Source organism: Camelina sativa, chromosome 4, assembly GCF_030686135.1.
Source record: "Camelina sativa cultivar CO46 ecotype springtype chromosome 4, ASM3068613v1".
Taxonomy (NCBI): Eukaryota; Viridiplantae; Streptophyta; class Magnoliopsida; order Brassicales; family Brassicaceae; genus Camelina; species Camelina sativa.
The window spans coordinates 13,330,940-13,471,701 of NC_141883.1; the positions used below are offsets into that span (position 1 = coordinate 13,330,940).

At 37.1% G+C, this 140,762-nt stretch overlaps 15 protein-coding genes, 1 long non-coding RNA gene, 1 other non-coding gene and 1 pseudogene across 31 annotated transcripts; 7 read left to right on the top strand and 11 right to left on the bottom strand.

The window, feature by feature from the left end:
* Nucleotides 1–22,776: 22,776 nt before the first annotated feature.
* Nucleotides 22,777–24,761, bottom strand: LOC147945704 (uncharacterized). Its single transcript, XM_087509330.1, has 3 exons — nt 23,879–24,761; nt 23,665–23,798; nt 22,777–23,370 (listed from the first exon to the last, which is right to left on the bottom strand). Exons 1-3 carry the CDS (start codon nt 24,759–24,761, stop codon nt 22,777–22,779), a joined length of 1,611 nt encoding a protein of 536 aa, XP_087365456.1.
* A 2,594-nt stretch (nt 24,762–27,355) lies between these two features.
* LOC104780155 (vesicle transport v-SNARE 13) lies at nt 27,356–29,135 on the top strand. Of its 4 annotated transcripts, none has more exons than XM_010504633.3 (5): nt 27,356–27,514; nt 27,763–27,906; nt 28,128–28,186; nt 28,273–28,461; nt 28,551–29,135. In XM_010504633.3, the coding sequence occupies exons 2-5, from the start codon at nt 27,810–27,812 to the stop codon at nt 28,872–28,874; spliced, it is 669 nt and encodes a 222-aa protein (XP_010502935.2). In that variant the 5' UTR covers nt 27,356–27,514; nt 27,763–27,809; the 3' UTR covers nt 28,875–29,135. The 4 variants fall into 4 exon arrangements, with proteins under 4 accessions (XP_010502935.2, XP_087366269.1, XP_087366271.1 ...); XM_087510143.1 differs by having other exon boundaries at nt 27,365–27,514; nt 27,678–27,906; XM_087510145.1 differs by having other exon boundaries at nt 27,377–27,514; nt 27,678–27,906; nt 28,273–28,441.
* Nucleotides 29,136–29,269: 134 nt separating this feature from the next.
* TRNAP-AGG (transfer RNA proline (anticodon AGG)) lies at nt 29,270–29,341 on the bottom strand. Its single transcript has one exon. It is a non-coding gene; the product is annotated as a tRNA-Pro (tRNA).
* Nucleotides 29,342–31,343, bottom strand: LOC104780154 (pectinesterase 31). The gene is made up of 6 exons (XM_087510146.1): nt 30,928–31,343; nt 30,743–30,847; nt 30,459–30,536; nt 30,109–30,296; nt 29,845–30,018; nt 29,342–29,757 (listed from the first exon to the last, which is right to left on the bottom strand). Exons 1-6 carry the CDS (start codon nt 31,171–31,173, stop codon nt 29,595–29,597), a joined length of 954 nt encoding a protein of 317 aa, XP_087366272.1. The 5' UTR covers nt 31,174–31,343; the 3' UTR covers nt 29,342–29,594.
* A 1,550-nt stretch (nt 31,344–32,893) lies between these two features.
* On the top strand, nt 32,894–36,358 carry LOC104783702 (uncharacterized; annotated as a pseudogene).
* A 5,788-nt stretch (nt 36,359–42,146) lies between these two features.
* Nucleotides 42,147–42,815, top strand: LOC147945705 (uncharacterized). The gene has a single exon (XM_087509331.1). The coding sequence runs from the start codon at nt 42,147–42,149 to the stop codon at nt 42,813–42,815; it is 669 nt and encodes a 222-aa protein (XP_087365457.1).
* Nucleotides 42,816–45,036: 2,221 nt separating this feature from the next.
* Nucleotides 45,037–46,403, bottom strand: LOC104783699 (uncharacterized). The gene is made up of 4 exons (XM_019244080.2): nt 46,300–46,403; nt 46,096–46,208; nt 45,783–46,009; nt 45,037–45,696 (listed from the first exon to the last, which is right to left on the bottom strand). Exons 2-4 carry the CDS (start codon nt 46,137–46,139, stop codon nt 45,185–45,187), a joined length of 783 nt encoding a protein of 260 aa, XP_019099625.2. The 5' UTR covers nt 46,140–46,208; nt 46,300–46,403; the 3' UTR covers nt 45,037–45,184.
* A 105-nt stretch (nt 46,404–46,508) lies between these two features.
* Nucleotides 46,509–54,004, bottom strand: LOC147945706 (uncharacterized). Its single transcript, XM_087510147.1, has 3 exons — nt 53,882–54,004; nt 49,019–49,241; nt 46,509–48,817 (listed from the first exon to the last, which is right to left on the bottom strand). The coding sequence occupies exons 1-3, from the start codon at nt 53,957–53,959 to the stop codon at nt 48,156–48,158; spliced, it is 963 nt and encodes a 320-aa protein (XP_087366273.1). The 5' UTR covers nt 53,960–54,004; the 3' UTR covers nt 46,509–48,155.
* A 431-nt stretch (nt 54,005–54,435) lies between these two features.
* Nucleotides 54,436–59,504, top strand: LOC147945707 (glycine-rich protein). The gene is made up of 5 exons (XM_087509332.1): nt 54,436–54,447; nt 55,498–55,650; nt 56,222–56,289; nt 56,392–56,487; nt 59,103–59,504. Exons 1-5 carry the CDS (start codon nt 54,436–54,438, stop codon nt 59,362–59,364), a joined length of 591 nt encoding a protein of 196 aa, XP_087365458.1. The 3' UTR covers nt 59,365–59,504.
* A 635-nt stretch (nt 59,505–60,139) lies between these two features.
* On the top strand, nt 60,140–64,587 carry LOC104780152 (uncharacterized). 3 transcript variants are annotated; one of them, XM_087510148.1, is made up of 3 exons: nt 60,140–60,162; nt 63,263–63,850; nt 63,969–64,587. In XM_087510148.1, exons 1-3 carry the CDS (start codon nt 60,160–60,162, stop codon nt 64,392–64,394), a joined length of 1,017 nt encoding a protein of 338 aa, XP_087366274.1. In that variant the 5' UTR covers nt 60,140–60,159; the 3' UTR covers nt 64,395–64,587. The 3 variants fall into 3 exon arrangements, with proteins under 3 accessions (XP_087366274.1, XP_087366275.1, XP_010502932.1); XM_087510149.1 differs by having other exon boundaries at nt 60,140–60,155; XM_010504630.3 differs by lacking the exon at nt 60,140–60,162 and having other exon boundaries at nt 63,268–63,850.
* Nucleotides 64,588–65,251: 664 nt separating this feature from the next.
* On the bottom strand, nt 65,252–66,635 carry LOC104780150 (transmembrane emp24 domain-containing protein p24delta11-like). Its single transcript, XM_087509063.1, has 4 exons — nt 66,256–66,635; nt 65,950–66,159; nt 65,781–65,857; nt 65,252–65,551 (listed from the first exon to the last, which is right to left on the bottom strand). Exons 1-4 carry the CDS (start codon nt 66,499–66,501, stop codon nt 65,407–65,409), a joined length of 678 nt encoding a protein of 225 aa, XP_087365189.1. The 5' UTR covers nt 66,502–66,635; the 3' UTR covers nt 65,252–65,406.
* A 6,006-nt stretch (nt 66,636–72,641) lies between these two features.
* LOC104780149 (phosphate transporter PHO1 homolog 9) lies at nt 72,642–76,688 on the top strand. The gene is made up of 13 exons (XM_010504625.2): nt 72,642–73,594; nt 73,669–73,927; nt 73,999–74,047; nt 74,141–74,212; nt 74,290–74,419; nt 74,502–74,622; nt 74,691–74,949; nt 75,033–75,137; nt 75,214–75,258; nt 75,348–75,500; nt 75,769–76,047; nt 76,146–76,285; nt 76,380–76,688. The coding sequence occupies exons 1-13, from the start codon at nt 72,937–72,939 to the stop codon at nt 76,474–76,476; spliced, it is 2,367 nt and encodes a 788-aa protein (XP_010502927.1). The 5' UTR covers nt 72,642–72,936; the 3' UTR covers nt 76,477–76,688.
* Nucleotides 76,689–87,232: 10,544 nt separating this feature from the next.
* On the bottom strand, nt 87,233–89,306 carry LOC147945708 (cytochrome P450 708A2-like). The gene is made up of 7 exons (XM_087510150.1): nt 89,108–89,306; nt 88,840–88,992; nt 88,499–88,747; nt 88,253–88,345; nt 88,086–88,164; nt 87,885–87,991; nt 87,233–87,625 (listed from the first exon to the last, which is right to left on the bottom strand). Exons 1-7 carry the CDS (start codon nt 89,231–89,233, stop codon nt 87,404–87,406), a joined length of 1,029 nt encoding a protein of 342 aa, XP_087366276.1. The 5' UTR covers nt 89,234–89,306; the 3' UTR covers nt 87,233–87,403.
* A 1,047-nt stretch (nt 89,307–90,353) lies between these two features.
* Nucleotides 90,354–104,372, bottom strand: LOC104780148 (cytochrome P450 708A2-like). The gene is made up of 9 exons (XM_087510151.1): nt 103,821–104,372; nt 103,619–103,740; nt 92,229–92,433; nt 91,961–92,113; nt 91,620–91,868; nt 91,374–91,466; nt 91,207–91,285; nt 91,006–91,112; nt 90,354–90,746 (listed from the first exon to the last, which is right to left on the bottom strand). Exons 3-9 carry the CDS (start codon nt 92,352–92,354, stop codon nt 90,525–90,527), a joined length of 1,029 nt encoding a protein of 342 aa, XP_087366277.1. The 5' UTR covers nt 92,355–92,433; nt 103,619–103,740; nt 103,821–104,372; the 3' UTR covers nt 90,354–90,524.
* LOC147945709 (uncharacterized) lies at nt 93,058–95,867 on the bottom strand. The gene is made up of 5 exons (XM_087509333.1): nt 95,215–95,867; nt 94,693–94,822; nt 94,296–94,583; nt 93,985–94,215; nt 93,058–93,748 (listed from the first exon to the last, which is right to left on the bottom strand). Exons 1-5 carry the CDS (start codon nt 95,865–95,867, stop codon nt 93,236–93,238), a joined length of 1,815 nt encoding a protein of 604 aa, XP_087365459.1. The 3' UTR covers nt 93,058–93,235.
* Nucleotides 98,861–99,894, bottom strand: LOC147945710 (uncharacterized). The gene is made up of 3 exons (XM_087509334.1): nt 99,745–99,894; nt 99,279–99,663; nt 98,861–99,204 (listed from the first exon to the last, which is right to left on the bottom strand). Exons 1-3 carry the CDS (start codon nt 99,892–99,894, stop codon nt 98,861–98,863), a joined length of 879 nt encoding a protein of 292 aa, XP_087365460.1.
* LOC147945711 (uncharacterized) lies at nt 99,919–102,309 on the bottom strand. Its single transcript, XM_087509335.1, has 3 exons — nt 100,624–102,309; nt 100,187–100,541; nt 99,919–100,105 (listed from the first exon to the last, which is right to left on the bottom strand). Exons 1-3 carry the CDS (start codon nt 102,245–102,247, stop codon nt 99,919–99,921), a joined length of 2,166 nt encoding a protein of 721 aa, XP_087365461.1. The 5' UTR covers nt 102,248–102,309.
* A 12,110-nt stretch (nt 104,373–116,482) lies between the features above and the next one.
* On the top strand, nt 116,483–119,658 carry LOC147945712 (uncharacterized). 10 transcript variants are annotated; one of them, XR_015596702.1, is made up of 5 exons: nt 116,503–116,878; nt 117,110–117,250; nt 118,518–118,643; nt 119,028–119,184; nt 119,341–119,658. It is a non-coding gene; the product is annotated as an uncharacterized LOC147945712 (long non-coding RNA). The 10 variants fall into 10 exon arrangements; XR_015596700.1 differs by lacking the exon at nt 118,518–118,643 and having other exon boundaries at nt 116,483–116,878; nt 117,110–117,163; XR_015596708.1 differs by lacking the exon at nt 118,518–118,643 and having other exon boundaries at nt 116,487–116,857.
* Nucleotides 119,659–140,762: the final 21,104 nt, after the last annotated feature.

The window sequence follows — 140,762 nt, forward strand, 5'->3', positions numbered from 1 at the left end:
ACTTCCTGAAAAAGCTATTCAAAACCCAAGGGAGTTTACAGCTAAAACTATTAATCTCTATGAAGAAGCTGTCACAGTGTACAGTGAGGTTCAAGGTTGGGAGGATTCACTTATTGAAGCCCAGAGTAAAGGTTCTTCAAAGCAGACTGAAGCCGTCAAAGCACTCGACCAGGTGCTCGAGCCTGTGCTCGACCGAGTGCATACTCGAGTGACTGATCGAGTTGAAGACACTGAAGCTGTTACGCCTGCTAGATACATTCCTCCTGCTTACAAACCACCTCTACCATTCCCAGGACGTTCAAGGCACAGAAGCTGAAAGAACTCAGGGAGATAATTGAAAAAAAGGAAGAGATGGCTTTGCAACAAGAGCAAGTGATGGCTTTGAAGGAAGAGGTGGTGATTGAAAATAAGGAAGTGATGGCCATTCAACAGAAGGTTTTCATTGAAAAGAAGGAAGATGAGAGAGGACCAGCTTTGGAACAATATGCCCCATATCCTCTCTACAAAGGCATGCTACTTGACATATCCAAGCAGAAGGCTCAGAATCAAGATAGGAGAGATCAAGAGGAGATTGGGACAGCTATTGTTCCAACAAAACTTGAAGATCCAGGTCCATTCAATCTACCTTGCTCCATCAGCTACCTTCACTTCAACAAATGCTTATGTGACTTGGGAGCATCTATCAGTGTAATGCCTTACTCTATAGCACAAAAGCTTGGGCAAACTGAATACAAGTCCACCAATCTTCACATATGTCTAGCTGATGGATCAAACAAGGATGTGGTTGGTAAGTTGGAAAACCTTCCAGTCAAGATAGGAAAGGCAAGAATTCCTACAGATTTTGTGGTTATAGAGATGGATAAGGAACTTGAAGACCCTATCATCCTAGGGAGGCCATTCTTAGCCACTGCCGGAGCTGTTATAGATGTCAAGGAAGGTCTTGTAACCTTGAACATAGTTGAGGGTTTAACCATGAAATTTGACATCTATAACCCAACCAACCTGCCTACTATTGGTGATCAACCTTTTACTATCAAGGACAAAGGTGGTCATGAGGTCTCAAGTGAAGAGGAAACTCCAAAGGCTAAGTTCTCATCTCCAGAGGAATCTGTTGAAAGGCTCAAGGGTTCAGTTCAAGAGTTGACTGTTCTAGTGAAGGATCTTCAAGTGCAACTCAACAAGAGTTCTTTGAAGAAGGCAAGACCAAGACTCAAGTTTAAGAAGAAACATGGTTCAAGTGTCAAGGAAGTAGTGATCAAGAAGGAACACCAAGGTTATCAAGTAGAACCAGGGGGATTTCATCACCTCCTTGGTCCCTATACCAAGCCTGAAAAGGCATCAAAAGTCAAGCTTAGTGACTTTAAACAAGCTCACTAGGGAGGAAGTCTCTAAGGTATCCCTGTACATAATGATTAGGATTTTGTTATTTTGATATTTGTTTTGTTGTTTTCATAATCAGGGAAGCAAGGGAGTCAAAACAGACGAAGAAAAGGAGACTCGACCGCCAACTCGACCCCCCCCCCCGCCCCCACTCGAGCACGTACTCGACCGAGTCCCAGTCGATTCCCATCGTCGAGTTGCCTCCATCTCCCCCTCAAAGTCACCAACCAGACCTCAACTACACTTATGAGAGCATGAATGAGGATGTCGACAGCTTCTTCCAGAATCCATGAGGTACCACTATCACCTTCCTTGTAAATATCATTGCATTTGATGTTGTGTTTTGTTTTCAGTCTTGAATCGTCTAGCAAAATTCTTTCACACAGAGGACTGTGTGATTTAAGTTTGGGGGAGGGTTTGAGATAGCATTTGATGTTGTGTTTTGTTTTCTTATTTCAAATTTTTATCATCATCATGTTAGTATTTGCATAGCATCTAAGGCATAGAAAACCCCTAAAAATTTGAAAAGTTTTGCAAAAATCTTTATAAAAAAAGAGTGTTCATGTAGTTTGCATTGCATAATAGCATCTTGTTTAGCATGTTTCATGTAGGACTGTTAATTATTTGCATTAGGGATCTATGATGAGTTTTGCCTTGTTAGCTTGTTTAATTCACTAAACTAGGATCAATGCCCAATTTAATAGTACTTTGATGCTAGTTGAGTAGTTAGAAGCATAAGATTGAACCAAGCCTTGAATTCCTGCATTGCATTTGGTCTAAACTGAAGCATGTTGTGATTTGATGCCATTTCCTATTTATATGAACCTAATATTGACTTGTAATTATCAGTTTGTGCATTGCTTTAAACTCATGGATACCATATACATATTTGGATCATGTTTCTCCTTTTTACCACTCTTGTTGATCCAAGTAGCTGATTGAATCATTAAAATCAGTTTCCAATACCCTTAACCAACCCTTCTTTCAAGCCATGTTTATTCTTGAGTGTGTAAGGCCTATTTTGGGATTGAGCTTGGTAGAAAGTGTTAGGTTTGAACTGACAAGAATAATGCCTTGTGTAGTTCTAGTTTGCATTTTCCAAACTAGATAGGACTAGGTGATTTCATTGTTGGGTTTGGGATTTGGTTGTTTGAAAAAGAAAGAAAAGAAAAGAGGAAAAGAGAAAGAAAAGGTTAGAGTCTTTAGGAGGGGAATGTGTTTAAGTAAAATCAAAGTCTAGTGAAAGAATGGGAAGTATGATATTGTTTAAAGATGGTTTTAGTCAAAAAAAAAAAGAAAGAAAAAGAAGAGTATAGCAAAATGCTTTTATGTCTTAAGAATAAGAAGAAAAGAGAACCATAGCAAATAAGTAAGAATCTCCCATTCCACTAGAAAGATCAAATAAGAAACCTCTCCTAAGGCTTGAAAACAAAAGAGAAAAGGGTATTTGAGAAGAGAAGAAGATAAAGGGTAGAACTAGGATCATTTGAGCTTAGAATGATAGGATCAAAAACTTGGGTTACTTTTGGGTAGACAAGGTTTTGTTCTTGTATGTGTCTAAGTGTTCTTACCTTTAGCATTCTTCTAAAGCTCAATCCATCTTTTATGAGAGAACCTTGATATTGATAAGCCCCACTTTAAACAGAGACCATCATTGTCTCTAAACCTTTATTTCCAAGCCAAATGAGTTTAAAACATTGCATAAGATTGATTCATGTTCTTGATTAAATGAATGTTAAAGGAAATGGTTGATTTGAATGCATGTGGACATCTAAGGCTCAAATCAGTAAAGGTTGTGATAGGTTTGTCTAAAGTCTTTAAGTACAGCTCATTCAACTTGCATCATAGTACTAGTAACTTGGACATTGATTCTAACTGGTTTATTTGCAAGCTTTAGGAGCTGAGATCCCACTTTCAACCCTCACCTACCTTCTTATATCTTGTTTATTTGCTTGCGGGCAAGCAAAGACTAAGTTTGGGGGTGTTGATGTTCACATATTTTATCCTGTTTTCCCTTAATATATTCACATCTTTTGCATCCTTTGCTATCCTTTTTGACCATTATTGCATAGTTTTAGGATTGTTCTTGCATTAGAGTGTAGTTGCATTGCATTTGCATCTTTTCTTGCATAAACAGGTGATTTTGGAGCCTAAGGAGCATGGAAGCAATGCTGAGGAGAAGTGAAGCAATCATGAGGAGAAAGCAAAGGAGTTAAGGCTGGAGAACCAAGGTCCGGAGTCCAACTCGACTGCCCACTCGACCAGACACTCGAGCGTGTGCTGAGAGTGACTCGACCGAGTGGAAGGAGCAAAAGAAAACCCAACTCGACCGGTCACTCGACCGAGCACCGGGTCGAGTTGGCCGAGCCGCCTGGCTATTTTGTCTTTTAGCATTTTTAAGGCTTCCCGTCCTTTTTCCTATTTAAGGACCTTGTACCCTGCAGCCACAAAGGGGAGAGTTTTTTAGATATTCTCAAACCTAGTATTTTACCCTTTTTGGGATTTATGCTTTTTGCACTTTTATTTTCTTAGATCTTGTACCTCTTTTGAAGGAGAAAACACAAGATTCTTCATACTTGTCTGTTTCATAACTTTCAAAGTATCAAGAATTCGAGTTTGATTCCTTCTCCAATATTGTAGATCTTTGTTTTATCTTTCTAATCATGCAAGTTTCGTATTTTTCTGGGTTTATGACTTTGTTGTTCATCATGTGTGATTGTGAGTAGTTTCCTTAGCTCTTAGGGATGGTTTAGGCTGGATGGATGTTGTGGTTATTTGATTTGGTCAAGCTTGATTGTTGTATATCTCTTCTAGGCTAGATGTCCTTAATGCTGATCCTATAACTGAGAGGGTAGGGTTTGATCTCAAGCTTCTTAGCATCACACCAATGTCTAAGGTGCATAGATAAGGCTAGATCTAGAGATTATCATTAGGCTTGCTAAGAGATTAGAAGTCTTGTTTGATTCTTGACATATTGTTTAATGCTTTCTTGTATAGATTCTTTACTTTGTGAGAACAAGTCTAGAAATATATGAGCTTGATTGTTTTTGCCATGAGAGTGGATTAACATGTTCTTAGAGATTAATGTCTAGAGATTGGCTCATGTTGATTGAGGTTTGTTGATCAAGTTAGATAACCACAATCTAAGTTCAGCCCATGAATCCATCCCTAAGATCGTTGTTTGATCGTTGTTTTATTTACTTTTGTCTTGCTCTGTTTTGTCTGCATTGCTCTGTTTTACGTTTTTGTCCAGCTCGACCCTGCACTCGATCAACACTCGATCGAGTGCTTGCTCGAGTTCATTCCCAGAACTCTTGTTTATGATTCGTGTATGTCCTGTCTTGTTTCTTATTTCTTCTAGTTGCATTTCTGTTGCATTCATTTAGTTTCCTGTTCATTACTTTCCTTGCATTAGTTCATTACCTTCATTACTATAGTTTGATATCTGTTCTAGTTTCATTACTGCCATAATCATTCTGTTCCATTACATTTAGTATCTTGTCCATTCAGCTATTACATTCTGCAGTTTACATTCTGCAATAGGTTGTTAGTGACAAACACCCTCTATAATTGGCTTAACTTAGACAAGTATTGCACACCCTGATTGCTTGCATTCACTCATTTAGGATTGATACCTCTTATACTACAATAGCATAAGGGGAATTGAAACACCTTGCTTTCACCATTGTTCATCATCATATCATTCATTCACATTCCATTTCACACACACACAAGAAAGATACTAGTTTCAATTGTAAAGCCCGTGTCCCGAAAAAATATGAATATTGGATTTTTATATCAGAAATTTGGTGGAATCGATTTAGTATCGGTTTATTATCGGTTTAGATAAAATCTGGTTTAATTAAATTAAACCAAGGAACCCTAAATTTCTCTATAACTTACGCTTCTCTACTCTCTTTTGGGGGTTGTGGTCGTTTTTGTAGAGAGGAAAGAGAGAACTTGTTTGTGGAGAAGAGGTGTTAAGGAAGGGGACGTTAGATTTTGGTGTGTTAGGCAAAGGAGCAGAATCGTTAGGGTTTGGGAGAAAACGGTTTCGACATATCAAATCGTACTCAAAGGTAACGAAATTTGGAAGAGTTATCCCCAAGCCTTTCATTGTCATTTTCTTGTTTACATAAGTGGATTTGGTTTTAAACTCAATGAGTTATTGGCAGTTTCGTGGGGCGTTTCGTATCAGTCGCGGATTGAGACCAGCGGGTGTTTCGGGATCGATTGCGGTTTAACCAGAGATCTGATCGTGCTGAAATTTCGTGAGAAGTTTGTGACATCTAGGACTAGCCTTTCACTGGAGGGATTTGATAGTTAATGGTTGGTTTTTATTTTAGGGTTTCGTCTTTGAGACTGTTATTTTATGATGTTTCTGTCCAGTTTTGCTATAAAGTCGTTTTTGGTTGTGTGGTTTGTTGTAGGGCGTTTTTGGGCTGTTACAGATGTTAGGAGAGTCTCAACTTGTCATATTTGTTATAATCAGGCCAAAAAGGTGAGTGCGTGACCATGAGCTTATCTAAGCGACTGGGTTGTATGACTTGTTTTGTGTGATGATGTGTAGGTGTGGTGAAAGTGGTATTGGTTATTCTGTTTAATGGTTGGTTTGTTATATTTTATTTGTATTTGTACTCTTGATTTGCTTGTGTGTATAACTCGTAGATGGGAGGATCGCCTCACTGGGTATTTCTGGTAATACTCACGCATCTCATTGTGTTTGTGGTGCAAGTAGAGGCAAGGTGTGACCGTGGGATCATGGCAATGAAGAGGAGGATGTTCTAGGGACTTAGTAAATATGTTTTGGTTTCTGCTTGGTTGCTATAATTGAGATGTTGGTGTTAGAATCATGGTTTAAGTTGCTAGTTTTGAGTCTATGATTCTGGTTAATTATTGGTTTATTATTATTGGTATTTTCCGCTGCTTATTTGGTGATTTGAGTTTATGCATATTTAAATAAATATTTTTTTGGGTTATTTATTATTTATTTATTATTTATTATTATTATTTATTATTTATTATTATTAAAAAACGGGTGAGGTCGTTTCAGAATGACTCAATAGTTTGATAAAATTCCTATGATATAATTGCTATCAAAAATTCTTTGATATAATTGCTATGATTAGCGTGTGACTCTGTAACGTCTGTGTCCCGAAGCAAAGTGGAAGAACCAATCAATTTATGTGAAATCATTAAATTGACCGGTTTGGTTTTAAGTTTACCCGGTTTAGGGCCGGTTTTGGGAAGTCCTAGATTGACCTCTTCTCTCTTGTTTTGTGGCTGTTCTTCATTGCTTGTGTTGAGAGAAAGAAAGATAGAAAGAGAAAGAGAGAAGCATGTTGTGGTGTGAAGGAGATTTAAGGAGGAAGCATAAACGTTAGGGTTTAGGAGAAAAAAGATTTGACATAGCAAATAGTACGAAAATGTAATGAAATTTGGTGGAGTTATATATAAGCCTTTCATATATATGCTTCTTTTTACGAATTTGGATTCGAATTAATAATCGAGGAGTTATTAGTAGTTTCGTTAGGTACTTTGTCTCAGACATGAACTGAGACCAACGAGGATTGTAAATGCGATCGTGGTCTCATATATTACCGATTCAGTACAAGATTTTGTGGGAAGCTTCGTGACGTCTAGGACTAGATTTTCACTAGAGGGATTTGATAGTTAATGGTTGGTTTTAGTTTTAGGGTTTCTTCTTTGAGATTGTAGTTTTCTGTTATTTCAGTCAGTTTTGCTTTAAAGTCATTTTGGTTATGTGGCTTGTTCTAAGGCAAATCTGGGCTGTTGCAAACGCAAGGAGAGTCTCTCCTGGTTGTATTTGTTGTTTGAAAACATCTTGATAAGGTGAGTGCGTGACCATGAGCTTATATGAGCGATTGGGTTGTATAACTTGTTTGATCTGATGATGTGTAGGTGTAGTGAATGAGTTATTGAGTGTTATGTTCAATAGCTAGTTTGTTATGTTTTATTTGTGGTTGTACTCTTTATTTTCTTGTGTGTATAGCTCGTAGATGGGAGGATCACCTTACTGGATATTTCTATAGTAATACTCATGCATCCATTGTATTTGTGGTGCAGGTAATGTGTGACGTGGAATCACGGCGATGAAAAGTTGGATGATCTAGAGTCTCGGTTGTTGTTTAACTCTGTCTGTTTTGATTTAGTTGTTTACTTGTGATTCATTGTGTTTGTATTCAGTGTGTTTGTATTTTTTGTGGTTTTTGATTTCTAATTGAAATTGACAATAAGATGTTTTTTAAAATAAAATAAAAATTGAAGTGACAATCTATTGTTTATTACAGGTCGTGTATTGTTGGTTTTATGAATATTGTTTATTATTCTTCCAACCTTTTTGTTTATTACTGTAACATCTGCGGACGAGTTTAAGTTAAACGCTGCGTTTTGGGTTAGGAAAAACCTTTAAGTCGTGTTTTTGTCTCATTCGACAAGTTCAGCCGTTTTTGAGAAAAAAGAAGGGAGAAAAAGTGTTCTTGAGTGTTCTTGAATGTTCTTGAGTGTTCTTGGTGATTTCTGGTGTTTGGAGGCGTTTCCTGTAGAGATCTGTAGCTGAGATCGTTAGGAGCTTCCTAGGAGCGTGTTCTTGATTGTTTAAGGTTTAGAAACTTCTTGGCAAAGGTAAGTGCATGACCATGGCTTATCTAAGCTGGAGATTTCTCTGATCTGTTTGTTTTTGTGTTGTTAGGCTTGTTAGAATATTGTTTGAGGCGTTAGGAAGCTTTCTTGTGGCTTGGGATCGATTCTTGTGGTTGCAAGAACGAAGATCCGGCGAGAAGCTTCGGGGAAAAACGATGCTCGGCATGTGCGTCGATCGATGCACATTGTGCGTCGATCGATGCACATTGTGCGACGGTCGATGCAGTGCGAGGACGGCGTGGCTTGACCTAGGAGCATCGGTCGATGCCATGTGGAGGCGTCGATCGATGCAACTAGGGTTTCCGCGTCTTGTCGAGCATGTGTCGGTCGATGCAAGTGGAAGCATCGGTCGATGCAAGTGAACCTTGTGTCGACCGATGCATACCATGTGTCGGTCGATGCTGGTCCCCGTTGGTGTCGGTCGATGCAAGCTTTGTGTCGGTCGATGCAGAGCCTGGTTTGTTTGTTGATCGTTGTTTGATGGTTAGAGTATCTCTATTGCTTGTGTGTTTGTGATGCAGGTAAAGGCAAAGTGTGTTTTTGGTGCACGTAAAGGCAAAGTGTGATCGTGAAATCAAGGCAATGAAGAGGAGGATGTTCTAGTGGTTCGCTTGGTTGTCTGGCTTCTGTTAGGTTGCTAGAGTTGAGTCTTAGAATGTTGTTTAGGATTGCTGGTTCTCTAGTTTATGCTGTTTGGATCATTAGTTTATAATTTGGATTATTATTGGTTATTTATTGGTTATGGATATTGGTTATTTCCGCTGTTGATTGTGATTGTGGTTAGATGGCTAGTGGGTATCGGACTACTAGTTGTAGTTTATTATTATTATTACTAGGGTTTGAACTCACGCGTAGCGTGAGTTTATTTGATATATTTTGATGAAAATTATATATGATTGATGACGGTAATAAAATATTATCTTATAAAAAAAATTAGTATTAAGGAAAAAAATTAAACTTCAGATACACAATTTTTTTAAATATGAAAATCAGTTGTGTTATAAAATCAAATCTGATAAAAAGAAATCAAATTGATGACCTCACATATCCTAAACTATTTCTTTGTCCACCAGAAAAAAGAAACAATTTTATCATCATGAATTTAACTCATTTTCATATTTAATTGATCGCTACCACCTATGTTTTTGTGTTTTTTATTCAATGTTTTCATATTCTTCATATTCTTTCTTGTCATTTTCATTGTCAAGTTTTGTGTATACTTTTTTTCTTCTTCCTCGTCAACTTCATCACATTCTTCCACTAAAAAAACATTTCTTAGATTACCACACAACTTGTTAACCCATCAAACTCCAAGAACAAAATCATTTCTTTTCTCATAAAAATAAAAAATAAGATAAAAAATAAAAATAATAAAATAATATCAACTCATCTATATAATCATACACAAAAAAATATGTTTTACAGCTCATAACAAATAAAAGCACAAACGTAGATAAATCAGATAATTTATGTTTTACATAAATATTTATAATATTTTAAACTTTTAAAAGGTTTCGAAATAAAATTTGAACCTTTTAAAAACTACCAATATTTATAATATTTTAAACTTTTAAAAATTATAATATTTAAAAACTTTTTAAAAGCTAAGAACTTATAAAAGTTTCAATATTTATAATATTTAAACTTTTAAATTTTTTAAATATTATAATATATTTTTTTGAAACTTTTTAAAGGTTTAATTTGATCAAATAAAAAACTAGATTAAACCGAATAAAACTTTTAAATTTGGATGTCTGATAAATCAAGCTTTCTTGCTCATTTGTTGTTGGAAGCATAGAAATCTTATTTATACTCGTTCTGAACCATTGTCTAAAAATTTTATAGCCGATGTGGGATATTATTGTACATAGTTCTTTTATTTCCATAAATTTAAAATTTTCCTTTTTTCTAAAAAATTCTGGAAATTTAAAAAATGTTAATGAATGATATGTCAAATCCTGATAGGTTGTTTAAAATAATTCTTAAAAAAAAAATTGGAAATTTTTAAAAAGTTAATTAGTGAAGTATATAATCCCTATTGGTGGTTTAACATCTTAGGTAGACAGCTTAAGAAGCTTATAACTCCTACTTTTATTTGATATATTTTGATGAAATCTATATATGATTGATGACTGTAGTAAAATATTATCTTATAAAAAATTTAAATTAGTATCAAGAAAAAAGTTAAATTTCAGATACACAATTTTTTTAAATATAAAAATCAGTTGTGTTATAAAATCAAATCTGATAAAAAAAAATCATGAATTTAACTCGACATCCAGGCGAGGGAAATTAAACTGATGACCTCACATATCCTAAACCATTTTTTTGACCACCAGAAAAACAAAACAATTTTATCATCATGAATTTAACTCGTTTACATATATAATTAATCGCTACCACCTATGTTTTCGTAATTTTTATTCAATGTTTTCTTATTCTTCATATTCTTTCTTCATATTCTTTCTTGTCATTTCTATTGTCAAAATTTTTGGTAATCGTCATCATTACTTTTACCGTCTGGTTCTTCTCTATACTCTTTTTCTTCTTCATCCTCGTCAACTTCTTCACTTTCTTCCACTAAAAAACCTTTTTTTTAAACTACCACACAACTTGTTAATCCATCAAACTCCAAGAACAAAATCATTTCTTTTCTCAAAAAAAATAAAAAATAAGATAAAAAAAATTAATGAAAATATCAACTTATCTATAAAATCATACACAAAAATATGTTTTACAACTCATAAGAAATAAAAAGCACAAAAGTAGATAAATAAGATAATTTATGTTTTACATCAATATTTATAATATTTTAAACTTTTAAAAGGTTTCGAAATATAAATTTTGAACCTTTTAAAAAGTTTGAATATTTATAATATTTTAAACCATTAAAAATTAAAACTTATAATATTTAAAAACTTTTTAAAAGCTAAGAACTTTAAAATGTTTCAATATTTATAATATTTAAACTTTTAAAAAGTTTTAATATTTATAATATTTTAAACTTTTAAAATTTAAAAATTATAATAATTAAAAACTTTTTAAAAGCTAAGAACTTTTAAAAGTTTCAATATTTCTAATATTAAAACTTTTAAAATTTTTAAATATTATAATTTATTTTTTTGAAAAATTTTAAAGTTTTAATTTGATCAAATAAAAAACCGGATCAAACCGAATATACTTTTAAACTTGGACGCCTGATAAATCAAGCTTTCCTGCTCATTCGTTATTGGAAGCATATTAATCTTATTTATATTGGTTCCGAACCATTGTCTAAAAATTTTCTAGCCGATGTGGGATATTGTGCATAGTTCTTTTATTTCCATAAATTTAAAATTTTCCTTTTTCTAAAAATTTCTGGAATTTTAAAAGTGTCTAATCACAATTGGAGGTTTAAAATCCTATGTGGGCGCCTTTAGGAGCTCATAGCTCCTACTTTTTATTAGTATAGATTTATTTTATATTATTTTATTATTAAAAAAAACGGATCAGGTCGTTTCAATTACAGGCTGTAATCTAGTTTTGTTTATTACAGCCCGTTTGTTTGAGTTTTTTTTTATTTGGGGATTTATGTGGTTTTTTAAGGAACTCTGTATTTTTTTTTTGTACAATATTATATTTGTGTAAATAATACGTTTGTGTATATTTAGTTTGATCGTGGTCATACAGTTTTTTGTAATTATTGGGCATTTAATTGTGTTTGTTTTGATTTAGTGGTTTACTTGCGATATTCTGTATATTCAATGTGTTTCTATTTTTTTATGGTTTTGTTTTTTTTTTGACAACAAAAAATTAGATCATGAGAGCCAATATAGTGGAAAGTCGTTTACATACTAAATATGGTGCGGACTTATACATGCCTTATGCGCTAAAGCGTTCGCACGTATATTCAAATTTCTAGAAATAAAAGATAAAGAGAAAGAAGTAAACTCCTCTCTGTCAATCTTGATGTCGGCGAGGTACGTCGAGAAAGCCGGCCAGTCTTGAGGAGATCACACCATCTTCACCAAATCTGAACAGTCAGTATAGAAAGCTACGTCCTCGTAGTCATGTCCAATCATGCAATGCATAGCCCAGATGAATGCTTTTACTTCAGCATGTAAAGGGGAGAGACTTCGTTGGAAATTGGTAGCTCCCATAATGTGTGACGAATCCTGAGACGCCGTACAAAGCCATCCTGCTCCTGCAAAAGTTTCACCGGCCTTCTAAGATCCATCAACGAAACACCGATGACCCGAGTAAGAGGTGGAAAGGGGAGCTGCAGCCACTCTCACCCGAAGTGGTTTTTGATTTCAAATTTAAATTGACAATCAGGGTTTTTTTTCCATTTCTTGATAAATGGCTTTTTTTTTTTCTTAAAATTGATTATTGGTTGCTACTTTTGTTAACAAATGGCATAACACTTATGAGGAAATAATCAATAAACTAGTTACTAACCCACGGTAGACCCTGGGCTGAACATTTTATTTGAAATTAATTTGAAATAAATCCATTTGTTATTTTGTTATTCATAATCTTTAAAAATATCTGATTGTATTTTTAAATTTTGCTTTACTTTTTTTTTCACCCAAAAACTGTATAAAATCAGATTATATTTATGATACTATATCAGGAAAAAAAAATCTTACTTGCTTAACTAAATGAATATTACTAAGAGCATATGCAGTAGTGAGAACCCATTATAGTCTCTCAAATATATTATTTTAATAAAATTTTGTTTTTGTTTAAAATTTAAATTATGAGTAAAATTAAAAACCAATTATATAGTTACAATTGTAAAATAAGTCTCTAGAAAGGTTTTCAAAGTCATTTGAGAGACTCACTATTCTCTCTCCTCTATATTTTGATTATTTTATATTTTTTGTAGGTGGAAAACTCAATGAGATATTCCCATGGATTTACATTCACATGTCTTCACTGTCTTCTATAATAATATTAATAATAATAATAATAATATCTCCTTTTCATATTAAATATTCACATAAATTACTATAGTATTGGGGAATTTTCAAAAATACCCCTTTTGTATGTCACTTTTCAAAAATGTCTTTTCATAGTGTGCATTTTCAAAAATACCCCTTTTAATATATAAAATGATTAAATTATAAAATTTAAGCCCTAACTACTAAACTCTGCCTCTTAAAAACTATACCCTAAACATAAAATTGAGAACGTAAACCTAAAAAAAATTCTAAGAATTAATTTAACACATTGTAATTGTGTAAAAGAGGATAAAAATGAAAATATTAAAAAAAAGGTATTTTGAAAAGGGGTATCTCAAAAAGGGTATTTATAACAAATTCTCTATAGTATTTTAACCCAAAAAACATTTGCTTTTTCGGGTTGTTATCTTGAATTATTTTTGTTGACTAATTTTAACAAATTATAATGAGTAATAATCCACACATTCATTGCACAATCTAACACTTTTTCAGTTACAATTTCAGATCCTAGGCTATATATAATAAATTTATTATCACTAAACACAATAATAAAAATCTTAAATAAACTCTTTAATACACAAAAAAATCATTGGAATTGAAAAGAAAGTCAAAACATGAAGTTAACAACATTAGTTTGCATCACATTTGTTGTAGTCCTCATGTCAATAGTGCCGATCAAATCACAAGGGTTAAAAAATTCGGTGAAACCACCTTGCAACCAAATTGAGATCACAGGATGTGTACCTGCAATACTTTACGGAGATAAACCAACAACAAAGTGCTGTAAAGAAATGAAAGCAGAACAACCATGTTTTTGTGATTTCATTAAGAACCCAATTTTTAATAAATACGTCACTTCCCCAAAAGCTAAAGAAATCCTAAAATTTTGTGGTATTCCTTATCCTGTTTGTTAATGTACAAAATATTATTAAAACAATTGTTGATGTTAAATAATGTTTTGTAACTTATTGTTATGTCATATGTTAATTTCATGTAGTATTTTCTTAAATCTTATTTTACTTATAATATAAAAAATAGTTGTGTTCTTAAAAAAAAATTCAAGTAATTGCTTGCATTTTAAAATTGGTGATTCACGTTCATTTTACCGCAATTAGTGTAAAATTGAGTTTAAAACGTTGATCCAACAACATCTAAATTTTCAAGAGGTTTAGATAAACCACTATGAAGAGTATTCACAAACACAAGAGAGGTGGTGTAACGCCCCGACCGCCATCTTTTTGTGGATCCCATGTCCACTCCCAGTCAATGGGTCCACTTTCTTTAATAGGTCTCACGTCATTTCACTAGGCATGTGAGCCCATCCATATCTGACGGTTCGTTTTGCTACGTCCGGGAGGCTTTAAAGACTTGTTACCATCCCTACAAATCACCATATGATCTTTTCCTGTGTTTTGTCCTCACTCGCACAGTTCCGACAGTCACTTTACGGAAGGTCACCCATCTGTTGGATATGGGTTTCACCCTGCCTTAACAGGCCTCCAACCCGGCCCATTCGTGAAATAGTCAACTTGGCTTTTAGAGGTATTGACTGCCCATGTCGTTCTTACCAGGCTGACTCAACTTCTAGAAGGCCCAATAAAGACGGACAGCCCATTGAATGACAGCCTGCAAAGGAGCGGTCACTGACTATGCTTTGGAACTATACCACATCGATCCTGAGGCATAGGGATGAAACGTCCCATCAACTATAAATATCGAGGTAGCGATGTGGAGAAAGGCATGAAGTAATAAGAGGCAGGAGTCTGGAGTTCATCCGATTCTAGCTTTAAGTGTTATTAGTTAAATTACGAGTACACAACTCTGTAACTGGCCGATCGGCTTATAAGCAGACAACTTGTAATTCAACGATCTTCGACAATCTTAAATAAAATCCTTTGTTTCGCCTCTCTTAATTATAATATTTGAGCTAGTTCTATTACTCGTTCAACATTTGGTACGCATCCAGGTAAAGAAACAAGGGATACTTTGAAAGAAAGTCCAACATCAACGAAGTACATCTTAAAATGAGAGAAGGAGATACCACAGGAAGCGACAGATACGTAGCGGATACGCCGGACCGCGTACAGGGGACCCAAGAAGAACTCCCACATATCCCGCCGACCCGAGCCCCGTCAATGCCGAACGGATCAATAGGGGAGGGAACAAGTTCCTTGGACGTAAGCGCATTAATGCGGAGTATACTCGAGAAAATAGAGGCCCAGGACAAGAAAACGGACGAACGTTTCACCTCTCTTTCCAACATATGTGCAAGGTTGCAAGAAAATGTCAGACAGCCAGAAGCCACCAATAGAGCCGAGAAGGGTCAAAACGGATAATTGGCCAAGCTCAGGAGTCAGATCAAAGATGTCACAAGCAAGTTCCATCAAGCTACTAGTGCGGCACCTGATGTGGACCACATGCTAGAGCAATCTCAGAAGACTCCGTTTACCGCGTGAATTCGCCGGGTCGTCGTTCGTCCGGATTGCAAAATTAAGCATCTGACCCCATACAAAGGAGACTCAAATCCAACTCATCATTTAACGTCCTTTGAGATCGTAATCCATTGATGCGAGTTTCCCCTGGAAGAGCTCGACGCCGGGAAGTGCCAGCTGTTCATAGAAAACTTGAGTGGTGATGCCCTGGGGTGGTTCTCTTCCTTGCCACTCGACTCAATCGACAGCTTCCGCATGCTCTTGTTGACCTTTTTGAAGCAGTACTCAATCCTGGCCATCCCTACTACAACAAATCGTCGTCCTCCATAATATCGAGCAGGGAGAACATGAGCCATTGCGAAAGTTCATGGAAAGGTTTAAAAAGATTGTCACACAAGTGAACGCCCCCCATAGTGTTTCGCTCGCCACCCTCCAAAAGGCCCTATGGTATGAATCAAAGTTCCGCGAAGATCTTAAGTTGAACAGATTCCCAACTTTACAAGATGCCCTCCATCGAGCAGTAGTCCATATCGAAATGGAAGAGGAAAAAGTCGTCTTCGATAAAAAGCGCTCCTCCACCGGAACCCAGCCGTCGACCGGCAAGGCAAAAGAAGTATATCACGAGCCTCGTCAGCACCTCGACAAAGAGTACCTCGCGGCCAGTAAGAAACATGGCGCGACCTACCTCGTCAATGACGTCCTAACGCCCCCAACTAGTTCGTCAGCCCTAATACCAACGACCCCACCAAAGGGCGTGAGAGAGGAGCCCGACCATAATATTTACTACGAATTGCATGAATACACCGGACAGTCAACGCAATCTTGCAGGCACCTCCAAAATGCATTGCCAGGAAAGTACCTCAATGGTGAAGTCACGGTGCAGCTGCGCCAGTATAAAAGTAACGCCCCACGAGGATGAGGTAACGCACGAGGACGCCTAGGGCAGCAAGGCCGTCCAAATAACCGACCAGTGCCCAATAACCAGTCCGAAGCTGGTAAACAGGCTGGCGGACAGGAAAACCAGCGGGCTGAAGCGCCACCACCCCCAGCTCGTTTCAAAATCAACGTAATAAGGGGAATCCTCCCATTCGACCCTAATTCACCTTGCATCATGTATCCTGTCCATGATGTCGATAGAACCGAACGCGATTGGTTACCTGGGAGCACACCTACTTGCCGGTCGTACGCTCCAGTCATGTTCAGAGAAGAAGACGCTGCCGAGTTGCCAATTTCGCCTCGGGACCTGTGGTTGTCGAAATGAATATCGGCGATTACCTAGTCCCGGATGTCTTAATCGACACGGGAAGTTCGGTAAATGTTATTTTCCGGAGAATGCTCCCCCACATAAAAGTTGACCTACATCTTGCTATGCCGGCGGTACAAACTCTGACTGGTTTCAGTGGAAGTTCTCTCACTTCCCTAGGCACGGTCATGCTCCCGATGTAGTCGGCGGAACAGTTCACCTCTTCGATTTTGCCTTCGTCGATAGGCCAACCGCTTATAATGTCATCCTCGGAACGCCTTGGCTCCAAAAAATGAAATTCGTGGTCTCAACATATCATCAACGCGTAAAGTTTCCAACAGCGCTAGGCACTTACACCCTTTATGCCGACCCGACTGCAACTCAATGGCCACCACGACGTCATGTCGAAATGATCATGGGAGGCCTGACAGCTTGCAAAGACTCCGTACGCTCTATTCGTAATTACGTGAAGGCCGACACGGCTGCAATATGGCCAGTTAAAGTCCCACCATTCGTTCCACCGATCACGTTCACGGCCGCAGACCTGGTTAGAGTCAATTTCCCACACAACGATCCTCTTGTCATCGAATTGCACATCGGCGAAAGTGAGGTAACAAGAATTATGGTCGACATGGGAGCTCTGTCAACGTCATCTTCAGAGACGTCCTCGACAAAATGGAAGTCAACAAGAGCGAAATTAAACCATCGATCAGGCCATTGACGAGATTCGACGGAAACTACATGATGTCGTCCGGCTCAATCAAATTACCAATCTACGTATCGGGCATGTCCTTGTGGCATAGTTTGTTTTCGTCGAAAACCAGCAGTCTACAACATCATCCTAGGGTCCCCGTGGATTCACGACATGCAGGCCGTCCCGTCAACTTACCATCAGTGTGTTAAATTTCCCCTGTCCGGCCAAATATATACGATTAAGGGTAATCAGGCAGACGCGAGGAGTTGTTTCGTTATCGAGTGCAAACTACAAAAAGCCGCCGACTTATAGCAATAAAAGAAAGAGCTGGACGAGTTACCAACTCCCAGCCCTGAGGAAATTCCGAGTCACCATCTGATCGACGAAATCAATATCGAGGAGAACGACCCATAGCGGTGCGTCGGAATTGGCGCGGACCTTGACTCGGCGATAAGACAATGCTAGCACTTTTGCCTGGTCTTTCGACGATGTGGTTGGAATTAGCATGGACGTCACGAGCCACGAGCTTAATGTCGACCCAACCTACAAACCGGTCAAGCAAAAGCGGCGTAAACTCGACCCCGAACGAACCAAGGCAGTAAATGACGAGGTCAAGAAGCTGCTCGCGGCCGGATCTATCATGGAAATCAAATATCCCGAATGGTTAGCAAATCCGGTGGTGGTGAAAAAGAAGAAAGGGAAAAACAGGGTCTGCATCGATTTCACCGACCTCAATAAAGCCTGCCCCAAGGATAGTTACCCGTTGCCGCATATTGAGAGGCTCGTCGAAGCCACGGCAGGGAATGCACTACTCTCCTTCATGAATGCCTTTTCAGGGTATAACCAAATCTTGATACACGCTGATGACCGCGAGAAGACTGCCTTTATCACCGATTAGGGCACGTTCTGCTACAAGGTCATGCCATTCGGTCTAAAAAATGCTGGGGCCACCTACCAACGCCTCGTCAACAAGATGTTTGCCGACCAACTGGGGATAACCATGAAGGTGTATATCGATGATATGTTAGTCAAGTCTGAAAATGCAAACAATCATGTTGAGCATCTGCAGAGATGTTTTCAGACCCTGAACAAGTACAACATGAAGCTCAACCTGGCAAAATGTTCGTTCGGCGTGACGTCCGGCGAATTCCTAGGATACATCGTCACTAAATGGGGAATAGAGGCAAACCCGAAGCAAATCAAACCCATACTCGATATGCCCTCGCCAAGGAACAAGCGTGAAGTCCAGCGTCTGACCGGTAGAATAACAGCCCTTAACCGATTCATCTCGCGATCAACCGACAAAAGCCTGCCGTTTTATCAGTTGATGCGATCCACGAACAAGGAATACGAGTGGACGACCGAGTGCAAGCAAGCGTTCGTCGAGTTAAAAACTTATATGACTACTCCACCCATACTCTCAAAGCCCGAGGAAGGAGAGAAGCTCTACCTGTATATCGTAGTTTTCGTATCGGCAGTCAGCGGGGTACTTGTCAGAGATGACCGAGGCGAACAAAAGCCTATTTTCTACATCAGTAAGACTATGGATGGGGCCCAGTTACGCTATCCAAACTTGGAAAAAAGAGCCTACGCCGTGGTCATCTCGGCTTGTAAACTTAGGCCCTATTTCCAGTCGCATACAATTGCAATCCTGACGAATCAACCTTTAAGGCAGATTCTCCACAGTCCCGGACAATCCGGTCGTATGGCAAAATGGGCAGTTGAGTTAAGCGAGTACGACATCAAGTACCTCGGTCGGACATGCATGAAGTCTCAGGTGTTGGCAGACTTTATTGTCGAACTGTCACAGCATTTCACCGCCTCTACCCCGACCAAAGAGAACTGGTATCTATACGTTGATGGAGCATCATCACAGCATGGGTCGGGGAAGTCCTCGAGCAGTCGTTCTGCCTCAACTTCACTGCAACAAACAATGAATCAGAATACGAAGCGTTACTCGCCGGGATGCAACTCACAGCAGGGATCGGCGTAAAGCGACTTCACACCTACTGCGACTCCCAGCTCGTCGCCAACCAGTACAACGGTGAGTACGGCACCAAATGTGGCCGCATGGACGCCTATTTGAAGATAGTTAAGAAGCTCGCACAAGAATTTGATCATTTTGTAATCGACAAAATACCTCAAAGCGTTAATGCTCCAGCAGACGCCCTGGCAGTCCTAGCATCAACCTCGGACCCGGATTTACGCAGAGTAATCCCAGTCGAGAGCATCTCCACAAGTAGCATCGACGCTGTGGCTCTCATCAATGTAATATCCGCCGATCCAGAACCTGCCGAACTCGATGAAGAAATGCAACCCAGTGAGGCCGAGCCGATTGACTGGCGACATGAAATACTTCAATACATCAATGAAGGAACAGCCCCTGCGGACAAGTGGCAGGCCCGACGTCTGAAGAAGAAAGCGGCACAATATGCCATAATTTACGGACGCCTCTACCGATGAAGTGCGGCCGGCATTTTACTGCACTGCGTGTCGGCAGATGAGGCTCATCGGGTAATGCACTCAAAATCAAAAAGCATGGAATATACTGGCAAAGTATTGTCAGCGGTTGCGAGCAATTCGCCATTAAATGTGAAAAAATGTCAGCGGCACGCATCCGATATACACGCCCCAGCGGAATTACTCTCCACCAAGACGGCGTCGTACCCGTTCATGCGATGGGCGATGAACATTGTCGGACCACTACCTGCCTTGCGTGGCAAGAAATTCCTCCTCATATTGACGGACTATTTCACCAAATGGGTCGAGGCAGAGTCTTAAAAGAAAATCCAAGCAGGCGAGGTCTAGAATTTTGTTTGGAAAAACATAATATGCCGACACGGGTTACCGTATGAAATCGTTACCGATAATGGATCGCAGTTCATATCCAAAAAAATCGATGACTCATGTGCAAGTTGGCGTATCCGTCTTAGTAAGTCAACCCCGAGGTACCCCCAAGGTAACGGCCAAGCAGAAGCAACTAACAAGACAATTATAAATGGCCTAAAGAAACGACTCGAAGAAAAGAAAGGACTTTGTGCCGATGAGCTAGATGGTGTGTTGTGGTCTCACCGAACCACCCCGCGAAGAGCGTCAGGACAAACCCCATTTTCACTAGCACGGCTTGGAAGCAATGGCACCAGCCGAAGTCAGCGTCGGTAGTTTACGCCAAACCATGCTATTTAAAAACCAAGAGTTAAACAACGAAATGCTTTACGATAGCTTAGATGAGGTCGAGGAATTGCGAGACCGCGCTTTACTCCGAATCCAGAATTACCAAGAAGCAGCAGCTCGTCACTACAACCAAAAAGTAAACCTGTGATCCTTCAAAGAGGGGGTCTCGTCCTCCGCAAAGTATTTGAGAATACCGCCAAACTCAACGCAGGGAAGCTCGGCGCAAAGTAGGAAGGTCCGTACCAAGTTTCTAATGTCGTCCGCCCAGGAGTCTACGAATTAATCGCCATGTCCGGAGAGACAATTCCGCGATCTTGGAATGCTGAAATAGTCCGCAAATAGTCCAAAATCGCAAAACCGGCAAATAGTCCGAAATCGACGAGCAAAGTAAGCCGCCGACCGCACGCAATCTCCTCGATCCAAGGCTAGGTATAAGCCGGGCTTCAATACGCGAATTCAACGCTTCCCGCTCCCGAAACTTAACAGCAACTCCCTGCAAAAGTAGACCACGAGCAAAAAACATATGGTTCCGAACAGAGTCATTCGGCTCGACAGAATAAGTTGAGAGACCTCTCACTGTCGAGAGTAACCAAACAAAAAATAACCAAAACATAGCATATCATATTCTAAAATAAAATCCGCCGACCAGGCGCAATGTTAAAAAAAAACACACATTATGCCCAATAACAAGCCAAGGGTCCCGAAAAGAGTCAGCAACCCTACACACAGGTGCAAAAACTTGTTCAAGTTATAAAAAAAAAAGTTGAAACAGATAACATGCAGGGCGTCTTCAGCGACCTCCATGACCCCCACGGTTAAGAGCACGAACTCGGTCACGAAGCCAAAAAGGCATCATACGGAACCTCCCAAACCCGAACCGCTCCCAATCTTCCGGCCTAGCCTCCAGCTTCCTCATTCCCATCTCGAGATCCATTATCTGCTCGACCAGGAGCCCATGCTGACGACGATATGCACGATGCTGAATCTCAATCTACCAAACAAAAAGAAAACAGAACACTCAAGAATTCGAGAATGGTAATTTTCAAGCAGGACAAAAGGCGAACGACGAACTTACCCTCCCGAACCAGCTAACCGCCTGAAGCCTTTCCTCGGGAGTCAAGGACTGACGGAACTCCGGCGGAATTCAGCAACGCCCGGCACAAAATCCCGCAGCAAAGGACGAAAAGGAGGCGACACAGCCGCAGCCGGTGGTTTCTTCCAAAGGAAGAACAACTCATTCGTATGAGCCTCGACGAAGCGACCTGGCCCATCACTAGGTTGAACCGGATCAATACGAACTGGCGACGGCGAGCGATCGGTTCGGGAACGACCAAAAACAATCCGGACACGACTTGTCGACGGTCCCATCCGTGGGGAAGAAAGACGGCCACGGATCACCGGAACCCACTCTCCGGAATCATCAGAGTCACTCATGATCAAACAAGAAAGGAAGCAAGAGAATGTAGAGCAAGACAGAGTTATTAGCTGAAAAGAAGAGGCTGTGTAGTTTACCACCCCCACCCCCACCTCCCTTTATATAAAAAGGACGAAAGGAAAGCGAAGAGACGTCGCATTAATCAAGCGCCCGTCCACTTACCAGCATTCAATGCGCCTCCCTCTTCCGCCAATCAGAATCCTGCTGTAAAAATCGCGCCACATGCAACACCCACGCGCGGTAATGATGAGAAATTCCTCAGAAAAGTAATTCACCGTCCAAGTCAAGCATTTAATACGACAAAACTAAAGAGTCCAAAGGTTGAGAGTCCCAGTCTCCACAACGCGCACAGGTCGTCCAAAAAAAGGGGGGGCTATAGCAAATTCCAACTTTGCTTTAAATCGCCCCTAGCTCGTCGGGGCTATAGCAAATTCCAACTTTGCTATAACTCACCCCCGGCTCGTCAAAAAAAAAAAAGGGGCTATAGCAAATTCCAACTCTGCTTTAATTTGCCCCCGACTCGTCAAAAAAAAAGGGGGGCCATAGCAACCACTCAGCACAAGATCCTCGATCTGCTTCGCAACACCGTTAGCCTGTGCCTTCATCATCATCGAATTAAAAGTGCGCCTTGCATCCCAGATATGCTGACGAATTTGATTTGACCGTTCGCGGTAGCCTTCTTTCATTTCATGACAAACCTCCTCGGCCCTCTTGTCGACTGCCACTTTAAGCTGATGATCATAATCTTCCGCAGCACGACAAGTAGAGGCCTCCAGACGAGTAACGTCAGCGCAAGAACACTCTAGTGACCCCTACAATTGGCGGTTCTCCTCCTTCAAACGGTCAACTTCCCGCCAAGCATTAGTTGACTCAGCCCAAAACTTGCCAATCTGACTCTGAGATTCCTTCAGTCCGGCCTCAGCCTGGGCGATGTCCCGGTCGGCAGATTTCAACTTACGTTCGTAATGGCATACCATCGAGTATACCGAACTCGCTGACTGCCACACAGTACAAGACAGGGGAAGAAAGTAAAAAGAAACTTGGAGTTCCTTCCGAGCCCACTCGTCAAACACCTCAGTCTCCCTCAAATCTTCCTCGAACTGATCGCCCGGCACTTCGCGGATAAGACCACCACACTCCTTCTTGTCAGACAAAAAAGGGGTTTCCTTCACATAACGGAAGAGGACAGAATGGGAAGATTGGACACCCTTCTCCTTCAGATCCGATGAAGAAGTCCTCGGTTTTTTGAATACAGCCAGACTGTCAGAACCAGATGGAATCTCCTTACGTTTGCCAGAATTCCCTGCTGAGTCAGACAGGTTCTTCGAAGAAGAGCGATCTTTCTCGTCCGTGATATCGATCGAGACAATATCCCTATCTCGCCTTCCAGCGTCGCCACCCTTCCCCTTTTCTCAGGAGGATTTTCCATCGGAAACTCGACTGCCCGAGGCACCCGCGGTACGGGAGCTCTAAGCAGACGACTAGTCAACCAAACTCTTCTTTAAGGCCAGTTGCAATTCTTTTTCTTCCACGGGATCTTTCTTCTTCGGCATGGGCTTACCGAAATACTTGCGATTGCCCATTTTAACCATGTTCTCGCGACTCACACGCCCTGGGAATGCATGCCGAGGCCGTTAAACAAAGGAGCTGCAGGATATAATGAGCCGACCGGGTAAATAGAGGGAGTACCGAGATAATACCTTTTGACGGTTTCTGCCCCTAGTCTGGTCTAGCTCAGGAACGTTCCTCCAATCGAGAACTGTCTGCGTCCTTAACAAATCACGAACTTCAAAGAAATCGGGAGTCGGCGGCTCGGCTAATTTCGCAACCGATTCTGAAAAACAGCAAAGGCAAACTAATCAATGACAAGTAACTAAAACAAGAAAAGAAGGCAAAATCCACCCGAGAAACTACCAGGAGACAAATTCCACTCAGTCTTAAAGCCTAAAGGCACATCCTCAACCAAGGCATCATCAATGTTAGCATAAAAGTATCTATTCAGACAAGCGTGGGTTTTCGTAGGCGAATGATCAATCAACTTATATCCAGGAATCGCGCTGGCATACCAGATACCATTAAACCCTTGTTGTCTGGTAAAGCGCATCATATCCTCGACGAAACAAGCCGTCAGCTTGACCCCACACTGGTCGGCGAGATGTTTGAGACCGACCATATTTCGGATCGTGTGGACGGTAAGCTGAGTCACTGCTATCTGACGGCGCGAGCAATAATCCATCAAAAAAGCTGGAATCGGGAAACGGAGACCTCCTTTAGTGAAATAGGGCTCGTACAAGCTAATGTATCCATCCGGGCATTTAAACGCCCGTTCATCGGATGTTGGGCATATCATAGACACATGCCGAGGCGGCTTACAGAAGTCCCTCATGGCAATTAGCGATTCGGCATCGCAAAGCGTGGGACCAGAGTCAAAAGGAGCGTTGGGATAGTCAATCCCTTCACCAACTTCGACCTCATCAAGGAACGAAGCAATATCGGCCGAGTTTACAGATCTCGCTTCACCACGAGAACAAGGAGAGTCTAAGGGGCCCGCTTGATCCGGGGTAGGTCTAACCATCCCCGGACCGGTGGGCGCGTCGGAAGACGAAGAAAACTCCGGACTAACCCTAAAATCAGGAGAGCAATCCCGAGCTCGTCCCCTTTTAGGCCGACCAGCGAGCCTGCACGATTTTATCGACGCTTTGGAATCAAACAACCCGAAAGCCGGAATTGACGGGCTAGCCTCGGAGGAACTAGGAGACGAACGCTCCCTCAAATACTCGTCGCCCGAGTTCGACATTAAAAGATCTAGGCCGGCAATTACAACAACAACCCAACCAGGGAATACTAATATGACAGGCTAAAGCTACAAGAAAAATTATTTACCAAAGAGATAAAAGGTTACCTCGAATTTTGCGGCTGAAGAAGAAGTAAGGAAAACGCTCCGAAGTCCCTCCTTTTATAGGAAAGAGAAAGAGAAACCCTCGACGCGACGATTGGGCGTGAAGCAGCACGATTTCCAAGACGCGACGCTTCAGTCTCTTTCCCTCCGAAAGGACGCAAAGCCCTAGTAAGACATTTCGTAAATGGGCCAGGCCGAAAACTCTCAAACAAAAGCTCATTGACTCGAACTGGAATCGATCACAATGAACTAGAGGGGTGACAATTGTTGCATATGGGTTTCACCCTGCCTTAACAGGCCTCCAACTTGGCTTTTGGAGGTATTGACTGCCCAGGTCGTTCTTACCAAGCCGACTCAACTTCTAGAAGGCCCAATAAAGACGGACAGCCCATTGAATGACAGCCTGCAAAGGAGCGGTCACCGACTTTGCTTTGGAACTGTACCACATTGATCCCGAGGCATAGGGATGAAACATCCCATCAACTATAAATACCGAGGGAGCGATGTGGAGAAAGGCATGAAGTAAGAAGAGTCAGGAGTCTGGAGTTCATCCGATTCTAGCTTTAAGTGTTATTAGTCAAATTACGAGTACACAACTCTGTAACTGCCCGATCGGCTTTTAAGCAGACAACTTGTAATTCGACGATCTTCGACAATCTTAAATAAAGTCCTTTGTTTCGCCTCTCTTACTTATAATATTTTAGCTAGTGCTATTACTCGTTCAACACCATCCTAAGACTACTCCAGCTCAAGCACGCTTAATTCTGGAGTTCTCTAAGGACCCTTGACCGAAAAGATAAGTGCACTTCGGTGACATAGGTGGCCAAATCAATTCTTTTAAACCTCTATGCAAGTCTCTGAAACCGGGGTGTCACAATTCACCCCTTCTAACAGATCGTAACGTCCTCGTTGCGTACCAAGACTGTCACCCCCGACAGTGTGAGCCCACTCGACTCCGCACTTGTCTGGGTTCGGCTCTAATACCACTTGTAACGCCCCGACTGCCACCTCTTTGTGGGTCCCATGTCCACTCCCAGTCAATGGGCCCACTTTCTTTAATGGGTCTCACGTCCTCTCACTAGGTCTGTGAGCCCATCCATATCTGACGGTTCGGTTTGCTACGTCTGGGAGGCTTTAAAGACTTGTTACTGTCCCTACAAATCACCACATGATTTTTCCTTGTGTTTTGTCCTCACTCGCACGTATCATAATCTGGTGAGTTACTAACTTTTAAAACCAAGCTTTATATAATAAAATATTCATATCCTGTTATATTGGTACCTATAATAAAAGGGAAAAAAGCTTAAAAATACCTCATTTATTTTTTATTTGGAAGTTTAATACCTCATATTATTTTATTGGAATAAAAATATTTCATTTTATTATTGTTGGACAAAAAATACTTAATCTTTGTGTTATTAGTAAATTCATACCTCTGACTTAACATCCATTAACGGGTGTGACGGAATTATTAGACGGTGTTAAAAGTTTTAGTTAAAATCTTAGTAGATATATGTTATATATTTAGTAATAATATGTGTTATGTTAGTGTGGTCTCGTGGTAATAGTTGAGTTTAACCTCACACCATGTGCGGCTTCGATCCACATCAAAACCAACCATTACCACCGGACCACGCTAACATTACTCGTATTATTACTAAATATATAATAGATATCTAGTAAAAATTTAATTAAAACTTTAACACCGTTTAATAATTCCATCACACCCGATGTTAAGTCAGAGGTATGAATCTACTAATAATACAAAGATTAAGTATTTTTTGTCCAACAATAATTAAATATTTTATTTTTATTCTAATAAAATAATATGAGGTATTAAACTTCCAAATAAAAGATAAATGAGATATTTTTAAGTTTTTTTTCTTATAATAAAACAAACAAAATTTTACTGATATTTTTTTTTGTCAACTGGTATTATATCGATGGAAACGGATGTAAATATCCTAATTACAAGCCATGTAGCAAACTTTTTACCGGCCTTAAACCCCTTACAAACCCAGAGATTCTTCGTGCTACTCCTAATTCTCACTCCAAACATTAGTGCAGACTTATAAAAAAGAATGGCTAAACTTATTCAAGCCACTAAAAACTGAAATTCAACCAAAGGACAATCTCTTCTCGTGGGCAAGCAGGTGATGTAACCAAAATTGTACTGATATAGTTTTATTTAATATTTGGAATGAAATTTCTCTAAATTCTACCTCTACCAATACTGTTTTCTAATCACTGTTTTCAATTAAAAATAAATATGAAATCTCTTAAAATTCTATTAAAAACTCTTTTTCAAAAAACATTTGTTATTGTTTGAATAAACAGTAGATTTCATATAATTTTAACAAACTGTTTTGAATGACACAATATACAAATATCATTTTCAGTAACCTGGAATTTGGAAAGATTTTTAGAACTCATTAACTGAATAATAACCTATATTTTTTTTTTTAACAAAAGAAACCTAAACTTCATAATCCAATTCCAATAACCATAAATATATATTTATTTATCACTAAAAAAAAAAGAATCTCTCTTTTTTCAGAGCTCTGTCTAGAATTGTCTGTCTTCGTCGGATCTCCGCGTCATCCACATTCCGTTGTCGCCGGCGTCATCTTCTTCTCTGCAGATCGATTCGGGTTCGTTAATGTTTTTTCATCCCTCTTTCTCCTAACCATCTTTAACCTGTAGTCTCCATATATCTGATTTCCCTTAATTTCATGTTGTTTTACCCATCCGCTTTGGCTCCGGCGATGTTCTCTCATGATCGCTTCAATTTCGATGTTAATTTTAACGATTTAGCACAAATGTAGATTGATAGATATCATTGTGGTGGTGTATTATTAGGTTGTTTTTTAGAGATTAATTTCGTGTATTGTTGTTGAAGATCTTCGCTTTGATTTTACATTGGGACCTTTTTGTTTCCTGGGAACGATGAGTCTTGTGTTTGAAAGATATGAGAGGCAATACTGTGAGCTTTCTGCAAATCTCTCTAAGAAGTGTACTTCAGCCAATGCCCTTGATGATGGAGGTATATTCAATTTTATCTTATTGTAGTTATATGTAGCTTGTGAATGCGACTAATAGAATAATAGAGAAGCTTCTTTAAGATCTCCAACTATGATGTTTGCTTTTGTTTTAGACGTCCCTGCTGTTCACCAACTTTGTTATTAGTATGAATAGATCATAACCTGCCAGAATTTGTTCCCTTTTTCATAATATGAATTGAGTGTGGACTTTACTAATTTGCAGAACAAAAGAAGCAGAAGCTATCTGATATAAAATCTGGGGTTGAGGAAGCAGAAGCATTGGTATGTGATCTGCATAGCTCTAATGGGATATGAAAGTTTTACCATAGTCCCGTAATGTGATTGATGGTTGCTTTGTTATTTTTCAGGTTAAGAAAATGGACCTTGAGGCAAGAAGCCTTCCACCCAATGTTAAATCCAGCCTCCTTGTCAAATTAAGGGAATACAAATCCGATCTTAACAATTTCAAGACTGAAGTGAAGAGAATCACATCTGGGAACTTAAACGCTACTGCTCGAGATGAGTTACTAGAAGCTGGTAGGGCTGACACATTGACGGTACGTAGAGATTTGTTCAATACATCAAATCTTGATCGTGTTCTTTAAAACAAATTTTGATTTCTCTGACTGATTAACAAATGGGTTAGGCTTCAGCTGATCAAAGATCAAGATTGATGATGTCAACAGAGCGTTTAGGCCGATCCACAGACAGAGTCAAAGACAGTAGGAGAACAATGTTGGAGACTGAAGAGATTGGTGTTTCAATCCTTCAGGATTTGCACGGCCAGAGACAGTCTCTCCTACGAGCCCATGAAACGCTTCATGCAGTTGATGATAACGTGGGAAAGAGCAAGAAAATATTGACAGCGATGACGAGGAGGATGAATAGGAACAAATGGACTATCGGTGCGATTATCACAGTCCTTGTCCTCGCCATTATCTTCATCTTATACTTCAAACTCACCAGGTGAAGCCTCTCTCTTCACCAGCCTGGCCAAAATCTATGTTACTGAACAACTTGTGTTGTGCTCTCTTTGTGTCTCTTCTCCTTCTCTTGAGTGTTTCTCTCTCTCTCTCTCTCTCGATTTTGTGGATGGTGATTCCGAGAATCTAATATTGAAATTAGAACTCGAGTCTACTTCTGACTTCTGTGTTATTTGATTGAACATGATGTAATTGACTGGTGACAAAGCTCTTGTGAATCATTTGCTTTATATTCTTCACCAAACCCATCCAAATTTGTAAAAGCAAACCAATAGGAAGATTGTTAGTAACATTTGAAATTCCCCACTGGGTAAGTTGTTTAACATAAGTAGTGAAAAGCTGTTAGTAGTGTGGTAAAAAAAAACAGAAAATGCTAAAATTGGGGGCATTCCGAGAATTGAACTCGGGACCTCTCGCACCCTAAGCGAGAATCATACCACTAGACCAAATGCCCATATTGCCATGTTCCTAACTTTAAAGCGTAATTACTCTACTTGCCTGTACAAAACGCATTTGTTTGACAAGAAGAAATCATGAAGAGTAGTGTAATAAAATGACATTCTATGGAAGATCTAAGTTTTTTAGTGCAACTTATTCACTTTAACAAAATATAATCCCAAGTTTTGATACTTGGTACACAGTAGGTTCTACATGATCCTTCGTTATTCTACGCCTCGCCGAGTTAACAACATTTTTTTTTCAGTACTCTATGCCGAATAAGGTAATTTCACTCCCATTCTCAGGCATAACCAAGGCCGGTCCTGATCTGGATCCACAAAACTATGATGCACAAAGTGTCCAGCTTCGTCATCCATCAGTTCTCTTGACCACGGAACACGTCCAGACGAACAGCTACCCGGGCCAAAACACCTGAGGTTTTTACATCAAAAAGAGTATCATCACAAACTGTTTATTTATGGTAAACTTGTTACAGTCAAGAAATGTCAGGTAATGTACCTGTACTCATAAAAGCAAGCACTTCTCTCATTCTCTGCATTTCCCCAGTTATGCCAACCTACATTTCTCACACAGGCATCCATGTAAGTGTATGCAAAGATCACTCTCCCAAATGGTCCCCATGGCCTTCCGAGATACACATACCCGTTCTGACCATTTCCAGTGATCACACATCTGCGAACAAAAAGTTTGTAGAAGCTGAGTTTCCTTAAATGAATGTAGAAGCTGTACGAGATGGTAAGTAAAATCACTGTGAAGCCAGACCTTAAAAATACATAACCAGTAGATTCCTGAGATGTTTTCCGGCTTTGTGCTGTTATGAAACCCTGCGATTTGCAGTTGATATGGCAGTGTTCCAAAAGTGCAGTGCTGTTTCCAAATATGAAATCCACGCTTCCCTCGACGTAGCAGTCTTTCAAATACTGTTTCCCATGATGTAAATACAACGTATCCTGCATTTTCACAGTTTGCATTCAGCTATAAGCCACATCTAAACTACACAAGTACATAGATTCCAGTATTTGCAACACAATCCACAATACACTTACACAACTCAATAGAGTAACACTAACAATTTGATGTAATCTATATAATAAAAACACAGCTGAACATACCTGCCAGCCTAGAAATCGACAGTTATAAAAGGCGCATCGGTCTGCAGTGACTCGTATAGCCACAGCTTGTCCTGATCCCTATATTCATAAACCATTACTAGTATAAAATTTCACACAAACAACATTTCATAAGAAATGATTAAAGCCTAATTAAAGTGTAACGGCATAAGAAAGTAAACATTTTTCAAAGCCTAATCAGTTGTAACATTAAACCTTACTCAACTGTTGATTCTACACTGAACAGTACTGAAAATGTAAAAAGGAAGAGACTTTATTTTGAATACCTCAGGAGCAGAGTTCTCAAAAGTAATGTTCTCAGCAATAAAGTCTTCACCTTCAACAATAACACTCCCACACCCAAACGTACCAGTCCCAATGACTCTAGACGCCTGCCCAAAAAACAACACAATCAAACCAAATCAGAGCCGTATCAAAACACCAAGATATGTACAGATATAGCAACGAGTACCTGGTGATGTTCAATCTTCGTAGCCGTATTGTTCCAAGTCAAAACCGTGATCTCCGGTGAGATTCCGGCGAAGGTAATGAAGTTTTTCCTCTTGGGCACGTAAACCGGTTGCCGATAAATCCCGGGTGAGAGACGAATCACAGTCCTACAAGTGTTACCTAAAGGCACCGAGTCGATTGCGTCTTGAACAGAGCAGTAATCCCCAGAACCATCTTGCGCAACCCTCACCATTCGAGTCGTAGCCATTACTGATAAAAACCCCTTAGTAACTGAGAATTCGAAACAGTGGGTGATATAGAGTTGCGTCGATTTGAAGCAGAATATTTAGATTGGAGATTCTTAAAACAGGGGTTATGTTTAATATGTTGTCGGTATGAATGACGGTGTTGTTCGATCACACCAATCTGTACTGTTCTGTCTTTTTTCTAGCGATCACTTTTCTTTATTTGTAATACGTCCCTTTACTTTTGCTTATTTGTAAATTCACCTCACAGTTCGTGGAATTAGTTTTAAGAGTGATTTAGGTAGATGACCATGGTATTTCGTAAAACAGAGAAAATAACTTTGTGGCAGAAAAACTTGGTAAATAACGTTTTAGGGAAGGCTGAAAAGTCCAAACAATCTTCGATGATTAGGCGGGAGTAAAGGTGCCCCACCTGTAGATTATTCTATGTAGGGAACAACATTGGTAGGAGGTAATCTCCTACCAATGATGAGACTGATATAAATTGAAATAACTTGTTACAAAAAACATGCATAGGTTGTAATCGGTTAGTAGTTAAACTGAGTATAAGGGGGTGACGCCTACGAAAACAACTTACATAGATTGAGCCTAACTCATGCTTTTACGAAATAATTGTTCGAGTTATTATGCAATGGATTGATATCTCCCTACACATGTAATACTAGTACGCATGCATTCGTGAAACTCCATTCCTGCAAAAAAAACATATGTATGTCTTAGAACAATCACATGTACCCTACGTTTTCCACATGTGGATTTCCATTGTCCCGGAACCATCTTCTGTGGTACAGGGTTCTTCGAGATTTCGAAAACGGTAACGGGCCAGAACTAGTCGTTACGCATGGTAGTGTTAATCAACTAAGCCCATGGGCTAAAGAAGATGAATACCAAGGAAGATCAATTACAAACAAGTCTGTTACCGTGAATAAGGATATCATATAAAAAACATGTCATTTTATAAGTACACACGAATCATGACATCGCCACTTGAGTTGCCCCAAAAATCGTCCACTGGACGGTCGACATGACACATTTAGGAGAGAGAATACCTATCGGTGATACGTATCCAAGGCATTTAATGCAAATGCAGAGACACTACGAACTACGATGGTAGCATTAGTAGGTAAAGATTTTGGAGAATCCGTAAATAGTATAATAACATGGGTTTCGCGCATACATCAGATAATAAAATATGTATCGGGGCGACACGTGTGTCGAATCCAGCTACTAATCCACTGGCGAAAACCCTTATCGCTAAGAAAAACATTTAAATGCGCGTATACTGTAAGTCTATCTAAAAAAATCTCATGGTGCATAAAGGTAAAACATTGACACTTTGACGTGACATCCGCTTTGCAGTGTAAACCTTCCTATCGCATCCCGGGTTATGGGGGGGATCATGAGGATTCGAAAATCAAAAACATGTGGACAATAGCCCCACATACACTATTCAGCAAAATATCTGAGTAAATATTGTAGCCCTAAAGTGGTTCTGACTCGTTGACATATATATCTGATACCGTAGCTAGCATTTACAAATGAACACACTTATCAAAAAAAAAACCAAAGGTTGCCAAAAGAAAATCAAGGTTGAAGTAAAAGTTGCAGAGGTAGGTAAATAGACAGTGCGTATAAGACAACTAAAATCTTTGTTTTGTTTTTTTTGTACAACCACATCTACTTTGCTATATTTAATGATATATATCCTTCGCGTAGGTACAAATGGTTATTATAACCGAAATAACTGACCGTCCTCTTCGAGTCGTCAGCGGCTCATGGGGCATCGGTGGCGATGGAAGTTGGGTGTTCATCCCAAACCCATTCAACGCCGTGCGGAGAATGACTATACGTGAAGGCGAACGAGTAACAGTTGTTCGTGAGCTCGTTAGAGCCGCTTTCAGGATGGAATATGATGGATGGGAGGTCCATCTTTCGTATCAATGGCCAGAGTGGATGGATCTCGACTCTCCACCGGATGTGAGGTCCAGACCCGTAATAATACGTACTGACGAGACCATGGCCATATTCCAAGCACTCCATGTTGACCTGGACAATTTTTGTCTGTACTCGTCGAAGGTTTCGATCGAAGGTATAGAAACGTACGATGGAAACAGCGAAGCGGCTAGCGCCAAGTTGCACAACAAACACGACCACTTTATACCATGTAAAGAAACTATGAATACTGATGTTGGTAGCACATCAGCGACCCATGAAAGGCAAGACAAAGGAAAACTGCCTATGGCATTTGACGGTCTCCCGCCGCTACCGACATACGACTCCAGTCTCGCGGAAAAACTACTCGATGAAGAAGCCGTTCTACGTTGGATGATGGCCACACAACAAACTAATGAAAGCAACGGTGAAGCGTCTTCTATTAACATTGGTTATGGCCAACGTAGTAACGCATGCCGGAAACTGTTTAGTGACGACGAAGATTCCGACACTGAATCTACAACAGAGGTACGTCTACAAACGCGTCTACACAATATCATAGGAATACACGTGCATGATACTAACATTTGTTTTTCACTTGCATCATAGAGTGTGGATGTGAGCCCCGTTGAAGTGGATTTCCTCGCTCACCTAGGTAGCCACACAATTAACATAGCAGATGATACCGAGCCATATTTCAATAGAGATGCAAGTGATGGAGTCGTACCAGTAAAGGAGTGTAGTTTCTTCGGTCCGTCGGCGAACTATATGGCTGAACCCCTAAACCTCGAACTGGACCTCAGGGTTCCCCTTCAGGCGGCGCGCGAAGATATGTGTCTCAACTTCGCATCATTCAATCGATATGCCGCACCAACCCTAGATGAGCAACGAGAAGAAGGTACTTGAATTTAATACATGCTATATAGTAAAAAAAAACATGATATCTTACATATATGAGAGTCGGATATTTTACATAGGTAACATGCTAATTGAATTTTTGTGGTAACTTAAAAGGTCGACTAGGAATGGAACTAGCTGTGCATGATGTATTGTACGAAGGGGACGAACTGTTCGTAGGACGTGTTTTCAAAAACAAACAAGATTGCAACGTCAAATTAGCAGTCCACGCCCTAAACTGGCGCTTTCATTTTCGGAGGGATCGGTCATGCAAAAAACTTCTCACGCTTAAATTCATATCACCAACTTGCCCATGGCGTGTCTACATTGTCAAACTAGAAGACTGTGACAACTACCAAATCAGGAGTGTTACGCTGACACACACGTGCACCGTCGAAGAGCGCAGTAATTACCATAGACAAGCAACAACGCGGGTGATCGGTAGCATTATGCAGTAAAAGTTTGAGGGAAACACACGAGGTCCCCGGGCAGTCGATCTCCAGCGCCTCCTGCTAGCAGATCATTCTGTAAAGATATCATATTGGAAGGCGTGGAAATCAAGAGAAGTTTCCATGGAGGACGCACAAGGATCGACTGCTAATAGTTACTCTCTCTTGCCGGCGTACATACATGTTCTAAAGCAGGCGAATCCTGGCTCTGTCATTGAGCTATAAACAGAGATCGACGCAGCCGGGCAGTATAGGTTTAAGTACCTGTTCTTAAAATTTGCCGCATCACTAGAGGGATTTGCGTTCATGCGGCGTGTCATCGGTATAGACAGTACACACTTGAAGGGGAAGTATGGTGGTTGTATGTTAACGGCGAGCTGTCAAGATGCTAACTTTCAAATATTCCCACTAGCATTCGGCGTAGTTGATAGAGAGAACGACACTGCTTGGGAGTGGTTCTTCCGTGGTTTGAGCTCTGCGATACCAGATTCGGAAACCCTGACTTTCGTCTCCGATAGACATTCTTCAATTTACACAGGCTTGCGAAGGGTACGTTTCTAAAATATACCTCAACTAATAGCTCTTTTATTATCAATTCTGAACTACCATATAGTATCAAACATGTTACCGTACAAGTTACATGTCCATGCCCCTACTATACGGTGGCTGCAATAAGGTAGAATGCAGTAATAATTTATGCAAGTAAAATGACATGTTACATTAAATCTTGTCATGTTTCGATGTTAAAGAACTAATGTAATAATGTAAAATGCCATGTTATAGTAAATAATGTATTGTTATTATGTTATAATAGTGTCATATTATTATTATATTATTAAACTTGTATTGTGCCTTTATAACAACCCTAACCTAATCGTATTGTTCACGTGTTGATCATGCAGGTTTACCCTAAGTCACATCATGGTGCATGTACTGTTCACCAACAACGCAACATCACATCAAGTTTTAAGAAGAAACTTCTGGCATTTCACGTCTCAAGGGCGGCGCGAGCATACCGAATTTGCGACTTCCATACATACTTCAACGAAGTCATCAAGCTTGATCCAGCATGTGGTGCTTACCTTGAAACCATCGGGTTCAGCCACTGGACACGTGCTTACTTTCTTGGCAACAGATACAATGTTATGATAAGCAACGTAGCTGAATCACTTAACTCGGTTCTCAAGGAGGCACGAGAGCTACCGGTAATCCCACTCGGAGAATTTATTCGGACGACCCTTATAAGCTGGTTTGCAATGCGTCGTGAAGCATAAAAAAAAAGAGATGTCAACACTAACACCAAAGATGCGTGGAGTAACTCATCAGAACTTCGAAAAATCTGTAAGTTTCTCGGTCAAGAATGTTGATAGGTTCGAGTACCAAGTCCAGTCAAACAGTGGTGGAAATTACCATGTTAACCTCGGCAAATGGTCCTGCACGTGTAGAGCTTTCGACATGCTATATTACCCTTGCCCACATGCAATATCTGCAGCTGTAACAGAAGACATAACACTGCAGTCCATCATGGCGCCTGAGTACTCGGTAGACAACTGGAGGCAATCCTACAAGGCGTCCATCAAGCCTGTTCCAGATGTTTCGAACGCGTATCCACTGCCAGCCTCGATTGCTTCTCTCGATTTGCAGCCCCCATTCACACGTAGGCCACCGGGGAGACCAAAGAAAAAAAGGATAGCATCACGTGGAGAGTTATGGTAATTCGAGATCGTAATTACACATTTGTTTTAAGGGCGTATGACGCGTTTCTCTAAGTATAAATATTTAGTACCTTCTATCATCGCTAACCCTGAACATTAACTATCATTTTCAGGGGAGACGTAGGAACGCGACTAGGTGTTCACGGTGTAATGGTGAGGGGCATAACCGTGCTACATGCACGGTGCCTATATGAAGGTAAAAAATAACCTTTTCTGGTAGAGCATGTCTATGAAACACACCACCATTACTAATTACCATTTCCTATTAGGTTGCAGGAAACTGGGGGTTCTCGTGTCTTAGCAATGGGTTTTATTCGGTAGGGGAAGTCCATCAACGTATGGGAAAATTAAGTGGAGGGTTCTTGCTATCTTGTATATATTAGCATGGAGATACTGACCTTTATGGTGGCAAATGGGGTACAGGAATCTTAATGTGTTGAAGAACCTACCACAAGCAGCCAGTGGCGCATTTTTTATTTTCAGTTTTTTGTTGTTTCCGTATGTAAAATATTGCTCCTATCCCCCTTATTTTATGTAGAACCCATGCTATTAAATGAAAACACGAGTGTTTAATATATATGTGGAAACGTTCAATACTATTGCGAAAGATAGGAGGCTAGATGAGTCTCATAGAAACCCTATGGTTGGAGTTATTAACTTATTTTGGTTGAGGTTTGGTGAGTATTTATTGAAGAATTGTCACTGACCAACTTCCTACCCACTTTTAACATAAATGGAGGGTTCCGCATAAAACTACTATAAATTCATATTTGAGGAGACACTATCACAACCACAAAAATGGGAGAAATCATGTGGAGAGGGATAATGCGGCAGTTTTTAGATCATCAATCACAGATGACTAAAAACGGCATGTTCAGGAAGCAGTTCGAGAGAGCTTTGGCCGACGAAATACCGGAAGCACACTACCTAGAAGGATTACGTCTAGCTTGCTGGGAAAAATATTTGACTTTAGTGAAAAACACATGTTTAAGGCGGTGAACAGAGTCCCTGAGGCCGTTTTCGTCATGGCGATGTTGGCTGCGTGTGGTGGGGAGACAGACGTAGGTGAGTTCTTCACGGACCAATTGATGGGCATGCCCTGGCCCACTGTTCTGGGGATGGGAGACACAGTATTTGGAACACTGGAAAGAATGCAGGTAACGCGTGGAACCGCTTACGCATGAACCTGGAACTGTGCGGTCCCAGATTGTTCTGAATTCCACAATATCTACGACCCCTGTGAGGAATGCTACATTTTCTGGTGCACGAAAGAGTTTTGCTGTCGCTGCTAACTCTTTATGTTTTAAATCCTATGCATGTTTCAAAACGAAAACAGCCTATGTATGCACTACTTTCAATTTACAACACCTATCAATTTCAATAAGAATGCGTGCACTACTTTCAATTTTAATAAGAATGCGTATAACTTCTAGAATTACCAAAGAAGACGTCGAGTACTACAAAGAACATTTAATAAAAACATGTGTTTGCGATATGAACATAGTAACAAAATAAAATAACATTGTCTTTAAATAAAAAACATGGTCGCAGTAGTACTGCCAAGCTTATCGCAGATCGAGGAATAAAGTTTCCTCCAGAACGGGAAATTACTTCTCTAACAAATATGATTTTAAAGGCCATTCAAATAGAACTAAAAAAGGCGGTACATGAAGAAATATAATCAGATATAAAATGAACAATCCTACTAAACCATGAAGCATCCAATTTACAACAAATAACATAGGTAACATACCAGCCAAGCTACATCAAAAATAATTCATACCGGTGGATTTTCATGAAGGAACACTTTGGTTGGAGGCAAAGTGTCAGCCATGGATGCTTTGGTAGCCTTGGATTCATCAGGAAGTTTGTAGTCTTCGTAGCCTTTGTTTGGAAGGAAAGTGTCAGCCTTGGATTCATCATGAAATTTGTAGCCTTCGTAGCCTTTGTTTGGAGGGAAAGTGTCAGCCGTGGATGCTTTGGTAGCCTTGAATTCATCAGGAAGTTTGTAGTCTTCGTAGCCTTTGTTTGAAAGGGAAGTGTCAGCCTTGGATTCATCATGAAGTTTGTAGCCTTCGTAGCCTTTGTTTGGAGGGAAAGTGTCAGCCTTGGATTCATCATGAAGTCTGTCAACATCAGTAACCATATGTCCAGTTGCTGCTGTAAAACCCTGTTCGTAAAGTAAACATGCGTTCATTGAGTAAGCCACCTACAAACAAATGAAGTGGTACACAGTGGCGGTAACAGCATTTTTCAAAATAACCGTACGAATAGTTTCGTATTTTAACGGAAACGCATGCGATTATAAAAAAACAAATGTTTTAAGCTATTAACACATGTATTTATTAAAAAACACACTAAACCACTACAAAACATATACTCTAGTTGGGGACGGAATAAACAGATATATATTTATGGTAGACATGGAAGCATGAACGGTAAGATAGTTGGGTACTCTTGTTATACAATGCAAAAGAAAACAGAAAAAGCATGAACGGTAAGATAGTCCCCAGTCAATTTAAAACAATGTTTAGAGGTGCGGTACCTTATGATTTCCGTGAATGTTTGCGTGCTGGTTAGCACTGCTACAATTCCCAACGGTTCCTGGGACAGGCATACCGCTTCCCACAGTTGCGAAAACTATTGGGATAGTCTCGACCGGGTAAGAAGATGTGTGAGGCACTCGTACTAGATCAGAAGCCGCATCTACCTTGCCTGGTTTGTCTTCTTTATGACCAACATGCCCGGATGAAATTTTTTGGATAGCCAATGTTATCATATCCGATATCCTAACCTCTGAATCTGCTATGGCTGTCATGACACGTTTTTCAGAACGTTTAACCTTTGTTTCAACATATTGTTTCAGACCCTCCGATACGTGATCAATGGCCTTGCGCTTCCCTTTGGATCCTGTTTGGGGCTCATTTGGTATTCCTCTTTCTACACCTTCGCAGTCTGTTGCGTCTGTGCTACAAATGTCACTAATGTCGGTCTTATCTACCCTGTGGTCATCACTGTTCTTACCACACACAAACATTGAATCCGTAAAATTGCAGTTGTCGTTGATCATATCCATTAGTCTGTCAACCCCTTCGTCTGGCTTGTCTTCAATGACATGACCCAATTGGGGTCTTATCAGAGAGTCAACTGTACACTACACAAGGAGAAAAAAACATGTCATATGGCAATCAAAGTTATCTTAAGCTGCAGTCATATCTAATTGCAAATCGGTTACGTTACTCTAACATCATATAAATATGAAGGCAAAATAAGTGCCATGGCACGTGCACCCTGTGTTTTTATAGGAAATCTGATGTTTTACAAATGTTTGCAAACTAAAAAAATATATCATTTTCATCGTAAAACATGTAATATAAGAAAATTAAGTGGGATACTACGAAATTCGTAAACAGATTATGCCATTGAGTGGAAGACCTAATCTGATTGAATAACTAAAGGCATAGTAAAGGCCAAGATATCGAGATCTTACCATCGACTTTCCAAACAACATCCAACTTTAATGTCCAAAGGCGCTCAATGAATTTTGGTTCTTCCATATCGAAATCACTGTCATCATTAGGACCCAGAACAGCAATTCCTTAATTTGCGGAACGGCTTGAAGATGTACCAGTTGAAGCGCTAAAGGGAATCTTTGGACGGTTGTCGATTTCTTCTTCAAGTTTTGGGGCCCCCTAGCCTTTATAGAACGCATTGTAAGTTTAAAAGCCTCTGTCCCCCATGGATACTTCAGAAAATCTTCCAGATTGTCAGACATGTCAACATGCAATGGCACGATTTTGCTTTTTGCAGATGTAGGGCAAAGGACCCCGTCCAGCAGAGCAAGTACGGCGTAACGGATCCGATTATCTCTCTCAGGGACGAGATGCCGCTTTAGTCTACTTACGAGCCAGTCGGCCGATACGTCAGCCCTGTCGAAGTACTTGTACCAATATTTGCCGACAACTGTTTTCCGTTTACCCTTCTTCTCTTTGTCTGTAGGAAGCTTATCGCATCTTAAACCGGTGACCGCTGCAAATTCAGCTATTGAGAAACGAATCGGGAACCCACCGTAGATAACCCATATTTCGTAGTCTTTCTTTACCACGAGTTGTCGCATCAATAGAAAATGAATGAGTTTTCCAGAGTAGACGGCACTCTCCGGAACCACAAAAAGTTGCCCAAACTGGGAGGATTTAATGATCTCGAGTTCAGATGGGACCAAGACAGCGGCGATATCGTCTATGATAGAGAGGTCGTTGTACGAGTGGACCCTTTCGCCGGTGGGTTCGGATCCTTTAGCAACCATTCATGATGGCAAACCCAGATTTGCCATCTAAATATATAAAATACGAATAGAAAATCAATTAACCAAGAAATATAGAAGATTTAAATGGATTCACCAGTTAATACGTGGACAAATCTCTATATAGTCGGCTATTGCTGTGAGAAATATTGTCGTGAACGGCCGCCGAGAGAATGGAGTCAAGTGAAATTGTAGGGTTGGAGAGAAAGCTAAGTAATAAATATCTAATTTCTTTATTATTTGATGCTGAGAAACCCTAATAAGGACTGCTAGACTTTTGGGTTTCAGAAAAATTAGAGAATACTTTATGGGAAAACTATTAGAATAATAAATGAGAAACGTATGAGAGTAGAAAACGTGCAAAATTCAAATTAGATAATCATTGAGTTTCGATCAGATGGGGCCCTTATGTTTGTAGGAGACGGAAGGAGATGAATGTAATTTTAAGTTGCATAGGGGACAGTCGTACATGGATCATAGTTATTTTATGAAGAATTCATAAAGTGTAGTCATCTAGTATATATACTCTAGTTTTAAACCGGTCCAACCGTAGCAAAAAGATTATAAAGGCGAGTTAGACATGATTGGGTACATCCCTACATGTAAGTGATGTTAATATGGGTACATGACTACATGTACAGGATTGGGTTACCGTATATGTCTTCGAATAATCGAATGTAACTTTTGGCTGAAGAGAAATTGTACTGAAATGGGTCACAACTTAGCCAAATTTAATTGTAATGTTTGTAACTTATATTCTGAGTATGGAAATCTATACCTACATGGCTTGGGATAACACTTACTACTCAGTGTATTGTTGGATTATTTTTATTTTAAAAAAGTGGTGTTAACAAAGTTATTAAATAACAATTTAGTTGTTATAACGAATTAATGAAAATTTAAACTTGTATTAAATTCCTATCGAATATAATTCATCCAGTATTATTATAAAATTTTAATAAATTTTAATATTCATAATATTTTTATTAAGTTTAAAAATATCAATAATACTAAAGTTAACATGTTTGATATAATTAAACAATCTAACTGAATTGAATTTGATACAAATTTTAAAATTTAAATGCTTATTTAGTTAAACTTTCTTTTTACAATAGATTTTTTTAGCCATAGATATGTAGAGAGTAGTCACGATGGAGAGTTTCTTATCATTTTGTGGTGCATTTACACCTCCACATACCAGTGTCAAAATAGCCACAAAGATTTTGGCATTGCTCAAAAAATGGAGATTATAATACAATTACAGTGGATAATGCTTCATCAAATGACAACATGCAAGTAATATAAGGAATTTTCAAAAGGTAGCTTAGAAAATTTGTTGGTGTGCAATGGAGAGTTCTTTTATGTTAGATGTGCAACACATATCTTGAATTTGATTGTGTAAAAAGGATTAGAGGTGATTGATGGTGCTTTAGAGAAAATCCGATACAGCACCAAAGATCAAACATTTCCTTTGGAAAATACTGTCAAAGTCTCTAGCAAGTGGTGAGAATCTACGACTAAGACAGATTAGTACTCATTCTACATGTCGAAGATGTTGTCACGCAGAGGAATCCACACAACACATTTTGTTTGAATGTCCATATGCGCAAATGGTCTAGCGAGCTTCAGGTTTACCTCTGAATATTATTCTTATGCCAACAAATTCTCTAGAGGATAAGATGGAGGCTATTCTATCTGGTTTTATCGCACAAAGTGATAATCTCCTACATCAACTGGCTATTCGAATCCTTTGGAGATTATGGACGAGTCGAAACTATCTAGTCTTTCAGCAGAGGAGTTATTCATGGCTTTCAACACTGGTTAAAGCAAGGCAGGATGCTGAGGAATGGATACAAGTACAAGAGTATATTCAAAGTTTGAGCTGTGAGATAGTTCCTCCAGGTCCTATAAATAGGACTGCAACAACTACCACGAGATGGCAGCAACCTCCGATAGGTTGGATAAAATGCAATTATGATGGCTATTACAATACGGTTACAAGACAATCAAAGGCAGGATGGATATTGGGGAATGAAAGAGGAGTATTCATTGATGCAGGACAAGCTACTGGAATTATGACTACATCTCCTTTAGATAGTGAACTACAAGCTTTCCTCATCGCAATGCAACATAGTTGGTGTAAAGGTTTCCGGAAAGTAATTTTTGAAGGAGATTGCAAAAGCATTTCAGAGATTCTCAATGGCAAAACTCTTAACTTCGGGTGCTACAACTGGATAAAGGAAATCAACTATTGGAAAACCAGATTTGAAGAAGTTGACTTCACTTGGACACCAAGACAAAACAACCGACCAGCTGATTTATTAGCAAAAAAAAACTTTACCAGATAATAATAGTTCTTATAATGTCTATTCATGTATTCCTACTTTTCTTGTGCATGATCTAAGATATAATAATTACTAAGTTTTCGTAATAAAGAAGTCGTTAAAAAAAAACATTTCTTCATCTTGGAGTGATAGATACAAGTTATCAAACATGCACGGTTTTTTCATGCGCTAGAAGATCAAAGAAAATCTAATGGATAAATGTAATATATGTTGAGATGAATGTTAATGACTAACTTAAGGATGCGACAATACATGAATATTGCACGAATAATACATATATGGTTTCAAAATACATACAATGCAAGCACACTAACATTTTCAAAAATATAAAACTATATTTATGTCATATTTACCTGTCGGCTTCTTCTACTACTCAATTTCTTCTAATCAAGAACAACAACAAATTTTGAACGCGTCGCTCTTGAATAAAAAATTAGGATTATAGCTCCCAGTATAAATAACTTCCAAAGATTAGATAATAACAGCAAATAACTTACAAAAGGCAGCTGTTTTTTCTTAAGTAATAAAGTCATGGTTTTTGCCTGGTCCAACACTATCAGTCCAGGTAACATTGATAAGCTTAACAAGTCGGGGATGACTGCTAAGCTTTTAATGCCCTCCCCCGCCCCCCGTGATAAAAAAAGGAAGAAAGAGAATGCGGATAAGAAAGAGTTCCCAAATATAGCCTTGGGTAGAGCCATGCATTTGTGGGCATTGGATTGTAATCCATCAGCAATGATCCTCATATCCTCTGACATACGTCTTTCTTCATTTGTCTCTAGTATTTCAGCTAGGCAATTTGAAATCATCTTGGGTCACAACCCTGAACTTCTAGAGGAGTTAACTAAACACATTGCCAGACGTTTTCTCTGATCTGGTCTGGTTAAGAGTGAATTAATTAGGTGAGTGTTCCTTTTGAGCAGATCAGTCGCATCATCCTCATGATACGAGACAAAATGCCTGGCAGCATCTTGCGTTAACATTGGAGGAGGGTCGGGGTTGTGTTGGAGGTGCTCTTAGTAGTATTTTTGTTTCCATGAAAAATATTTTGTATATAGTTAAATGACTAAAATAATTAGCCAACATGTACTAATGCTCATAAACAAATTAAGAAAATTGATGATAGAGTTAACAATTGGCTTTGGCTGAGTAAAACAAGACTCAAGAAAAGCGTTCTTACATTGAGAAAACAACTTCATGAAAATTAGGCACAAATCTTGAACTATTTACATCGGTTATGTTCTTTTGAGTATCTCGCAATACTTTTCAACGACCATTATTTACACTGGTATGATTATTGACTTTTCCTCTGTTTTGATCACTGATTTTCCTTTTTTTTTGTTCACTATAACTTTTGTAGATATATGATGCCGCTGGTATCACTGAAAAAACTAACTTCTAAGAGCACATGCTTTATTTTTATTTATTGTCACAATATTATTAGTCGTTAGATTGTCAAAAATTATTATAATCGGTTTTGTTTTTTTTGTCGATGCCCACTGGAATGTATTGAGCGAAATTCAAAACTAATCCAAATCAGAACTAAGCACAACTACACATTAAAACTAAAACAAAAATAACTTACAATACATAATTTAAAATATCTTAATGTACAATCTTTGTATCTTAAAAACTATTATTTGAAAAATTAAAATTCTTCTCTAAATTATTTGACTCAGTTCTACTTCTATCCATTCTTAAGAAGCTAAACTTTTTATAATAAAATATTTTATAGTGGAACATCATAATTACTAAACAACTATGTTCGGTAAATCAACATGGATCTCAACGTTATTTAGAGAAGATGGAGATCAAGGTGGCAAATCTTGAAAGATCAAGTAGAAAGAACGAAGACGAAAGTTTTTAGTAATTGTACCGTTTATATATTGAACATAAAGGAGCGCAAAAAAAAAAAAAAAAATTGAACATAAAGGAATGTACACGTCAGCATTATTATATCCACATCAGCTTTTATTTATTAAAGAAGAAAAAGAATAACAAATTAAGGTGAGAGAGTCTCGCCTAAATTACTTCGTTATAGGGTCAGTGTGGGATTGTGTACTAGTGGAGACTTTACATACGTGATAAAGAGTGCCAAGTGTATCTTGATTGAGGAACACACAATATCCAGTTGGATCCCTAGAAATTGTTCGTATGTGAATCTCAGAGTTGAAGTAACAGCACTTGGTGCAATTGGTTGGTCGATCCAAGAGTAAGATCTGAGTTGGCACCAAAATCGATGATATACAGAACCAGCTAACAGTCCAGAGAAAAAAACAGAGTTCTTGACTTATTTACAACAAGACTCAAGAGAAAAGCTAACTTTTAAGATTCTATACAGAACCATCACTGATCCAAATATCAACATAACCCTAACTATTGTTATCGTTGGAATCATCTTTTTTGCCCATATCAGGAAGCACTGACCAGTTCTGGTAATCTTTGATCTGAAAGGTTTCATCAAGACGTGTGTGTACCCTGCGCTGTCTCTCCTCTTCTTGAAGCAATGTCCTTGCTAGATACGTTCCAACCGGAGGATACGTTGGGATTACGTTCATGTGTTGAGGCATCATCAAGTTAGTTTGTGTCGGAGGTAGTCCATATACTTGACTCCCAAGTATCCCCCTCGTGTTTTGCACTGCTTCACTCTCGTATTGGGTCAACGGGTTACTCTGCGGTGAACCGTTGTAATGACTTTGCCTGTTATAATGCCCGTTTCTGAACTGAGAAGACACCGGTGGTCGGATAGCTTGCGTCCCAAACAACTCATTTCCAGTGTAAACCCAACTATTGGCTTGACCATATGAGTTTTGACTTCCATTGTTAGCCCAGTACCGAGGTGCCACGTTAGAGTTTCCTTCTCCCACTCCCACGCGACCAATTCCTATCAAAGTTATAGTTTTTTTTCTTTCTTTTAATCCTGACTCAGACAATAAAATGATCATTTGCCTAAGGTACAAGGTACTTTACCTTGAGGAGGGTGATGTATAAGGTCACTGTTGACATTAAAGCGACGTGACTGGCTTAGGACGTAGCTAGATGAGTTGGTGTTATTGTTGATTCCATAGTCAATGTCGAAGAAAACAGCTTCTTGTACCGGGAAATAGACTTCATGGAGTTTGGCCCAGAAGCTATCGGACAAAAGCTTCTCCAAGTTCTTTTGCAGCACTCCGGCATCAAAATAAAGTGTATGTATCCTGTCATATATAAAATTGTAAGACTATGAATCACTTTCATCGTTACAAAAAGCAAAATAAAATGATGATTCGATGAAGTAGGAAACCTGAAACAAGAAGCAGCCTGATCTTCAGTGAAATCTTGATCCATTTGTTTCCATTGTGTGTGTTTTCCTGCCTGTGGATTAGTCTCTATGAAGAATTTTGGACGTTTCTTTAACTGCACATAAACAAAACATCTCAAAGATCATTAGTCACACTCATAAATTGTAGAAGCATATAAAATATAAGTATATAAGTATGATTAGTACCTCGATTTTGAGGATTCCAGTTTCATCACGTGAATTAACTGATACAATAAAACTCACGATCAAACAACCAAACCAATTCAATGTTCATAAAACACAGAATCGATCATGTTAACTCTCAAGATGAGAGCTAAGCTCAAAGAAACTTTTTAGAGATTTTTAATTTTTTTACAAATTTCAGATTCTTTTCATGATCCCACAAATGAACTCGCCTGCTTCTTTATACTTCAGTTTCGTCACTCTCAACAACACAAACGAAGACCACGTCATTTGCTCCTTTTCCTCCAATCAAATCTTCTTAAACCACCACGTCAGCTTCACTCTCCTTTTCCTATATCAAATCTCCCCTCTTTGTAGAACCTTGACCTCAAGGTTCATGTAAACTTCCTTGTACAACACATAGAATAACTCTCATGATGCCACCTCCACAATCTTAAGAATCCATTTGATTGAAACCATTATAGCAGCTCTGCTTGGAATATGACTTCTTAAAGTCGCTTGTGATTCAAATCTGATTCCAGGGTCAAAGGTTTGGCTCTGTGTAACCACAAGCATTCGTTCTACTTTGAAAATTTCCATTTGAACCAGTTGATCCACACGCTGATACAACACTGCAACTATCTTAGCCGTACTTCCAAGCTTGTAAGCAACCAATACCCTGCTGCATAAGATCTTCCTCCACTTGTCACTTCGTTCCCAGAATTTATATCGCCATTTGTGCTTGATTTGGAACCTCTCAGCACCGGCCAGAAACTGTAGTATTAGAAATGCATCATAGTCCTTATGCCTTCCCAACTTATCCACAATGTTCACAAACTGCTCAAACTCATTTTGTAGGAAATAATGCACACCACTCTCGGTGGAAAGGATACACCAATCATGTATGGGCGGTAGCCATCTTCTCCAATCTCCTCTGTACACGAGCTGCTCGTTTTCTTTAGGGACATTAGGAGCCTCTTTTCTCACAATCTCTTACCCAGTCCATGATGTGAAACACCCTGCAATTAAATCAAAAGAACTCAGAAACAGTCCCTTCTTGCGTGATGCTTTGTACTTGAACCACCACCGCTTGGAAAACGTTTTCTTTTTGTTTCGCATCACTTCTTGAATGAACACGCTGGTTTGCAACAACTGCTCCTTCACCATGATAATCTGATCATACACAGGTTCTCCATGACGATGAACAAGCCTCATGTTAATGCCAAGATCTGAGACATAAAAAACTTGATTGTATTCTTGCTTGATGTCCTCTTTCTCAGATCTGACTTTAAACCTCCAACACTTAAAACCATTGTCCCTCTTCATCTTCTGCTGTACCACTAGAGAACATTGATCAGATAAGTGAGATGCTCCAGGCTTAGCCGCCCCACATATTGGTTGTCCACAGCAGTCAGCTCTTTCCAAGAGATGACATGTGATCTTTCTTCTTGCATAACAAATATCCTCTGGAGCTAAAACACCCTTTGTAACCGCAGTCCTTCTTATGATGCAGCTTTTAAACACCTCTCCAATGTGATCATGTAGCTTTCCCTCATGAGACTCATATTCAACCAATTGTTGAATCGTTTGTGCTACTTCTTTTTTTGGAGAAACAACCATGTTGTTCTGCTCCTTATTGAGTTTAAAGCAACATTTGAAACCTTGTGGAGCTTCATGAACTTCTCCAACAACAAATAGGCTCAGAAATTTTCTGACATCAATTCCACCAAGCAACTTCCTCTTCCTTTTTGTTGGTAGCCTATCAATCTTATGGGCACACAAACTTGAGAAGGAGAACACCTTATTGTATAATCTCCACAGTTTCTCATTCTCTTTTTTATATTTAAACCTCCACGACTTCAAGCCTTTTCTCTTTTTCTTCACTTTTTCAGTCTTTCTTTAACCTGAGACCTTTTACCAAACAGTTGGCGTGCAACCTGATTGTTTGTGACACTTGTTGATTTCTGAAGCAACACATCCCTTGTTTTGGCATATGAAGCTTGTAATATCGTTTCTTGATGATTAAACAAGTCAGCACAACCAACAACAGATTGGGAATCCTCACAAACAACCGTTGATGCATTGTGAAATTGAAGGCTAGGTTCCAATGTAGAAATCGATACCTGAAATGTTGGAATTAGTTCTTCCTCCGAGATCACTACTAGAGACATGTGTTCAATCGATTTTGTCTCCAGCTCAGAATCAATATCCACAATCGAAACAGTGTCGTGAAGCAACTCTTGTTGTGGAGTCACTTGAACCTCTGGGAACTGTGAGGCAATATCAGAATCTGAGAACGATTCTTTCTCAACATCAACCTCAATGTTCACCAATTCTTCACTATCCCCTTCGCCGTTGTGTAATCGAAGCATTTTGAGCATCGCAACAAAATACATCTCCTTCTCTGCATGTTGTTTCTCGAGTTTATCGTAAAGCCTGTCTAAGCGCAACACCAACGTCTTTTCACGATCCATAGCTTCGTTCACCTTCGTCTCAGCTCGCGTTTCCTCCATAGATTCCGAGGATGACATAGCTCTGATACCTTTGATACAATAAAACTCACGATCAAACAACCAAACCAATTCAATGTTCATAAAACACAGAATCGATCATGTTAACTCTCAAGATGAGAGCTAAGCTCAAAGAAACTTTTTAGAGATTTTTAGTTTTTTTACTAATTTCAGATTCTTTTCATGATCCCATATAAGTTTCTTCTTTGCAAAATAGAGTTTCGCCACAATACCGTCAGGGTTTGTTGCACGGTAGAACCACTGGCCAATTGTGATCTGGGAGATTGGGAAATTCATAGCTTTGAGTCTCTCTGCAGGAACCTTCGGAGGAAGAATTGATGATATATTTGAGCTCTCTGACTGTTGAGGAGGACATTTGTTGTTTCCGTTGAGGTAATTCTCAATCAAGTTGATAAGTTCCGGAGTTTTCGTCAGAGGCAAGTTTACACGAGGACCCTGAAAAATTAGGTTTATACAACAAAGTAAGAAAAAGCATCTGAGAAATAACAATCAGAGAGATCCTAAGTTGAAGAAGATGACGAAGAAAGAAACCTTTTCTTTTATGTGAACGAATCTTAAATTAGATCTATAACCAAATATAAATGTATATATCTAACAACCCAAAAACGGAAAAATGGAAAGGCCCCAATTCAAAGTCAACTTCCGATTGTGGAAGCAAGAGGGGGTTCTGATCCAACTTTCAAAAACCCTCTACCACCGGTTCCTTGTCCCAAACCTGCTCCGACAGAAAACAAAGCAAACCGTGGTCCAACTGATGTTGGTGGTCCCTCTCTTAGGAAGGACAACCCTCCCCCATTAACCAAGCTTATCCCTCAAACCATTTCAAAGGACTATAGTTGAACCTGGACGAAGGTAAGCTTTGTGTTGATCTAGCTGCATCCTTATTCTCTCATCCATCGCCATATGTGGATAAAGAAGGAGGGCAAAGCGTTGATTCCGATCAAGACTCTATTTCTGGGGACGATGACAATCCAAATGAAGAATCTGATAGATTCCTCAAGGTAATGTCAAAGCGTCTACAGAAGAAAAAGGATTCAACAGTAAGGGTTAGAGGCCCTTTCAACCTCTAATCCAATATCCTGTCCATGGATATTTTTTTTCGTAATGTAAGAGGTCTCAATGACCCTGTAAAGCGTAGAAGTCTTCGGAAATGGCTAAAAGTACATAAGCCTCTTTTTGGTGGAATAGTCAAAACTCATGTGAATCCTGGAAAGGCGCAAGATATACTATCTAGTGTGGCTCCAGGTTGGTTGTCGACTGCAAACTACGAACACTCAGATCTTGGGAAAATCTGGGTTATATGGCATCCTTCGGTTAAGGTGTCAATTTTGTCTAAATCCTTACAAATGATAGTATGTCTGGTCCAGTTACCTTTTGTACGACATGAGATGGTTGTCTCTATAGTATATGCATCTTCTGTTAGCGGTGAGGAAAGAAAGCTACTTTGGGCTGAACTGTAGACTATGGCCAATTCCCCTCCTCTGTTGAACAAGCCTTGGACAGTACTTGGGGATCTAAATCAAGTTCTACATCCTCATGAACAATCTACTCCGTGTACTAGTTCACCTACCAGAGGTATGAGAGAATTAAGCAACTGCCTGATCACGTCACGCCTTACGGATCTCCAGTTCTGCGGAAACACTTTTACTTGGTCCAACAAACAAGACGTCGGTTTGATCACAAAAAAGTTGGATAGAATCTTGGTGAATGACGACTGGCTTCTCTATTATCCCAACTCCATTGGTGTATTTGGAGAACCAGGATTCTCAGACCACAGCCCGTGTTGTATCTACTTAGATATCAACAAGCAAAAGAGAAAGTTACCTTTCAAATTCTTGACTCTCCTAAATCAGCATCCAGATTTTGGCAATCTCATCAAGCTATGGTGGAACGCTCTAGCCTTTGACTGCTCCAAAATGCTGAAGCTCTCATAAAAGTTAAAAGAGATGAAAAATGTCATCAGAGAGTTCCGAAAGGATAACTATGCAGAAATTGAAAAAAGAACAAATGAAGCGTATGAGATCCTTCTAGCTTGTCAGTGTTCGCTACTAGCCTCTCCTACGGTTCAAAAGGTTCAAAGTGAAAAGCAAGCCCATCATGTCTGGTGCCTTCTGGCGAAAGCAGAGGAAGCTTACTTAAGGCAAAATTCTAGGATTTGCTGGTTGGAAGAAGGAGACAAGAACTCAAAAAATTTCTATAGAGCTATCATGACTCGTCAAGCTCAGAATAGTATATTGTTCCTTACAAATGACAATGATCAGGTTGTTGACACAAGGGAAGGAGTGCAGGAGGTTGCTGTGGACTTCTTTCAAAAAACCCTTGGATCGCAATCAAATGTTACACCTCTCTCTATTGAGGATCTAGCGATTATACTTCCCCAGAGATGCTCCATAGAGGCTATCCAAATTCTATCAGCTCCATTTACTGCTCAGGAGATCAAATCTGTTGTCTTCTCCCTTCCCAAGAACAAAGCCCCGGGTCCGGATGGGTACTGCGTAGAGTTCTTTACGGCTCATTGGAAAGTGGTCGGCTCAGACTTGATTGCTGCATTGTTGGAATTCTTCAGCTCTGGTCAAATCCTAAAGCAATGGAACTCGACCCTGCTCACACTTATACCAAAAAATCAAAACGCTTCAAGGATGACCGACTTCAGACCAATTGCTTGTTGCAATACAGTCTACAAAGTGGTTTTGAAACTACTAGCCAACAGACTTAAAGCGGTCTTGGCAGATCTTATAGCTAAATCCCAATCTGCTTTTATCCCTGGTAGATTACTAGTGGAAAATGTTCTCCTCGCCACAGAGTTGGTTCAAGGATACAATCAAAGAGGTATATCATCAAGGGGCATGCTTAAAGTTGATCTCAAAAAGGCATTCGACTCAGTTCATTGGGGATTCATCATCAACACTCTGAAAGCCATGCACTTTCTGGAGCATTTTGTCAAGTTAGTCTTTGAATGTATCACGACCCTGCAATTTTCAGTGTCAGTCAATGGAGAATTCTTGTGGATTTTTTAAAGGTGCCAAAGGACTCAGACAGGGAGACTCCATGTCGCCATATCTATTCACTTTGGTTATGGAGGTCTTCACACAAATTCTCAACAGCTCCTACAATAATGGTCTCATTAGTCACCATCCTAATGCCACAAATCCTCAGGTAACACACTTGGCCTTTGCTGACGATATCATGATCTTCTTTGATGGTCAAAGAGACTCACTGGATAACATAACAAGGGTTCTCCAAGGATTTGCTGAAACTTCTGGACTTTACATGAACAAAGCAAAGACAGATCTTTTTGTTGCATGTGTGAACCAAACTGAAACCTCAAGGATTGCTACCCTTGGTTTCACTTTAGGTTCACTCCCAATACGGTATCTCGGGCTACCTTTGATGCACAAACAACTTCGCATTGTGGAGTATGGACCAATGATAGACAAAATCACAACCAGATTCACGACTTGGTCTGCTAGGGCTCTCTCCTATGCGGGAAGAAGAGAATTAATCTCCACAGTTATCTACGGAACAATAAACTTCTGGGCCTCTGCATTCATCCTGCCAAAAGCGTGTTTGAAACAAATCGAGAGTCTATGCATTCGCTTCCTCTGGTCTGGAGATATCACGAAGAAAGCTCACGCAAAAGTAGCCTGGAAATCACTATGCCTGCCCAAAGAAGAAGGAGGTCTTGGGTTTCGGTGTTTCTCACTATGGAATAAAACTCTCTGCCTTCGACTAATTTGGCGTTTGCTTTCCGCGGATGATTCTCTTTGGGCCAAATGGCTAAAGAATAATAAAATCAAAGACAAGGTTTTATGGGCAATTGATGCGAAGAAAGACACTTCCTGGACTTGGAAAGCTATTTTGAACCTTCGTCCTCTAGCAAGTCGCTTCTTGAGGAGCGAGGTGGGAAAGGGGAATCAAGTAAGCTTCTGGTATGACTGGTGGACCCCTTTAGGACCGCTCATCTACTTTCTTGGCCACTCTGGACCAACACAAACCGGAATTCCGCAGCATTATACTGTTGCAATGGCTTGCTCCCCAACAGCTTGACTAATTCGTCCAGCGAGATCCCCCCAGGCAGAGTTACTTCAGATTCACCTCACAACAGTCAAGCTCCCTCTCTCCACAAACAAACCTGACACTATCTTTTGGAAAACTGAGGAGATGATGGCAGGAAATTTCAGTATAAAGAAGACTTGGGAAATACTTCGTCACAGGCAAGAAGTGCTCCCATGGACAAAGCATGTCTGGTTCAAAGGAGTGATCCCTAGGCACGCTTTCTTTCTCTGGCTCACTCACCTAAACAGACTACCGACAAGGTCAAGATTGGCTAGCTGGAGGATGGAAACTGGGACTCATTGTTGCATCTGCAGTTTATACCCTGAAACAAGAGACCACCTTTTCTCCATTGTGATTACAGTGAGGACATCTGGATTGCAGTAACAAAAAGACTAGTATATCCCCCTTTTGTTTTCCACATTTGGGAGGCTTTTTCAGTGTGGCTGGACAACCCCGATAATACCTCTACCACAACTCTAAGGACGCTTGTTTCGCAGGTCGTAATCTACACCATCTGGCTTGAAAGAAATAACCGCCTACACAACAACATCTTCACTCCACCTCATGTGCAGTTCAAGATTATGGACAGACAAGTTCGAGATGCAATACTTGCAAAGGGTCATCGGAAGAATTTCAAAAACCTGTTGCGAGATTGACTAAGGCATTTGTAACTCTTACAATGTACCCGTGTACGACTCATCAGTTAGCCTTTGCTTTTTATCTTTTTTTGACAAGGCCTCTCTCATATAACAAACAATTGTAGTTTCTACAATCCCTTTCAGTAATGAAAATTCACAATTTTCAAAAAAAAAAACAACCCAAAAACCTAAAACCCTAAGGCTTAAACTATCTGAAAGAGTTGCAAAGAAAAAGAAAAAACAAAAACAGAGGATGAAACAGAACGAAGAAGAGAGCACATATTAGAGAACAAAGCAAGCGTTAATTAACAGAGGAAAGAGAGAGGATAGAGCAAAGTAGAAACAGAGAGTACGATGCAAATAACTGAGAAAAGGAGTCACCTCATCAGCAATTCTGTTATGATGATGGTTGTTGCCGCCATCTCCTGCTTGAGATTCTTCTTCTCGTGATCTATTCATCCCTATTTTGTTTTCGTTACTTTAGGTTTCCTTTTATCACACTGCGTATTTCAGATTTGCCTCGCTAAGAGAATATATATACCACGTTTTTTTTTAGTTAAATCTTAGGGTTTTGTATCCGTACCTATCCGTACATATCCCTACTTTTTTACTTTAGATTTTTATTATGGTATTAAATTATTTATTGGACAATAATAAATTAGATGTGGTAATCCATATTATGGCCCAATTGAATCATATAATTTTATGAAGGAAATAGACATTATATAACTAAATTTTGTTTGTTTTGTTATAAAACTTATAGATTTACTAATTTTCTTTTAAAAGAAAAATGTGGAAAGAACTCAAGAAAATTATATGGTGTATTTTTATTTTTATTTTTTTGGCTCAACATCAAATTTTCATTATCCAAAAGATACAACCAAATCATAGGCACATTACATTCACCTCTAAAGACTTGGACCAAATCAAAAGCAATGGTTGATCAAGTACAACCCTGGAACACTAGGCGGATCCAACGCTACCTAACCGAGAACCATTGCATTTTTTAACCACAACGAGATAAATAACACACCACGACTCAGTGTGAGATCATTTCTTAAACCACCTAAATAAACCCTATGACACGAAAACAACTACCAACACAGAAAAGTCCAAGTCCTATACTGAAGAACAAATCAAATCCAAGCTATAGAACCTTATGATCTGCAAGTAGAACTTGTCCCAATAGCTTCAACACCCAGAGGCGCAGTATCAGAAGAACTAGATATCTCCGGCTTTCATTGTTCCGGTCCTAAGCCAAAACGGACAGAACGTCCGACTAACCCGATCAAGAGATACGAAGCAAAACTAGCATAAACAGAGGCTTCTTTGAACTAACCACACAACAATCATAATGCTAATCACCTAAAGATAAGAAATTGGAGCACAAATTAGCATAGGTTCACCTCACGATGCATTGTCGGATTGACCACTTAGCTTCTGCCTTGTAGCCCCGCTTCTTGGCCGGACTGAAACCAGTAGGTTGACGAAGCTCTCGAGAAACGTCAGCTTTGAGGAAGTCCTCAAATCTCAGCCACCGACGCACAAGGAAGACTCGCCAACAACCGGTAAAAACAAAAAACCCGACTCCACCATTAACTCCGGTCAGCTAGGATCTCCGGCAGAAGGGTTAGGGATAGCAGGAGGGCGCGACACAAGAACCCTGATCTGACACCCTGAATCTGCTTAGAAGGCCGCCCGGAGCAGCTTCATGAGAAAGCAAAGAAAAGTTGCCTCTTATTTAGTATGTTTTAACATCCACTCTTATTGGGTAGAGTTGGTTATGTGTCTCTATCTAATTGGTCTAATTTATTATATCAAAAACAATTTATTTTTATTTCCTTTCGTTCTCTTTCTTCTCTCCATCTCTTCCCGATACTCTCTCGAAGCGTAGAGAAATTTTGCCTCACTTTAATTTTTTTCTTTCTTTCTTTTCTTTCTTTCTTTTCTTTCTCTTCCTCCTCGATCTCTCTTTCGCGAGACTCTCCGAACCACAGAACGGAAAGAGATCTTTTGACAAAATCAGAACGACAAATCGGCTAAATCTCTCGCTCGATGCGGGTTTCTTGTTTCCGGCTCCTAAACCCGATGAGTCGAAACCTAATCCAGGATTTATCGAACGGATCGTGAGGAGTTCTGAGCAGCGCAAGGTAATTACATAACTATGATTATGAATCTCCTGCAATTACGTTGTGTCTTTGGTTTAGTTTTGGGGTTTGATTTCAGAAGATATCTAAAGGAGCTATTGGATTGAGTACTAGTGTAGTTTAGGGATTTTATAGCTGCATTGCTGAGGAATTTGAATAGCTTTATGTATCTCCTAGATCAGATTTCTTCGATTACATCTCGTTAATAGAAAAAGGTTAGGATCAGTGGATTTGTTAAGTAGTTTATTCAGTATGCTTTTAGGTTCTGTGACTTATATTTTGAGACTGGCTTGAGAGGAATGTGCTTAAACCATTTGTAAGGGAGACATCATTGGTGTGGATACCTTAATTTAACAATTGGTGTGTATCAAAGCTTGAGCGAATGCCAAGAGCAAGTTGGATCATCTGTAATTTCTCTATTTCTTCTATCTTATTCACTGATGTTGAAGTTGATATCTCTGTTTGCATTCTTAGGACTTCCATAAATTTTTTTTCTTTTCAGGTAATGGTTGGCCAAAAGGAGCAGAGGACTTGCTGTTATCTTTGTTTGGAATTAATGCTTGTATGTATGCAGGTCCTGGTACAATCTGTAAATCTCGTTTGTATTGGCCACAAGAATACTCAATGCTTGTCTGTATGCAGGTCCAAATAGAATTCAGCCAATTTGTTTTTTTTTTCTTGTTTGCATCATTCATGATAGAACCTTAATTGTTTTTTGATGACTTGGATTCTTTAATGGAACAGGTTTAAGATGCATGGAAAACCAAACACCAAAGCCACCAAACCCTTTTGGAGCTCAAGAGCAAGTTTAAAACATTTCATATCGAATACATTGACAGCGTAAGCCACCAAACCATTTTGGTTTAGCTGCTGATTTGTGATCTTCAATCACGTTTGGTTTTAAGAGTTTTCTTGCAAGCTAGCATCCAATACTTTTTGTATTGAATAATTTCTCATTTTTATAAAATCTAAAATGTTTAAACATTTAAACTAATTATGTTCTACTTAAAATATTTTTATTTTGAAAAAAATTATTTTTATCAAAAATAAGAATCCCAATTAGAGTTCTACCATTGGAGGGGAATAATTTTAATTAACATTCTAAAAGTTCTTATTTTTAAAAAGTACACTATTTAATCTTTTAAAAAAATAAGAGTCTCAAAATAATAAACTCTCAATGGAGATGCCCTAACTTAATATTGTGCTCATTAAATCAAACAAAAATTTGCTGTAAAAAAAAAAATGAATTAATAGTTGAGTATAGGTTATAGGGAAATTGGCATAAATAACATACAAAAAAATTATAATTCATTCACTAACTACTCTAACCATTATAAGATAATATACTCTATATTATCTATATTATATACCATTTTATCCTTCCCATAACCACCATCCTTACCATCTTGCCACCATCACCTTTTGTAACATCCCTGAACCATTTTTGGTCCGAGTGTCGATCGACATCCTTGGTGTGTCGATCGACACCAACATTCCTGGTTTCGATAGGTTTGTTTTAATTGATGTTTGGTTCGGTTTGGTTCGATTGGAAATCTTTATACCGATTATATAAGAGGAGAAGCGACAAATTAAGGGTTTTGGGAGGTTGTTTTGTCGCCGTTGAGTGAGAAAAGAGAGAAAGAAGAGAGAAAAACGTTTGAGAGTGTTCTTGAGAGATTTTGGCTTGTTCTTGGTGGTTTTTGGCGAGATTTGTAGCTGTAGAAGGGAGAGTTGTTGTTGGGAACGAATGAGGAGCTTCCTAATGTGTTGGTCCCACCGTTTCTATTCAAATCTTACTGTGAAAGAGGTGAGTGCTTGACCATGGTTGATCTAAGCATGAGATCTCTTTTGTTTAGCTGTTCTTTGTCTATTTGTGGTGTTTGCTTGCTTGGGTTTGTTGTTTTCGGGTTTCCCATAGGTTCCTGAGGTATTTGGGTGAGTTTGGGACGGTTTTGAGATGGTTTGAAACGGAGGATCGACGTTCGTGTTCGTGCAGTTCGCGTCTGCAGAAGTAGTGTCGATCGACACCAATGTGGTGTCGGTCGACACCACTCTGTGCCAACATCAGTCGACACTGAGTTAGCATCGGTCGACACCTGTCTCATCTGAGACTTGTTTTCCTGGTTTGTTGTATTGTTTGTGTTTGTTTGCTTGTTTAAACATGAAGGTCTCAGTTGCTTGTGTGTATAACCTAGTAGATGGGAGGACGACCTCACTAAGTATTTATGATAATACTTACGCATCTCAATTGTTGTTTGTGGTGTGCAGGTAAAGGCAAAGTGGTCGCACAGACAGCTATCTTCAAACTCCGCCCCAGCTATCTTCAAACTCCTCTCTTGGACCAGACAATCTTCAAACTCCGCCCCTGCTCTGTTACGCAAAGTGGTCGCACAGGCAACTCTATCTATAACATTTGGAGGCAAAGGAACAACCTTCTCCATAGCTCTTGCAGGCTCGCCCCGTCCATCATCTTCAAGATACTCGACAGGGAGGTACGCAACATCATCACAGCAAGAAGACTAAGGAAGTATTGGCGAAACCTAATGCTTCTTTGGATCCGTTAACAACCCAAATCTTTGTAACTCTATAGCAGCTTTGTTTTATTTTTTTGCCTAAGCTGCTGTTGTGTAGGTATTACCTTTTGTAAAACCTTTATTCATTACTAATGATATTTACATGTTTAGCAAAAAAAAAAAGAAGGTAAAGGCAAAGTGTGATCGTGGAATCAAGGCGATGAGGAGGAGGATGTTCAAAAGGCTTGATTGATTGTGGTCTAGCTATTGTTAGGTTGCTAGCGTTGAGTTGATAGAACATTGTACGATGTTGGAACTTAGTTATTACATTGTTGGTTATTGGTTTATTGCATTGTTGATTATTGAATTGTTATGGTTGGAATTTTTATTGGTTTAATGGAATTGTTTTCTAATCTGCTGTTGTTGTTTGTTGCTAGGTTGTTAGTGGGTATGGGACCACTAGTAAATTATTACTTGTTAAAAAAAAATACGGGAAGGGTTGTTTCACCTTTACCCCCTACCACCACCAACACCACCACCATCTCTTTACCACCATCACCATTAGGGTTTTCAATGTATTATCCTTTAGGGTTTAGATTTCCTCCAACCACTACCGCTGGAGAACCGTCGGACCACCGGCGGAGAACCGCCACCGCCGGACCACCGCCAAAGAACCGTCGGGCCACCGCCGGACCACTGTCGGATCACCGTCCACCACCACCGCCGTCCATCCCTATCCACCACTAGCCTGAAACCAAAAAACCCAAAATAGTAATTTACCCTACTCTTAATTCTACTTTTTTAATTTTTTTGAATAGATGGCTATATTATTGGGTATATTTGCCTAATAACCAAAACAAAAAAAAAACATAGTATAAAATACCATCATATTTGAAAAATTTTGAAGATTAGGATGAGAGTGTAACAAAATTACCATTTTAGTGTTTGTAGGTGGTGGAGAGCATGGTGGCTCTTGGTCGGAGACGGTGGCCGAAGGAGGTGGCCGGATACCGGCGGACGAAGGAGGTGGCCGGAGATTCTCGCCGGAGATGCTCGCCAGAGATTGTCAGCGGCCGGAGAAGGTGGCCGGAGGTGGTCGCCGGAGATGCTTGCCGGAGGTGGTCGCCGAAGATGCTCGCTAGAGATTGTCGCCGGTGGTTATGGGCGGTGGTCGGAGGTGGTAGTGGTGGTAGAAGGGTGGTAGGGTTGGTGGTGAAGGGATGGCTGGAGATAGGATAATAGAGGGGTAAATGATGTCATTAATACATAAAATATAGAGTATATAGTACATAGATGGTTAGTATGGTTAGTTTTTAAATGAGAAATACCCCTCAATAGCACTAATCTAAGTTTCTCTTCCAAATCTAGCACACACAGTCAAATTTTCCAAAACTAGCATTTATGAATTAACATAATAATTAAGAAAAATCGAAAAGGGAAAAATTGACATAATTTTTTTGTTCACATCGTCTCTTTACCTAACCTCTCACGAAAGATCTAAAATGGAGATGACCCCAATTTTTGTGTTTTCAATGGAGATTACCCAATTCTTATTGCTAATTCTCACAAGCTCCTATATCTATCTCGTAATCTCATCCTTCGTGTTGTCACCTTTAACCTGAAGCGAATCTTCAAGAAGTTTTGTTCTTCTCCCCTGCATTTTTGGTTAGATCTACTTTTTAAGAATGTCGATTCGGTATATCTCTCAAAATTGTGCTTTGAGGTCGAATTAGAGAGAGGCTAACGGTGCTGAACCGTCAGCGGCAACACTATTGGGTACAGATTCGTCATGCGAAGGTCACAATAGTTTTGTCGGCAGCAGCGCTGGTCATGACAGCGTTAAAAGAGCTGAAGAGAGATAGGAAGAAGGTGGAGAAGATTAAGCATAATGTTTGGTGATGTGATTGAGATTGCTAGGATCATAAGGCCACTCCTAAGGAATTGAGTGGTTTAGTGAGAGAGATCTTGGGGCCTTGTGTTTCTGTTGGGTCTACTGTGGATGGTAAAGATCCAAAAGATATTCAACAAGATATTCAAGATGGTGAAGTTGAAGTTCCTGAGAATTGAGATGAGGTTTGTATTTATCCAGTCTCATGTTTATGCTTATTTTGATTCTTATATAAAATGCTTAAACTTGTCATAGGAATCTGAATATGCGTTTCTAATATGTTTGTTTGTTTAGTTGAGAGTTTGTGTAGAGAATTAGATAGAGGCTTTATATATTATCGATATTGTTTAGGAGATTAGAGAATGGATGGTTTTGTTGGTACATTATTGAAACATCAACATTTGATGATTGCCATACTCTTCTAGCATAAGGTCCTTCACATGGTCTTATAGATACATAACTTTTGTCCCAAGCTTTGCTGCTGTTACATGAATGCTCAGAGTCCAAGGGACCAGTGACATGTGTTCTTCTTGCACTGGTCTGAGTATTTTTTGAAGAAGTTTCAGTCTTAGAACTGTCCCATCCATTTAAGCTAGACAGATCTGGAATGTGTTTTATGAGAATGATAACTGCTATTGTTACTGTTAAAGATCTGTTTGCTTATTACTTTGGAATTTCATTCATATGTTAATCATCATAGAGTTTCTCACATAAATAATGATTGGAATTAAGCTTTGTCTAAAATTCAGGAAGCATTGTCGAAAATTTAGGAAAGGATCCATAAATATTAGGAAGACCTTCCTGAACAGATTTTATGAAGTATTTTAGTGTTATGCCTATGATGTCTTTAAAATATTTCTTTACAAAATAGAATTATCTTCTGTCTTGTGTTGTGTTGGAGAAGTGTGTGATATCTTTGATGTGTTTCATTCTAATGTGGATTTTTTGTTTACATATTGATTTCAGCAAAGAAGAAAGAAACGGTGTAAGGAAGTTGAATATGTTGTTCCAAAAAAGAAAGGTAGAGTTGATGATGAACAAGATGTTCCATGGTGGAGAATCCAGCATGTTAAACCATCCTGAATTTAAGCAAGAACACTTTAAATTTGTAATCTTTTTTAACTATTATTTTTGTAAATACCATCCTGAATTTCAATAAATCATTCCTAAATATTATTGAATCCTTCATAAATTTAAATATATGTGTTTCTAGATATATATATATATATATATATATATATATTTGTGTATTTTGGATCAATGTGTCAAATATTAGTAGATTACTCCATTAGTGAGGGATAATGATTTCATTTTTATGCACATTCTGATGTTTGAAAATCTAAACTTTTTTATGAAAGTCATCATGAAATTCAATGTAATCCTTCCTGAATTTCATATAATACTTCCTGAATTTCATATAATACTTCCCGAATTTACTATAATCTTTTATGAAGTTCAGTGACAGTTAAGCCAAAGTGCTAACATATATATATATGTGAGAATGTTATACATCATACAAGTACCGAAAAATCTAAAAAAGTTTCTCAAGCATTATATATTTCTAAACAACATAGAGTAAAATTGGATAAAAGAACACAATATGTCATCTACATATATCCAAAGCATACTTGCATCTTGTGTCATTTGTAGATACATCATTTAGCTTAGAGAAACCTTCAACCCTATTTCCCGTGATTAAAATTGAAATCAGTGAATAAGTTTCAGGAAAGTTTTCATGAATTTGCAACAATGGTTCCTTAATCTTCAAATGTGACTAAGAAACAGATCAATACAAGAGCAACAAACAGCAAACATGTAACAATCACAACTTTTCCTACTAACACAAAAAGGTGAAAATGACTCTCTCTATTACATTTAATAGACTTCTACTCCTCTAAAAGAGGAAATTGAAGTGAAGCTAGTGATTAGTGTCTACAAGGAAGTATAATGTACACAACCTTGAACATGAAATTCCATATCCATATACTATGAAATCATATAATCACTACTACTGATGCTTTGGTTTTATTAGCAAGAAAAAAAACTCACCACTCTAATTTTCTTGAAAGAGAAATGACTTGACCAATTGTTCATGTTAGACTCCACTCAACTCTACGCTTCCCCTGTATATGTTATCAACTAACCTAAATTTCCAGAAGATACAAACAAATCATGAATAATAGACAAATAATCCTAGATATTGTATTGACATGGTAGAGGAAACATCCAATTACATTCAAAATCAAATTTACTGTTTTTACAAAAGGTAGTAGAAGTTTTGGTAAATACGATCGATCTGTTCTAAACAATGGAGCAAAAAAACAAACCTTCGTCACTCCCGTTATGGGATTTATCGTTGTTGAAGGTCACAAAACAGAAAATTCCCCAAATCCAACACTAACTAAATTATTCAAATTAAAATTAGAGATATACATATTTGGACCTGGAAAGCTTGAGCTATCTCTTCTTTCTGAACCAGAGTTCGAAGATCTCTTTGGTCCTTAGATTCATCCTTGGGTTCCTCTTCAATATCGGGAACACAATTGCTGATTTCACTAACTTCGGCTTGATGGCTCACCGATCCGATTGGGTTCGCCGGTGGAATATTTGGAATCGACAGAGAGCGAGGAGTGAGAGAGAACAAGATTATTGCAATCTCATGATTTTGACGAAGGTTTGTTTTTCAATCTCATTATTGCAATCTCATGAGAGAACAAGATTATTTTTAATGATATACAAATTTGTGCTAAATTTAGAATATTTGAATATATATGTTAGTTTTGGAACAAAAACTTAAATGTGTGCTATTTTTGTCAATTGCCTCTTTTAAATTATAGTAATTTTTTGAGTTATATAACCCAATTCCCCTATATTATTTGTTAGTTATTTTTTTTTTGCTACTCACCTAATTCACCCTGCGTTATATACACCTCCTTATATTAAAATCCTCTCAATTATTTTTTTTATCAACTACAAACGATAAAAACCTTTTCATTTTCTCTCTTTTATTCTAGTTATCATTTATTTAATTGCTTCCCTTTTCATCCAATCATCCATTATCTTATTTTAACTATAATGTAATGTTTGTTAACCACAATCGCACCAGTGTTTTTAGGACAATAAATAAAGATACTTTGACTTAAGACAAATAAAGATATATCCACGTGGCATCCATTGACTTTTCGTACCTACGTAGTAGTCGCCATGTAAACAGAGAGAAACCAAAAATACTCATAACCTTTCGTTTCAGAGATCCAAAAAAAAAAAAAAAAATCAAAGAGAAGGAGTGAGTACGAAACTCTACAAAAAAACGATGCCGTATTACACCAACGACGACGATGACGTCGACGATTTCGCAGATTACGATCCGACGCCGTATAGTGGAGGCTACGACATCACCGTAACGTACGGCCGTTCGATTCCGCCGTCCGACGAGACTTGTTACCCTCTCTCGTCTCGCGCCGGCGACGCGTTCGAGTATCAGCGACCTAATTTTTCTCTAAACCACGATCCTCCTGCTTATGAAGACCAAGCTCTTAAGACCGAGTACAGTAGCTACTCCCGACCCGGACACGGTGGATCTGATTTTAGCCGGAAACCTAATTCTGGATATGGCGGAAGGACGGAGGTTGAGTATGGTCGCAAACCTGATTCCGGCTATGGAGGGAGAACGGAGGTTGAGTATGGCCGGAAAACTGAATCGGAGCATGGATCTGGCTATGGTGGGAGGATTGAGACTGGTTACATGAATCCTAGCCATGGAGGTCACAAGGATGGTGATGAAGATGGTCACAAAAAACATGTGAGTTTGTGAAATTGAAATTAGAATTTATATACTCTGCATCTAGATCTCATTGTATGTGAAAATGGTTTGTTTGGATGAGTTTGAAACAAATGGTTTCTTGAAATGTTGGTGGCAGAGTGGGAAGGAGAAGGAGAAGAAGAAGGATAAGAAGAAAGATGGTAATATCTCTGAAGATGATGAGTTCAAGAAGAAGAAGGAGAAGGAGCATTACAAGAAGGACCATCATGATGATGATTATGATGAGAAGAAGAAGAAGAAGAAAGACTATGGTGGTGATGATGATGATGAGAAGAAGAAGAAGAAGAACTATGATGATGATGATGATGATGAGAAGAAGAAGAAGAAGCACTATCATGATGATGATGAGAAGAAGAAGAAGAAGGATCATTCTTATGATGATGATGATGATAAGAAGAAGAAGAAGGACCATAAGGATTATGATGATGACAAAAAGAAGAAGAAGGACCATAAGGATTATGATGATGACAAGAAGAAGAAGAAGAAGGATAAGCACCACGGCCATCGTGACGACGATGACTAAAAAGGCATTCTTGAATTTGGATTGCATTCCTATGACTACTAAAATAAGTAACTAAGCACACTTCTCTCTACGTTTATGTTAATTCTTGTTTTGTTTTTGCTTCGCATTTGTGCTAACTTCGATAAGACCTCAACAAGTCATATGAAATATGTGTAGTGTGTTTTTTTCTAGTGATGTCGTTTGGTTTAACGAATCCCCCTATTACACTTTCTGACCCGTATATGGCCTACTTGAGGACCCTTTCACCTGCAAAGTAACGGGTTAAGTTATCTACCGGACCAGCCCTTATCTGTCCATGGTGTTTAAAATTGCTAAGAGACTGACATCAACACCAATGATTCAGAGCATAAAATAGGCCCGACCCGCGGTATGCCTAGCGTGAGAGGACTAAGGCTCCTTTTTGGTGTGTAATACAAAACAGAACCAAATCGAGAACAGAGAATTTAAACCACAAGCAGACTTGTTTTGAAACAAGAACCACAATCATATTGATATCAAATAAATATTGTCGGCGCTTATTTACCGAGAAAATACTTTATTTTGGGTGGTCAGCTAAAACACCTACTGAGCTATGCTTAAATTCATTTAACGGTTTTGATTGCATGGAGATTTTTCAGCATTAATGGAGAAAGTTGGATCTTTTAAGTTTTATCTCAACATTATTTGGTTATAGATCTCTTCATTCAAACGATGAATGACCATTTATTGAACTAAATCTTAAACTTCATCAGAAACTCTGCTCTGCTAGGTTTGTATTTATGTTATATCCTCCTAATTTTTTTAACACTAAAAGACACTGTAATAAATCAATTTCACATGCCTATTATGTAACAAACAGAATAAAAGACCTCAAGATTGGTGGACTCTAGTCTAACAAAACAAAATGCAAATTTTTTCAGTTTCTCAAAATTCGAGATTAAGAAAATAAATTGGTTTAGTAAGTAAAAGAAACCAAACCGAAATCACCAAAATCTTTTAAACATAATAAAACAGAAGCAACAACATGTTTTGATCATAGGAGCTTTTTCCTTTCCAAGAATGACTTGAGGTGCCATAGTTGTAAACCGGCGACGGACAACGTAACCGCCAACGACAATATACTTAGTGCCGCCATTCTTGAATTCGTTGATCGGTTCAACTCTTGCATTTCACGCTCCCTGTCACAGTTTCACATTACACATTATAAACCACAACAAACTGACTTATCATTTTTATGATCACTACATCATTGTTAATCGAAATTCTCAACAATCTCACTGGTCTACTGTCTACATCAGACGAAATGCAAGCTCACAACCCAGTTTGCAACAGTTTGAGTGGTATGTTACATATATATATTAATTGGAATAAAATAAAAACTACTCATTTATAGACTTGGCTATGTACCTCTCTCGGAGCTGAAACATTTCTTCATGTATAGTTTCTGTCACGTCAAGTAACTTCCTCACCTCAACCTCCAGCATCTGGAGATTAACATATTATAAACTTAACAACAATAAGTTATACACGAAGAAACTATAGTTATGTTTTAAACACATATATATTGTTATGTTACGTTGATTTGGCCTCTTTTGGCAATGGTGGTCCAATCTTTAGCCTCTACGCCACTTTTCCACTCGAAATCAACCGCGAATTTTGCCACAGGTCTATAACCTGGAGCAACAAAACACGTCATGTAATCCCCGGTTTCATCTGCCGTGAACACGAACTTCCCAGACTCTACATTCTCTGCGTGATGATGGGTTTTCCCTTTTGGGGACGTCACCTAGATATACATACATATATTTATATACATCAAACGTGATTTCTCCATCAAATGAATCATAGATTATAATCCTCTCGATTCATAGTTAGTGCTTACAGTGACAAAGAGTTTGTGAGAAGGCGGAAGATGTTGACCTTCGTTTGGATTGACGATGGAATAAGTTCCAACCGTCATGTAATTAAATTTGATATCATCGGAGATACATTTGTGGATACCTGATTCCATATCCAATCTCGTTGATTCTCCTTTCCGCATCATCATCGTCGTCAACGTCATCATTGTAATGATCCATTTTAACGTCGTTGTCATGTGAATCTTACATCTTGATGGTTGCAAATCCATCTTCCAGTTTTCAACAACAATGAAAATTTGGGATTTGTTAGAAAAAAAATAAAATATTATGAAGTCTTGTTTTGGTTTTTGTCAAAATTTCTTACATTTGTTCCGTGTAACAAGGAACTGATGAGTTTAAGTTTAGTTTGCTAAAAAAGGTCAAAGGGACTATCACTTTACACTTGTGGTTACAAAAAAACCTCGTCCACGAGTTTTGTGTAATAGACGAGTAATGCAAAAATATTCTCACATTTTTGTTTGTGGATTTAGATATGGTAATAAAATTAGTTCGACCCATATACCCAAATACTGTAATGAAGTTAAGGAACCACTCAATAAATAAATGAATAAAAAAGTTAAAGATATTCGAAAAGTTAAAATGAAAAGTAAATTTGCGATTTGGAGTTTTAAAAGTTATACTTTAAAAATATTTTTGTCAAGATGCCTTACTAGTTGTAAAAGGGTTTCTTGTCTATTATGTTCGACCACTCACGCTTTATATACAAATGTGTACAAGAGATATTCATATAACCTAATACAATCTATTAAACCGACTAACAAGGTCCAAGTATAATACAGCCCAACACCCCTCCCTCAAGCTGGAGTGTGAAGATTACAAACACCCAGCTTGTCAAGAAAAAAAATCAAACTCTTTTTGTCCCAACGTTTTAGTCAAGATATCAGCAAGCTGAGATGCAGAAGAAACATGCTTCGTAGCAACCGTCTTACGTACGAGTTCATCCCGGATAAAGTGACAATCACGAACAATATGCTTAGTACAAGCATGAAACACAGGATTTGCAGCAAGTTTAATAGCAGATAAACTATCTGAATGAAGAATCGTGGGAGGAGTACAATCAATGCCAAGAGCGGGAAGCAATCCACGCAACTAGAGAATCTCACTAACAGTTGAGAAACACGATCTTGCTTACTAGTCATCCAAGACACGGGCGAACCACCAAGCTGAACAAACCAGCCGGTGAGAGAGCGACTAGTGAGAGCACACTTACCCCAATCAGCATCACACCAAGCAGTAAGAACCAACAGAGTATGCGCTCGAAGAAGTATCCCTTGACCCGGACTATTTTTTAAATAGCAAACAACACGTAGAGCAGCGGTCAAAAGAGCCGGTTTGGGAGCAGCCATAAACTGAGAGAGAATGTGAATAGCATAAGATAGCTCAGGTTGAGTGACACCTAGATAAATCAGCCTGCCCACCAAGCGGCGATAACGAGTTGCTTCAGAACCAACGAGAGTTTCACCTTTAACCCAATCAAGACGATGGTTCTGTTCCAGCGGAAATGAAACATGTTTGACACCCATTAGACCGGTTTCAGCAATAATATCAAGAGCATATTTCCGCTGACATAAATAGATACCTGACGGACTACGCGCAACCTCAATACCCAGAAAATAACTCAGCACACCGAGATCCTTCATGTGAAAACAGGAGCTTAAGTAAGCTTTGAACTTGTTGACAACATGAATCGAGCTTCCCCTGATAATCAAGTCATCTACATACACGAGAACATGAAGATGAGTGACCCTATTTCCGAATATAAAGAGGGAATGATCAGAATCATTTTGCTGAAAACCATAAGTCTCCAACGCTTGACTCAGTTTGGCATACCAACATCGTGGAGCTTGTTTGAGACCATAAAGAGATTTTCGCAGACGAAGTACCTTATTGGGATTACTGGACTGAAAACCTGGTGGAAATTTCATATAAACCTCTTCATCAAGATCACCATGAAGAAAAGCATTATGAACATCCATTTGATGAACCTCCCAATTCAAAGATGCCACTTGTTGAAGAAAATACGAACCGTGACAATTTTAGCAACAGGAGCAAAAGTTTCGTTATAGTCAAGACCCTCAGTTTGATGATTGCCAAGAACTACAAGCTGCGCCTTGTACCTTTGAAGAGTACCATCGGCATTAAACTTGAGACGAAAGACCCACATACAACCAAGAGCTTTCTTCCCCGGGGAAAAATCGTCAGGGGTCCATGTTCCTGTATCCTCACAAGCAGTTATCTCATCTTTTATAGCAAACCGCCAATTTTCATCTAAAACCGCCTCTTTGAAAGATTTTGGTTCAGTTCCAGCCGTAATTGCAAAAAGAAATGCTTGATAGTTCTCGGAAAAACTTGCACTCGACAAGTAATTATCCATGGGATAAGGAGTAGCCGATGGATAGGGGTTGGCGAGAACGGTGAAAGCATAATCAGCCAACGTAGTTGGAGATTTCTTTTTGCGCTTACCACCTGCAAGCGACTGAGAAGAGGCAGTTACAACAACCAGAGATTCCGAAGGAGCTGATAGGACTGGGGCAGGTACAACAACAAAGGATAAAACAAGAGAAGAACTATTAAGAGGAGGAACAACATAGTCTTTAAGAAGCACAGAGGGCAATTTCTTTCGATGACCTCTGCCTAACAGCTCGGGTAGCCCTGGAGACGAAGAAGACACACTGTCGAGTTGTGAATCGACTGAGTCAGAAGATGAGGTATCCAATGTCGACTGAGGAAGCGAGGGAGGATTCAGAGTAGGCAAATCGCGAGTCTTAGAAACCAGATCGTTCGGTGTCAAAATGGGAACTGGCAAACCAGCTGTAGACGAAGACGGAGTTACTGGTAAAAATTCATCATCAAGAACAACATGAGGAGGTGTGTCTGCAGATGCCAGGACGGGTAACGAAGGAGACACAACAAAAGGAAACTCCATTTCATTGAAAATTACATCACGTGATACAGAGACAACCCCTGTCTCGAGATTGTAAACGCTCCAACCCTTTTTACCAAAAGGGTAACCAAGAAAAACTGATTTCGAACTACGAATAGCAAATTTATCACCACCACGTTTATGGTTATGAACATAACACAAACATCCGAAAACGCGAATATGTGTCATTGGAGGCGGATGTTTATAAATCAGCTCAAAGGGAGTTTTGCCGTTAAGCAAATGTGTCGGAGTACGATTTATGAGATAGCCAGCTGTGAGAGCACAATAGCCTCAAAATTTGAGTGGAAGATGTGCATGAAACATTAGAGCTCTAGCGACATTAAAAATATTGCGTTCAACACAACCGTTTTGCTGAGGAGTCCCGACACAGGATGTCTCATGAATAATCCTTTTTTTCCGTAAAGAAATCGGAAAGACATACAAATTCAGAACCATTGTCACTGCGAACTGTTTTCACATGAGCCGAAAATTGTGTCTCAACTAATTTAAGAAAATTCTTAAAATGGCGGGGAGCATCACTCTTAGAAGGAAGAAGATAAATCCATACAGCATGAGAGTAGTCATCAAGAATAGTAAGAAAATACTGAGACCCACAAAGGGCAGTCGTCCGGTAAGGACCCCAAAGATCACAATGTATGAGTTCAAATGGGAAACTCGTCTTATTATTACTCAAAGGAAAAGAATCATGTGTTTGTTTTGCTTTAATACAAATGTCACAACTTTGAGAATCAAAACCACTATGACTACTTAAATCAGAAAACTGCAACATTTCCATGGCTGTAGAAGATGGATGACCCAACCGACAATACCAGACATCAACAGACACCGAGTGGGCCTTGTAAGCTGCTGCAACGTCCAAGCCTCTAAAGAAATACAGCCCATTTTGTTGTTCACCGACTCCAATCAGCATCTTGGTAATGCGGTCCTGAACAACACAAAGCCGGTCAGTAATTTGCAAAACACAACCTCTATCACGAGTGAGCTGTGAGACTGAAATGAGATGACACTGAAGTCCATCAACAAAATAGACTTCTTAAAGATTCAGTTTGGTGCCAAATGAAACACGACCATGTTTAGTAGCGGTGGTGAAACGACCATCCGGTAGTTTAATTAAGACCGGTGCCATATCACAGATATCAAACAAAAACTCAAGTGTTCCTGTCATATGGTTAGATGCACCAGTATGAATTATCCAAGATTCAATGAAAAACTTACCAGATAGCCGCTTAGTAGGAGGAACTTTTCGTTCTTCAAGCATATGAACTAAAAGCTTCCATTGATCGTTAGTAAGACCACTAATACCAACACGATCTGCAGCAGTTAGAGGTGCTTGTTGCACAGGCAAAGTAGAAGTGTTAAGACCAAAACCAGAAGTGAAACCACTGGTTGATGCAGCGACGTGATTAACATGAGCAGCATCCAAGCCTTTGCTTTGCATTGATCCGATGGCAGCAGTATGAGGACCACGACCCGTGACATTACTCGATGAATTTCCTTTGGAGAAATTATTCCCACTCTTAAGCTTGGTCTTATCCAGACACCAATGTGGATAGCCAATACGCTGAAAACAGTTTTCAGCAAGATGCCCAACTCGACCACAGTCTGAACAGGTGACAGAAGAACCTCTGTTTTTGACAAAACTACGAGGAGGCCGAGAGGCTGTTTGAACAGCAAAACTCACACCGTCTGTCCTCTCATCATGTAGACGACTCAGTAGTTTTGATTCTTCATCTTGATACACCGTGTTGTAAGCTTCCTCAAGGCTGGGCAGAGGAACCCGAGAGAGTAAAGAAGACTTGACGGAACCGTACACCGTTTCGTCCAAGCCCATCAAGAATTGGTGAAGCTTGTCCTCTTCTCGCTCTCTGCGAACTTCCTCCATTGTCTTGGCTCTTTGGTAGTCAGCCAAGTTTCGCCACAGTGGAGTAAGTTTGCGAAGTCTATCGTAAGACGTTGAACACGCTGTCCATTCTTCATACCAAATCGCTTTTGGATATGTTCCGAAAGCTCATGAGAGTCATCAGTGTGAGAAAGAGATGAAGACAAATTTTCATCAATAGTAAGCTTGATCCAGGAAACAACTAGTGCGTTGTTTGCGACCCAATCTTCAAAGTCCGGTGATGTTTCAGCTGGCTGAGGTATAGTACCATCAGCAAAACCAAACTTTTTCCTTGCCTTTAATGCCAAGCGAAGGTTGGTTGCCCACTCATCGTAGTTAGGACCACGCAACAGTGGCTTGGAGATCAAAGTTCCAGGATTATCACCAGAAGATAAGTCATACGGTGAGATCGTACGACGGCTTTCAATACGTGAAGGGTTTGTAATTTCAGTCAAAGCAGAGGAAGTTGATGATGTGATTGAATCAGACGTAGCTATCACTTAAGAAGAATAACAACTGAGAAAGAGAGTTGTATTGTAGGTCAATACACGAAAAGAGATCTGGAAGCAGCGGAGATAAATCCAGAAAATCGAACAATAACCTTTAGAAGTGTTGGTTATTGCTCTGATACCATGTCAAGAAGCCTTAGAGCATCTTTACTCCAGAACGTGTAAATCTTGCTCAGAAAAAAAAAAAAAATTATTACACATTTTTATTTTTAATTTATTTTTAAAAATATATGCCAATAAATGAACGCCACATATCGAGGAACGTTTCTCACAACGTTCTCAAAATACTCCAGCAAGGAGTGTTACTCTTCTTTTTACTTTTATCTCTCATCTTTTTCTTATTTTTTTAATAAGAGTAACTACATGAGTAACACCAGTAATCATGCTCTTAGTAGTTGTAAAAAGGTTTCTTGTCTATTATGTTCGACGGCTCACGCCTTATATACAAGTGTGTACAAGAGATATTCATATAACCTAATACAATCTATTAAACCGACTAACAAGGTCCAAGTATAATACAGCCCAACACCGATATAGCCCAACAATTTTTGGGGTCTTTAACAAAAAAAAAAGAATATTTTGGGGGTAGACATAGGAGTTTGGATATTCCGTTTAGTGATATCCGTTCAGTTTTGAGTAATTTGGGTAGAAGAGATTAGTATCCATTCGAGAATTTTAATTTTTGGTTTAGATTCGGTACGGTACGGTTGCTGATAGTTTTGACACGGTTCAAAATATCGAAATATCGATTAAAAATAGTAAAATTACTAAATTTTTAAAAGTTTAAAAACTTCCGGATATTTTGGATATATTGAAAATGTTTCCAATAAGACTTCAAATATATAATTTTTTTTTGTTAAAATAAAATATATAATTTATCTACGTATCATTTTCATATTTGTCCATAACTTGCATCAACAGGATTTTAATATATAACGCCATAAATGTAAGAACTGTAATTTGTTTCCTTAGCATGCAGTGATATTTTTTTCATCTGTTATGATTTTTTTTCCTATTATTTGCATGAGATGTTGTATTTGAAAGGAACCATAACTCTGTTTTTTTTTTTCTCTCCCATTTCTCGTTATAATTTTATTTCTACACACACATATATAGTCTTTGATTACCAGATAAAAAATAAAAAAAAATTGAATCCAGCTCTTACACACCACAATAAAAAATCCATAACCAAAAACTAAAAAAGATTAGAGACACAAAGGATTTTTTTTCTTCCCGTTCTTGCTACATTTCCCGGAAAAAAATAATTATAATCTTTCCGGGGAAAAAAACATAAACAACCAGATCAAGAAAGATGAAGTTTGGAAGAGAATTCGAAACGCAGATGATCCAAGAATGGCGAGAAGCCTACATGGATTACCGTTCTCTCAAATCAATCGTCAAACAGATCCTTCGTTTTCGCTTACAAAAACGTCCTCCTCCTCCACCTCCACCCTCGGCAGAAACCGCACCCCTCCAAGCCGAAGGCCAAGAAGGCGGTACAGGCTCCGCGGGGTTATCAAGAAGAATCTCTCTTTACCGCGCATTTAGCGGTCTAACGAACCGAGCTTCTCGCTCTCCTAGAAAATCACACAAGCCTCACAATCCTTTGAGTAGTAAACGACATAATCATCACCATTATCATCTCTTTGACGACGACGAGGAACAAGTCATTTTGATCAACGAAGACGAGTCAGCGAGCTACACCACGACGTTTCTTAGCTCGGCTGAGGAAGGAGGAGAGATGGAGGTTCAGTTTTTCAGGCGGCTCGACGGTGAATTCAACAAGGTCTTGAGGTTTTATAAGCAAAAAGTTGAGAATGTTATGGAGGAAGCTGATGAGCTTAGTAGACAGTTAAATGTTTTGATTGCTCTTAGAATTAAGGTTGAGAATCCTAACGTTCATCTCCCTCCTGACATTAATAGCGTCTCTAGTGCTCCTTCTTCTCCTCATGCAACAATGAGGACTCCAGGTTTGTTTTAAGAATTCTTAATATCTAACGTTTAAGGTAATGAAGGTTAATGTGAATGTTTTTTGATATTGTAGCAACTTCACCAATGGATGTGATCAGAGAAGTGAAAGAGACAGAGGATAAGAAAGTGTTTAAACCTGCTCCAGTAGAGATATTGGATCATATAAAGCTCAAGATCGAGCCAGAGACTCCATTGTCAACTCTTAAATTGATGATCCTTGGTCTCCCTAGTGAGCAAACCTTTAGCAAACCTGAGCTTAAAAGAGCAGAGGAGCTTATGAGCCGTGCTTTTGTTGAGTTCTATCAGAAACTTAGGTTCTTAAAGAGTTATTGGTAAGAAACAAGTTTCTAAAAATCCTTACGTTTCTTGAAACCATGTTTTCTTATCTTTTCTCTCTTTGCAGCTTCTTGAATCAATTGGCGTTTGCAAAGATACTGAAGAAGTACGACAAGGTTTGTAATCTTTATAGTTTTAACTAGGAATCTTGGTTTTTTTTTGTAAATGTATTAGTTCTTATTTGGGATATATGTGTATTGTTTATGCAGACTACTTCAAGGAATGCATCAAAGCCCTATCTAAATACAGTGGACCACTCGTATTTGGGTAGCTGCGATGAGGTTATAATACATATATTACCACCTCTTCTTTTCTTTTATTGTTGTCAACCAGACTTATATATCGTTTACATTTTCAGGTCTCGAGGCTCATGTCGAGAGTGGAAGCGACGTTTATTAAGCATTTCGCCAATGGAAATCATAGAGAGGGAATGAAATGTTTAAGGCCTAAAACTAAGAGGGAGAAACACAGAACCACATACTTCCTCGGTACTGTATTCATCTTTTTAGCTTTATTATGATAGTAAGTTTTAGTATCTCTCATAGACTAAAACCTCATCTTTATCTACAGGCTTCTTTTCAGGTTGCGCTGTGGCTCTCGCCATTGCAATAACGGTTCTTGTACATATTAGAGGCTTAACAAAAAGCGAGGGACGACATCAGTACATGGAGAACATCTTCCCTCTTTACAGGTCGGTTACAAAGTTACATTTACGTCCAATGAAAGATAGAGCTAAAGTAACATTTTTTTTTTCTGCAGCTTGTTTGGGTTTGTTGCGGTTCATTCGTTTATGTTTGCAGCAGACATATATTTCTGGAGCCGATGCAGAGTAAATTACCCGTTTATCTTCGGGTTCGAGCAAGGGAATGATCTTGGTTATAGAGAAGTCCTACTTGTAGGTTCTGGTCTAGCAGTTTTAACATTCGGAGGAGTCATCTCGAATCTTGACATGGAAATGGATCCGAGAACCAAAAGTTTCAGTGTTATCACCGAGCTAGTTCCTTTAGCTCTTCTCGTTGTAAGTTATGAGAAACAAGATCATTGACACCAATCTTTAAAAATACATAGCTTTGAAACGTTCTTTTTAACTTATGATCGCAGTGCTTGATGATTGCGCTGTTCTGTCCATTCAATATAATATATCGCTCGAGCCGATATTTCTTTGTTGGAAGTGTCTTTCGTTGTCTTTTAAGTCCTCTCTACAAGGTAACGTTCAGACCAAGTAATAAAAACTTGTAAAAGACGTTACATATAGTTTGTGAGTATGTTTTTCCTTTGCCAGGTTATTCTCCCGGACTTCTTCCTTGCAGATCAGTTGACAAGTCAGGTAACGAGTTTGCTTGGTTTAGCATCTGGTTGATCTATATGTTGCTTCCTTTATAGAAGAACATTAATTTGGTTTTGGTTTCTTCACAGGTCCAAACATTCAGAAGCCTATTGTTTTATGTTTGCTACTATGGATGGGGTGGAGATTTCAAGAAACGAACACACACATGCTATGATAGTGAAATTTACAAAGAACTCTACCTTGTCGTTGCCATCATTCCTTACTGGTTCCGCTTCGCTCAGGTACTTGGGAAAAAGAATCCATACTTTACATTAAACCCGCAACTCTTTTTGTTCCAAAAAACGTTAAAATCTTTACGTTACATCAACTCCGTGATTCATATATTATTTAAAAATACTGAAACTCTGTAGTTTATATCGAAGTCGTATCTCTTACTGTACGTTATAAATCATATTTTAACATCAAATCCTGCTGCTTCGAAATGTTAATTACATGCAAAGCTCGACCCTTTCAAAATGTATGAAACTTTGTTTGTTTTTTCTATTGTAGTCTATAAGGAGGTTGGTGGAGGAGAAAGATAAAACACACGGCCTTAACGCGCTGAAGTATCTTTCGACTATATTAGCAGTTGCAGCTAGGACAATTTTTGAGATGAAGAGAGGGACATACTGGCTAACGGTGGCTGTAACCACGTCGACCATTGCCACGTTGTTCAATACTTATTGGGACATTTTCAAGGATTGGGGTCTCATGAACCGCAACTCCAAGAACCCGTGGCTTCGTGACAAACTCTTAGTTCCTTACAAAAGCATATACTTCATTGTCATGGTAAACCAAAAACAAATAGAAATAAATGCTTATTTTCAGGTTTGAATTATAGCGTTTTCGCGGGATTTCTAACGGCTTGATTGGGATTTGAAATGAAGGCGGTGAATGTAGTGCTGAGGCTGGCATGGATGCAGACGGTTCTTGGGATTAAAGAAGCTCCATTTTTGCATAAAAGAGCTTTGGTTGCTGTTGTTGCATGTTTAGAGATTGTTCGCCGCGGTATTTGGAACTTCTTCAGGTTCAGTGTTAGCATAAAACCTGATTTCAGATATTTTGATCCAAGAAAAAAAAACAGAAGATAATGTTGGAGTGATCTTTGTTTTTGCAATCAGGTTGGAGAATGAACATCTGAACAATGTGGGGAAATACAGAGCCTTCAAATCTGTACCTTTGCCTTTTCAAGAACTTGGAGGAAGTAAGAGCGTGTAAATAAAATTTAGTATCCCTAAAACAAGCTAAATTCAGATTACTAGTACATCATATGGAAATTGAATCTTCTCAGTTTTCAACAAATATAAATTAATTTCTTGGTTTTAACTTTTAACTTTGTGAATGTAGCAAATTAATGATGAATACATGGAATATGTATAATGGATGTCATTATTATAAACATTTTATTCAACACATATATTCTATTAAAATCCTTCAAATATATAAATAGTTTTGCATTTCTGGCAACATTTAAATGCTAAGGTTATGTAAATAAGGTTGCTCTATAAATTCAAATTTTGTTTTTTTTTGTTTTTTTGTTCACCAACAATAAGTTGAAAAGGGGGATCACAGATGATTTATTACTTGGACTCACAAAGGTTCTATTTCAAGGAGATCACAGAAGTTTGCTGATCTATCTATTCAGGAGATCCTACAGTTAATTTGTTTACTAGTACTAAGTTTCGGACTACGTACAAAACACAAAAGAACGATTAACACCTACATATCATAAGTTAGCCATCTAAAATCCTTATACTTTCTTACTCACCTTACGCATGCAACAACACTTATATCAAAGCATATAAGACATGTTCAATTATTGTCCATAGGGTTCTATAAGTAAGTGGTACCTGCTTCTTATGACACGACACACTCTTAAGCTAGGTTTAAGTACATATGCAAGCCGGTAGTGAAACATACATTACTTGTGATCAGAGTTAAAACATGAAGCTAACTACATGCATTAAGAAAGAACTTAGAATGAAAGTATAGTTCCAAACTTACATATGAATCTAACAAACCCTAGAATCGCCATCTAAACTAATCGATCATCACCCCTAATTTTAGAAGTGTATTTATGGACCATAAACATACATCGTCTCTTGGTTAAACATCAAGCCTCAAATGACATAGTGAACATAAATTAACCATTTAATCATGATATTTACTAAATATTAGGTATTCAAATGACATTTTGAGAATTAACAACGTGCACCTTAGAAAGTGGAGGTTTTTTTAGAGATTTCTATTATTTTATTAGAAATAGTATTTATAATGTTTTGTTAGCGTAAGATTTACTGTTTCATTGCATGGATTACTTTACATCCTTAAAATTGCGTCAGATATGATATATTAAGCCAAAAATAATTGTACATGTATGAATGTATGAATGATTAATTAAAGACGTCAAGTTGACTTGGAGTCTTGGACTAGATCGGGAATTGAATATGATATCTTGGATTTTCCTAAAATAATGGTACACCCCACCGAACATGCATAAATTATTCAATAATCATTAAAAAAATATTTTACAGTACATTAGAGAAGGCCGGTCCACTAATATTGGTGGCCCAAAGCAATTAAAAAATGTGGCTTTCTTTTATAATTTTAATTTTTTTTAAAAACTAAAATCCCAAGAAAAAAATAAAGAAAATATACAATAATATATATAAATGACAAAAATATAAAAAAATAAATGTAATAACTCAGAAAAAGAAAACAAAAAAGGTTGATGTGGCTCATATATATGGTATATTTATGATGTGGATTTCAAATATTCTGGTTTAAAGTCTATTAGATATACAAAAATGTAGTTTTAAAATCACCAAAAATAAATGTAGCCCTAAGCCTTCGCTTAGTCCGCCTGTCCTACAAACCGGATCTGGACAAGGATCTACAAATACGCAGATATACAAATAAATATTTAATTTATTGATAATATTTAATTTTTAAGGTTTAATTCGTAAAGAAAATTGGACAGTAAAATTATTATTTAACCGCATATGTAAGACCATCTCCATCAATATATCTTATAAGTTTTTTATAAGTTTGCTAATAATAAAACAAAATAAATATAATGCAAAGAGCTTAATTTTACTAAGCATCAATAGTTAATTTTAGATGTTTTAGATTCATTTAAAAACCTATGTGTGCCAACTTTTGATTGGCCGGGAGAAAAACAAAAATTTTTAATTTATTTATTTGTTTTGTTATTCTCCCTCGCCTCTCTCGATTGATCGATGGCAAAAGCTTCATAGAAGAATAAGCGTAGAATTGAGAGGTGAAACAATCGAAAATTTTTGGTAAAAATCTTTTTTGATTTTATTTCTAGAGCGACATACATTAGAGTTTTATGGATGTGAGAAAAATTAGGGTTTTACGAAAAAATTAGGTTTCTATGATGACAGATGATAGCTGTTTGGGAATGTGAAATTGATCTGTTTGTTTGAATACATTGCGTTGAATGCTCTAAAGGGCAGGAAAAAGTCTAATTTCATTTCTGAATTGTATTATTATAAAACCAAACACAATAGTCCACTCTGATGTTGCTGACAAGGAATGCTCTAAAGGGCAGGAAAAAGTCTAATTTCATTTCTGAATTGTATTATTATAAAACCAAACACAATAGTCCACTCTGATGTTGCTGACAAGGATCCTATGGGGGTGGAAAAGACTGTTGGGGAGTTTTTTAACATGGAGGAAGATGATTTGTTGGTGGAAGAGGGGGCTGAAAAAGATCTGGTGGAATCGGATGGTGTAGGGGATGTTTTCGCGGCACCAACTAGTGAGGACATTCAGGCGGCTCAAGGGGAGAAGGGGAAGAAAGGAAAAGGACATTTGGTTCTTAGGGGGGTCAGCACGAAGAAGCGGAACGCTAATCTGCTGTTGTCACCAAGGCGACGACCTCCTCCGACTGTTCCAGCTCTTGGGGAAAGCGAGCATACTCTTAAGGCCCAGGAAGGGCCTAAGGGAGGTCACGGTGGGCACAAACCACCAAAGCCAATGGTTTTTAAATGAATATTATGAGTTGGAATTGTCAAGGTCTCGGAAATAAGACCACTATCGGGAATCTCCGGGATCTTTGGAATAAGCATCGGCCAGATTTTTTATTTCTAATGGAAACAAAACAATCTTTTTCTTTTTTGGAACAATTTGTAGGCCATTTTGGCTATAAAAATTTAAAAACTGTGGAACCTATTGGTTGTAGTGGAGGGTTGGCTCTCTTTTATAATAAAGATGATTTTGATGTGTCAATTTTATTTGAGTCAAATCGTATAATTGATGTTGAGGCTGTCTATAACGGGCGAGTAATTCACCTCACTTTTATTCATGGGGATCCTGTCCCTAAGAATCGGGATTTAGTATGGGAACGGTTATTGAGAATAAGCTCAACTCGGTCGTCTCCTTGGTTTATTATTGGGGCTCTCAATGAATTAACAGGAAATCACGAGAAGCGAGGGGGTAAACTTCGTCATGCTTCTTCATTTCTTTCCTTTCATGGAATGATTCGGGACTGTGGTTTTTTGGAATTTCCATATCTCGGAGATTGGTTGTCGTGGAGGGGTTGGTGGGATAAAAAACCAATCCGTTATCGTTTGGATAGGGCTTTGGGTAATGAGGACTGGCATGATTTGTTTCCGGACACGGTTACAGAATATTTGCCAAGGATTGCTTCGGATCATGCCCCGCTTATTGTCAATATAGGTGCCAAGAGATCGTGTGGGAAACGAACCTTTATGTTCGATCGTCGGTGGATTGGTAAGGCGGGTCTGATGGAGTCTATTTCACAGGGCTGGAATGGGGGACATCATGAGGGTCCGACATCAGTTGTGGACAAAATTGTGAATTGCCGACGAGCTATATCTCATTGGCGCAAGGAGCAGGTCTCGTTTGGGCGAGACATTATTGAGGATCTCAAACGCCAGTTGGCAGTGGCCCAAGCGGATGATGCGGTTTCTTCGGGGGTTATCACTGATTTAACCATGCGTCTGCGGGACGCCTATAATGATGAGGAGATTTATTGGTATCAAAAAGTCGTAATAGATGGATGCGGGTGGGGGATAAAAATACGAAGTATTTTCAAGCTCAAACAAAGCAGCGACGGGCTCGTAATAGGATCACTGGGCTTTATGACAGGAATAATGTTTGGTCAACTAAGGATGATGATATTTGCACGGTGGCGGTCTCGTATTTTGAGGACTTGTTTACTTCTATTCATCCGTCTAATTTTGAAGCTGCTTTAAGTGAGGTGAAGAGGGTAATAACGGAGGACGTAAACGAACGTTTAACAGCTCCAGCAATGGAGGCGGAGGTCCGTAAGGCCTTATTCCTGATGTCTCCGGATAAGGCCCCGGGACCGGATGGAATGACAGCATTGTTTTTCCAGAAGGCTTGGAGAGTGGTCAAAGAGGATCTTGTGGCTATGGTAAATCGGTTTTTTGAAGAGGGTGTTTTTGATAAAAGTCTGAATAGGACGCATATTTGCTTAATTCCGAAGGTGGCTAAGCCAACCCGGATGGCGGAAATGCGGCCCATTAGCTTGTGTAACGTGGGGTATAAGCTTATTTCAAAAAATTTGTGTCAACGGTTAAAAGGAGTGTTACCTGAGCTTATCTCGGAAACACAATCTGCTTTTGTCCCAGGACGATTGATTTCGGATAACATTCTCATCGCCCAGGAGATGTTCCATGGTTTACGAACAAATCCATCGTGTAAAGGAAAATTTATGGCGATCAAAACGGATATGAGTAAGGCGTATGATAGGGTTGAATGGGGTTTTATTGAGGCTTTGTTACGGAAGATGGGCTTTGGGGAGATCTGGATTTCTCGGATTATGTTTTGTGTCACTTCTGTAGAATATAAGGTTCTTTTAAATGGCCAACCTAATGGTAGGATTGTTCCCGAACGGGGTTTACGGCAGGGAGACCCTTTGTCTCCTTATCTGTTTATTTTGTGCACGGAGGTCTTAGTTGCTAATATTAAGCGGGCAGAACGGGAAAAACAAATAACAGGGATTAAGGTAGCAAACAAGTGTCCGCCAATCACGCATCTGCTTTTTGCGGATGATAGTCTTTTTTTCTGCAAAGCGGAAAAGGCTCAATGTGAGGTTATTTTGGGTATTTTAAACCAGTATGAGGCTGTATCGGGTCAGCAAATAAATTTTGCCAAATCTTCGGTTCAATTTGGTCATAAGGTGGATGACACTGTGCGGTCAGAGATGCAGGGGGTTTTGGGGATTTCGAATTTGGGTGGGATGGGATCTTACCTCGGGCTACCGGAGAGTCTGGGAGGGTCCAAGACAAAAGTTTTCTCTTTTGTCCGGGACCGCCTTCAGGGTCGCACGACGGGTTGGTCGGCGAAACTTCTCTCCAAAGGGGGAAAAGAGGTGATGATCAAGTCCGTTGCCACGGCGGTTCCCACTTTTGTGATGTCTTGTTTCCGGATTCCAAAAATAATAACGTCAAAACTTACGAGTGCAGTGGCAAATTTTTGGTGGAGTACCTCAGGACAGTCTGGGGGGTTGCACTGGTTAGCTTGGGATAAACTCTGCTTCAGTAAGCAGTTGGGGGGTTTGGGTTTCAGGAACGTTGATGCCTTTAATACGGCATTGCTGGCAAAACAATTGTGGAGGCTGATTGAGGCCCCGGATACATTGTTTGCTCGGGTTTTCAAGGGCAGGTATTATCGCAATTCCAACCCTATGGATCCGCTACGCTCTTACTCTCCATCTTACGGGTGGAGAAGTATTACTTCTGCTAGATCTTTGGTTAATAAAGGCCTTATTATACGGGTCAGTTCGGGGGAGTCCATTTCCATATGGACGGATCCCTGGGTACCGGCTCAATCCCCAAGACCAGCATTCAGCAAGGGTCCCCATAAGGATCCTTCTCTTAAAATCTCTCATTTAATTGATTGTCACACTAATACTTGACGTATGGATAGACTTAAGGAGTTTTTTGCCCCGGAAGATGTTGATCTGATAGGGGCTATTCCTTTAGGAAGTCGTCGTCTAGACGATTCCATGGGTTGGCATTATACGAAATCAGGAAAGTATGCTGTTAAATCTGGATATGAAGTGGAACGTCGTTTTGCTCCACAGCTTACGATGGTCCCTCGAGTGGGCCCAGAGATAACTCCTCTGTTGGCTGCTGTTTGGGATGTCTCTTGTCCACCAAAAATTAAGCATTTTATGTGGCAGGTTTTGTCAGGATGTATTTCGGTTTCGGCAAAACCTGCGGCGGAGGGGTATTCCCTGTGACTCTGCGTGTGTACGGTGTGGGGCTGACGAGGAAACAATTAATCATGCTATTTTCAGTTGCCCACCGGCTCGGCAGGCATGGGCATTAGCCCAGGTTCCTGTAGGTCCTGGCTCCTTCCCGACGGAGTCCATTTATGCTAATGTAGACCATTTTTTAGGTTCTTCTAATCCGGCCTCTCAGGTAGCCGCGTTCTCGTGGCTTATGTGGTATATTTGGAAAGCGCGGAATGCTCGTGTTTTTGAGAGTGTGATGGAAAATCCAATGGATGTAGTTCGGTTGGCGGAGGGGGAGGCAAATGTCTGGTTACAGGCTCAGGTGGAGGTGGAGGATGAGGATCAACCCCATTCTCCACTTGTCCCCTCTACTAGACAAAGGGGGCCCATCCCTTTTCTTCCTACCTCTTTTACAGGATATCGGTGTTTTGTTGATGGCTCTTGGAAAGCGACAGATGCTCTTGCAGGTGCAGGTTGGTTTTGTTCTTCCATTGAAGATTCGAGGTCAGATATGGGAGCTACCAATTTCCGTAGAAGTTTGTCTCCACTCCATGCTGAAGTAGAAGCTCTCATTTGGGCGATGCGTTGCATGATTGGACATGATTATCGGGACGTGGTTTTTTCTACGGACTGTTCTGATTTGGTGAAGATGGTGTCTTCTCCTCATGAATGACCGGCTTTCACACCCTACCTCGACGACATCAAGATAGATCAAGCGGAGTTCTCTTCCTTCTCTCTATCTCTAGTTCCACGTAATGCGAATGTCAAAGCGGATTCTCTGGCACGCCAAGCGCGACTGTCACCGCAGCATGTTTTGTTTGTAACTCTTTTCCTCCAAATTGGCTCGTTTGAGTTGATTCTATTGTTGTCAAAAAAATAAAATAAATAAATAAAATAGTCCATTCTGATTTTTGAACTGTCTTTAAACATATTATAAAAATAAATACAACCACTAAATATTTTTAAACGTAATTAAACTTTTAAATAATCTAACAATAAGAAATATATATATATTTATATATTATGATAAATAAATAGATTTTTTAAAGAAATAGTATTTACATCAAATTTAAGATCATTTTAAGATTTAATTGCTGATTGAACTAACTTAAATTTGGTTGAATATGGTTAAGATTCTTTTGTAATTAATTACATATCTTCTAACATGGATAATTATTGCAGGTAACAAAAATAATATTTAAAGTGGTTGCGGTTGTAAAAAATGAACTACCAATTATTTAGCAAAGTGAATATTCAAAAAAAAAATGTTACAAAAAAGTTCTATTACCAAAAAAAGAATTTTTTTTTTTTTTTTTTTTTTTTTTTTTTTTTTTTACAATATACAAAGAAATACAAAGAAAAATTTAAGAAGAGTGTCGTGAAGAATCCCTCCAAACTAGTTGATCAGCACAGTCGTGATACATTACGAAGCCGTCTCAATCCAAGGCCCCCCTCTCCTTTTGGTTTACATACGCCATTCCAAACTACCTTATATCCAACTGGAGTATTTGGGTTGCCCGGCCATAGAAAAGTCCAACATAACCTCTCAAATCTCGATATTGTCAAAACATCTAGTAGGTAATTAAAACAATGAATACAAGAATTTCGAAATGCTTGATATGACACAGGAGATAAAGTGCAAGCGTTCATGAGAGCAAAAACCGAGAACATATATATCTTATCAATGAATTGGGGGGGGGGGTAATCATGCACGCCATTGATTTTGTAGTAAACGGTAGCCCCAAATAGGGGATATATTGGTATAGAAACTGAGTTTCTCACAATGAATTTGTTGAATGGAAAAACAAATTCACTTAAGAAATTTCTCCAAAAACTGGATCTAAGCTCAAACAAAGAAAGAAAAATGATTCTTGAAAAAGAAGTTAGGTTTTCTCTCAAGAACAAAGAGGAATTAGCCATTAGGGTTTTAGTATTAATTGCTGGATGATTTTACATAGAGAAGAATCCCATCTATTTATATGAGATCTTAGGTTACAATATAAGAACACTTTCCTAATATTTCGACCGAATAAAAGGGGAAAATTCCCAATAACGATCAGGTCAGACTTGAGAGACGGTCTCGGAGGTCGACTGGCTGAAATTAACTGGGCTCCTGTTTGTTGGCCTGTTTGGCGGTCCTGGGAAAGAATTCCCGGTTTGGCCCAGCTTCATAATTGATCGGTCTGCCTCCGGTTTAGGTCAGTATGTCGAGGGTGCTAAATCTCGCACCAACAATTGGTGACTATCTAATGGAATGCCATGAGCAGTCGCAGCTTCTATGAGTTCCTGCAGGTTATCTCGACCTCCCACATGCAACTCCAATTTATTTGCATTGATGTGCAGGCAAGATATCAGAGATAGCTCCCCAAAAATACAAATTGTTTCCCGTAGTGATGAAGAGGAACTATCTGAGAAAACTAAAATGTCATCCGCAAAGTATTTAAACTGCACGGTTTAGTAATCGAGATAAAACATTTTGTACCACGACAAACAAGTAAGGGAACATGGAGCAGCGTTTGTCAGAATCCCTCTGTTACTTGCAAAAACCCCTTTTAACTCACCATTAATTACCAATGAGAAGAATGCAGTGGATATGCAATATATCACCTAAGTCTGGAAACCCCAATGCCTTGAATATGGAAATGATAAGGGACCATTAACATGTATCAGAAGCTTTAGATATGCCAAACTTGATGGCACTCCTAGGAGCTATGAAATCTTTGTGATATATATAATCTTTCACAAGTTTTGTTGCCAAAAAGACACTTTCCAAGAGCAATCTTCCCTGCACAAAATCCATAAGTATAGCCTTTAACCGGGTTGTTAGTATTTTTAAAACCACCTTGTATAACATATTTTATCAATCAATTGGTCTATATTCCTCTATTGTGGCATATGCAACTTTCGGATTCTTTGGGATAAGAGCCAAGAGAGTAGTATTTTACCAGTCAAGACATTTGGTTAAATAGGAAAAAAGATTGCATATATATAGCAACTACAAAATCATACTTGACTCATACTAAAGACAGCCACATAGAAAGTTTGTGTATCACTCCGGTCCACACACGTTTCTTAGACGACGATGAAAATAACGTTTGCTTTATTTCACCATTAGAAACTGGTCATACCAGCTCAGAGCATTGTGCAGGAAAACACTATATATAACCCAACATATCTACTAAGTCTAAGTATTCATGAGTTACTTTCTCAAAATCATCCTCTTCTTTTTCGAGGAAATCTCCAAAATGTCTGGACGCCTCAGCATAATCTCATCGGATTAATTAGTAAGAGCAGCCCAAACTCGCTTCAAACTGCATTACGGAAAGTATTTGGGTACGCCACTCAATGAAAATAAGAGGTATTTTTTGTCCACATAGCTCAGCACAAACATTTAGTAGTTTCAATATTCAATTTTGCTTATTTTGTGCTGTTTAATTAATTTAAATTTCTATTAGTTATTGGTATAACTATAATACTTATAAATAGAGATAATTTAATGGAACATTTTCAATTCACAATATCGTACATTTTTTTTTGTTTTTTAGGTGAACATTTTAAGAGGAGAAAAAACTCTCTAAAAATCTATATTAACATTTTTGAAGTACTGGTTTATGTCTTTTAAATTTTAATTATTTAATTTTTTTTACAACATTAACCCCTAAAACAATTCCATAAATAACATTGCAGAAAAACTCAAATACTAAACTTTCTCAAATTGACCAACATTTGTTACATTTATTGCCATAAAATCTTAACAACATCTATACATTCCGATTTTTCCAAAAACAACTCTACCCATTAAAGTTTTAACCCATTAAATTTTCAAAACTATTTTTATGGATGCTAGAATCTCTCAAATTCAAATGATATACAACAGATTTTCCATAACAAAAGTTTACAATATCCATAATTATATTAACATTAATAAAATTCCTAAAGCGAAAATCCAATTACAAAATGTCACATTAAATATGTTGAAAACCCTCATATAATTTGGTTTATTTTTTATTTTTTGAGGAATTACCAAAAAAACAAAAATTCTATTAATTATCATAAACTATATATTGACATGGAAAAATTATAAACTATATAAGTATGTTAATTTGGTAAAACAATTAACATAATTAAACTTGATAAAAAAAATTATTTTGATTATTTTTTTTATGCAAAAATTTATTTTGATTTTGGTAAGACGGGTTGGCATTAATCCTATATAGGGAGTTAAGTGGAATTGCTTTTTTTTAAACACTTTTAGATGTGTACCAAGAGATAAATGTATTACTAGACTATACATATACCACACGGGTTAAAATCTTGAAAACACTACAAAAATCCTATACTTTGAATACTTATATCAAATACCTGTAAAATTTTATATTTTTTAAATTAATAAAACAATAATAAAATAACAAATAAATACAATATAAATTTCATATTTTTAAAATTAAAAATATTGTCTCGCGGTGTACCGCGGGTTAAATCCTAGTGTATTATTCATTTAACTTATTTATCATTTCCTAAGTTTTTTTTCTAGTAGATGAACATGATCAGTAATATATATAAACATCGTTGGAGAAGATAAAATTCCTGCTATGATTTGTTGATTACGTGTTACTAAAGACTTTATCGTCTAGCATTAAGAAATAGAAAACAAAAATTGTATGATTATATTATTATTATTATTACCGCATTAAATATCATAGAAGGTAGAAAGCTGTAGAGTTGTAGAAGATATTATTATTGTCACGGCACTAAAAGTTCATATAAGGTATTTAATTTGTAGAGTTTGCTTGTAGAAGATATTGAAATCGCGAGCATTAATATTATAATGTTTAGGAAAAACAAAGAAGATACGAAGGAGATTTATGTAGTCAGAGGATGTCTGCGATAAGGTCATGTGGAACACTTGGAGATGTTTATTGAAATGCCCTCAGGGAAGAAAACAGCTGGCGCTCGAATGACCTCAGAGCCTTTGAACAACGAGAAATCGTAAGTTGTGATAAGATGGTGGAGGAAAATTGAAATCTGAAGTCTCGCAAATTCTGCACCAACGCACTGTCTAACTCCTCCACCAAACACCATGAATGTTTTCGACCCAGACCGCACCTCTTTCCCCTGCACACCATAACCATCATCAATGTTCCAATTAATAGATTAGCTAAAAATACGTACGCAGTTTTTTTTTTGTTTTTATGTTTTGAAAATGTTATTCCGCCTAATGCATACAATTAACAAAATTTCTGTTGAATGATAAAACGTAAAAAACAATATATGATTATTTTAATTTATCATGCACGTATTAAAAATATAATAAATCAGAGTAACTTCGTTCATCTACTAAATGTTCTGGCGTTTTCGAGTAAATATACAATACCTCCCATCTCCATGGATTAAACTCGAAAGGGTTTTCATATACTTCAGAATCAAAATGAACCACTGAAGTTGCAACCAACACTACCCAACCAGCTGGAATAGTGTATCCTGTAGTTACAAAATTTCGTAAAAAACAGTCAACTTAAAAAAATAAATACTTTAGTAGTATACGATATATCACATGATCAGTGTTAGTACTTGCCATTGATTTCCACATCCTCCACCGCCTTTCTAAACACAACCGGAGCCATGTTTGCCAGTCGAAGCGTCTCATTGATAACCTAGAAAGTGTAAATAAAAGGTGCACCATGTGAACCTTACAATATATTATACTAGCCTTAGACGAAAGAAGATCAAGTAATTAGTTACCATGTTGGTGAAAGTCATCTTGTGTCTGTATTCTTCCCAAGTAACTCCACCTTCTTTATCTTCTCTGCTTTCAAGGATCCCCACGTGCTCTCTCTGCCAAATTACAATATATATATATATATATATATATCAACATACAGACAAATAAGCTTGTTTGTTTGTGTCTAGCAAATAAAAAATACATATTTGCTAGAATACCATCACATGGTTAGATGTAAAAATTATTAGCTTCTCTAAACATTTTACCTTCAGTTCAGCGAGAACTTTTGGGTTTTCCGATAGGAATTTGACAGCGAAACAAATGGTCTTAACGGTGAGCTCCTGAGTGACACATGAAAGAACAAAGATGAGGCTTACAATCGCATCTTGGGTCACTAAGCTTCCTTCTTTCTCAAGCTCTTCCATCACCGTGTTAAGGAAGTCATCGTGCTTTTCTGTTGACGCATTCCTCTTCGAGTAAACATCGTTTAACAGCTTCATCCCATCTCGGCATGCCTGTATATAATAAACAATTATAGAAATCAAGGGTTTATATAGTATTGTGCTAGCCTAGCTCCCCAAAATATAAGAAAAAAAATAAGTCTCACCCGAAGAGTTTTGTAGATTCCCTTCAAGGCCTCTAGAGTAAAAGATGGCCGAAACCAATCAAAACTGAAGGCCTTGAAATTATCCATAAGCTTTGCTTGAGTCTCTGGTTTGAGATTACTTATCATTTTTGGTGTCAAGTGAGCTGTTATCATCTACAAAGATTAAAAACAGATTAAAGAGCCAGTGAGAGACTATACCACGCAACAACATTAACTGTATTGTCAATGAAATTTGTCAGAGACACAAAAAAAAGGATAGATAATATACACTGAAAACTGCATCCCTAACATCGAATCTTCCTTGGCTAGCCTTCAAACTGAGATGCTCGCGGGTCACGCGGTCCATATCTTTTAATATATTCCGCTTCAAATTCTCCGAACCCACAAGCTGCATACTTATTAGTTTGATGTGCTTGTGAATGTTCCCGGTCTTGAAAAATATGCTCTCTTTTCCCAAAGACTTCACTAAACCACTACACGAAAACACGGCGTTTGGGACTACCGGAATCGTCTCAAATCAGTCGCTAAGTCGGTATGTGCGACAATTGAAGGACTGTTATATTTGGTCGCAAATATTTGGTCGCAAATTTTTTTGGTCGCAAACCAGTCCCTTATTTGCGACGCATTCGAGACAAGGATTGTGGTCGTTAATTAGCGACTACACACAGACCGAAACCTGCCGTCGTAATGAACGACTCTATAGTCACTCACTGGCGCAGTCGTAATTGGCGACTACGGACAGACCGGAATATATCGTCGTAATTAACGACGGTATAGTGACTCGCCTTGGCAGTCGTAATAGACGACTTCTTTCAGACGACATGGTAGTCACAAATTAGCTACGTTTGGAAGACTGACTTAATACCACAGTAAACTTTAAAAATCTGAAATTTGGTCCTAAAGTAGTTGCTGTTTCGTCACAAGGTAGTCGCAAAGGAGTCAGAATTGTTTGTGACGGACTGAAGACTAATTTTGTTTAGTCCCAAAATCGTGACATATAAACAACGAATTTGGTACTTTGTTTGTGTTTATTTAAATTATAAATGGTCGCAAATCAGTGAAAATATACCTAGTAATTTGGGACAGTATACAATAAATTTTGAAAAAAAAACCTGAATTTAAATTAAAATCCTGATTTGAATTATATCAAATACCTGTAAAATTTTATATTTTTTAAATTAATAAAACAATAATAAAATAACAAATAAATACAATATAAATTTCATATTTTTAAAATTAAAAATATTGTCTCGCGGTGTACCGCGGGTTAAATCCTAGTGTATTATTCATTTAACTTATTTATCATTTCCTAAGTTTTTTTTCTAGTAGATGAACATGATCAGTAATATATATAAACATCGTTGGAGAAGATAAAATTCCTGCTATGATTTGTTGATTACGTGTTACTAAAGACTTTATCGTCTAGCATTAAGAAATAGAAAACAAAAATTGTATGATTATATTATTATTATTATTACCGCATTAAATATCATAGAAGGTAGAAAGCTGTAGAGTTGTAGAAGATATTATTATTGTCACGGCACTAAAAGTTCATATAAGGTATTTAATTTGTAGAGTTTGCTTGTAGAAGATATTGAAATCGCGAGCATTAATATTATAATGTTTAGGAAAAACAAAGAAGATACGAAGGAGATTTATGTAGTCAGAGGATGTCTGCGATAAGGTCATGTGGAACACTTGGAGATGTTTATTGAAATGCCCTCAGGGAAGAAAACAGCTGGCGCTCGAATGACCTCAGAGCCTTTGAACAACGAGAAATCGTAAGTTGTGATAAGATGGTGGAGGAAAATTGAAATCTGAAGTCTCGCAAATTCTGCACCAACGCACTGTCTAACTCCTCCACCAAACACCATGAATGTTTTCGACCCAGACCGCACCTCTTTCCCCTGCACACCATAACCATCATCAATGTTCCAATTAATAGATTAGCTAAAAATACGTACGCAGTTTTTTTTTTGTTTTTATGTTTTGAAAATGTTATTCCGCCTAATGCATACAATTAACAAAATTTCTGTTGAATGATAAAACGTAAAAAACAATATATGATTATTTTAATTTATCATGCACGTATTAAAAATATAATAAATCAGAGTAACTTCGTTCATCTACTAAATGTTCTGGCGTTTTCGAGTAAATATACAATACCTCCCATCTCCATGGATTAAACTCGAAAGGGTTTTCATATACTTCAGAATCAAAATGAACCACTGAAGTTGCAACCAACACTACCCAACCAGCTGGAATAGTGTATCCTGTAGTTACAAAATTTCGTAAAAAACAGTCAACTTAAAAAAATAAATACTTTAGTAGTATACGATATATCACATGATCAGTGTTAGTACTTGCCATTGATTTCCACATCCTCCACCGCCTTTCTAAACACAACCGGAGCCATGTTTGCCAGTCGAAGCGTCTCATTGATAACCTAGAAAGTGTAAATAAAAGGTGCACCATGTGAACCTTACAATATATTATACTAGCCTTAGACGAAAGAAGATCAAGTAATTAGTTACCATGTTGGTGAAAGTCATCTTGTGTCTGTATTCTTCCCAAGTAACTCCACCTTCTTTATCTTCTCTGCTTTCAAGGATCCCCACGTGCTCTCTCTGCCAAATTACAATATATATATATATATATATATATCAACATACAGACAAATAAGCTTGTTTGTTTGTGTCTAGCAAATAAAAAATACATATTTGCTAGAATACCATCACATGGTTAGATGTAAAAATTATTAGCTTCTCTAAACATTTTACCTTCAGTTCAGCGAGAACTTTTGGGTTTTCCGATAGGAATTTGACAGCGAAACAAATGGTCTTAACGGTGAGCTCCTGAGTGACACATGAAAGAACAAAGATGAGGCTTACAATCGCATCTTGGGTCACTAAGCTTCCTTCTTTCTCAAGCTCTTCCATCACCGTGTTAAGGAAGTCATCGTGCTTTTCTGTTGACGCATTCCTCTTCGAGTAAACATCGTTTAACAGCTTCATCCCATCTCGGCATGCCTGTATATAATAAACAATTATAGAAATCAAGGGTTTATATAGTATTGTGCTAGCCTAGCTCCCCAAAATATAAGAAAAAAAATAAGTCTCACCCGAAGAGTTTTGTAGATTCCCTTCAAGGCCTCTAGAGTAAAAGATGGCCGAAACCAATCAAAACTGAAGGCCTTGAAATTATCCATAAGCTTTGCTTGAGTCTCTGGTTTGAGATTACTTATCATTTTTGGTGTCAAGTGAGCTGTTATCATCTACAAAGATTAAAAACAGATTAAAGAGCCAGTGAGAGACTATACCACGCAACAACATTAACTGTATTGTCAATGAAATTTGTCAGAGACACAAAAAAAAGGATAGATAATATACACTGAAAACTGCATCCCTAACATCGAATCTTCCTTGGCTAGCCTTCAAACTGAGATGCTCGCGGGTCACGCGGTCCATATCTTTTAATATATTCCGCTTCAAATTCTCCGAACCCACAAGCTGCATACTTATTAGTTTGATGTGCTTGTGAATGTTCCCGGTCTTGAAAAATATGCTCTCTTTTCCCAAAGACTTCACTAAACCACTACACGAAAACACGGCGTTTGGGACTACCGGAATCGTCTCAAATCAGTCGCTAAGTCGGTATGTGCGACAATTGAAGGACTGTTATATTTGGTCGCAAATATTTGGTCGCAAATTTTTTTGGTCGCAAACCAGTCCCTTATTTGCGACGCATTCGAGACAAGGATTGTGGTCGTTAATTAGCGACTACACACAGACCGAAACCTGCCGTCGTAATGAACGACTCTATAGTCACTCACTGGCGCAGTCGTAATTGGCGACTACGGACAGACCGGAATATATCGTCGTAATTAACGACGGTATAGTGACTCGCCTTGGCAGTCGTAATAGACGACTTCTTTCAGACGACATGGTAGTCACAAATTAGCTACGTTTGGAAGACTGACTTAATACCACAGTAAACTTTAAAAATCTGAAATTTGGTCCTAAAGTAGTTGCTGTTTCGTCACAAGGTAGTCGCAAAGGAGTCAGAATTGTTTGTGACGGACTGAAGACTAATTTTGTTTAGTCCCAAAATCGTGACATATAAACAACGAATTTGGTACTTTGTTTGTGTTTATTTAAATTATAAATGGTCGCAAATCAGTGAAAATATACCTAGTAATTTGGGACAGTATACAATAAATTTTGAAAAAAAAACCTGAATTTAAATTAAAATCCTGATTTGAATGATCTTAACAAAAAACATACAAATCATTCTAGATCATATATTAGTCATAGTTTTAGTAGGCTAAGGATCTAGAAACACTACTACACAATCCAAAAAATAGTTATAGAGGCTTAAGAGAGATAGAATTAGTTTGTTAAGCATGAGAGGATGATACTGACAAAGGTGAAGTGGTTGGTGAAGTGGTTGGTGCAGTCGCAGGTGAAGTGGTTGGTGCAGTCGCAGTCGATGGTGAACTAGTTCCTGAAGTGGTTGTTGCAGGTTGGTTGACATTGGTCGCAGTGGCTGGAGTGATGTTGGTTGCTGCTGCTGCTGTGGTTAATGGCGCATTGGCTGGTGGTTGAGTAGACAAGAATTCTGCAAACCCCGGATCACTAGTCTTCAAGTAGGATACGAGCATCTCCAAGGTTGCAATGCGGTTTTGAGCGTCACGATGCTCCTGATCACGTCTAGCATCTTCTCTGGCACGTCGAGCATTTTCTTCATCTTGCTCAGCGAGCTTACGACGAGCAACCTGGAGTTGTTCTTGAATCTCTAACAGCGAATCTGGACTAGAGCTTGGATAAGTAGCCTTTCTTTTCCCTTTGGTGATTATCTCCGAGAGACTTCCAAGTCCAAAGGGGGTTCCCTTGGCATTCGTTACAGTACACTAAGACAAAAGAAGAGATGATCATTGACAAAACAAACATAACAAACAGAAATATCACACAAACCCAGATAGAAATATAATATCAACCCAGATAATCAACATCGAGTATTCTCAAGCATCAATCAAAAGTATATCAATATCAAGGATTCTTAAGCATCAATCAAAATCAGATACTTAGCTTAGCAAAATAAGACAATTATCATAGGCACAACAAATACAATTGTACTGGAAATTACCTTTAAGAAAATGTCATCTTTTTCTTGAATGGGGAGGACGGTTGCATGAGGAGAATCTGGCGAGGAGTGGTCTGTAACATCAGACTCCATTTGAGACATTACCTCCTCTATGTTCTTCTCATATGTCTCCACAACTTGTTTGGCCTTCTGATCAACAAAACTTCCATCTGCCTTTGTATGTGTTGCGACAAACACCTCTCCAAGCGAGACAAGACGTCCCAACTTTTCTTCCTACAATGGATAGAAAGAATGTTAATTGTGGATACTAAACTATTTAAATGAAATAATTAGAGTTAGTTTAGAGCATTTACCAACTCTTGTTGAATTCGCAAGTAAGATTTCTGGCCGGATAGATGTTTGTGGATTCCAAGACCGTCACGATCAGAATTACGGGCTTGGGATGCATTAGAGCTCTTCTCCTTAGCTTCGGGTGTGTCCCAATGCTCCCACATTTGTAACCAAAGTGTAGGATTGATCCAAATCGGTGGCTCATCATATGTCTTTGCTTGACTTACAATTCCTTTCATTCTGTTTTTCGCTATCTTCACAAATCCTTCTCGCACAAGCTCCGTAATCGCAACATCCCAATTGTATTTCCGCTACACAGTAAAAAAATGTAAAAGTAAGTGTCAAGTAAGTAAACAAAAGACAAACTCATTAACTTAGTTTAGTAAAAAAAGAAACTGTTTCTAAAAAGAAACTCATTACCGCAAAGGATCTAAAATATCTCTCCCGTATGTGTAATGGCGTAACCTTCCAGCTGAAGTATGGACCATCGAACTTTCTCCTTAAAATCCCAGAAATAACACGAGATAGCTTTCCTTTGTCTCGTCCAAACCTGTTACATAAATATGAGAGTGTTAAGTTATAAAATATAAGCGAATGGATCACAACACAATAATCAAATTGGACATGTAACTAAACTTCACAACACAATACAACACAACACAACAAACTTTGAAAACAATTTAGAAACTTTGAAAACAACTAAGAAAAGTTACAAAACTTTGAAAACAATAAGAAACTGAACCAAACAATAATCTACTTATTTTATCTAAACTACACAACACACAAAGCGTTTTTCAAATGGGAGCAATGCGATAATCAAATTATAAAATAAAAGAAAAAAATATTTTACCAAATGATAAAATGATAATCAAATGATAAATATTTTACTTATTTATCGTAAGAAATAATCAAATGATAAAATAAAAGAAAAAAATATTTTACCATATGCTTTGAGTGTCGGGGAAGGGATGCGGACTCAATATCGGGAGATGTTGTCGACCAGGAAGTGCAAGCAACTCATCCATTTGCTGTTGGAAGTCTTGATTCTGAGCCGGTGGTGGATGCTCTTGACCGTCCTGATTCGGAGGCGGCGGCGGTTGGAATCCTAGATTCGGAGGAGCTGGCGGTTGATACACCGGATTCTGAGGATTCGGTGGCAGAAACCCCAGATCCTGAAGCGGCGGTGGATAAGCCGGATGGTGAAGCGGTGGTTGATATCCACCGTTGTGAAGCGGCTGTTGGTATCCCGGATTCTGAGGAGCCACCTGTTGATACACCGGAACATGAGCATGCGGTGGTGGTGGCTGCTGCATCTGGGAGTGGAGCTGTTGTTGAAAGCCTGGTTGTTGTGGCTGAGGAGAAGCTTCTCGAGGATACTGGGGAAATGAAGCTTGCGTATACCGAGATGGAAGCGACGGTTGAGATTGTTGGGAGTGTGAAGAATTTTCGTTGTGAGAGGAAGGGTTAGAGGAGTGAGACGACGAAGCGACATCTCTACTTCGTCTCGCAACGCCGCCAGATCCACGACCACCACCGCCAGATCTAGCACCACGACCACCACCAGATTTAGAACCACGACCACCACCGGATTTCATAGGAACAGAAGTCGGAGAAGAAGTCGGAGAAGAAGTCAGAGAAGAAGTCGGAATTTCAGAAGAAAACGAGAAGACAGAGAGAAAAGAAAAAAGAGGGTTTCGGGAAATTATGAGGGTTTCGTTATTTCCTAAGAGAACTAAGAGTGTTCAATTGATGATGGGGGGAATAATTAATCTGGGGGGAATAATTACCGCTAAAATTTTTCACTAAAATTTGGGGAAATTTAAATCCGTAAGAAAGTAGTAGTAATTTAAGACTACTTTGTGACTGTCGTAAACATTAAACAAAAATTACACTTAGTGACAAAACAGTCGCAAAACATGAGTTCAGCCACAATATAGTCTCAATTTGTGACGACTTTGTGACAAAACAATATTAGTCTAATTTTGTGTTAAGATTTTTTAACCAAAAACATATTAGACATGACCCTTTGATCATGTATACTCTCCTTTTAAGAGTTTAGTTTTGATAAAATATCAAACATAACAATTTTTATATGTTTTTGTAAATATATACAACCATCACTACTCTAACTTAATTAAAACACATGTAACCCTAATACATGTGTTGGAGGATATAAACATAATTGTCTAATTTGGTGTTTTATTTATGTGATTATAGAAATTTAGTTAAAATTAGATGTCACATATAAGTAAAAATGTATAAGTTGACATTATTTGTACTCAAATTTGTAAAATTCTAAAATTAATGTGAGATACTCGCTAAACCGTTGTACTTCAAGACTCTATTGCGACTGAAATAAACAGATGCACAATCACTTTAGTGACAAAACAGTCGCAAAACATGAGTTCAGTCACAATATAGTCTCAATTTGTGACGACTTTGTGACAAAACAATATTAGTCTAATTTTGTGTTAAGATTTTTTAACCAAAAACATATTAGACATGACCCTTTGATCATGTATACTCTCCTTTTAAGAGTTTAGTTTTGATAAAATATCAAACATAACAATTTTTATATGTTTTTGTAAATATATACAACCATCACTACTCTAACTTAATTAAAACACATGTAACCCTAATACATGTGTTGGAGGATATAAACATAATAGTCTAATTTGGTGTTTTATTTATGTGATTATAGAAATTTAGTTAAAATTAGATGTCACATATAAGTAAAAATGTATAAGTTGACATTATTTGTACTCAAATTTGTAAAATTCTAAAATTAATGTGAGATACTCGCTAAACCGTTGTACTTTAAGACTCTATTGCGACTGAAATAAACAGATGCACAATCACTTTAGTGACAAAACAGTCGCAAAACATGAGTTCAGTCACAATATAGTCTCAATTTGTGACGACTTTGTGACAAAACAATATTAGTCTAATTTTGTGTTAAGATTTTTTAACCAAAAACATATTAGACATGACCCTTTGATCATGTATACTCTCCTTTAAGAGTTTAGTTTTGATAAAATATCAAACATAACAATTTTTATATGTTTTTGTAAATATATACAACCATCACTACTCTAACTTAATTAAAACACATGTAACCCTAATACATGTGTTGGAGGATATAAACATAATTGTCTAATTTGGTGTTTTATTTATGTGATTATAGAAATTTAGTTAAAATTAGATGTCACATATAAGTAAAAATGTATAAGTTGACATTATTTGTACTCAAATTTGTAAAATTCTAAAATTAATGTGAGATACTCGCTAAACCGTTGTACTTTAAGACTCTATTGCGACTGAAATAAACAGATGCACAATCACTTTAGTGACAAAACAGTCGCAAAACATGAGTTCAGTCACAATATAGTCTCAATTTGTGACGACTTTGTGACAAAACAATATTAGTCTAATTTTGTGTTAAGATTTTTTAACCAAAAACATATTAGACATGACCCTTTGATCATGTATACTCTCCTTTAAGAGTTTAGTTTTGATAAAATATCAAACATAACAATTTTTATATGTTTTTGTAAATATATACAACCATCACTACTCTAACTTAATTAAAACACATGTAACCCTAATACATGTGTTGGAGGATATAAACATAATTGTCTAATTTGGTGTTTTATTTATGTGATTATAGAAATTTAGTTAAAATTAGATGTCACATATAAGTAAAAATGTATAAGTTGACATTATTTGTACTCAAATTTGTAAAATTCTAAAATTAATGTGAGATACTCGCTAAACCGTTGTACTTTAAGACTCTATTGCGACTGAAATAAACAGATGCACAATCACTTTAGTGACAAAACAGTCGCAAAACATGAGTTCAGTCACAATATAGTCTCAATTTGTGACGACTTTGTGACAAAACAATATTAGTCTAATTTTGTGTTAAGATTTTTTAACCAAAAACATATTAGACATGACCCTTTGATCATGTATACTCTCCTTTAAGAGTTTAGTTTTGATAAAATATCAAACATAACAATTTTTATATGTTTTTGTAATATACAACCATCACTACTCTAACTTAATTAAAACACATGTAACCCTAATACATGTGTTGGAGGATATAAACATAATTGTCTAATTTGGTGTTTTATTTATGTGATTATAGAAATTTAGTTAAAATTAGATGTCACATATAAGTAAAAATGTATAAGTTGACATTATTTGTACTCAAATTTGTAAAATTCTAAAATTAATGTGAGATACTCGCTAAACCGTTGTACTTTAAGACTCTATTGCGACTGAAATAAACAGATGCACAATCACTTTAGTGACAAAACAGTCGCAAAACATGAGTTCAGTCACAATATAGTCTCAATTTGTGACGACTTTGTGACAAAACAGTATAGTCTCAATTTGTGACGACTTTAGTGACAAAACAGTCGCAAAACGTGAGTCGCACTATAGTCTCAATTTGTGACGTTTTTCTGACTATAAAATATTGATAAAATTAGAGAGAAAATATCATCGAAATTTCAATAAATTTATAATAACACTAGTGTTTGCGATTTCAATAAAATTACAAATAAACAAATAATAAACATGAAAATTATTCATATTCCTCATTTTCATCTTCTTGATCTTCATCCTCATCTGAAGACGAAGACGAGGACGAGTAGTTGCCACGAAATTCGTCTTCTTGTTCAGCATCGTTGATCTCAAAATCAAGTTCTTCATTAGGATGATTACCATCTACGAAACTGTCAACTATGATCTCCTCTATTGAATCTGTCATTCCATCATCAACTGTTTGCTGCAATATAACAACCTCCTTTTGTTTTAAGTTCCCTTGTACAGCATGCCTTGGATTAACTTTCAGAACGTTGAGCCAAATTTTTCGAGGTCGTTTAGTGTGAGGATATGAAAGATAACAAACTTGCTCAGCTTGTGAACCTACACATAAAAAATGGTTCTCCAATTAGATGTATATATATATCTTTAAATATATATTTAAAATAGAACATTACCTAATATAAACGGTTCATAATGTCGGTATCTCCTTGATGACAACACGTCAACAATGCCTCCATCGCGTATTCGAGTGCCTTTGTCAATTGTAGAGTCATACCATTCACAATAGAAAAGTGTGACCCGTAAATTCAAAAATCCTGGATAGGTAAGCTCTATGATATTTTCAATGGTCCCGTAAAAATCGTCCTCGTCAGATGAATCGGAATAAGTTTGTCCTCGGACACATACCCCATAATTCATTGTTTTTTTAGTTAGACCGTGAGCTTTTGTGTGAAACAGATAACCTCTTGTAAAATATATAGGCCAAGACTTAACTTTATTTTCAGGACCGTCCACGATTTCATGGACCCATGGAGGAAAACTTTCAAAACCACCACGCACCTGTGCCAAATATATATACAAAATTTTAGATCACAATATTTAACATGTTGATATAATTAATTGGTGGATAGTAAAACATACATATTGCTTAATCCATTCATGGAAATCTTCTTCTCTTTTCGACCTAACATCTTCATCAGATAGTTCTGGATATTCATATCGAATTTGCGCCTCCAACAATCTGTATTTTATCAACAAAAAGTAAATATTGTAAAGTTTACCTAAGAACATATGGTTATAAATATACTTGGTAAATCAAAAATACCTCTCATGTTGCTGGAAATAATCACAATTGCGCAGAACATATGCGTGTGCACATTTATAATCTTTTTCAGTTAACCAAAATTCACTACTTTTTCCGCCTGGACGACCAACTTGAGTGAATATATCTGGTACTGGTATAGGATATACAGGTACTTCACCTTCTTCATGCCGAATTAACCTGTTAAAGTTTATTTTGTAAAACTTTTTCACAATTTTAGAAGTTGATAGAAAAATTCAATAATCATATTTGAAGTTTTACCTTCTTCTCCTTGCTGTAGAAATGTGTGAAGCGAAATAGTGTTCTGAGAAATAAGATATCTCATCATTCAAGTAGGATTGAACTATTGAGCCAGCTGGATATCTTTTGTTCTTCGCTTTCCCTTTTAAACGTTTAAAAAACCTTTCGAAAGGATACATCCACCTATATTGCACAGGACCACCAAGTTGTGCTTCATAAGGTAGGTGAATAGGGAGGTGCTCCATTACATCAAAGAATGAAGGAGGGAAGATTTTCTCCAAATTACACAAGATCATGACAATATTATCCTTCAGAATTTCGAGGCGGGATTGCTCCAATGTTCTACTACATAGGTCGCGGAAAAATGCTCCAATCCCTACAAAGTTATAACATGTTATGTTGTTACATATAAATATAATATCAACAACTAAACCAAATTAAATGTTTAATTTATATACCTGAAATCGCCAGGTGGACATTACGCGGTAAAAGCTCTGCAAATATGAACGGAAGCAATCGTTCCATAAACACATGGCAGTCATGACTCTTCATTCCCGAAAACTTTCCATTTTTCATGTCAGCACAACTAGCTAAATCTGCGACATATCCGTCTGGGAATCTAACATCTTCTTTTACCCATTTTAATAAAGCCTCTTTCGCTTTGGTTTTCAATCTCCAAATAGGGAATGGGGCTCTCCCTTGAGCATCTAGATGTAAATCTTGCCGGGAACAAAATCTTGCAATATCCAATCTTGATTGCACGTTGTCTTTCGATCTATCTTTTACATTCATAGTGGTGTACATCAAGTTATCAAAGACATTTTTCTCGACGTGCATCAAATCCAGGTTGTGCCTTAAATTCAGATCGACCCAGTACGGTAACTGCCATAATATGCTTTCTTTATGCCAATTATGCCATCTTCCGTAGCCTTTAACTTTCTTTTCGTGACCATTCCCACCGCAAATAGATGTTTTAGGTGCTTTGGCTTTCCTTATACGCTCATAGATAGCTTGACTACTCAGAGATGCTGGTGGCTCGTCATTCAATGAATCTTTTCCCTTCAGAAAGTCCTTTTTATTCTTCCGCATCGGATGACTTGTAGGAAGAAATCTCCTATGACAGTCAAACCAACATGTTTTCCTCCCAGCTGGTAATTGAAAAGCACCAGTGTCATCCATACAAATTGGACATGCTAATCTTCCATGCGTCGTCCATCCCGACAACATACCGTACGCTGGAAAATCGCTTATTGTCCACATAAGAACAACTTTCATGTTGAAATTTTGATTTAGTGAGATATCATAAGCCTCAACCCCATTATACCATAACTCCTTTAACTCATCGATTAATGGTTGGAGGAAAACATCAAGGCTGGCTCGTGGGTGGTTTGGTCCGGAGTTCAGAATCGTAAGAAATAAATACTCGCTGTTCATGCACATATCTGGAGGTAGGTTGTATGGAGTTAAGATCACAGGCCACAAAGAATGATTTTTGGAGACCCCAAATGGATTAAAACCATCTGTACATAACCCAAGGTAAACGTTTCGTGGCTCTTGCGCAAATGTGGGATGTAAATGTTGGAAATTCTTCCATTCAGGCGCATCAGATGGATGACACATTACTCCATCTTCTGAATCATGCTCAGCATGCCATCTCATTGATGATGCGGTCTTCTCTGATTGGTACATCCTCTTCAATCTATCTGCAATAGGTAGATACCACATACGACTGAAGGGTATTCTAGTTCTACCCCCACTACTTTTGTACCTTGGCTTCCCACAGAACTTGCAATGCTCCAAATTCCCATCTTCTTTCCAAAATATCATACAATTCTCTATACATACATCAATTGTATGGTATGGCAATCCTATCTTTCGAACTAAAGTCTCTGTCTCGTAGTATGAACCAGTAGCTTGATTACCCTCTGGTAAAACCTCCGTAAACAATTCAGCCCAATCGTCCATGCATGCCTCAGACAAATTATTATCAACCTTGATGTTCATGAACCTAGACGCCAATGATAGTTGCGAATGACCTTCATGACATCCATCATAAAGTGGAGTATTTGCAGCATCTAACATGTCGTAGAACCGTTTCGCCTCTTCAGTGGGTTCTTCATGGATATGATCATATCCATGATCATATCCACTTCCATACTCATGATACTCATTAAAAGGCGTGGTACCATGAAATGCATCATTCACCATCTCAGCATATACATTTCCCTCAAATCCAATTGGCTGACTACCAGGTTGACTACCATGCTGACTACAAGTACTAGTATAATTTGTATTAGGATAATGACTACTAGTTCCTACCCCTAACACGTCATAATCTTCACCATGTTCAGACCATACATAATAATTTGGCATAAATCCTTTACTATGCAAATGATTAGATATTGTCGTACCATGCAAAATAACATCGTTCTGACATTTTACGCAAGGACAGTAAAACCTACCTCCACTGTTTTGTGCCATAGGCTGGTTGTTTGCGAAATTCATGAACTGCTCAACTCCCGCCAAAAATTCTTTAGAGATATTATTTGTTCTTCCATCGATCCGATTATACATCCACTCTCGAGATGAATTCCACATAGCTTTTTTTTTTCTTTTCTTCTAAAACAACAAATCTTCTTTCTCTCTTTTTTTTTTTCTTCTCTTCTAAAAAAAAAAAAAAATCTTTTTTTCACTAATTTTTTTTTATTCCGTCTCTCTAGTTAGAAATGAATGAGATTGATATGAATGGAATGGTGAGAATGATGTGTTATATATAGTATAAATTTTGCGACTACTTTGCGACTCTAGGCAAAACAGTCGCAAATAAGGACTCCTTTGTCACTAAAAACCACATAATTGAGACAAATTAAAGCTCCAAACAGCTCAGTACAAACGCAAACTGAAACATTTATCACGTTTTTTGCCGACATCAATAAGTGACTGCTTTGCGATTCTTTTGCAACAAAGAAAGAGTGTGTCGCAAATAACGACGCATTTGTCACTGTTTTACCACGTAATTGAGACTCATAAAAGGGTCACAAAAGTTCAGTACAAACTCACACTACCACATTTAGCACGTTTTTTACCGACATAGTCACCGACTGATTTGTGACTATAAAATTCAAAAGCAAAACAATAGTGGCAAAAACGTCGTGATTTGAAGACAGTTTTGCGACTAACTTTACTGACTTAATCTTCAGTTTATGGTTTGTCATAAATTGCGATTATTTTGCGACGAGCTATTTTTTCACGATAAAATGTCCCAAAGTAGTCGCAGAATAGCAACGAGCTAGCGACTACAATTAGTAGTCGTAAATTTGCGACGCTTTTACGTCAATTGTATTCGTCATCGTTAGTCCGTCGCAAAAGTGTCACACAGTAGTCACAAAAGTTTGCGACTATAAATTCAGTCACAACAAGTAGTCCCAAACGCCGTGTTTTCGTGTAGTGAACCATCGGGATAACTTAAATTGAAAGACTTGTTCTCTTGCCGCAAAATCTCCATGTTCACATCTTTATCTGTCGAAACCACGGTTTTGAATCCTAGAATGTTCGTTCGAAACAAAGGCCCGTACCTGATACAAACGTATGAATAAGGATATAAACATACAAGATCACACATATATATAGATATAGAGAGGGATTAAAATCTGACTTTGACATCCTCTTCTTGAAAAAAGGTGAGATCTCGTAGAATCCATGAGGCTTGTAGAAGTGGAATGTCTCTCCGATGATCGGGAAACCCATTGATCCCGGAGGTAACTTGCCGTTGAACTTAGGGTTTGACCATCGGTACCACCAATGGCTAATCCTCACAACCACTAAGGCTATAACACACAGTCCTGTAATCCACAACAGATCACTCATCTTGTTGCACCCTTGAAAGTTGAAACTATGAACTTTCAAGTATACATTTGTGCGTCATATATAGATGATGAATCATACGATAAAATAAAACTATTTAACTTTCATTTGGACAGAAGAAAGCGACCATTTTTATTTTAAAATTGCCCAACGCGCGACTTCAAGATTCCATAGCTTTTCCACAGTATATATTATTATATGTATATAAGCTAAAAACCACGAGTTACTCGATTGATTTAAAATACTTATAATGAAAAATCACAACAATAATGATTTATAAGTTATAACTAAGGCGAAGGAAGAGAGAGACCTCCATCAAATAATAGCTAAATTGTCATAGAGTGACCAAATGATTTCAAAGCCATCTCTTATATATTAAAACATTGGAGGTTGAAATGTCACAATAACCATTTGCTTAATATTTCTTTTTTTATTCTCTAGTTTTTATGAATTTTTTATTTGTATTATTTTCTATAGTTTTGTAATTTGGTATGTAAATAAGAATTTCTTTAAAAAATAAACAAATAATTTTTTTAATAATGCAATACATTTTGGTTAGTTTTTGAAAAGAAAAATAATTCCTACTATATTATTTCGGAAGTATAGACTTTTTTTTTTGTAGACTATATAATAGATATACAAGTGATTTTTAGTTATTAAATTATAGCATTCATAATTTAGGTGTATCATAATTTACAGGTTAGTTTGATTTTTGGTAATTAGAGATAGTATGGATTTTATGTGTATTAAACTATTAATCATAATAACCATATAGATATTACAAAATAGATGTTATTTCCATAAGTCATATTCAGCATATGATTTTCTAACATAATATTTCATAATTTTTTTTAAAACAAATAAAACAATCACATATACGTTGCTTTAAATAAAAATTACTTTTATTCTAGTCTTATAATATTTTCTTTGTTATATATAATCATAGTACACGTACGGGTACAGGTTCGCTTGTGCTCCGGGTTCAATATCCTTTTGTAACGGAGATGCATTCTTTAAATCAAAATGGATTGAAGGTTGGTTCCGGTACATCAGTTTATAGAAAAAGAAAAAACATCACCTTAAATATTTTTCTTAAATTGTCAAAAGTTATCTCATATTCCCTCAGTTTTATTATATTACTTGTCATTCTAGATAATTTAACACATATTAAGAAAACAATTAAATTTTCTATTTTACCCCTCATTAATATACTATTTCATTTGATATCAGTAATTAATAATCTAAAAGTTAGGAGTAAAATTGAAAATTTAATACATGAAATTGCATCTTAAATACAAAACGACAAGTAATAAAAAACAAAAAATTATCTCTAGAATGACAAGTAAAAATAAACGGAGGGAATATATATTTACGTATACCACAATACTGGACTGCAAACAACTTGTAGTTAAGTTCTACTGCTTCCTTGCTCTAGGTGAAGTATATCAAATTGGGAATGGACTCAAAACAACTTATTGTTTGGTTGAACTACTTTCTTTCTCAACAAACAGTATTATGGTTGCCGATATGTTCTCCGTCTAGTTATGGCTTTTTCATATTTCCTACAAAGTTTTTTTGGTTTTCGGTTCGATTCAATTCGCAAGCCCCTAACAGAATGGTACTTTAGTGTTTTATTTCATTTTTATATTGTTTTCGGTTTCTTCCTTATTTAAAATTCAGTTCAATAAAAAAAGGTATTATGTAAAAGAAGTTCTCTAAATTACCATTTTTGCAATTCGACCTTTCGTCTTCAAAAAATACAGACTAATTTTATGAAATTAAAACTAATATGTCTGTAATATATATATATGTATATATATTTACTAAAAGGTTTTGTTACCACATACATAATGTTCTAAATATTTTTAAAGTGGAAATGACTTTTCTTGGGAGGATTTGATATAATATACTGTTTATATAAATTACAAATTTGAAGGTGAAGAAAAAGGATTATATTGCATATTGTAATGCCCTGATGACCACTTTTTAGTGAGTCTCAGGTCTTCTCTAGGCATTTGGGTTCATTCATATATGACTGGCAGGTTTTTTCGTATTTTATCTTCACTCACATGGTTCAACAATCAATTATCAAAAGACTCATTTGGAAATTTTCCGAGCTCAACCACACTTACTGTGGAATTCTCTTCGAATGGTTATTCAATAAAATAAATCTATTTTGATGATATAGATGATCAAATGATGTTGACAAAAAAAAACTGTGGAATTCTCTTCGAATGGTTATTCAATAAAATAAATCTATTTTGATGATATAGATGATCAAATGATGTTGACAAAAAAAAAAAAACTCTGTATTTTCTAAAATCGGGGTGTTGCATGTATTATTTTTGTTGTTTAACGTCTTGGGAAGGGTTCTCTATAAGTTATTGGCATCACTTTTTGTTATGAAGATTTTTCGTTTTCTTTGGAGTCATTTTTTAGTTTTAACGAGTCAAATCGACGGAACTCAGGGAAGTATGATATTTTTAGAAATTTACTTACTTGCGATAACCTTCTCCCAACTTATTCTTCACACAGTCCGATATGTATTTTTTTTCTTAACAATGTCATAACTAAAATATCTCCATAAAATACTTAATTAAATCGACTAATAAAACCGTCAACAAATAACCAAACCAATTATCATCAGAACATCAACCTGCATAACCAGGAACTGGGCCAGGAAAAAAAACCAATACTGACGAAAATATGGAACCGAATATAATCCGGAATCTGTAAAATATCCTATTGGATCATAATCTTCACACCCCGAAAAACTAGAACTGAATCTGGAACCAAACCGAAAACCGAATGGGTACCCGACATATCCGAAATAAAATAATATACATAAAATATTAGTTATAATTTGTTTCTTTATAACATAGTTATTCATAATTATAATTTAGTATTCAAGAATATTGTGAAGTGACTTTAGTGTAGTGGCCAGTCGTAAGTCCAATTGTAGAAGACATCATCACACCAGATATCGAATCTCGTTCCTTATGAATGTAAGAATTTGGCTAATGGGCTAAACTGTTGTGCCACAAATGTTGACAATTTTTCAAAATATTCCAAAAAACCAAAATTATATTGAAATGTCTAGCTATGTTTCAAAATTTAACCAAATTTTAAAAATTCAATTTATTTTAAGTTTTTGTAGCACTAAGTTTTTTGGGTAATTGGGTAAAACTCGGATATTTCTTGTAATCGGGTACAAAATACCTGAAATCTGAATAATACCCAACTTTTTGGGTATAGCTTTTGAAATTTTAGACCCGAACCGATTCGAACCCGGTAATACCCAAACTGAACCCAAACTGATATTTTCTATTTACCTTATTGGGTACTAAACTCCTCTACCCAAAAGTCCCGAACCCGATCGATTCCTACCTGAACCCGATCCAAGTACCCAAATGGCCAGGGCAACTAGGAATATCCAACAATCCTAAAATGCTTCTAAACCAGTTCCAAAAAAAGAAATGTAAAAGGTTACCACCCGGCTGGAGCTTGTCAACAATCCTAGATCACCCCTCTTCATCCTCTCCATGATTCCACGTCACATTTTACCTTTATCTACACCAAGAAAAAGATACACAACTATTATCACTAATACTTAGTGAGATGGTCTTCCTATCTATGGGTTATACAGGAGCAAGATAGAACATCATGACCCATAATCAAAGTTAAACCCTCCATCAAACCAGATAAAACAAGAAGCTGACAAGCTCCAGCCAAACTTGGTGTTGATTGACACCCATCTTGGTGTCAATTTCCAACTTGACAGTGATGGTGCCGACAGGCACTCTCCTGGTGGATCCGCAACAACTACAGAGTCGATCCTCGCTGCACTTGGCACCAATCCTTTTACCACTTCGACTTAATGCTTTTTGTTAATGCATTTCAAATAAGAGTATTAGTTTTCTAATTGGGTTCAGGAATTTGAAAGGGCTTTTTATAATTGATTGTTGTTAGGTTATATTTGGATTGATTTGTTTGGTTCTTCATTTATAACATTCTTTTCTTTCAATCTAAATTGCTCACCAAGATTATGATCTTAGATTTAATTTATTGATACATCAAAACTGTTGTTGAATTGCTTAAAAATTTTCTTTGACAACGAAAGCTGAAGTTAAGACCATGTGAAAAACCAAATTTAACATTAATGCTTGCTTGTTTTCATAAATTTAAACGAAATATTAGTTTCTAGGCGATTCAGTGCTTCAATAATCAATTATGCAAGAGTATGTTGGTCTAATATTCATGTTTCAAGAACGGTTTCTAATCCAACCTATATATTTGTTTCATTTATTGTCATGAACCCTGATGATTTTCTATATCTAATGTCTTTCACTTATTGATTTAGAATCTTTTATTCTATTCTCTTTTTACATTCTAGCTAAATCTAAAGCATCATTATTTGTAGTATATCTGATTGATTCTTATAGGTTTATTCCCTTCAAATAATACTATTGCAGTTGTCATTATATGTAACGCCCGTGTTCCAGTAAATAATAAAATATTAGATTTTCTATCGGGAATTGAAATGGATTCGGTTTAATCACTGTTGGTTTATTAGCCTGATCGATTTATTGATTAAAAAAAGGATGGTTTAGTTAATTACTGGTTTAGCTAATTTAATTAAACCAAGAACCCTATTATTTATCAAGTGACAATTCCTTCTGCTTTTGCTTTGGTGTTGTTGTTGTCGTTGGTTTTATTTTGAGAAAGAGAGAACTCTAGTCGATTTGGTGTGAAGGAGATCAACAAAGCTTTGTTTTAGAGAGAAAGAAAGGAAACATAACTTTTAGGGTTTGGGAGAAGGAGGGTTTGATTACTCAAATCGTTTCCTAAGTTAATGATTGTTGGTGTAGTTGTACCTAAGCCTTTTACGTATATTCATCTTTTTACAGAAGTGAAATTGGGTCTAAATTTCGTTAGTTATTGGCAGATTCATGGGACATGTTTTCTCATAGCGAGCTGGGACCATCGAGGTTTGTAATGGTTACCTGATCAGCACAAGATTTTCTGGGGAGATCCGTTACGTCTAGGGATAGATTTCCACCGAATCAGTTTCATATTTAATGGTTGGTTTTCGTTTTAGAGTTTCGACTTTGAGACTGTAGTTTTCATTTTTTCCTGGCAGTTGGTTTCATGGTTTATTTATTGTTGTGATTGGTTGTAGGAGCGAGTTTGGTTGTTCCTGAAAATTGGAGAGCCTCTCTTATGGTTCTGGTTATTTTTGTGAATCACCTTTTTTAAGGTGAGTGCATGACCATGACCTTATCTCAACGACTAGGTTGTATGATTTGTTTTGTGTGATGATGTGTAGGTATGGTAAATGTGTTATTGGGTGTTCTCTTTAATGGCTAGTTTGTTATGTTTTATTTGTGGTTGTATTCTTGATTTGCTTGTGTGTAAAGCTTGTAGATGGGAGGATCGCCTCATTGTGTATTTCGGGTAATACTCACGCATCTCATTGTGGTTGTGGTGCAGATAAAATGTAACGTGGAATCATGACGATGAAGAGAAGGATGATCTAGGGTCTCAGTTGTATTATTGGTTATGTTATTTTTGTTGGAATCTGGTTTAGAAGCATGCTAGATTGATGGTTTTTATTGGTTATAATTGATATGATATTTATATTAAATTGGAGTTGGTTTGGTTTGTCTTCTACTTCTACTGTGCATGTTGATTTGTTGTTGGTTGAAACTACTTGACCCATATTTTTATTTTTAATAAAATTATTAACTAGTGATCAACACCAGAAACCCTAGTTTGTGTCAACCAACACCTTCACGTGGTGTCGACCGACACTTGTTAGGGTTTCCGTGCTGTCCTCGCATTGGTATCGACCGACATCGATGTCGAGCATCAGTCTCTTTCTATCTCCAGCTCTGATTTCTGCCTCCAAACACCTCACATGCGTCCAAGGCATTCCCATGAGTGAAACCAAGCTACAAAAGACACGAAAAGCACACAAGCATTCAAGGGAATCAATCAAACAATTCATTGAACACCAAATCAAAGAATCTCAAGCTTAGATAAGCCATGGCCATGCACTCACCTATTTCAAAGGAAGTTTCTGACCAAAAATGATGAATCCAACACCACAACAAGTCCCTCCCACATTCATAGTCTCAGATTACCACTCCACAGGAAATATCTCTCAAGAAAAGGCACAAAACTCTCCAAAAACTCACAAGAACTCACATGGAAACTTTTCTCTCTTTCTCTCTCTCTGGGAAATGACAAATGAGTGGCTGCTGAACCCTCACGTCAAATTTTCACTTAAATAACACGGTTTAGAGCTTCCCAAAAATCCAAACACTTCGATTCGATGATTTAAAACCAAACTGGCTAAACCGAACAGTTGATGGTGTCGACCGACACCCCTATGGTGTCGAGCGAGACCCATCTTGAAACCACAAAGTAGGTTTGTGGATGTTACATTGGCTTATTTTTTGGGTTGTAATTAAATATTATGGTGTATTTAATTATATTATTATTATAAAAAACCGGGTTAGGTCGTTTCACTATATACTTGCAATTTTGTAATTAATAAAATTATAATCCTATCATTTACGGCTTAACAAATCACAACTTAGCATTTCCGTCGGTTTTCCTCATTCACACAGTAATAAAAATCACATTCCGATAAATTTACCTATGTTAAGATGGTACTGCTTGGTTCTGACTGGTAGTCCAACTACTATGGGAGCAGCGAACCTAAGACGTAGTTTATCTCCTTTACATCCATAGGTTGAACCTTTAGTGAAGACCAAGTGTCCATAATGCGATTATGCAAGTGTGGAGAATACGCTGAGAGAAACAGAGAGTTTGACTCTTAAGTCATTGACCAGAGCACGTGTGAAGTTGACTTCATGTGCAAAGGCAGAAGAGTTTTAGAAGAAGCTAAAAGAGCGTTGATATCTTCTTTCTCTCTTTGTAATCTTTTTAATTCAGTTTGTAATTGTAACAGAATCGAGAAGCTCGATACGCTCCAATGAAGAAGCCACTGCAATCTAGTGAATTTCGGAGTAAATCTCCGGCCAGACGTAGGCTCCGGTTTGGAGCTGAACTGGTTAAAGTCTCCTGTCTCTTTTTTTGTTGTACTTTCATTTGACATCGTTCAAGTTCTCGCATATACACGAACAAGTGAAATAGTGAGTGATTTGTGAGTTGATTCGGTTAAATCTAAGGCGTAGATCTTACAAAAGTGGTATCAGAGCGAAGGTTATTAGTTTGAATCGACTTGATTCAAAGATGTCAAATACAAAGCTCAAGGTGTATCGATTCGATGGATCTGGAGAATTTTCTCTCTGGAAGATGAGGATGTTCGCACATCTGAGGATGTTGGGGTTAAAGTACGCGCTGGTAGAACAAGAACCATTTCCACCACTCACCGGAGAAGAAGAGTCAGATCCGGCGGTTAAGAAGAAGCAAATAGAGGATGAAGCTAAGAGGATCGAGCATAGCGAGAAGGTGATGGAAAAGATCTTCTTAAATGTTGGAGATAAGGTGTTTATAACGATTGAAAAATGTGGTACTGCATGGGAATCTTGGTATAAGTTGGAGCATCATGAAGAGAAATTTACCTAATAGAGTGTATATGCAATTGAAGCTTTACACATACGAGATGCAAGAATCAAGATCAATTGATGAGAATATAGATGAGTTCTTGAAGATGATAATGGATCTGAGTAATCTTGAGATAGAGGTTCCAGATGAGGTGCAAGCGATTCATCTGTCAAGTTCTCTTCTAGCGAAGTACGAGATACTGAAGGGAACATTCAAGTACAATCGAGACAAGATAAGGTTTGAGGAAGTCGCGAGTACGACAAGATCAAGGGAGCTGGATCTCAAGGATGTGTTAGTCTCTAAGTATGTATCAAAAGGTTTGTTTGTGAGGGGAAGAACTGAGACAAGGAAAAATCAACAAGGAAAAGGTAGGAATAAGTCCAGATCTAAGTCAAGAGATGGCAAGAAGATTTGTTGGATATGCAGTAAAGAATGGCATTATAGGAAGCAATGCTATAGGTGGCTCGAGAAGAATAAGAACATGGTTCTGTCTCAAGGCCTCAAGGGTAATATATGGTTCTTCATGGAGTTCAAAGAGGTGAAATCAGGAAAAGTAAGGATGGCTAATAGCTCATATTCTGAGGTTAAAGGTATTGACAATATACGGTTTATGAACACATATGGTACAATGTTTGTGTTACATGAAGTTAGATACATGCCAGAGTTGTCCATAAACTTGATCTCTTTAGGAACGCTTGAAGATAAAGGGTATGAGTTCAGAGGTGAGAATAGAGTTCTCAAAGTGGTAAAGGATTGCACGGTTATAATGAAATGTACAAGGAGGGAGACATTGTACGTTTTGCAAGCGGAAGCTAGGAAAGCAGAAGCTCTAAGTGCTATCATTGACAAAGGATCAGAGGGCGAGGATCATACGCATCTATGGCATAGCAGATTGGGTCATGTAGGTCAGAAAGCACTGGATGTTCTGGCAAAGAAAAAAGTGTGACGGGCACAGATAAGGTTTCAGAGGTTAAATTCTGTGAAGCCTGCATTATGGGAAAGATGCAGAGAGTTAGTTTTGGGTCTGAGAAGTATTACACCAAACACAAGCTAGACTATATTCATTTAGATCTTTGGGGATCTCCGAATGTTCCTTTTAGTCTTGTCCGGTGTCAATATTTCATCTCGTTTACAGATGATTGGTGAAGGAATGTATGGGTGTACTTCTTAAGGACAAAATCTGAAGTTTTTCAGGCCTTCGTCAACTGGAAAAAGATGGTGGAGACTTAGAGTGAAAGAATAGTCAAGAAGCTTCGCACAGATAATGGATTAGAGTTTTACAACTTCAGGTTTGATGAACTTTGCAAGAAAGAAGGTGTAGTGAGGCACGAACGTGTACTTACACGCCTCAACAGAACGATTATGAATAAAGTCATAAATATGCTCAGTGAGAGTGGTTTAGGACAAAATTTTTGGGCTGAAGCGGCTCCAGCATCGGTGTATCTGATAAACAGAACATCGTCATCTGCTATTGATTTCGAGATTCTAGAGGAAAGGTGGACATATGTTCCAAATTTATCAAGTTTGAGGAAATTTGGGTGTGTGGTCTATGAGCACACGAATGATGGCAACCTAAATCCCAGAGCAAATAAAGGGATATTCACAGGCTATCCCGAAGGTGTTAAGGGTTCAGAATATGGGTTTTGGAGGAGAATAAGTGCACCATAAGTCGTAATGTTGTATTCAAAGATGATGTGATGTTCAAAGACCTGAATGGAAAACAAAGCTCAAGTATGATCCCTAAACCCCAATTATTAACTAATGACCTTTCTAGTGTTGTTTTTGCAAGTAAGAACGGTCTCAAGGAGAGAAATGTTCAAGGTGGAGCTATTGAGTCATAGGATTCTAAATGTCCGATGGATACAGAGGAAACAAAAAAATTTGAGAGACATGATTCTGATGGTTATTAGCTAACTAGAGAGAGGCCGAGGAGGCAAATCAATCCTCCACCAAGAATTTAGGATTATGTGGTTATGAAGATGAGCTAAAAGAGGTAGCCTGTTATTCTTATCTAGTCACAGAAGATGGTGGAAAACCGGAACCAAGCAGTTATCAAGAAGCGATGATGGATCTTGATTGAGATATATGGGTTGAAGCTACAGATGAGGAAATGGAGTCTCTGAAGAAGAACAAGACATTTGATCTTGTTGATAGAGTTAAAACACATAAGCTGATAGGATGCAAATGGGTGTTCAAATAGAAAGCTGGTATTATTGGTGTTGAAGGTCCGAGATTTAAAGTGTGGCTGGTGGCCAAAGGATATTCACAAAAGGAAGGAGTGTATTATCAAGAGATTTTTTCACCGGTTGTTAAGCATATCTCCATCAGGTCTATTCTAAGTATGGTGGTGCATTTTGAAATGGAGCTTCAACAGATGGACGTGAAAACAACATTCTTACATGGTTTCTTGGATGAGGTGATCTATATGGAGCAACCTGAGGGATATGTTGATTAAAAGTATCTAGACAAGGTGTGTCTACTCAGGAGGTCTCTATATGGTTTATAACAGTCACCACCTAGGCAATGGAACAACTGGTTCAATAGATTTATGTAGAAGAATGGATAAAAGAAGAGTGAGTACGACAGTTGTGTTTACTTCTAGAAATTCAACATTGGTGAGTATGTGTATCTTCTTCTATATGTAGACGATATTCTCATAGCGTCTAAGAATAAGAAACAAGTCTTTGAGCTTAAGGTATTATTGAGTTCAGAAATAAAAATGAAAGATCTTGGAGATGCAAAGAAGATCTTAATATGGAGATTACCAGGAATAGAGAAAAGGGTACTCTTAAGATCTCTCAAGAAGGTTATCTGCTGAAAATGTTAGGAAATTTTTACATGGATCAGTGTAATTCAGTGGATACACCAATGAGAGCTCATTTTAACCTTAAGTCAGCCACATAGGAAGATATCAGAAGGTAGAGTGATTCTATGAGAGGAGTGCCCTATCAGAGTACAGTTAGTAGCTTAATGTACTTGATGATAGGAACCAGACCGGACCTAGCTTATCTAGTAGGTCTTGTTTGCAGGTTCATGAGAAAACCCCTTAAGGAGCATTAGCAGGCGGTGAAATGGGTACTTCGGTATATAAGAGGATCATTGAAGAGGAAGTTGCGTTACAGAAACGAAGGCGAGTTTCTTATGAGAGGTTATTGTGAATCAGATTACGCGAAGGATCAAGATAAGAGTAGATCCACATCGGGAATGGTGTTTACAGTTGGAGGAAATGTAGTAAGTTGGAGATCCGGTCTACAAAAGGTTGTGGGTCTATCTTCAAATGAAGCTGAGTGGGTTTACCCAAAAAGATATGAGCTGAGTGGGTTTACTCAGAAAAATATGAAGCTGAGTGAGTTTACTCAGGTAGATATGAAGTTGAACGAGTTAGTTCATGAGGTTTGAAAGTACATAAGGTACAAATAAAGGTGAGCGGGTTTGCTCATAATCGGGAGATGGAATTCAAGTTGCAAAACTAGGTTTGGGGCATGATGGACAAGGTGGAGAATTGAAGACCAAGTGTCCATAATGCGATTATGCTAATTTTGGAGAATACGCTGAGAGATAAAGAGGGTTTGACTCTTAAGTCATTGACTCGAGCAAGTGTGAAGTTGACGTCACGTGCGAAGGAAGAAGAGTTCTAGAAGAAACTATAAGAGCGTTGATCTCTTCTCTTTCTCTCTCTTTGTAATCTTTTCACTTCAGTTCGTAATTTTAACAAAATCGGGAAGCTTGATAAGCTCCGATCAAGAAGCCACCGCAATCTAGTTAATTCCAGAGTAAATCTCCGGCCAGATGTAGGCTTCGATTTGGAGCTGAACTGGTTAAAGTCTCGCATCTCATTTTCTGTTTTACTTTCATTCGATATCGTTAAAGTTCTCGCATACACACGAACGAGTGAGATAGTGAGTTGATTCGGTTAGATCTAAGGCGAAGATCTTACATTTAGTTTGGAAAGTGAAGTGTATGATTGGTGCTGATAATAACGATGTAGCTTTTCTTACCGATTGTTCAGATCTGGTGAAGATGGTGTTTTCTATTTCCAAATGGCCGACCTTTTCAGTTTATTTGGACGAGCTACTTTTTTTCTTTTTTTTTATCTCTCATAATGCAACTGCTAAAACAGATTTTTTGGCACGAAAAATTCATGCCGAACCGCGTTATACTACTTCTATATAAACAATTATTCTTTTAAATTAGTTTTCTTTGAACTAATCTATTAAAGGTGTCGATGAAAAAACAACAGGAAAAAAGCTTTAAAATACCTCATTTATTTTTATTTTGGATAAATAATACCTGAACTTTTTATATTGGAAAAATAATACTTCGTTTAGTTAATTAAGGTAAATTAATACTCCAATGTTTAAATGTTGTAATTTTACTACCTGTGACGTGTATTATTATTTTAAAATTACAATTTTATCCTTAAGAAAATTAAATTTCTATTTGTTTTTAAATAAAATAGAAATAAAATTAATAAAAAATAGAAAGTAAAAAAAGAAAACAAAAAAAAAACAAACAAACATGGGAAGGACTCCATGGCTGCTCTCTTCTTCTTCTTCTCTCTCAAGTCTGAATCATGAATTTAGTGATCCACTACAGAAAATGAAGGTATTTGTAGTAATATTGTATAGCGGTTTTGAAGATTCTGCTATAATTGAGTTTCCGAAAAAAAAATATAGCGTTTCCAAAAAGAAAAACGCTATGATAAAATGACCGCGAATTTTTTTGATATTGGCGCTTAATTTTTGATTCTACAATAGCATAGATGAAATGAAAACGTTATCTTAGAGATAACCGGGAAAATGCAAATTTCATTGCCTCCAAAAAATTTCTGAATAATATTAACAAAATAAAATAAAAAATAGAAGAAAAAAAAGAACTAAAAGAGAAATAGTTCGATTAGGTTGAATTACTAGTTAAACAGCCGCCACCTCTTCTCTCTTCTTTCGCTCTCCTTTCTTCTTCATCTCCGACATGAGTTACTCGACGACCGTGATGGCCAATCGTGGAAGAGATCGAGAGCTTTTGATTCTCGTTGCTGATACCGGCGACAAAGACGATGGTTCTTCTTTCGAAGCCTTCTTCTTCTTCCTCTGCTTCTTCTCTCTTCTATCTCGCTGAAACTCGATTCGAAACCCGATCTAAACTCGATCCCAATTTGTTTGTCACATCTTTCAGTCTCGATCCCTCTCAGTTTACAATCTCTTCTGAACTCGTCAATGGCGGTTTCCCTTCTTCTCAATCATATTTTGCAAAGTAGTAGCTCGATCTTTCTCCGTAGGTCCAATTTGCTTTTGATTTTCAGACTTGATTATTTGCTTATCACTAATCAGACTTGCTATTGTAAGAACTCTTGTTGGTTAGAAGTGATGACATGCCTTTTAGATTCTGTGTGGAGTTGTAAGATGATATATTTCATGAGTACAAATATCTATAGAAATTGACTTGTATCTTGTTGCTCATGTTTCTTCTTTGAATCTCTGATTTTGGTTTCTCATTGTGAAACAGGGTGGGTGATACATTCAACAGTTCTCATTTCACAGACTCAAGGAACAAATCTCGGTGACTCTTCTTCTTTTCCTGTTGAGAAAATTAATCGACAAAATATATGAAGCTTTGTTATATTCTTGATGGCGAAAAACTGATAATGTAAGCCATGGCTTAAACCGTGAGTCAATTAAAATTAAAATTAAACAAATATATAGCGTTGCTAAAGTAAATATATAAATTAAGAATACTCAATAACTATAAATAAAACTTTTATTTTGTTCATAACTATTCTCATACATTCATTTGTTTATTATACATAATCAAATAATATTATCAAACGTTTAAATATTCATTTGTTAATTATACATAATCAAATAAAATAAAGTTTTAACTTTTTTTGCATTTTATTTGTTAATAGATGAATAGTAAAAAATATGTTTTAATATAGAACTATATACCCTAAATTATATACCCTAAACGGCTAAACCATATATCCTAAACCCTTTATGCTCAATCTTCAACATATTTTATTAATTTATTTATTAATTAAATTAATGAAATACAAATAAACCATGGAACACAAAATTTTAAAATATATAGACATATATATATATATATAATATAGAACACAAAAATAAAATATATATATACAAGTAACAATGGAAAATACAATTGACTAATGTATCATATAATCAAAATATATTTATACTAATGTCTCATAGGTTCCTAATTTGTAAACAAAATTTAAGTGAAAAATTTTAATGTTCTTTTTTGCATTAATTTTATTTTGTTATTTGAAAATAGTGAAATGTATTTCAAGATTGAACCATACACCCTTAATGTTTAGGGTTTAGGGTATAAGGTTTAGAGTTTAGATTTCAATCTTGAAACATAATTCATTATTTATAAATTAACAAAATAAAATGTATTAAGAAATTATTTTGTAATATTAGTAACATACAATATGAATAAATAAGATATTACAAATATACAAATTAATTATAAAAATCAGTTAGGTGTAACATATATATATATATTAATACATTTTCAATCTTTTTTAAATACTTATTACTTATATATTTAAATCTCTAAATTATCAATTCAATTGTCATATATATTCAAAACTAAATTTCTCAATTCCTAAAACTTAAATTCCAAACCCTATATTATAAAATTTAAACCTTTAATTTTATACTCATACATAAAAATTATAAAACTAAATAAAAACCAAAATAAACGAGAAAGCCTCTTATTGGCTAATCCATAGAGACGCGGATTGGACTTTAGCTTATCCTCCACCGTTGATGAATTATATCTAGCGGCTAAAATCTTCTCCTTTTATATTTTCTTTTGGTTAAAACTCCTTCCTCTCCGTCTCCCCTTTATCGTCTCTTTCATCTTCTTCTTCTTCCACCAACCCACACAGCAGCAAGAGACGGATTCGCCGTGACCAACGTTGGCGGGAGCAGATCTAGTTTTATTGAAACATCAACGAGGAACCCTTTGAGCCACGCGCGAGACTTTTCACCTTCGTATTTCCATAGATCTGATGGTTTGTCTACACTTAATTCTACCTTCTTCCTTGACGAATCTAAAGGATTGAAATTTTATCTTCCATTCTGCTTTCGTTTTTGGTGTAATATACATATAGGTTGTCTTTGATCTCAAACCACTTGATTCGAGTCTCTCTAGCTCTTAGATCTCTCTCAAGGTGTTGTAGGTTTCTTCTAAACTGTTTTATTGGATCGAATTTTAGGCTAGGGTTTCTAAGGTTCTAGCTCAATATTCAGGGTTGAAATCGTCGTTGCTCGCTGTTTTATCATCCCTTTTTCACGTTTCTGTGTTTGTTGATGCTTTGATTGATGTTGAGTTGTGATATTACTTCGTTCTGATTCGTGCTTGCTTCTTCTGTCTGGTGTTGTTAAACAATGGAAAGGTTTTTGTATGAAGGCACCAACTCTGCTGCATTTGCATAAGTGGGAACCTTCTCAATTGCAACTCAAAATTTCAGAATTTTGTGAGGCTTTTATCTCTCCGTCGAGGCAGCTGTTAGCACTACTCTCCTACCACTCCGAAGCTTTCTCTTGTTGCAGGTAATAACTTGTTTTCGAATAGTACGCATATACTTTTCATTCTACTAGCGTTGTTTAGTTTTTTTTTTTTGTTATGCCAGTAATGTTTATATGTTTACATTCATTCATTGGTTATTTTTTGGCTGGATGTTAATGTTCTTATAATTAATTGCACAGATGGCTAGTGTAACGGAGGAGTATAGTGACCAGCAGAAGAATTCTAAGCTGTTGAAAGAGAACCACAAAAGCTGAGAGACGAGCTTTAGAAGAAGATGTTTTGACGCATAAGTTTTTATTAAGTGTTCTTATCAAGTGTTTTAGTGACAGAATTACAGAATATAGTAAAAAGCCTAATGGGCCTTCTGAAACCACAAAACAATTCAAAACAAAAGGCCCTTTATTGGCTTATTGTAATTATAATTTATATATACAATTATGTCTAATCTTTGTAAAATTAGTTTTAATATCAATAAATATCAGCATTTTATTTTCAAATTTAAATGAGCGAATTAATAATATATATAGCTTGTACAAATACAGTGTAAATACAATCTCTTATACGTTCAATATATAGCTTGTACAAATACAGTATAAATACAATCCTATATAAATACATAAAACTGTTTACGTATTAAAAAAATACTATTATTAAATATATTAACAGTAATTAATATTCACTATTGTTTATTTAAAGATTGCTTACAGAAAAACTGCTATATTATTGAATATCTCAATAGCATTTAATAAAATCGCTATATAAAGTGTCATACCTACACGTCGAGATGATCGCTTGGCGGATCAGTTAACGTGCTGTTAGAGCGGTGACCGTGAAGGGTACCAGTGCAGGCTCCAGTTGTACCGCATGTGGCGGGGTGCAGCCGAGGGCTGCGGAGGTTGAGGATTTTTCCATCTTATGTTAGGAGGATGGAGCAGTTGTAGGTGGCCGGTGCGAGATTCTTCGCGAGAGGTATCGAGCCTAGAGAGGCGGATAGGTGGACATATGTTTTTGGAGCATATATTTTGTTGTTTGGTGGTTAATCCAGTTGGATGTTAGAAGTTGAGTGGGCAGGTGTAACATTGCAATGTTATACTCGGACCAGAGGAGGTACTTTCGGTCAGAAGATGTTTATAGTCGTTAAGGATTGTTGCTCCTGAAGGGATGGTGGTTATCCCAGAATACCGATAGCTCGAGGGGTTGTGGGCTCCGAGAGTGGCAGAGGGGATGATGTTCTCCTGAGGGGATGATTAGTACCTCTGATACCAAGATCTTGAGGATTATGGTCCAAGAGTGAGACAGTATAACTCGAAGACGGTGGTCTGAGAGTGAGATCGGTATGGCTCGAAGATTGCAACCTAAGGGTGGAAAGTTGGGAGCAATCAATGCCTAGGACGTGAGTATAAACATGACGATTGAATGTAGACCTCGAGAGTTTGACGGTGGTTTAATCTCGGGTTTTGGATGTGTTGACCAATGGGTCAGGGTTTTATGACCAGAGCGGTTATGAATGTGTGGCTGGTACGCCAGGATTGTGAGGCTGATGGTGCTGGAGTCCCGGAAAGGGGAGTTGCAGCAGGTATGAGCCGGAAAAGGCATGTTTGCCAGATACTTAAGTTGACGAGAAGCCTTCATGGCAGGATAATCTAATCGTTTCGACGATGTTGGATTATGTTCATTGGAGATGGACAAGGTTGCTAGATTCAAGGTTATGGTAAGCTTTCTGAGGGAGACAAAGCAAGAGGTTTGAGTTGGCGGCTTGCAAAGCATTTGATGCGGTAAATCAGAATGTGCGAACGTATGGTACTTGTTTGTTTTATTACGTTCGTATTGATGATTTGCTGTGGACAATTGCTAAGCGAAAAGCTAACTTTGTAATAAGCTATCTTGTGGAAGTTTCCCTAAGACACAAGTTACTAGAGGTTCTTGGATGGACAAGAGATGTTGATATCCGAGTGGTGGTGAGTTGATGTCAGCATACTTGTTTATTAGTCTAGTAGAGCTGAGGAAGAAAAAAAGGGGGTTCATCCGTCCTAGTGTATCACCGTGAGGAGCGTCGGTGTTGTTCGTCAAGTAGAAGGACGAGGTATGGGTTTATGAGTTCGTGGCGATGCCGTTTGGGTTGGAAAAAAAAAAAACAATGCGCCAGTAGCGTTTATGAGATTGATGAACAGCTAGTTTCATGAGTTTCTGGACGTGTCTGTCATCATTTTCATCGACAACATCCTGGTTTTCGCTAAGAGTACTAAGGAGCAGGCAGTGCATTTGAGAGCAGTTCTGGAGAAGCTGCGTGAGCAGAAGTTGTTTGCTAAGCTGAGCAAGTGTAGTTTCTGGCAGTGTGAGATGAGTTTTCTGGATTACATTGTGTTTGCAGTAGATCCGGAGAAGATTCAGGCTATCAGGGATTGACCTAGACCGCAGAATGCCACGGAGATCAGGAGTTTTCTTGGGTTGACAGGTTACTACAGGAGGTGTGTGCGGGGGTTTGCGAGCAGGGCACGTCCTATGACTAAGTTGACAGGGAAGGATGTTCCTTTTGTCTGGTCACAGGAGTGTGAGGAGGGCTTTGCAAGCCTTAAGGAGATGTTGACGACCGCTCCAGTATTGGTGTTGCCTGAGCAGGGAGAATCCTATGTGGTGTATATAGATAGATCCAGAGTTGGTTTGGGGTGTGTGTTGATGCAGCATGGGAAGGTTATTGCCTATGCTTCGCGACAGTTGCGGAAGCATGAGGACAACTATCCTACCCATGACTTGGAGGGTGCTGTAGTTTTTGCTCTGAAGATTTGGAGATCTTATCTTTATGGTGCAAAGGTATCGGTGTTTACAGATCATAAGAGCCTCAAGTATATATTCACTCAGCTCGAGCTGAATTTGAGGCAGAGGCGGTGGATGGAGCTGGTGGCAGATTATGATTTGGAGATAGCCTATCACCCTGGTAAGGCTAACTTGGTTGCGGATGCTTTGAGTCGGAAGCAAGCAGCTTTGGCTAGGAGCAAGATATGGATTCTCTGGTAGGAGAGATCAGTGCTTTGAGTTTGTGTGCGGTTTCTCAGGAGCCGTTGGTCTTGGTTGCAGCTGATAGATCAGATCTGCTGAGCAGAGTGCGTTTGGCTCAGGAGAATGATTTGTGGCTGGTGAATGCCTCTAAGGCTATTGATTCTGAGTATCAGGTCTCAGCTAATGGTTTTATTTTGGTATATGGGCGGATTTATGTTCCTAAGGATGAGGAGTTGAGGCAGGAGATTCTGAGAGAGGCTCACACTAGCATGTTCTCTATTCATCCAGGGGCGACTAAGATGTATCGTGATCTCAAGAGGTATTATCACTGGGTCGGGATGAAGAAGGATGTGGATAGTTGGGTTGCAAGGTGCGATGTGTGTCAGCTAGTGAAGGCTGAGCATCAGGTACCGGGTGGTTTGCTGAAGAGTCTTCCCATTCTAGAGTGGAAGTGGGATATGATTACTATGGACTTCGTGGTGGGTTTGCCAGTGTTCAGGACGTTTGATGCTATTTGGGTCATTGTGGACCGGTTGACTAAGTCGGCACATTTTCTGGCCATTAAGAAGACTGATGGAGCAGCGGTCTTGGCTAAGAATTATGTGAAGGAGATAGTCAGGTTGCATGGAGTGCCGACGAGCATTGTGTCTGATAGGGATTCCAAGTTCACTTCGGTGTTCTGGAGGGCATTTCAGGCATAGATGGGAATTGGGTAGATCATTTGAGCTTGGTAGAGTTTGCTTACAACAACAGTTACCAGGCGAGTATTGGGATGACACCTTATGAGGCTTTGTATGGGAGGTCGTGTCGTACACCGTTATGCTTGACTCAGGTGGGGGAGAGGAGCATGTACGGGGCAGATTTTGTTTAGGAAACCTCGGAGAAGATTCGGGTTCTCAAGTTGAACATGAAGGAAGCTCAGGATCGGCAGAGGAGTTATGCCGATAGCAGGAGGAAAGATCTTGAGTTTCAGGTTGGAGATAGAGTGTACCTCAAGATGGCCATGTTGCGGGGTCCGAACAGGTCATTGACTGAGACTGATTGGAGTCTGAGGTATATGGGTTCGTTCAGAGTGATTGAGCGAGTTGGACCAGTGGCATATAGACTGGAGTTACCTGAGGTTATGCGTGCTTTCCGTATGCTTTTCGATGTGTCTATGTTGCGGAAGTGTCTCAGTGAGGATGATCAGTTGCTGGCTAAGATTCATGAGGATCTTCAGCCTAACATGACTTTGGATGCGAGACCAGTGAGGGTTCTCGAGAGGAGGATCAATGAACTTCGAAAGAAGAAGATTCCTTGGATGAGAGTCATTTGGGATTGTGATGGTGTTGAGGAGCAGACTTGGGAGCCAGAGGCGAAGATGCCGTTAAGAAATCTTTAATATACGTTAGTTTTATATATCAAAAAAATTCTATATGGAAAACTGAAAATTAGGATTTGCATAAGTTTAAATATTTTATAGTTTAAAATAAATTTAAGATGCCGTCAAATTGTTTTTAAAAGATATTCCAATATCTATTATTCAAAATTAATTTCAATTTTGGTCAAAATATTTTGAACAATAAAAAATAATATTATTTATAATTTTGAAAATATGATTTAAATATATATTTTTTACATCTGATATTATAATTTTTGAATAATATTTACCAATTTTAGAATTTATAGGAACAAAATATTGTGTATAGAAATAAATTGAATAGCAATGACAGTTGTATGTAATATTATAGAATATTAAAAGCAAGTAATAAATTGAGCACAAAGTTCTCTGGCGACGACATATCAGTTTTTTTTCAATAATGCTTCTCTTTTGATATATAGGGGATAATATTTTCTAAAAATTATTTATATATTTAGTGCCCTTGATGAAATTACAATAAACACTATTGGTTAGTTTTTATTTTTTATTTCGAAAATATTAGAAAAAAATTCATGTCATTAATTTATATTCACATCATTATCCAGAGTTTTCTCTGTCATAAATATCAAAATAGAGGGAAACTGAATCGTTTGTGTTACTGTTCACGAACAAAATAAATATCTCTCTCTCTCTCGTCATTGTGATTCGTCTCAACTCATGTTCGTATTTTCAAGCTGAGTTGTAGTACTTAACGGAAGACGAAAGGTTGCACAGCTTCATATGACAGCTAATTTATAATACTTCACGGAAGACATAAGGTTGCATAGATTCATATGAAGACTGATTTATATTACTTCGCGGCTGAGTTATAATACTTTGAGGAAGACGAAAGGTTGCATAGATTCATATGACGGCTGATTTATATTGCTTTGCGGCTGAGTTATAATACTTCATAGAAGACGAAAGGTTGCGTAGATTCATATGACAGCTAATTTATATTGCTTAACGACTGAGTTATAATACTTCACGGAAGACAAAAGGTTGCATAGATTCATATGATGGCTGATTTATATTGTTTCGCGGCTGAGTTATAATATTTCATGCAAGACAAAAGGTTACATAGAGTCATATAACGACTGATTTATATTGCTTCGCAGCTGGGTTATAATACTTCATGGAAGACGAAAGGTTGCGTAGATTCATATGACGGTTGATTTATATTATTGCTTCACGGTTGAGTTATAATACTTCACGGAAGACAAAAGGTTGCATAAATTCATATGATGACTGATTTATATTGCTTGCGGCTGACTTATTACAAAAAGAAACTGAACGTAAACAAATTATTTATATTGCTTCTCGGCTGAGTTATTACAAGAAAGAAACTGAAAGTAAACAAATATATTACAACGATACTACATCGAACAAGTTTTTCGCATCTATCTGCACAACTGTACACCCTCTATCGTCAGTGTTAAATACATATTTGTGTTTTATTTATCCAATTATCATAAACAACAATTATCAGAACCAGATCCATCACATATTAGAGCATGATGAATGAAAATGAAGAATAATGAGGAAGACGATGACGAATTGGATGTTCAAAAATTAAGTTCAGGATAACTCTGTTGATATGAAGAACATGTAAATCTTTTTTGAACAAGGTGAAGAACAAGACGAGGAGAAAAATAGACGTTTTGTACTTCCTTTGATGATAATGACATGGAATGATGACATGAAATGATTCATCCGACATCATTTTTCAATCGATGAAGTGGCAATTAAGCCACCAAACTAACATGTAAATCAGCCTAACTAAACTAGCCATCAAACAAAACAATACGTCAGTCGCAACATGAATACTATTACAGTAATTAAGAAAAGAAAAAATGGCTGCCAAATTCAGCCGTTAAATATTAAAGCTCAACTTAAAATATTTAACTCAGACGTATCGTTTCATAATTAGGCTGTAATTGGATGCTATTCTGGTAATTAATCTTTCGTTACTAACTCAGCCGTAAAATGGCTGGGTTTTTTGTTAATCCAGCTCATTACGGCTGATTTATAACACTTAAACGTAAGTCAGCCGTAACGACATCCAATAAGTAAGTCGTCGTTATAACTCAGCCAGCCGGAGAAAGTTAACTCAGCCGTGTCGAAGTATTAACTCAACCAATTTTTTGACAAATCAACCATCGGGTAAAAACTCAGCAGTAATTACGGCTGGATTATACTCGTAACTCAACTATTTTCTCATAACTCATATAAGTTTCATTAAGTCAGCTGTAACGCCAGACTGAGTTATGCTCGTAAGTTAGTCGTTTGCTCATAACTCAGCCATTTTCCTTAAATCAGCCGCAATCCGCAACGTACCATAATTCAGTTGTCATTGCTGTTGTAACACTTTACAGCTTAGTTATTTTAATGCATATCAGCGGTTACTGACATGACGACTCGTTTTTTGATGTAGAATTAAAAAATACTGACATTTTTTGTAATTACGTTTTTTTTAAATTTCAACAATTACACTCTCAATATATAAAATATATCCGAAATATTGTAGTAATAAAAAAAGATTTGTATAGTTTCTGCCTTTTTCTGGTATGTGACTAAATCCTCAGAAAATTAGTGTACTTTGAGAATGCAATCACCATCTAAGACTGTCAAGCAAAAAAAAAACTTCCTCTCTCTCGAAGAAGAACCGTTCGCCCTAGCCGTCACACAAAAATTTTCTCCGATGGCCGGCGATGGGTGGCTTCCACAACACCATCGTCGGTTCTAGTTTCTTATCGTTTTAGTGTTGTCCGTGTTTGCCTTCCTAGCCTGGTCAATCCTAAGCTCCGTCGTCTCCACCCTTTGTCCCTTCCTCTCGATGTTGATAGTCCAGTCCGGCGTGGTGACTATCTCGGAGGACTGGTGGCCGATTGTTGATGTTCGAAAGTGGATCTATTCCCCGGTGGCCCTCTCGTCCCTCAGATCTGGTCAGTTGGAGGTTTCAGGTTCCCGATCTGGTTCTAATGTCTCGACATTGTAGCTCATAGGCTCTGTTCTCGTTTGATTGTGAGTCAGTGGTGAATTGTCGCATGTTTCGGTTGCTTTCAAGGTGGTTCTGAAGAGCTTTTTCTTGGATTTTGTTGGCCTTGCGTTGGATCTGTCTCGTGTGAGGCTTGTTTTTAGCCAGCTTCTTGTATCCCTGACTTCGCTTTGAAGGTCTCTTTGGTTTTGCGACAACGGCCTCATTGTTTTTGGGTTCCTCCTCCTTTGGTTGTGTTGAGTGACTTAGCTTTGGTTTTAGGTTGTCTGATCGCTTAGGTTTTCTCTAGTTAGGACAGTTTAATCGTTGGTTTAGGCTAGATCTTTGGAGTTAGAGGTCCTTAATCTACGGGTTTGGCCTTTTTGTGCAATCCGGTATCAGCTCTTTTGTGGCCTCTCTTCTTTGATTTGGTTGTTAGCCTGGTTGACTTGTTCTGCTTCGGTAATCTGTTTTGGATTTTGCTTGTGGTTAGTCTCTGTTTGCCCTTCCTTGGCTGAGTATTCAATCGGGTTCCTCTTATTGATATTATGGATGGTACAAATTACCCTCTTGTTTGGGTTTCCTCCGATTTTGCTAGAAGGTTGGTTTGGTCGTCTTCCTTGAGCTAGTACGTTCATCTTCCTTTGTCAAATTATCTGTCAGGTTCCGCGATTCGTTCTGCTTCAACTCGCCTTTCCGTGGTTCTCTTGTTTGAGCTTATTGGGACTCTACCATTAGTGACTCCTTCAGGTTCCGTAGTTTGCTATTATCTGTATAAGTTTCTCTCGTTTGGGTGTAGTTTCCTTCTTGGATTTTAGTTTCTGAGGATATCTCTTTTTTCTTCTAGCTTAGTGTTTCAAAAACGCATCCCACCTTTATAGTTTACAATCGCATTTTATAATGAAAATCATCAGACGGAAAAAAAAAAAAAAATGCAATGAAATCTCGTAAACTCTTCTCATGAGATCAAATATAATATCTCGAGTATGACTAATTTAATATTTTCTGCTCATGAGATCAAATATGATATCTCGATTACGACTAATTTAAAAATACATGTGACGTGCATTTACTTAATAATCAAGCAACTAACCATTTATCTAAGTGTGTGCTATAACTCGCCATCAAACTGAATATTAAATTACAAATTATAAATTTTACACATATAATTGGTAAGTAATGTCAATGCGATTGGATGTTTAACCTCTCAATTGGTCCCTTGTGTACCGCAGTATCTATTTTGAGGTGTTACAATTCCTTTTAACTAGGAAATTAGGATTTGTGGTGAATTGGAGAACATAAATGATGTTTTCTATCACCATTCAAACAATAAGACTTCTATATAAAATGTAATTTATCTGAAATATATTAAATTTTCAATTGGAAAATTAAACAATATAAACATATACTAAATCCATTTTAACACTGAAAACCCCATTCATATAATGAATTTAAAAAATTTAAAGGGCATACCTAAATTTATGAATGACGTAAATGTAACTTTATTTGTATAATATAAATCAATAAAATATTGGAATTTAATTTATAACTTTATATATATACTAAAATGTTATGTTGTTGCATATCTAACACAATTTCAAATTAAAATATTCTTAACAAACCTAGAAATTTTGGTTTTGACTTCTTGGAATTAAATGATTAAACATTGAGTTTCTTTCTTTTCAATCATTAAAAACAAATATGTTTATAATTTCATGGAAAACAGCAACTTTATTTCTGATAGTTTGCAAAAAAAAAAAAAAAAAAATCTTTGAAAAACAAAATTTAAGAAATAAATATTTACATATATATATATATATATAAATTAGGTAAAAATGTATATATATATATATATATATATATTTAGATACCTATCTTATAAATAAGTATCAATACAATAAAACTTGAATGTTTCTTTTCAGAGTCTGACACATCAGTATTGTGAATCATTACGGAGTTGACACATCAATTTAAACAGGTAACCAATGAAAACATTTTAATTAATACTGTTCATCATTCTCTTCCAATAATAACCATTCACTAACCTATTAAATTAAACATTAATACATATCAGTTTTTTTTGTTTAGATGGACACATATTTGTTCTCTTGGATGATTCGATTTCTTCTTCTTTCTAATTAGCTTTCATCGTCGGTTCAAATCCAATCCTTAGAAAGAGAGTCATGGGATCACCAACACTGCGGATTCAACGTTATTTTCGTCGGTGTAACGAAAAGGGTTTGTGTGATTGTGTGTTAAAAACACTTATATCGCCGACTTTGTTCAACAAGGATGGAGAGAGAGAGTAGGTGTTGAACCCTAACATCACCGCAAGAAGGAGAGAGAGGAGAAGAGAGGTAGCCATGAGAGAGAGAGTATGGGAGAGCAAGAGAGATCGTAAAAAATAGAGAAAAAGGAAGAAGAAAAGATGGTGCCGAGAGATGGAGGTGGGAAGCGGCGAACCGGATGACAATCAATGGAGAAGGAGACGTTGCGGAGGTGGTGGATCTGGTAGTCATTACTGTGACTGTGGCAGGCCACAGTGGTGGTGGAAGAGCAAATTCGGAGTAGATCGGATATGGAGAAAAGAAGAACGAGAAAGAGGAATAAGATAATAAAGCAGTTAGGAGAGGTGCCTTTGGAGGCTCTTTGACGCCGGATGTGACATCAGATTAGAAAGAAAAAAACACCTACGTGATCACCATCAAGCCATGAGCTCGAAGCCAATGACGGAAGCCCGATTGGAGTTATCTTCAAGAAGCTATGTGGGATTCTTCCTACACAAGAAATTACTATAACTGCCCAAACCAGAAACCCTAGAAAGCAGATTCGAGGTTATCTCATTGGAACAGTGTTTGGTACCCGATCGAGCTGAGATTTGGTGGGGAGCGTCACGGTACTACTGGCTGTAGATTCAACGGTGGGATTGTGATTTTAATGGTTAGTTGTGGTTTCCACTGGTGTGTTTTGAGACATTTGTTTAGAGTAAATAGTAACATTTTAATGTTTGGTTTGACAAACGAGGTTGGATGGAGCTGAAGCTTTGTATGAGTGTTCTTGAATATTGGGTCTGAGATGAGAAAGGAGAAATGAGTTTCAACATTTAAGTGGCAAAGGAGGAGGAGAATTCTCGAGATAACAAAACACAAGAAGTTACAAAATATGAGGATATGTTTGAACCAAAGAAAACAGAGATAGATGATGAAAAAGCTGTGACGGAAGATAAAGAGTCAGAGGTTTAGACAAATGGAGACAATGCTGAGACTGAAAAAGCTGTGATGGAAGATAAAGAGTCAGAGGTTAACTTGTGACTGTAGGCAAGACTCATCCTTTGCAAGAACAGATGTTAGAGTTTTACAAATACTAAACTGCAGACTAAAAAACCACTAGAGTAAAGTAAATATCTTTGTTTTGGAAGAAGAGATGTTAGAGTTTTACAAATACTAAACTGCAGACTAAAAGACCACAAGAGTAAAGTAAATATCTTTGTTCGAAATGTTTCACAATCGAGCAAGAATAATGAAGATGTTTATTTATTGAAGAGATACTAGGAACCGATAGCTGAAACATTTTTTTTCATTTTTATTTACTCGTAGTTTTAATGCTACATAAGCAAAACTATGATGTGATTTCGAATATACGACAGAGGTGGATATTGATATATTTTTGGGTTTGGGTTTGAGACGGATTATGTTTCAGAGAATTTTATTATGAGATTTATATGATATGGTTTTGGCCTTTTGCGATCCTAGAGTTTTTTATTATTTAAATATTATATTTGCTTATGTTGACAAATCATGTTTTTAAGGTAAATACAAAGTCAAAAATGATAATCAATCAACACATACTTTGATTTTTTTTTGTTTATTATTGTAAACAACATATAAAAATTATCTTTAAAATAAAAATAAAATAAAAAATAACCCGCGGCGTAGCGCGGGTACTATCTTAGTTTCTATAAAAACTATATGTATTATATAGAACGAATTTTATGAGTCTAAAGAAAAATTAGATGGGTAAAGAGCCATTTTCATATAATTTCGAAAGTGCATTTTTCAACTTCAACTTTGATACAATGCCGATTTCTACCCGAACTAAATATGTTTCTTAAAATAAGGCTAAGCTATCTGAACTATAATTTTTTTGCCAAAAACAACATTGACCGTAATAGTATTGGTCACTATAACGAGTCATATGCCATGTGTATAGCTTCTGCTGAGTTTCAGATAGGTTAAGCTTCTGCTGAGTCAAATGTACTTCTAAAATTGTACAAGTTAAAAATAGTTCTTTACACAATTTAAAAGTTAGATAGGTTCGTAAAACAAAATCCCGAGGCTCTAAACTAGCTTCTCGTCGTTAAAAGATACTGGATTCTTATAAGCATAAGCGATTCCAGTCAATAAACTTAATAAGTCGTTCTGGTGCTTTAAGCATACTAGCTTCTTCTTGTTAGTTACGTACGCTCACACCATATAGAATAAGCTGCTGCCTGGAACATTTAATTTCGATATTTCTTAATATAATTTTTTCATAATGCAAGAATTAAAAATATGTATAATGAAACATAAATTCAATGCTGAGAATATACAACTCAAACTTTTAAATTTGGATGTTCGTTAAATAAAGCTTCTTGCTCGTTCAGTTTATATTCATTTTAATATGATTTATCATATAACTTTAAATCATTTTTTAAACATTTTAGTTGATGTGAAACGTTATATACATACTTTTTATTAATTGAGTAATATATCTGTTCATTTTTTTAAAGTTTGAATCATAATATATGCAGAAAACAAAAGTTAGATTTTTTAATTAAATTTTATGTTTTATATGATGATTCAAAACAACTAAAAAATAAAATCAAACAAAGATTATAGGAGAATCCATAATTTTAAATCTTAACATTTAATATATCTATATTTATTATTTGGATACTTTGTATTTTATAATCAACGATAGAATCGTTTGGTTATAGGGATGGTCAAAAATTAATTATAAAATTATTTGGATATATATACATTAATATAAGTAATGATATTCTCTATAAAATACAAATATTATTTGTTGATAAAATTTACTTGAAAATACTTGGCATGAATTGTTGATTATAAACAAAATAATGGCCAAACTTTACGTTTGGCGTTTTCGAACACTATAAATTAGCTTGATTTTGAACATAATTGTAGGAGATATACGGTATCATAATATCAGATACGGTATCTGGAATCGGCCTAGTTTAATCAATGGTATAGCCGTATAGGGTGACGTGCATTAATTCAAAAATCAAGCCAACTACCATATACATTTTTTAAAATTATCATATGTACTATATATCATTATTTTCACCACCAGTTAAGTTTTCTTTGTTATTAAAATTTATGTATTATTCGTCCAAACTTCAACGTACTGCATGTTGCTTTTTTTTTTTTTGTCGTCGTACTGCATGTTGCTTGACTTCACGAGTTGATACTACAGTAAAACCTCAATAAATTAATAATGTTGGGACTAAGACATTTTATTAATTTATAGTAATATTAATTTATCTATAAATTAATAATTATTATTTTATAGTATAAATTAATAATTATTAATTTATAGATATATTTTTAATTGTTTATTTTTTAAAAAATTATGAATTGGAACAACTATAGCAAAATAAGATTAAACTTTCAGATGTTATAAATTTTATGGTTTAGGAATTGAACTTGTAATATTTAGAAAGCACTATTTACAATAAATTACAAATATTATAGACAAATTGACTTATACACATGAGACACATAAATTCAAATCTATGAATAATAATATCAATTCTCCTATTTTATTAATCTGTCAAATTATCAAATTGTAAATGATGCATATCTAAAAATTAAAACTTTAAATTTTAATTATTTGTATGACATGTTATAAAATATTTTAGAGATATTATTATAGGTTGAAAATAAAACATTACAATTGTTCTATAGAATTGAGCTTTAGGAGAAACATACACTATTATATCAGTATATATATATATATATATATATATATATATATAAATTTACATAATTATTAATTTATGATATTATTGGGACCATATTTTATAAGGAGATTTCGAAAAAATTATTATCTTATTATCTTATTGAATATTGTTAGTTTTTACACTGGCCCGACTTGGGACCAGCAAAATTTATTAATTTATAGTGTTTATTAATTTATAGAGTATTAATTTATAGAGGTTTTACTGTATTCCGTGAACTAGTGCATAATTCTATTTCGTGAACTAGATTGGAAAAGAAAAAATATTTAGGTTTCATCTATTAGTGAACCTCTTTATTCATCTTTTCCTTTTCAACTAAGCATAATCTTCTATACATTATTTTATGTAAAAAATAAATCAAAACTAAATTAAAAAGCAAAAAAAAATAAAAAAACAAATTATGTATACTTTTAATTAAGGAAAGTTAAATATTGGCATGATTTAGATTTTACAATTAAAACAAAACTATATATCGATTTAGGTTTACAAATAAGGTGATTAAGATTTAAATTTTACAATTAAAACGAAATTATGTGTTGGTTTAGATTTATAAATAAAGTGGTTAGGGTTTAAATTTTATAATTAAAATCAAATTATATGTCGATTTGGGTTTACAAATGAATTGGTTAAGTTTTAAATTTTACAATTAAAACGAAATTATATGTCGGTTTGGATATATAAATGAAGTGGTTAAGGTTTAGATTTTACAATTAAAACGGAATTATATATCGGTTTAAATTTACAAATGAGATGGTTAGGATTTAGATTTTACAATTAGAATGAAATTATATCGTTTTGGGTTTTAAAAAAAACGGTTTGAGTTTTTAATTTTATAATAATGTATACAGAATTTGTTTCCTTATTTTACAAAAAGGTGAATGAATAAGTTCTTAAATGTATTATGATATGTCAGATTCTTATTGGTTAAAATAAGAAGATGTGAACCTCTTAATGATATGTCAGATTCTTATTGGTTAAAATAAGAAGATGCGAACAAAGAGGTTCACAAGTGAACCCAAGAATTGTTATTTGGAAAAAGGAAACCGTGGTAACCTTCGATTCGTTGAGTAATAAAGTGTCGTGAACATACTACGTATCAGATCTGATTATAATGCATGTTTACTTGTGCAAGTTTAATAGTTAGTGTCGTCGTTGCGTGCTTATAGGTCGAGTAACAAAGTTGTTAAGGCATTAGAGAAACGATTCTCCACATTTGAAGAATCCATTGAAATGAAAATGTCCAATGCTTTTAATCTCTGAATTTATATCGGTTTTACTTGCTTTTATTAACATTTTCATCATCATTAGAAAAATCCAGAAAACAACCATCATCATATATTCGTTATAATTAGATTGTGTTCTATGAATTTATTAGTGTAACTTTAGTATCTTTCTATGAAATTACATTTTAAATATTATACACTAAAAATAGGGCTATGTTTCAAATTTTAAAACTGAGATTTGATTTTAAAGTTATATTCAAAATATAACGCTATTTTAAAATTTTTAGAGATACTGTAATAAATTTTAAAATAAACTTATTATTGTGGTATTTGCGATAATTGCCTTACATATATTTCTTTACTTACGTGTTATACGTTTTAGGATTTCAAAGAGGTTGATGGATTACTACTGTTAGATTATGATTCAAACAATTAGGTATTTCATCTAAACAATTCCCAATGTAAAAACTTGATAGGTTGTTTAACGGATAGATAATGTTCTTATAAACACCAGTAAAAACTCAGATAATTTAATTGTTCTTCGTTTATTGATGTTAAGATATCTTGTGAGCATATCGAACTTGAACAGTTACGTGTATTTAATAAATTTAATAATTGTTTAGTGTTTTAAAGTTTTAGATCTTGCCAAATGATACCATTTGATTCCCCAATCCTAAATGATTCCCTAATCAATTATTCGTTTCAGTGCTAAATGATTCCCTAATCTTCCAATTGATACTCTGCGAATTATTTGTAATGGTTGGCATGTTTTTTATTCACCATTTTAATTGTTAAAATATATATATACTTTTTGTCAACAATTGTTAAAAGTAATTAACTTAGATAAAACAAAAATGTATGTTTACCAATAAATTATGATATTGGACTTAGTGAATTAATATATAACTATAAAACGAGTCACATCGTCAAATATAATATCTTAACTAAGGGTCTCAATGGTGACGACGATCAGGAATGGATAAATCTGTCTGCAAACTAGACCGCTCTGTTTTCAATGTGGTCTAACTCTATTTGTAAGGAAAAGCGGTTCATAATTGATCCGCTTCAACCACTGTAATCATTTACACCACTGCAGACTACACAAAATAAATGATAAATAAAAAACGGTTTAATTCGCAGATGAATTTGTCCATTCTAACCGCTGTAATCATTCACACCCTAAAAAATCTTGTCCTCACGTGAAACAATCATGATTCATAATCAACCATGATTTATACATTACTATATATTAATTTAATTAAAGGTATAAAAAATATAAAACGTGTTGGGCATGCAAACTCTGGACATCAACTCTCTTCTATATTTGTTGGAAATATTAATAACTAATATTTGAGTATTTATAATCATATAGTAATTATCTTTCATTCGATGTCAATATTTTCAACATAATATATCTTATAAATTAATTATAAAAAAGATTCATTGTAATTTCTACTTCAACAACATTGATGTTGATGTGACAACTCTATAGAAAATTTATCAAAATTATAGAAATTTATTAGAAATATCCATTTTAAGATAATCATTTTCAAAAATATCTCTTTTTAAACATTTTTTTTTGCCATATTTTAAAGGTGGGAATATAAATAATTGGAGCAAGTTTTATATATAAAATAAATATTACTTTATTCTTTTTATATAAACAGAAACAAATATAGAAATGGGTTGGATATACAATGAATTGTGAATTTGGCAAAAACAATGAGTAATATTGCTAAATCTGAGGAATTGCTCAATATAGTTGAATTTGGCTGATTTTCTTATCTTGTAATTATATAATCATGCATTTCTTTAATATCATCAGCTCTCATAAGTAGAATAAGATTGCTCAATTTACATAAAAGATTTTTATCAAAAATGTTTGGCCCACAGAAAAACAAAGGTTTTAAAACTGGCTGGTTAAGTCAATTTCCGCTATATCTATTTTGAATCCCTCAACTAAATTATTACCAAAAACTCCCTCAGATAATAATTTGTAACTAAAAAAAAACTAAAGTCTAAAGTCCCTAAATAGTTAATGGAAAAAACTTATCAAATATGGACCGATATATTTTGAACTCTTTAAATAAATATTTATTAACAAATAAAAAATACCATCAAAACCCTAAATGATGGTCTTCAAATCAATATTAATATATTTGGTTTATTAAAGAAAACATGTATATTTTTCAAAGACATAAGAGAATGCTATATTTTCTAATAATCATTCGATACAACTACATTTTATTATATAAAGTTTGGTTTCAAAGTTATTCATTAACAAGATTGTGACATGTGAAAATTTGTAAAACTACCACCTCTCAGTAGGTCCTATATCCAATTTTGTCCACTTTTTTTAATGGGTCTCACGTTTTCTCACTATGTCCATAGCCCATCCATATTCGGCGGTCGGTTTGCTACATCTGGGAGGCTTTGAAGACTTGTTATCATCCCTACAAATCACCACATGATCGTATTTTGTCTTCACTCACACAGTTCCGACAGTCATTTCCCGGAAGGTCTCCCATCCTGAGATTACTCCAGCATAAGCACGCTTAACTGTAGAGTTCTCTCAAGACCTTTGACCGAAAAGATAAGTACACTCTGGTGACATATGTGGTCAAATCAATTTTTTTAAACCTCTCAGCAAGTCTCTAATACCAGGGTGTGTATTTATTGATGACCAGAAGTTTTAATGCCTTCTATACCAATTCTGTTATGGTTGGGATTTGGTGATTTTTTTAAAAGGATCTAAAAGATCCACAAGTTAGTATGAAAACATTGTATTATTGATTATATCAATGTGCAAAACTTTAAATTTATTTTAGTTTAAGAACCCAAAAATTATGATTATGTGAGTAAATACTAAATACTAATTCTTCCCATCACAAAATATTATCAACATTTTGAATGGTATCAGAGTCTTAACCATAATCAGCTCTATGCAAAGTTAATTCTGCTAATTTATGCCCAAACATACTGAGATCATTAGTTAGAAGATTTATCATCTCGAAGAGACAGTATTAAGGATTGCAATATTCCACATACGAAAGAGAAAAGGGATCATGACTAGTATATAAATTATATAGCTGATCAATCCATTTATTACTAATTGATTTTGACTTTAAAGCTGGAAACTCATGTTCTTCATGGTATTAGAGCAGGTTTTCTCTTCAGTTTTGATTTAACAATCAAACCAATTTCCTGTTAATTTCTTTAAACCATTTAGCGTTTTTTTTTTTGTTAAATCAAGTGCTTCCAAATTCATCATAAACCTTTAAATATAAGCCATTAAACTACTTTTTATTTACGTATATCATTAGTGGTTTTTTAAAAAAAATTGTTTTTTTTTCAAGCTAAAAAGCTTTTGTTTTCAAGTTTTTATTTTAATTGATCTTCTATAATTAAAAAGAAAAAACAAAACAACTCCCCATCATCTTATATTGTTTGCAAAGTCACGATTCTTGCTCAGCCGGTTCCACCAATTCAGTGGGCAAGAGTCCAGTTTCACATTTTATTTAGTAAAATGGTTTGCTAAACAAAGATAGAACTATATTTTTCTATATCAAGTTCATATTATAATATTTATTATATTGATATATAAAAATTTAGTTCTATCTTTGTTTAGCAAACAATTTTACTATAAACATATATATGTAACCCAAAAGCTTATGGTTATGAGAATAGATACTATTTTTTCCCATTACAAACTCTCTCATCAACATTCTACCGTTTTATCATAAATTCTAGTCAGATTTTTATTCTGGTTTTGTTTCGTGGACAAAACTTTAACTTCTTGAAATCGGATTTTCTATGATTTGTGATTTTATCTCTTTCATTTGTTTTGTTCTTGTTGGAACTTTTTTATGGTGTTATCTCGATTCGTTCCACCGCCAACCACAATTATTTAAATGTTGTAAATTAATATAAATATTTTCATGACAGCTATTCGTGTGCTAAGATTGCTGAAGTTGCATATTATTTAATTAATTAACGTTTTTTTTATGACATTGTTTCGTTATATAATAATCATTTTAAATTTATTAATGCATCTCTCCAATAATTGGAGTATTTGATCATATTTGACCCAAAATCTATTATCAAATAAAATACTTACGAGAATTTGATGTTTCTTAAGCATATTATTAGCCCGACTGATAACATAAAGTTATACAACTTTTTTGGCAGACTGTAATAGCCAGGCTACAAAAGAGTGTGCAAAACTGTAAAAAACAATAGTATACGAAAGGTGTAAAATTTTTTGAAAGTAAAGTTTTTTAGTAATATTGTTCTGACCAGACTCTTTAGCAAAGCGAAGAACGCACTTTAACAAGAAGATAAAAGCAAAATTTTCGGATCACATGGTTGTTACCACTTTGCAGAAGCAATATATAATATCTTGTATTCAGTCGGATCTGTATAAATATAAGTTATTATTAATCAATAAAGCAAGCTAATAAATATCAAGTTATTATTAATCAATAAAGCAAACTAGTTTGATATCTAATTCTACACTCGATATCTGCAACTGTCATTTCAACACCGTAGTTTCTTCGGTTTTTTTACAAGTCAATGTGAGACTGTTCATTCCAACAGTCGGACATTATATTGATAGATAGAGATTTTGTTCTATTATTTTAGAAAACCATTTTACTATATCAATATGTGTAACCCAAAAGCTTATGATTATGAGAATAGATACTAGTAAATTTTTCCCATCGCAAACTCTCATCAACATTCTACAAATTTTTCTCGTCGAGTCAGTTTTATATGCTGGTTTTGTTAGTTAGGTTTGGACGTGGGATACTTTGAATCTTTGATTACGGTTCGTGGACAAATTTTTAACTTCTTGAAATCGGATATGCTATGATGATTGTGATCTTATTTCTTTTATTTTTTTGTTATTGTTGGAAATTTTTATGATGTTATCTCGATTTGTTCCCCACCAACCACAATTATTTAAATGTTATATATTATTATAAATATTTGTTATGATAGCTATTGTTTCTGTTAAGGTTTTATGGCCGGTTGATTTTTTCTTAGATTAAGGTTGTTATCCTCTTTCGTTTTTGTTATCAAATGCTCTATTATGTATGTTATTTTAGTTTCTTTGTTAGTTTCCGGGGAAATCTTGTTTTCCTTCGACCTTTGATTCCGGGAACATTCTTGTAGTTCGCCGGCTTAAGTCTCCCCTCTTTTGGGCGTAGTATTCCAATCTGTATTCTACCTTGATTGGAACCAAGTGTTTTAATAATAATACCAGTTGACAAAAAAAAACGTAACACTTTTTTTTTGTCACAAGAGTCTCTTTTTATTTCATCCAAGGTTCATTCATACAAAGACGGATACTTAAACCCGCTAACAAATATGAGAAAGTACCGTAGTCACAAGCCCAAACGAGGGAATCAAAGCCCAAAAGAGGGAATCAAAACCGGAAATATCTGATCTTCCAGAGACAAAAGCTAACAAATTGAAAGAACTAACCCCAGAGACAAACCGAGGAATTAAACCTCAAAATCAAACATAAAGGATTGAAATTTGAAGTTCCAGATAATTAAAACCGAAAACTCTAATCCAAAAGCGTCCGATAAACATTCCACAGAATAGGTAGATGTCGGAGAGGAGCTACAGACAGGAGCCTCGAGCAAAACCGATCAATAGAAGCCTCCAAAACATAAAGCCCGAGAAGGGAGCTATATCGAGCTCACACAGCCACAACAACGACGGAAATGAAAACGGCAAAGCAAGAAGGAAAGAGAACATAACCTAACCCATCACAACCACTTCAAAGAACCAGAAGAATCGAGAAAGCGAAAGTTCAAAGGAAGACCTTGAAATTCGATTGGGGAAAACGCCAAAGAGGATACCCATTCCTTAACACGGACATTCGTCGGCCCAGTCAAAGGCCACCTACAGACCAAAAACTGGTAACGCCACGCAAGAGAAGGAATAGAGATCGAACTCACCGCATCGTCTTGAAAACCAAACTTGAGCCCAACAAAAACTTAGAGAAGGGTAGTAGATGCCTTTGCAGAAAATTACCTTCCGAATGATGAACCCACAATCGAAACCTTCGCCAAAGCAAAACACCAGCAACTCAAGAGGAAGCAACAAAGTCGAAGTAATAGGAACCACAAATTGCAACCCAACAACTGAGACTAAGACAACTCACAAGTAACCACAAACAGAAGCAAAGAACCCCACATAAGCTAAGCCAACAGAAGCAGAGACAAGGCCAATGAAAACGCCTTCACAACTCCTTCATCAAAGGATGAAATCGTCGCAAAGTTTGGATCACCGTGAAGAACCTTGGTGGATGCAGATCTGAAATCGCACCACCACACTCGAAACCCTAATCTCAACACTACCGTTTAGCCTAGATTCATTGGATTCCAAAGAAAAAGCTAAAAAAAAGAAGCAATTAAACTAATTAATTCCCCTCACAGCGCCATAGTGGCCGCCGGAGAGGATGGAACCACCGATTTTGTTTTTTTGAAACCAGAAGAAGAAGAGGAGAGAGAAGAGAGAGTTCAGAAGGGAAAGTCCAAACCAAAAAAAAAAAAAAAAAAAGAAAAAAAAAAGTAACAGTTTCGATATACTTTTTTATGATTGATAATTGTTAAAACGGTACACTCCTTATAACATCGGTGTAAGGTCACCAATCAAAAACCTTTTGAGTCTTATTAGTTATGGTTACATTTTTAGACTTTTAGTTGTAGGATTTAGGTTGTAATTTATGTTCTTATAACTGTATACTTTTGGGTCTGATTAGTTATAATAATATTTTTAGACTTTTAGTTGTATATTTTAGGTTGGAGTTTTTGTTTTTATAACTGAATAGTTTTGGCCGTTGATCTATGCGTTTTGCCAATCAATAATCTAATATGGAACAACAATTTATCGTGGAAATATTTTAGATGCCGAACCACAAAGAGTAATCAACTAAGTCATCAAGAACACACAAATTCACTTTATCTTAACTGACA

Excerpts from the sequence above, each read along its gene's own strand:
- LOC147945704 (XM_087509330.1), bottom strand. The coding sequence starts at position 24,761 with ATGTCGAACTCGGGCGACGAGTATTTGAGGGAGCGTTCGTCTCCTAGT. Across the intron at positions 23,799-23,878 it reads TGAGTGGAATTTGTCTCCTG|AATCGGTTGCGAAATTAGCC; the intron begins GTAGTTTCTCGG and ends GCTGTTTTTCAG. Across the intron at positions 23,371-23,664 it reads GGGGCAGAAACCGTCAAAAG|GGGAAGGGTGGCGACGCTGG; the intron begins GTATTATCTCGG and ends TCCTGAGAAAAG.
- LOC104780155 (XM_010504633.3), top strand. The coding sequence starts at position 27,810 with ATGAGTCTTGTGTTTGAAAGATATGAGAGGCAATACTGTGAGCTTTCT. Across the intron at positions 27,907-28,127 it reads CAATGCCCTTGATGATGGAG|AACAAAAGAAGCAGAAGCTA; the intron begins GTATATTCAATT and ends ACTAATTTGCAG. Across the intron at positions 28,187-28,272 it reads TTGAGGAAGCAGAAGCATTG|GTTAAGAAAATGGACCTTGA; the intron begins GTATGTGATCTG and ends GTTATTTTTCAG.
- LOC104780154 (XM_087510146.1), bottom strand. The coding sequence starts at position 31,173 with ATGGCTACGACTCGAATGGTGAGGGTTGCGCAAGATGGTTCTGGGGAT. Across the intron at positions 30,297-30,458 it reads GTCGATTTCTAGGCTGGCAG|GATACGTTGTATTTACATCA; the intron begins GTATGTTCAGCT and ends GTGAAAATGCAG. Across the intron at positions 30,019-30,108 it reads ACTGGTTATGTATTTTTAAG|ATGTGTGATCACTGGAAATG; the intron begins GTCTGGCTTCAC and ends TTTTGTTCGCAG.
- LOC147945705 (XM_087509331.1), top strand. The coding sequence starts at position 42,147 with ATGGAGGCTATTCTATCTGGTTTTATCGCACAAAGTGATAATCTCCTA.
- LOC104783699 (XM_019244080.2), bottom strand. The coding sequence starts at position 46,139 with ATGGATCAAGATTTCACTGAAGATCAGGCTGCTTCTTGTTTCAG. Across the intron at positions 46,010-46,095 it reads CAGGCTGCTTCTTGTTTCAG|GATACATACACTTTATTTTG; the intron begins GTTTCCTACTTC and ends TATATATGACAG. Across the intron at positions 45,697-45,782 it reads TATACATCACCCTCCTCAAG|GAATTGGTCGCGTGGGAGTG; the intron begins GTAAAGTACCTT and ends TAACTTTGATAG.
- LOC147945706 (XM_087510147.1), bottom strand. The coding sequence starts at position 53,959 with ATGAATAGATCACGAGAAGAAGAATCTCAAGCAGGAGATGGCGGCAAC. Across the intron at positions 49,242-53,881 it reads ATAACAGAATTGCTGATGAG|GGTCCTCGTGTAAACTTGCC; the intron begins GTGACTCCTTTT and ends CTAATTTTTCAG. Across the intron at positions 48,818-49,018 it reads CCGTGCAACAAACCCTGACG|GTATCAGAGCTATGTCATCC; the intron begins GTATTGTGGCGA and ends ATTGTATCAAAG.
- LOC147945707 (XM_087509332.1), top strand. Across the intron at positions 56,290-56,391 it reads CAATGCTTGTCTGTATGCAG|GTTTAAGATGCATGGAAAAC; the intron begins GTCCAAATAGAA and ends TTAATGGAACAG. Across the intron at positions 56,488-59,102 it reads ATATCGAATACATTGACAGC|TGTTTGTAGGTGGTGGAGAG; the intron begins GTAAGCCACCAA and ends TTACCATTTTAG.
- LOC104780152 (XM_087510148.1), top strand. Across the intron at positions 63,851-63,968 it reads AAGATGGTCACAAAAAACAT|AGTGGGAAGGAGAAGGAGAA; the intron begins GTGAGTTTGTGA and ends TGTTGGTGGCAG.
- LOC104780150 (XM_087509063.1), bottom strand. The coding sequence starts at position 66,501 with ATGGATTTGCAACCATCAAGATGTAAGATTCACATGACAACGACGTTA. Across the intron at positions 66,160-66,255 it reads CTCACAAACTCTTTGTCACT|GTGACGTCCCCAAAAGGGAA; the intron begins GTAAGCACTAAC and ends ATGTATATCTAG. Across the intron at positions 65,552-65,780 it reads ATGTTTCAGCTCCGAGAGAG|GGAGCGTGAAATGCAAGAGT; the intron begins GTACATAGCCAA and ends AAACTGTGACAG.
- LOC104780149 (XM_010504625.2), top strand. The coding sequence starts at position 72,937 with ATGAAGTTTGGAAGAGAATTCGAAACGCAGATGATCCAAGAATGGCGA. Across the intron at positions 73,928-73,998 it reads AGGTTCTTAAAGAGTTATTG|CTTCTTGAATCAATTGGCGT; the intron begins GTAAGAAACAAG and ends CTCTCTTTGCAG. Across the intron at positions 74,213-74,289 it reads ATTTGGGTAGCTGCGATGAG|GTCTCGAGGCTCATGTCGAG; the intron begins GTTATAATACAT and ends TTACATTTTCAG.
- LOC147945708 (XM_087510150.1), bottom strand. The coding sequence starts at position 89,233 with ATGCAGCTTGTGGGTTCGGAGAATTTGAAGCGGAATATATTAAAAGAT. Across the intron at positions 88,993-89,107 it reads TTAGGGATGCAGTTTTCAGT|ATGATAACAGCTCACTTGAC; the intron begins GTATATTATCTA and ends TAATCTTTGTAG. Across the intron at positions 87,992-88,085 it reads GGAGGATGTGGAAATCAATG|GATACACTATTCCAGCTGGT; the intron begins GCAAGTACTAAC and ends TTGTAACTACAG.
- LOC104780148 (XM_087510151.1), bottom strand. The coding sequence starts at position 92,354 with ATGCAGCTTGTGGGTTCGGAGAATTTGAAGCGGAATATATTAAAAGAT. Across the intron at positions 91,869-91,960 it reads GAATCTACAAAACTCTTCGG|GCATGCCGAGATGGGATGAA; the intron begins GTGAGACTTATT and ends TATTATATACAG. Across the intron at positions 91,113-91,206 it reads GGAGGATGTGGAAATCAATG|GATACACTATTCCAGCTGGT; the intron begins GCAAGTACTAAC and ends TTGTAACTACAG.
- LOC147945709 (XM_087509333.1), bottom strand. The coding sequence starts at position 95,867 with ATGAAATCCGGTGGTGGTCGTGGTTCTAAATCTGGTGGTGGTCGTGGT. Across the intron at positions 94,584-94,692 it reads GATATTTTAGATCCTTTGCG|CGGAAATACAATTGGGATGT; the intron begins GTAATGAGTTTC and ends TTTACTGTGTAG. Across the intron at positions 93,749-93,984 it reads AAGATGACATTTTCTTAAAG|TGTACTGTAACGAATGCCAA; the intron begins GTAATTTCCAGT and ends CTTTTGTCTTAG.
- LOC147945710 (XM_087509334.1), bottom strand. The coding sequence starts at position 99,894 with ATGTTCTTAGGTAAACTTTACAATATTTACTTTTTGTTGATAAAATAC. Across the intron at positions 99,664-99,744 it reads ATGAATGGATTAAGCAATAT|GTGCGTGGTGGTTTTGAAAG; the intron begins GTATGTTTTACT and ends TATTTGGCACAG. Across the intron at positions 99,205-99,278 it reads TTATGAACCGTTTATATTAG|GTTCACAAGCTGAGCAAGTT; the intron begins GTAATGTTCTAT and ends TTTTATGTGTAG.
- LOC147945711 (XM_087509335.1), bottom strand. The coding sequence starts at position 102,247 with ATGTTAGATGCTGCAAATACTCCACTTTATGATGGATGTCATGAAGGT. Across the intron at positions 100,542-100,623 it reads TGTCCACCTGGCGATTTCAG|GGATTGGAGCATTTTTCCGC; the intron begins GTATATAAATTA and ends ATAACTTTGTAG. Across the intron at positions 100,106-100,186 it reads TCTACAGCAAGGAGAAGAAG|GTTAATTCGGCATGAAGAAG; the intron begins GTAAAACTTCAA and ends AAACTTTAACAG.